This window comes from Schistocerca americana, chromosome 5 (assembly GCF_021461395.2).
Source record: "Schistocerca americana isolate TAMUIC-IGC-003095 chromosome 5, iqSchAmer2.1, whole genome shotgun sequence".
Taxonomy (NCBI): domain Eukaryota; kingdom Metazoa; phylum Arthropoda; class Insecta; order Orthoptera; family Acrididae; genus Schistocerca; species Schistocerca americana.
Genome location: NC_060123.1, coordinates 585,320,610 through 585,426,683, shown reverse-complemented (window position 1 = coordinate 585,426,683; position 106,074 = coordinate 585,320,610). Strand labels below are relative to the sequence as shown.

General features: G+C 42.8%; 1 protein-coding gene across 1 annotated transcript; it reads right to left on the bottom strand.

Moving 5' to 3' along the window:
• Positions 1-1,360: 1,360 nt before the first annotated feature.
• On the bottom strand, positions 1,361-81,835 carry LOC124616559 (monocarboxylate transporter 2-like). The gene is made up of 8 exons (XM_047144878.1): positions 81,763-81,835; positions 69,124-69,221; positions 59,401-59,527; positions 55,647-55,790; positions 44,657-45,133; positions 22,456-22,767; positions 11,074-11,265; positions 1,361-2,304 (listed from the first exon to the last, which is right to left on the bottom strand). Exons 2-8 carry the CDS (start codon positions 69,211-69,213, stop codon positions 2,180-2,182), a joined length of 1,467 nt encoding a protein of 488 aa, XP_047000834.1. The 5' UTR covers positions 69,214-69,221; positions 81,763-81,835; the 3' UTR covers positions 1,361-2,179.
• Between the last annotated feature and the right edge of the window lie 24,239 nt (positions 81,836-106,074).

The window sequence follows — 106,074 nt, the reverse complement described above, 5'->3', positions numbered from 1 at the left end:
CAGCTTCCAGATCTGACTTCCAAAGGACAAATAATATATATACTACACAAATTAGTCTTGTGATTATATTCAATAAGTTTTCTCATTATTTACAATGTGTTTTAACTTAGCATCATATTTCGTGTTAGCAGAATGATACCAGGTTAGTGATAAAGGGGGACTTTAGGGAACTAATCTTACCTCTTCAGATACATGAGCACATAATTAAACAACGAAACATTGTGACAGTATGGAACTAGACATTCATCAAATTTAATATTCAAAGCAGAGGGTGTAATTCCTGATTCTTAGAAAAGCGTTCCAACACTACAATAAAAATACACCAAACCAAATGCAAATCCAACTGGCATCTTTCGTTTTCAAACTGCTGTCAAAAATAGCATGGAGAAGTACTGCGAGAAATAATTACCAAGATTGGGTATTTCTATCACATCCTGAAAGAAATAAAATACAAGCAAGCTTGAACATAGGATCAATAATCGAAGGAAGAGAAGGAACGAAGCAATATGCCATCAGAATATTGTGGAACGCAGAGAATTTTTTTTTTTACTCAAGTCGTTTTGGATTATGTGCTCGGCGTCAAAATGGGTTCAAATGGCTCTGAGCACTATGGGACTTAACTGCTGAGGTCATCAGTCCCCTAGAACTTAGAACTACTTAAACCTAACTAACCTGAGGACATCACACACATCCATGCCCGAGGCAGTATTCGAACCTGCGACCTTAGCGGTTCCAGACTGTAGCGCCTAGAACCGCTCGGCCACTACGGCTGGCGTCAAAATGGGAATAATGATCAAGTACAGGGATTAGGAGCAGAATCTATTTAAATATCAGGTGATGGAATGAAAGTGGAAATAAAGAGTCTCACTCATGCTAAAATAATGTCCGTGATTATATTCAGAAGTTGCGAATGGAATAAAGGAACTAACATAAAGGTTTCGAACAGTGATAAATGTGTGGAAGTTATAAATCAATTGTCTAACATCACGCTGCTTTAAGGTATCAGTAATGGGGATTAGAAGGCAGAAAAAAATTTGTAACATTAGTGAAGAGAGAGGAAAGTAACATAAATGTTCTTCAAGGGAAAAGAAGTAAAAAAGGAAAGAATCTGCTAAAAATAAAATTTGGACGCATGCATAAAACATAACTGAAGAAGTGAAATCACGCATGTAACTAGTAAGTCACCTAGTTCCAGTTAAGATATCATAAAAAATGAACTGCCTTTATTGAAAGGCTCTTCACTGACAACACGAATGTGCGTATTCCAATCATTTTATTAGAACTGTTGTAAAACACTGAGATACGTACGTTTCGAGCGTAAAATTGAAGGGAAAACGTGAGAAAGATAATATGTAGAAAAGGATGGATGGGTGCTGCTAAATAGAAAGATAAATACGTCAGTCATGAGTAAGTAGGTAAATAAATGTTGAAAAAAACTGCGAACATAAAATTATAAAAAGATATTGAAATGAATGAGCAGCTTTTAACAATGAATCTGTGCCAAAAATGGAGGTAATTTACTGTTTCTAATGGTAGGAACTCTATTATAGACATCCCATAATATGTCGACGTCTATTTCGTCCCCTTCAAAGAGAAATTCCTGTTGCACTTTCGTATTCTTATTGTACACACAGGACAGCAATCTAATTCTATTAGTCAATAGGTACTTCCACTTATGCAGCCCAAAAATCCAGATACATGACTTAGAAAGTCGTAGAAGTATTTGTTGATAAGGAATTTTTTTTTTACTCCTTGAATTTCAATTTAAGATCCTATGAGCTCACTGATGAAAGAGACTGATCTGGATATGAGCTCCACTTACACGTTTTACGGGGTCACAAGACTTCGAAAACTAAACAAGGATTCGTTATGTACGTGTTCACTTTACCAGATAGTCTCATACTTTATGTTTCATCGTACATACTGCGAAACCGGTATTTTCAGTCTCGGTCAGTAGCTATACAGACATGGCGTTGGATAATACGATTAAATTTAGCACAAGTCAAATTAACATACGCCAAATTAACACACAATTTGTAAATTTGCTTCACTCCAAGATATCACAGAGATGCTGACAAATGTGCGATAATAGTTCATATATAACATTCCTCTTCAGATGTAAAGAGAGACACTATCGTTCTCCGTCTGGTTTTTCTTCATCGCTAACTGAAGTCTGGGATCATCTCTTTCGGCGGCACCATTGCACGATGCCCTCTACGAGCCAGAACGCCATGGCAACGAGCAACAACAACGTCAGGAGGTGAATACAGAGTGTGTAGTCCCCCGTCTCGTCACGGACGTAACCTGAAAAAGAAAGACAGGTGATGGTTATGATCACTATTCTAAGGTGCTTAAACTACTCACATCAACGAGATAAAAAGCTAGCCACACAGCCCAGGTAAATACGTTCTGTAATACTCACAGAGCGCATCGTGAGTCCCTGTAGTAATAGAGTGCTGCTTCTACCTTCATTTGAATGAGAATCCACGCGCTCTTCACAGAAAACCACCAGAAAATTAAAAAAAACTTAATTAGTTACGTATCATTAAGTACTTCCAATAGGTGGAAAGGCGAGTCGGACGTAACAGGTATCACTAAAGGGTAATCCAGATATTGTTTACTGCCAATTCGATGTCGTCGTGAAGTTTATTTGCGAGGACCGGTTAGATCCCGACGCATACGTGGATAAAATTTCCTTTGGGTGGCTCTGTTTATGTAGTTTTCAGTTCCACCTTTCGACAGACAGTGTCCCAGACGACTTACCCATGACTGACGTATTTATCTTTGAACTCTCCCTATATAAAAGCAAATTTCTTGGGTATACATAACTGGAATTAGATTTCCATTACTCATTTACGCATTTATATTTCCTCAAAAATTTTCTCGACTTACGCCTTTCCCTCACACTAATGTCCAAAGACTGGATACGAGTACAGATTAGCTGCTTAGACTTGCACAGTTGCTGCTAATTTCTTACCGCGAAAACGAGGCCAAATTGTGCACGCCTTACTTCATTAGTCAATATGTGGTTCTACACGGTAATTTTAGTGCCATATGTGTATCATTCATCAAGTGCACAGTGAGTTAGCATTCAGAAGTTACTTTGGATTAGATCTTCTGCTGGCTGCAAGGATCTTATTTCACAAACAGCTTACTGCTAAAGCTGGTCTGCTTCCTTGGAACATCACGCTTGTTTGTTTTACACTCAGCTTCACTTCACAGAACCTAGCAATTTCGAGCCTTACAGGAACGCGTTTCTAGAACTGCTGGAAGTTTTACGGTTTCATCTCACAATACATGTACTGCTTTTCATAGTTTGCTTCAACTATTTAGAAATCGGGCTTGGTTGTAGAATAGTGTAGGTTTCTGCATACGGTTCTGATTCAAGGTTAAATGTCACAAGTTATTTTAATAACTCTCTCGAACTCATAATTAATAAATATAGGTACACCACTTTGAGATGACGAAAGGCATGGGATGGGAATATAAACAGACACAAATGGCAGTTGCACCTCGTACACAAGGTATACAAGGGCAATGCATCCCGTTCCGGAAATTGATAGGGAATTCAATATTTCGCAATCCACAGTGTTAGGACAACGCCGAGAATACCAAATGTCAGGCATTACCACTCATCACGGACAACGTAGTGACCGACGGCCTTCACTAAACGACCGAGAGCAGCGGCGTTCACATAGAGTTGTCGGTGCTAGAAGACAAGGAACAATGCTCGAAATAAGCGCAGAAATTAGTGTGGGGCGTACGACAAATGTATCCGTTAGGACAGTGCGACGAAATTTGGCGTAAATAGGCTGCGGCAGCAGACTGCTGACACGAATGCCATTGCTAACAACACGACATCACATATAACGACTCTCCAGGACTCGTGACTACATCGGTTGGACCCCAGACGACTGGGAAACGGTGTCCTGGTCAGATGAGTTCCGGTTTCAGTTGGTAAGAGCTGATTTTAGGGTTGGTGTGTGGCGCAGATCCCACGAAACCATCGACTGAAGTTGCCAACAGGACACTGCAAGCTGTCTGTGGCTCCATAATGGTGTAAGCTGTGGTTGTATGGAATGGTCTAGGTTTTCTAATCAAACGAAACCAATCATTGATTGGAAATAGTTGTGTTCAGCTGCTTGGAGACCATTTGCAGCCATTCATGAACATCATGTTCCGAAATAACGACTGAACTTTTGTTGATGATAATGCACCATGACACCGGGTCGAAAGTATTCGCGACTGGTTTGAATAACATTCTGGTCAGTTCGAGCGAATGTTTTGGTCACTCGGATAACCCGACATTAACCCCTTCGAAAGTTTGTGGAACATAGACGACAGGTCAGTTCGTACACAAAATCCTGCACCGGCAACGCTTTCACGGACGGCTATGCGGGCAGTCTTCTTCTTCTGTAGTGGTCATTCCAAGGATTGGTTGGCAACAGCTACAATGGCAGCTTGTCTCCATTCTGTGCGTCTTTCAGCTTTTCTCTTCATTTCTTTATAGGTGTTACATCCCACATCTTTCACAATTTGATCCATGTACCTCAGTCGTGGTCTTCCTCTTGGTCTTTTTCCCTCGACATATCCCTCTATGATTGTGTTCAGGAGTCCTTTATGTCTTAATAGATGGCCTGTAAATTGCACTCTTCTTTTAACAATGAAACTCCAGAAGCTTCTCTTCTCACCAGCTGTTTCCAGAACCACTTCGTTTGTGACCTTGTCGATCCATTTTATTTTGAGTATGCGTCTATAGCACCACATTTCACACCAAAACAAGCCACCTCTAACCTGTTTTCATTCTGTTATGTAACAAGTTACTTCATTTCTCGAAGACAGTACGGTTTCCGGCACATGCGGGCAGTATGGCTCTATATTTCTGCAGAGGACTTTCAATGACTTGTTGAGCACATGCTACGTCGTATTGCTGTACTACGGCGGGCAGGAGGTCCGACGTAATATTAAGAGGTATCCCATGACTTCTCTCACCTCAGTGTATAACACATTCATCCATAATGATTGCTTCGTAGTATGAAAAATTATGTTGCAGCACCAGATTTACAGCTAACGAAAGAAGAAACACGTACGCCGGTCTAACACGGAAAGAATTAAGGTACCGTTACCCATGCTCAACAGCGGCAAAAACAGCTGTCACAAAAAACCAACATTCGTGTCGCAGGTATCGACTGATTTGTTTTTCCAAAGATGTAGTGCTCTTTAGCCTCAGCTCCTGTCCCATATTAACAGGCTTACAATTTTAAATAATTAATATTTACAATTAAGAGTTTTACAATTCTAAATAACATTTACTAAAAATTAAAAGTAAAGCAGATACTCGTGTCACCAAACGTTTCCCACAAGTCCTATAAAGTAATGCCGGAAACCGTACTGTCTTCGAGAAATGAAGTAACTTGTTACATAACAGAATGAAAACAGGTTAGAGGTGGCTTGTTTTGGTGTGAAATGACGTCTGATGAGAGCCTAGCAGGGGTGTTGTAGGTTTGAAAGACGTTAATAGTGAACCCCTCGGCCAGTGGCTAGACATGACGTCACGAGCTTCGTTAGCAGTTAGCATGATGACAGTTATGGTGATACATATTTTCGATTTGGAAAGTTTAATCACTAAGAACACAGCCGAGTACAATACACCAGAATAAAGAGCTCAACGAAGCGATTAGTTTCATATGTAGCATCACTGCGGAAGTGAAAGCCAAGGGAAATTACAACCGTTATTTTTCCCAAGGGCATACAGCTCTACCATATGGTTAAATGTTGATGCATTCCTTTGGGTAAAATATTCCAGAGGTAAAATAGTCCCCCATTCGGATCTCCGTGCGGGGACTACTGTGGAGGACGCCGGGGGGGGGGGGGGGAGGGGGGGCGAACTGACTACCTACAGGTTGGAGCGTGGAACGTAAGATCACTTAATCGGGGCGGTTAAGTTGGAACATTTAAAAAGAGAAATCGATAGGTAGAAATTAAATGTAGTGGGGATTAGTGAAGTTCGGTGACAGGACGGACAGCAATTTTGGTCAGGTAAGAACAAAGTTATAAGTACGGAATCAAATAGGGATAATGCAGGAGTAGGTCTAATCACGAATAAGATAACAGGAATGTGGGTTAATGTGTTATGATCTGCATAGCAAATGCATTACCACTGCCAAGACAGACACGAAGCCAACACCCATCACGGTAGTGTAAGTGTATATGCCAAAAGCTATGCAGATGATGAAGAGATTAAAGAATGAATGATGAGATACAAGATATTGTTCAGATAGTTGAGGGAGACGAGTATCTCCTTGTGACTGGGGACCGGAATTTGGTAATAGAAAGTGGAAGAGACTGGACAAGAAATCGACACCAGGAAAGGAAGGAAAGGAAAAATACTATGTGAGTATCGACTAAGAGAAAAGGAGAAAGAGAGAAAACAGCCTGGAAGAATTTTGCGTAGAGCATAATTTAATAATTGTTAACATTTGGTTTAAGAGTCATGAAAGAAGGTTGTTCACGTGAAACAGACCTACAGACGTCGCAAGGCTTCAGATTGCTTATGTAGAGGTACGAGGGAGATTCTGGAAACAGATTTTAAACCGAAAGACATTTCCAGAGGCAGAGGTGGAAACTGACAACAATTTTTTGGTTATGAATTGTAGATTAAAACCGAAGAAATTGTAAACTGATATGAAATTAAGGAAATGGGTCCAGGATAAGTTGAAGGAACCAGAGGCCTTTGAGAGTTTCAGAGTGAGCGTTAGGAAATATTGACTACAACGGATCAACGTTATAACCTAGAAGACGAAGGGGTAGCTTTGAGAGATAAAATAGTGAAGACAGTAGAGGATGAAGTAGGCAAAAAGAAACGACCTAGTAGGAATCCATGAACATCAAATGAGATATTGAATTTAACTGGTTAAACGAGAAAATATAAAAATACAGCAAGGGAAGCAGGGTAGAGAGAATACAAATGTCTAAAAATGAGATGAAGAGGAAGTTCAAAATGGCTGAGTAGGAATGACTAGAGGCCCAGTGGAAGGATATTCACCTATGGGAGAATTAAAGAGACGTTTGGAGTAAGTCATCTGTATGAATATCAAATGCTCAGATGGAGAAGCAGCATTAAGCAAGGAAGGGAAAGCTGAAAGATGGAAGGAATATTTAGAGGAGCTATGCAAGGGAAAATGAAGGCAATATTATGGACAGGGAAGCGGATGTAGATGAAGATGAGAAGGGATATATGATACTGCAAGAAGAATTTGATAGAGCACTGGAAGACCTAACTTGAAACAAGCCCTCTGGAGTAGACGATATTCCGTCTGAACCACTGATATCCTTGGGCGAACCAGCTGTTACAGAACTATTCCACCTGGTGTGCAAGGTGTATGAGATAAAATACCGTCAGACATCAGTAAGAATATAACAATTCCTATTCCAAAGAAAGCAGATGGTGGCATGTTCGCGTATTACCGAACTATCACATTAATAAGACTTGACTGCGAAATGTTAGCACTAACTGTTTAGAGAAAATGGAAAAAATTTTAGAAGCGGTATGCTACGGATACGTCGTAACACTCGAGGAAATATTGAATCTACAACTTAGAACGCTGTTACTGAAAGGCAGACTTTCGTTTATGGCTTTTGTAGTTTTAGAGAAAGCGTTTGATAATGACGACTAGATCACTCTCTTAGAAATTCTGAAGATAGCAGGGATAAAATACAGAGAGCGAAATGCTATATACGAGGGTTGGAACATAATAGTGGCAGCTATCTATTCACAACCGATAGAAAAGAGTAACGTGTTTGCACCTGTTACTGTGCTTCAAAGAAGTCACCAGCGTTGTGTAGAACACGTTGCCAGCGATGTGGAACGCATAGTATACCGTTAGCCGAGCCTGTTCTGTTGATGGTGCGAATGGAGCGGTCTACTGCCTGTAGAATCTCTGGAACAGTTCTGAAGCGAATGCCACGAAGTCGTTCCTTAATCTTCGGAATCAAATCAAAGTCACAAGCACTTAAGTCTGGGAAGTATGGTGGATGGTACAGTACTTCCTAGTCCCATCGACAGAACTGAACATCCACAGCTTGCGCTGTATGCGCCCGCGCATTGTCGTTCAAAATGATGGGTGGGTTGCGCAGAAAGTGTCGCCGCTTCTTTCGCAAAGCTGGTCGCAGGTGATGCTCCAAAAACGAACAATATTACTGGGCAGTGACGGTCTGCCGTGGGGGAACGTAATGCGTTAGGATTGTAAGTGGGCTGTTTAGGTTTTTACGTTGGTAACGCCATGTAGCGCTCTATATGAAAATCACTGACTGCACTGTGTGCAGTCTGTGGCTGGTTTACATTATAGGAATTTGCTATTGTAGTGTTGAGCAGTTGGCTGTTAACAACGCGTAGCGTTGGGCAGTTGGAGGTGAGCCGCCAGCAGTGGTGGATGTGGGGAGATAGATAGAAGAATTTTAAGAGCGGACGATCTGGACATGTGTCCGCCAGAAAGAGTAAGTTTATAGGACTGGATGTCATGAACTGTTATAAATATATTATGACTTTTGAACACTATTAAGGTAAATACATTGTTTGTTTTCTACCAGAATCTTTCATTTGCTAACTATGCCTACCAGTAGGTAGTGCCTTCAGCAGTCAGAATCCTTTACTTAGCTGGCAGTATTGGCGCTCGCTGTGTTGAAGTAGTTCGAGTAACGAAGATTTTTGTGAGGTAAGTGATTCATGAAAGGTATAGGTTATTGTTAGTCAGGACCATTCTTTTGTAGGGATTATTGAAAGTCAGATTGCGTTGCGCTAAAGATATTGTGTGTGAGTTTACGCACAGTCATTTATAATATTTCTAAGGGGACGTTTCAGGATAACACTATCACCTTCGTACACGAGAATCACCATAACTTTAGACCGCTCCATTGGCACCATCAACAGAACAGTCTCTGCTAACAGTGTACTACCCCTTCCACATGGCTGGCAGCGGATTCTATACAACGCTTGTGACTACTCTGAAGGAAAGTAACAGGCGCAAACATGTAACTCTTTTGTAAAGGTTGTGAATAAATAGTTGCCATAATTTAAGTTCCAACCCTCGTATAAATTGAAGAATGAGAAGTTAGTATACCTTTTAGAGGTTTCAGATCTACTCAAGATTTATTGTTGCAACAATACGAATCGAGAATATGAAATGTTTGCATTTATAGATAAATAGCACAAGCTGATCTGAGGTACCAGGTATCGACCAATGCTAAAACACCCATATAAGTACATGGTATAAACTCCACAGGCAGCAATACAGACGCAGGCTCTGGCATCCACTCGATAGTACAGATTGCGAATAGTGTCCTGGAACATGTTATGCCACGCCATCTCGACCTGTTCACATAGTTCCGTAAGAGCTTTTGGTTGACGAGTCGTACTATTCATTTCTCATCCCATCATATACACACGTGTTCGTTTGGAGATAAGTCCAGAGATCGTGATGACCAGAGAAACTGCTGCACGTCTCGGAGAGCACATTGAGTGTGGGCAAGCATTATCCTGTTGGAAAAAAACGGCAACTTCTTGTTGCAAGAACAACAGAAGAATGGATCTAACAATATTATGAACATACCTAGCGCTGGTTAACGTCCCCTCCAGAAAGGCTTTTCGCACCCCAGACCATTAGCTCTGGAGCTGTGTGAGTGTGTCTTGGACCGAATGCTTTCTATGAGACAGCGTTCATCAGATCTACACTGTACGCGCAGACGACCATCACTAGCGTGACAGCAGAATCTGCTTTCATCGGTAAAGACCACAGCACACCGTTCCATTTTCCAAGAGATCCTCCGACGGCATCAGCCTAGCCATGATACGTCTACGCTGTGGCGTGACTGGGAGATGGGATAGAGGTGTGTGTGCTCTTAGTCCCACTTTCAATTATCAGTTCGCAACAGCTGGTGTTTACACTTCTGGGCTCAAGAGCCCTGTTATCTTTGCTATGGTGCTGTTAGATCTACCAATGGCCCCCTTACAATAAGACGATCTCGGCTGGTGTCTGTGCTGCATGGACATCTAGGACCTCGTGTACAGTTGTGAAAATATTCACATGAACACTGATATGTACAGGTACCATTTAGTCGGCTGTGCTGCTTGCTGTCATATCACGAGGAAAAGCCAGAATTTTGTCGATGATACCCCACGTATTCCATGATTCCTCATCTGTCGGTTATCTTTTTGGTATCTTCTTAGGTGCGTTGTGGATCTCTTTGTGATGGTTTGACTGAGTTTTCAGAAAGTTGAGAAATGATGGCCCTCTTAATGGTCACATATGTGGTCTACACTGCAAAGAAAGAAGAGCTTGTATGTTGCTTTGAATGACCGGAGAAAACATCAGTGAAACACTGAAATCAACACTTTCTCGACAAAACCCATACCGATTTCAGTATTCCTCAGACACTGTTACATCAGCATTATGTATAATGGCCATTGGTCAGAGATCCATAAACAACCCTGGTTCTAAAACATTCCCAAGAAATATTTATTGGCGAGACCTATTTCTGTGAATAAGTTTGGAGCACAGCATTGTATGGTAGTGCAACATGGGCTGTGAGAAAACCAGAAAAGAAGAGAATCGAAACATCTGAACTGGGATGCTGCAGAGGAAAATTTGGTGGAGTGATAAGATAAGGAATGGGGAGGTTTTCCGCAGTATTTGAAAGGAAAGGAATATATGGAAAACACTCACAAAAAGAACGGACAGGGTGATAGGGCATCTATTAAGATATCGGGGAATAACTTCCACGACACTAGAGGGAGCTGTAGAGGGTAAAAACTGTACAGGAAGACATAGATTGGAATGCATCCCGCAAATAATTGAGGATGTTGTTTACAAGTGCTACTCCGAGATAAAAAGTTAGCGCAGGAGAGGAACTCGTAGTGTATCGCATCAAACCAGTCATAAGACTGTTGGCTCAAAAAAAAGGCCTGTATATGTTTGTGTGTACGTCTCTGTGTGTGTGTGTGTGTGTGTGTGTGTGTGTGTGTGTGTGTGTGTGTGTGTGTATGTGTGCGTGTGTCCGTGATGACGGCTTCCTTACCTATAGCAGGTCCGACAGTGAAGAGCAGGATACCGCAGGAGACCATGTTAAAGCCGACGGCGGCCGGCAGCTTGTGCTCTGGGCACACCTCGGCCACGCACAGGTTTATATTGGCGAAACCGATACCTCGAGAGACTCCACACAGAGCGTTCCACACGCACAGAGCCACCATACTAGAGGACGTGGCGATCACTGCGCAGAGGAACAGTGGTCAATGCGAAAGCCAAGTCAGCGTCACTAGTGCTTTTCATTCTAAGTTTCTATGACTAAATGAATATACTATGTGTAATAGGAATGGGAAACAAAGAACGACAGGAATGTGTTTTAGCGTAGTTTTGAAAATGTAAGTAAAAACAAACTTTAGATGGAAATTTAAGTAATTCAGTTCACTAATATTAGAAAACTACTTTTTTCAGTACTGAAAACAAGCCTCAAATACGCAATAATTAACGTAACAAAAGGAAAATGTAATGCATCAAATATAATTATATCTTAGTCCATAACAGAGAATGTAGTAACAAGGAAAATATTGCAGTCAGAAAACTCAAAGTGCACAAGCATGCATGAAGCGTCACTCTGTGCTGACGGAATATCATCATCTTAATCATAATCATTAACAGCGTCATCAACATCACACAAAACAGTTCACACACATCAAACACGTCTGTTTGAAACAGAAGCCTCTCTACCATCTTCTAACTTCCCATGTTTGCCTGTCCTCCAGCACACTGCAGTTTTTCCCTTTCCTTGGATCTTTTCCTGTGATCTCTTCAGCAGTCTGACTCTGTCATCCTCCTACTGTTTGCAGAAATCTTAGTCTCTTATTTCCTTGGTATTCCTATCCTTGTTCACGTGTGTATAACATTCTTTCGTCTGTCCATCTCTAAACATGTCATTTTGCTGCAATCTGCTATGTAACTTTCCTCCATTATCCATATTACGGAAGCATATTATAAAATAGGGACATTGTACTTTTCCGCCTTCGGGGCTCTCGTGCGATCAAAATTTAGCTACTTATGCTGCTGAAAATTCAATTGTTCTTCTACCACTTTTATTGATCTTTTTTCTGCTGTCAGCTTCCTTAGTCGTACCACATAAATCCTTGACAAAACTCTCTATAGTCTTGCAAAGTTCCCGTATAAAACAAAATAACCGAGTCAGTCTGATGATTGATCTGCCCAGAACACCTAAGTGGGGCCGAGTTCAGCTTTCATAAAAAAACAAAACTGAACGCAACATATATAGAAAACTACTAACCAGTGGTTTCTTTCTGCTGTCATGTTTACCAGATACACATCAAAACTGCCATGAAGAAAATCATAATTCAATACAGACACGCGAATCAAACATACATTTTCCAAATCAAGTAATGAAATTTCGAAAAACAAACACTCATCATTGCGCTAAGAATAGCCAAGGTGTTGTGTGCACCAGTGAATGAACACAAGCATCCCCTCCATGTACTGACCATAAACCACACAACAAACATGGCTGCTAATGTAGTTCAATGCATACTGAGTAATAGTTCACATCACAGCCGCCCAAAGGACACCATGACTGCAGGCACAAGCTATATTTTTTGTGAACACTTGCCTGGCAAGCCCACAACTAAATCTATTCCAAGGAATGAGTAATAGCGGATATTGGCTTCCCTTGATCTCGCAGCCGCAAACAGTGCATCAGGTGGCGCCATCCCTTTGAAATTTGATACCTGTGAAATTCATGTTTGTGTGTGGTCTCGGAACACATGCACTATCTCAAGTGGTTACTTCCTGTTGGCCAAAGCAGAGGATGGCGGCATCTCCTTAGATCAATATCTGGGAAATTCCTGTCGAAACAAATGTACTCTCTCTCTCTTTCTCTCTCCCTGAGGTGGTTACTTCCTGTTGCAACATTTGACTCAAACCCATAGACCAAGATGCTCTACTCTCTGCGGTTGAAAAAAATCGATAACCAATCTTAGAAGGGGATGCTGTTGTCCACACACCTCGAATTTCTCACACAGAATGTGGATTTCTCCCTTTTACATAAGTAATTTTTGAAGACAGAAGAAATCGAAGCATAAACACGTTTTCACATCGTAAAGTATCGTTACTTGTTGTGGAACTCGTGTGCAAGAGTATGTCATATGCTGTATTTCCTCTAAATATTCTCTCTTCACTTAAAAAAAAAATCTGTTCACATCTGCTTACTGTCTGCTATGTCATGCACCACAAGACTAGAATATTGAACTTATTTTTGGCTCATGAGGGAATACTTGGAGCATGCTCTGCCTCCGTCACTTGATGTGACCTTACTTTCGAACGTCTTAAGTTAGTAGCATAGAGGAGTCGTAGATATCAGGTTAATACTACATATCACTTTAAAAATCGGTTCTATTATGACGGCCATCTCTCCCTGTTTAGGTGGGATATGGAAATTTCGTTAAAATATATCGTCGCAATGAACAAATGCTTGATTACCACTTAAGACTAGTGAATTATACCTATGGTACTCTCACCCTCACCTCCACCTGCCCAGTGGTACGTCGTTGATAACAAATTGATTGACTAATTAAATTGATCATGAGAGTTCCTTTGCTTGATGAGTAATTTCTTTCCTGCAGTCGTAATACATTCGCCAGGTAACCTTTACACACGCTTCTGCGATTTCTCTGGAGGGCTTCCCACATACTAAGTAGTCACTTTGTTCATTACCAAACAGGATGGTAACCGTCGCCACATATCTGAAGATACCCATCACTAATTATGCTGGAAGTTAGTCACGTCAGTCTTGACAAAACTCTACCGTCTAGTGAGCAAGATGTATGAGACAGGAGAAATACCCTCAGACTTCAAGAAGAATATAATAATTCCAATCCCAAAGAAAGCAGGTGTTGACAGATGTGAAAATTACCGAACTATCAGTTTAATAAGTCATAGATGCAAAATACTAACGCGAATTCTTTACAGACGAATGGAAAAACTGGCAGAAGATCAGTTTGGATTCCGTAGAAATGTTGGAACACGTGAGGCAATACTGACCCTACGACTTATCTCAGAAGAAAGATTAAGGAAAGGCAAACCTACGTTTCTAGCAGTAGAGAAAGCTTTTGAGAATGTTGATTGGAATACTCTCTTTCCAATTCTGAAGGTGGCAGGGGTAAAATACAGGGAGCGAAAGGCTATTTACAATTTGTACAGAAACCAGATGGCAGTTATATGAGTCAAGGGACATGAAAGGAAAACAGTGGTTGGGAAGGGAGTGAGACAGGGTTGTAGCCTATCCCTGATGTTATTCAATCTGTATATTGAGCAAGCAGTAAGGGAAACAAAAGAAAAATTCGGAGTAGGTATTGAAATGTCCTGTGACGAGGGCCTCCCGTCGGGTAGACCGTTCGCCTGGTGTAAGTCTTTCGATTTGACGCCACTTCGGCGAGTTGCACGTCAATGGGGATGAAATGATGATGATTAGGACAACACAACACCCAGGCCCTGAGCGGAGAAAATGTCCGACCCAGCCGGGAATCGAACCCGGGCCCTTTGGACTGACAGTCTGTCGCGCTGACCACTCAGCTACCGTGGGCGGACGGAGTAAGTATTAAAATCCATGGAGAAGAAATAAAAACTTTGAGGTTCGCCGATGACATTGTAATTCTGTCAGAGACAGCAAAGGACTTAGAAGAGCAGTTGAACGGAATGGACAGTGTCTTGAAAGTAGGGTATAAGATGAATATCAACAAAAGCAAAACGAGGATAATGGAATGTAGTCGAATTAAGTTGGGTGATGCTGAGGGAATTAGATTAGGAAATGAGACACTTAAAGTAGTAAAGGAGTTTTGCTATTTGGGGAGCAAACAAACTGACGATGGTCGAAGTAGAGAGGATATAAAATGTAGATTGGCAATGGCAAGGAAAGCGTTTCTGAAGAAGAAAAATTTGTTAACATCGAGTATAGAGTTAAATGTGAGGAAGTCGTTTCTGAAAGTTTTTGTATGGAGTGTAGCCATGTATGGAAGTGAAACGTGGACGATAAATAGCTTAGACCAGAAGAGAATAGAAGCTTTCGAAATGTGGTGCTACAGAAGAATGCTGAATATTAGATGGGTAGATCACATAACTAATGACGAGGTATTGAATGGAATTGGAGAGAAGGGTGCTTGTGGCACAACCGGACTAGAAGAAGTGATCTGTTGGTAGGACATGTTCTGAGACATCGAGGGATCACAAATTTAGTATTGGAGGGCAGCGTGGAGGGTAAAAACCGAAGAGGGAGAACAAGAGATGAATACACTAAGCATATTCAGAAGGATGTAGGCTGCAGTAGGTACTGGGAGATGAAGAAGCTTGCACAGGATAGAGTAGCATGGAGCGCTGCATCAAACCAGTCTCAGGACTGAAGACCACAACAAGTCACTTAGAATTCTGGTATTCTGCTCCCGAACTAATCCTGCTCGGACCCGTCGGTCTATGGAGGCAATAAAATGCCTCACTCCCGCCTCCACCCAGACGATGCCCCCGCCCCTACTCCCACCACCGCCACCCGGCCGCATACGAACAGCAGCCACAACAGGGACAAGAGCCCCTGACGCATGCCAGGGCTCTACCGGTCCCAGCCAACAAGGTGTTGCTCGCTGTGCCAGACTGTTGTTAATGATTCCGGACTCACAAAGTTGACCTTCCCTTCTCAGAACAGGGCACTTAAATACTGCCAGGGTAAATACCTGAATGTTGAAAAACATGCTTCACCTCCTGTCACCTGCAAAATGAAACGTTCTGAGATGTGTTTTCGAAGTACGCCAGAAAGGCTGACCCAGTGAATAATAGCAAAATACCTGTGTGCTGGCCACCCTATCCCAAATGTGTATGAGGGTGCAGACTGGGTTTCCCTCAGAACATAGCCTTGTAAAAGCGATCTTATTGGCTTCCAAAAAGTAGTGGCTGAATGCTTCAAGAACTCAAATGGGAATCCCTGGAAGGAAGGCAATGTTCTTTTAGAGGAACTCTATCGAGAAGAGACATTTGAAGCGGACTGCGGAAGGATTCTACCGCTGCCAACATACATTATGCATAAGGTCCATGAAGATAAGATACAAGAAATTAGCACCCATATGCAGGCATAAAGACAGTGTTTTTCTTTCACTCAATTTGCAAGTGGAACAGGAAAGGCGATGATTAATAGTGGTACAGGGTACCCTACGCCACACACTGTATAATGACTTGTGAAGTATGTACATAGATGTACCCGAAAATTTAGTCTACCTATTAAGATGCCTGTCAGTCCACCAATAGACCCACAAAACCCACATAAGAATGTTGTCTCGTATTTATCAAGAAAACAAAAGACGATACTTCTGCTGCTGATAGTCTCTCGGCAAAATCTTGCAATCACTATGTGAGACATTTGTGAAAGGTAGCCGGCCGAGGTGGCCGAGCGGCTCTAGGCGCTACAGTTTGGAACCGCGCGACCGCTACGGTCGCAGGTTCGAATCCTGCCTCGGTCATTGATGTGTGTGATGTCCTTAGGTTAGTTAGGTTTAAGTAGTTCTAAGTTCTAGGGGACTGATGACCTTAGAAGTTAAGTCCCATAGTGCTCAGAGCCATTTGAACCATTTTTTTGTGAAAGGTAACATGTTTGCCTCCAACACTCAGAAGAAGTGGTATAGAGCTCACCTCTCAACTCTCCTTTCGTCAGTGTATCGCTTACTTGCCATATTCTCACGAATCTTCCAATCTTCGACACAATATTTTAATCCACCTGATTTCTACATCTACATCCATACTCCGCAAGCCACCTGACGGTGTGTGGCGGAGGGTACCCTGAGTACCTCTATCGGTTCTCCCTTCTATTCCAGTCCCGTACTGTTCGTGGAAAGAAGGATTGTCTGTATGCTTTTGTGTGGGCTCTAATCTCTCTGATTTTATCCTCATGGTCTCTTCGCGAGATATACGTAGAAGGGAGCAATATACTGCTGGACTCTTCGGTGAAGGTATGTTCTCGAAACTTTAACAAAAGCCCGTACCGAGCTACTGAGCGTCTCTCCTGTAGAGTCTTACACTGGAGTTTATCTATCATCTCCGTAACGCTTTCGCGATTACTAAATTATCCTGTAACGAAGAGCGCTGCTCTCCGTTGGATCTTCTCTATCTCATCTATCAACTCTATCTGGTACGGATCCCATACCGCTGAGCAGTATTCAAGCACTGGGCGAACGAGTGTACTGTAACCTACTTCCTTTGTTTTCGGATTGCATTTCCTTAGGATTCTTCCAATGAATCTCAGTCTGGCATCTGCTTTACCGACGATCAACTTTATACGATCATTCCATTTTAAATCACTCCTAATGCGTACTCCCAGATAATTTATGGAATTAACTGCTTCCAGTTGCTGACCTGCTATTTTGTAGCTAAATGATAAGGGATCTATCTTTCTATGTATTCGCAGCACATTACACTTGTCTACATTGAGATTCAATTGCCATTCCCTGCACCATGCGTCAATTCGCTGCAGATCCTCCTGCATTTCAGTACAATTTTCCATTGTCACAACCTCTCGATACACCACAGCATCATCTGCAAAAAGCCTCAGTGAACTTCTGATGTCATCCACCAGGTCATTTATGTATATTGTGAACAGCAACGGTCCCATGACACTCCCCTGTGGCACACCAGAAATCACGCTTACTTCGGAAGACTTCTCTCCATTGAGAATGACATGCTGCGTTCTGTTATCTAGGAACTCCTCAATCCAATCACACAATTGGTCTGATAGTCCATATGCTCTTACTTTGTTCATTAAACGACTGTGGGGAACTATATCGAACGCCTTGCGGAAGTCAAGAAACACGGCATCTACCTGGGAATCCGTGTCTATGGCCCTCTGAGTCTCGTGGACGAATAGCGCGAGCTGGGTTTCACACGACCGTCTTTTTCGAAACCCATGCTGATTCCTACAGAGTAGATTTCTGGTCTCCAGAAAAGTCATTATACCCATTTCGATGAGTAGGAGGTGTCCCCACCAAGTGTCACACCCCTGTTACTTATCTCGGAATCCCATCATGTTCCTACAGCACTGTTACATTAATTATAAGGCTATCTACTCCTCCACCTGTCACTGACTAGGTAAAGAGGTATTACAAGAAGAAAAATAGCGCCCTAACATACAGGAAGAAAGGCACAATCATGCAGAGTATACGAGAACGGTACAAAGAAATTCAGAAGCATAAAACCGACAATTCATCAACCTCGAATGACTGTCTAAAAATATCACCCTGTATGTGTTGTAATCTCCTTTATTGCATTCCTGTGATTGCTGTGTGAGAAATACAACAATGTAATGGTGTCAGAACCTTCAATGATAGCTTAGCATTTCGTGAGAAATAAAAGATAATGGCTCTGAGCACTATGGGACTTAACAGCTATGGTCATCAGTCCCCTAGAACTTAGAACTACTTAAACCTAACTAACCTAAGGACAGCACACAACACCCAGCCATCACGAGGCAGAGAAAATCCCTGACCCCGCCGGGAATCGAACCCGGGAACCCGGGCGTGGGAAGCGAGAACGCTACCGCACGACCACGAGATGCGGGCTATGGTATTTATGATGATGGGGTATATCCTCATGGCTAGTATACATATGTGTAGATCTAGTTATTTATTCTGAAGCAAACCCAGTGCTTTCACGCTTATGCAAGAATTGTATGTCGAGAGCCAATTAACCAACAGGTACAGACCAAACTAAATCAATGTCAATGTTTCCTCTAGCAAAAGCAGTCATCTTAGTACCTCTCACATTTTAATCTGAATTCTAGTGCAACAGATTGTAGTGCAACAGTCTCTAGGTGGCTTTCTGACAGGATTTGTGATCACTCGCCTCCTACACCATCACATCTTAGTGGGCAGATCACATTCCCCTTAAAAATTCATGCAGGTGAATTCGAGCCTTACGTATTCATCTTCTTTAACTCGACAAATTGTCAGTTCTTAGGGTATGGCTTGCTTCCATTAAGATATCACCAAATGAATCTGTCCTGGAGTGCATTGTTAGCCTACAGGCTTCCATAGCAAACAGAGCTGTCCGTGCTCAGTGGTCCACCCGGTGCTGGCAGGGCCTGGCGTGGTCTGCAGACATGGTTGGCAGTGTGTCCAGTGCTCTCTGGCTGACATATGTGCAGACAGTCAAAACAGCAGCTAATGTATCACACCTCATTCCAATCCTCGATACTTACAGTTATCATAGAAACTGGGGGCAGGAAGAACAGACACGAGCTCCACCTAAGTGGGAGAGGGGAGGGTTCAAATGGCTCTGAGCACTATGCGACTTAACTTCTTAGGTCATCAGTCGCCTAGAACTTAGAACTAATTAAACCTAACTAACCTAAGGACATCACACACATCCATGCCCAAGGCAGAATTCGAACCTGCGAGCGTAGCAGTCGCTCGGCTCCAGACTGTAGCGCCTAGAACTGCACGGCCACTCCGGCCGGTGGAGAGGGGAGGGGAGGAGCCTCGTCTCCTACAAACCGAGTAAATAAACAATATGCAAATTGAATTTAACAGAATGTCTGCTGGAACGTAATTGACATCGATTTGACTTTCATGTTGTGAGATCTTCTACACAAACAGCTCAGCACAGAGTATTTTACAATCAATTTCTGGATGGGGGAGGTGAGGGGGAAGTGGGCAAGGTGAGGGGATAGCTGAGGGATGTCCCAATAGGGGGAAAAGTGGCTCAGAACTGAACTAGGGAGGGGGTGACAAAGAAGTGTCCCTTTTCCCAGAGGTAGGGAGGAGGAATAGAGAGGTGGGGGGTTTCTCAGAAGGAAGGATTATTCTCAGGGTCATAAAACAACTGCCATAGCGTCATAAACCAATTAGCACAGCAGTGGGTTAAGAGGAGGAGGAGGGGCATAATTTACTGCAGAATGTATGCTCTCCCTTAATGTATGCAACCCCTCACAAATCAAAGAGAACCAGAGCTGGATTTACTCCATTACTGTTGGGACAAAAAATGTTACACCTCAAGAGGAAAAGAAAACAAATTTTGTCCAAGGACAGAAAACGAGGTTAGCGAATGAACCATAAAATACAATGCTATAAGTTGTGTAATGTTAAAAGTATTATTGTCACTGAGTCCAATATCAGCTAATGGGAAGTGAACCTGGGGACTATAAGGAAAGACAGTTTCAATCACTTTTATTTCTAGAACGAGATTTTCACTGTGCAGGGAAGTGTGTGCTGATACGAAACTTCCTGGCAGATTAGAACAATGTGCCAGGCTGAGACTCGAATGGGCTGGTGCTCTACCAATGGTGCTACCCAAACAAAGCTCATGTCATCGCCTCACAAAGTAGGAAATAAGATATTGGCGGTAGTAAAGTTGTGAGGCCAAGTTGTGAATCATGCTTGGAAGCAGAAGTGGTAGAGCACTTGCTCACAGAAGGAAATAGTCTGAGCTCGATTCTCGGTCTGGCACACAGTTTTGATTCACCAGGAAGTTTCACTTGTTTTATTCTTAGGATACTCTCATCAGTAGACACAGTGGGTGCCCAAAAGTAGGGAAACATCACGAGAAATGTATGGTTGGTAATAAATGCTGTTGATAGCCAAGATTGCAGGTTTTGCTGTTGTGTGTGACCACGAACGCCACTTACACACTGTTCTCAATACGGTATAAGTATCAGTCGTGGTCAGAATAGTGTTCTGTGTAGTTGTGACTGCACTATGTTGGTGCTATTTGTATTTGAACATTGATAAACTGTTGGTGCTCATTCGGTAGCTGCTTCCATAACCATGGTAGCTGAAGGCGTCGTGTTTCAAGAGGAATTGGATTGACAATTTATATCGCATACAAGGAGAGCAGGAAAACACTGTCAGCTAAGTCACAACGCAGACGAAAGTGTGTGTTGAGTGATTGTGACAAACGGTCGTTGAAAAGGATTGTGACGAAAGATAAGATGACGGCAGCTGCAAAAGTTACTGCAAAATTGAAGCTTGACTCGGAGATCCTGTCATCACTGTAACAACGCGAAGGGAATTCCATAAAAAGGGTATTGAAGGGTAAGCTGAAATTCCAAAGCACTCAACAGTGATGCAAAGACCCATACCACGAAAATAAGGTACCGGAGCCCAAAAACGTGGACTATGGAACGACTGAAGAAACTCATTTGGTCTGATGAGTATTGTTTCAAACCATTTGTGACTTCTGGCTAAGTTTGAAGGGTGTTCAGTGATGATTTGGACAGTCCTACAGTGGTATTTCATGGTCACTTTACACCCGAGCATTATGTGACCATTTTGGCTAATCAGATGTATCCTGTGATGGAGTATTTGTTCCCCGATGGTGATGCTGTGTTCCGTGACGCTAGGGCTCCTGTCCAGGACTAGTGTTGTGAGCACAAGGATGAATTTTATCATGTATATCTACATCTACATCTACATCCATACTCCGCAAGTCACCTGACGGTGTGTGGCGGAGGGTATTTGAGTACCTCTATCGGTTCTCCCTTCTATTCCAGTCTCCCCAGACCGCCTCGGCAACCAGATCTCAAGACTTTTGCGCCTTAGTAATCTACTTTGGAGTTAAAGGCGCATGATCGCAATCCACCTCCATCATCATCATTACCTGAATTTGTCTCTATTATGCAGGTATAATTGTTTATGATTTCCTTGAAAACCTTACGGGACCTTTATTTATCCATTCAGAGACGACTGAAAGCTGTTTTGAGTTCTAACTGTTGCCATTCACTGTATTAGGCACGGTAATATGTTTCTGGTCAGTCCATATTTTTGTCCACTCACTGCTGCAACAAGCACCCTGTAGTGCAGTACCATGCGGAGCCACCGAGGGCATAGAGGATAGTGCGACTGCAGGGATTTATCCCTTGCACGCTCCCCGTGAGACCCACATTTCCAACTTAATGTCCACACACTACATTCGTATGCCCGTGCGCACTACACTCATTACTCGCGGCAGACAATCATGCCGAGTCCCGTAAGAGTTCGGGCAATGTGTGTGCATCCGCACAGAAGAAGAAGTCAATGACGGGTTAGCCTTAACTATGTGAAGATGGTATCTATTCTTTCGGACATGTCCGAAAGAAAAGATACCATCTTCATACAAATTAGAGTGGTTGAGAATGTATCCATATTTAAGAATTAATTTGCAATGTGAACGTTAAGTGACTTTATCACTCAATATGATCCATCGAACATCAAACTAACTAACTAAGTAACTGCTATCAGCATCACCAGTGACAATTGGTTCTATGACAGGAGTCAGATCTCAGTAGATACAATGTTGGATTTAAAATCATTGAGCTGAATAAACTTTCCTCATAGAAATACAGACAAAATTAGCACTTTTCGTTAATGTTGTTTTAAACAGACTCTGGCTTGCTGACCTGAGCAAGTGATTCCACAGAGGACGGCAGCGACGAAGAAAGATAGGCGTGCGCTGACCTTGAGGCAGTCTGTGATGGAAGGCACCGTGAGCCTGGCCACGACGTCGCCGGCGGCCATCATGGTGAGGCAGAGCGCCGTATCGGACAGGGAGAGGTGTAAGCGGCGTTGCAAGTACATGGGCATCAGCAGCGAGAAGTTGACGCCCACCGTGAACATGCACCCCGTGCCGAACATCACGTTCAGGAACACCCAACTCCGGAGCAGGTCCAGGTCCATGAAGGTGATCACCCGACGCCACACAGGCTGCGGCTCTGTGAAGTCAAAGAAATAATTTAAACACAACTGCAAATTTTTATGGCAAAAATATTATACTTTGTGGAGTGGATAAAAACTGTTTTCAGCCTTCACAACAGATAAATGTGGTATTTTGACTAAAGTTCAGTCTTGATCACACCATTTATGTTTCAATGACATAGGTAACCGGTTTCGGTTATCTTTACATAACCATCATCAGACCAATGTTGACTTCGTAGCAGCTGAGGAGAGCTCCGCCTACCATCCTAAGGGAGCCATGGGTCTGATGATGGTTAAGTAAAAATAACCGAAACCGGTTACCTATGTCATTGAAACATAAATGGTGTGATCAAGACTGAACTTTAGTCAAAATATAATAATCTATTGATCATTGTATTCCAAAAAATGTTTACCAAAAAAGATAAATATGGAATTGGGGTCCCTATAATTACAAGGAAAGAAAAACAATAAATACACACATCAAAAAAAGTTTTGGGACACCCCAGTTCCCAGAACTCCGGAAGATAGACTGTGAATATTGTATCACAGAAACCGTCCCTTTGAGAGATGTCACTAAACCCTCCCAAAGATGGAAACAACCATGTATGAGCAGCGCCTATTAGACGGAGGGGGTCCGACAACCGATCAGTTCCAGTCATTCCACTAGGAAGGAGGTACACGGCTGGTGTTGTCTGTAGTTCAACTATGCCTAGACGGTCAATACCGCGGTTCGATCGCGTCCGCATTGTTACTTTGTGCCAGGAAGGGCTCTCAACAAGGGAAGTATCCAGGCGTCTCGGAGTGAACCAAAGCGATGTTGTTCGGAGGTGGAGGAGATACAGAGAGACAGGAACTGTCGATGACATGCCTCGCTCAGGCCGCCCAAGGGCTATTACTATGACCACTACCTACGGACTATGGCTCGGAGGTACCCTGATAGCAACGCCACCATGTCGAATAATGCTTTTCGTGCAGCCACAGGAACTGTGTGGAATAGGCTGCATGATTCGAAACTTCACTCCCGACGTCCGTGGCGAGGTCTACCTTTGCAACCACGACACCATGCAGCCTTCGGTGAAATTAAAAGCAAGGGAGGTAACACGAAGAGTGCAGCAGCAAATCCCCTGTTAAATGCAGAGGAGAGAGCAGACAGGTGGAATGCCTCTATGAGGAGAGAACTTGTCTGATGACGTGATAGAAGAAGAAGGAGTCGATAGGGGAGAGGTAGGAGATCCAGTATTAGAGTCAGATTTTAAAAAGGCTTTAAAGGACTTAAGATCAAGTGAGGCAGAACGGATACATAACATTTCATCGGAATTTCTGAAATCACCAAGGAAGTGTCAACAAAACGACTATTCACCTTTGTGTGCAGAATGTATGAGACTGGTGATATACCATTAGACTTTCGGAAAAACATCATTGACGGAATTGCGAAGATAACAGTAGCCGACAAAAGCGAGAATTATCGCACAGTCAGCTTAACAGATGGGCCCAAACAACATGCCAAATGGACCGCTCACGTTCTCTTCACCGATGAGTGTCGCATATGCCTTCAAGCAGACAATCGTCGGAGACGTGTTTGGAGGCAACCCGGTCAGGCTGAGAGCATTAGACACACTGCCCAGCGAGTGCAGTAAGGTGGAGGTTCCCTGTTGTTTTAGGGTGGCATTATGTGGGGCCGAAGTACGCCTCTGGCGGTTGTGGAAGGCGCCGTGACGGCTGTACGATACGTGAATGCCATCCTCCTACCGATAGTGCAACCATATGAGCAGCATATTAGCGAGGCATTTGTCTTCATGGACGACAATTCGTGCCCCCATCGTGCACATCTTGTGAATGACTTCCTTCAGGATAAAGACATCGCTCGACTAGAATGGCCAGCATGTTCTCCAGACATTAACACTATCGAACATGCCTGGGAAAGATTGAAAAGGGCTGTTTATGGACGATGTGACACACCAACCACTCTGAGCGATCTACGCCGAATCGTCTTTGAGAAGAGGGACAATCTGGACCAACAGTACCTTGATGAACTTGTGGATAGTATGCCGCGACAAATACAGGATTGCATCAATGCAAGAGGACGTGCTACTGGGTATTAGAGGTACCGATGTGTACAGCAATCTGGACCACCACCTCTGAAGGTCTCGCTGTATGGTGGTACAACATGCAAAGTGTGGTTTTCATGAGAAATAAAAAGGGCATAAAGGATGTTTATGTTGATCTCTATTCCAATTTTCTGTACAGGTTCCGGAACTCTCGGAACTGAAGTGACGCAAAACTTTTTTTAATGTGTATACAAAAGAACAAAGGAATAAATGAAAGTACTAGCATGGTGTTTATACTGAAACTGGAGACAAGGTGTGTAATTTGGTGTGAAGGCCCATTGTAAGACGCAGAAAGTATAAAAATAATCACACTGGACGAAATTCTGCACTCTAGGTCTAATCGTCAGCATTGCCGCGTCTATGTTATGGTGTCCTGGATTTCATTCCCTGTCGGATCGGATGTTTTTTTCACTCTGAATTATTTTGTTGTCCTAGTCATTTCACCTCATGATCATCAAAGTGCAAGTTTCTGAAGTCGAGTAAAACAGGTAGAAATGCTTCTAGCCATTAAAATGGCCTCAATTGGGTTTCTTAAATTATGTCATCACCCGTCGAATCCGATCACTACAGATTAGGTCCAATCAGGCTATGAAACTGATTGCTACATGTCACCTGCGGTTTCAAATGGGCTTAGATATTTTCTTTGAGACTGAGATACGGTGACTTAGCGGGCGAATCAAGAAGCAATAGACTGTCTCAGTGTTCATCAAGCAACGGATGTATATGTTTCGACCTGTGCACAAGACATTTTTACCCAGGAAGACTGGAGCGAACAGCATACTTATTGTTATATATGAGGCGGAACTATGTGCCTCATGGAAAAAGGGTGACCCGGCTGAGTGACGCAATTTGACTCTTAGTCTGATCACAATGGGTAGCCATTACTTGCACGCGCTGATCACGTAGGCTGCAATTAAATACTTAGCTTTAATTCAGCATCAGCGGTGAACGTCGATCTTCACTTTGGACAATAATATTTACAAGTGCAGTTATAGACTGAACTACGAATACCTCTTTACAATTCTAGTTGCTTCACACATATACAGGGTGTTTCAAAAATGACCGGTATATTTGAAACGGCAATAAAAACTAAACGATCAGAGATAGAAGTACACCGTTTGTTGCAATATGCTTGGGACAACAGTACATTTTCAGGCAGACAAACTTTCGAAATTACAGTAGTTACAATTTTCAACAACAGATGGCGCTGCAAGTGATGTGAAAGATATAGAAGACAACGCAGTCTGTGGGTGCGCCATTCTGTACGTCGTCTCTCTGCTGTGAGCGTGTGCTGTTCACAACGTGCAAGTGTGCTGTAGACAACATGGTTTATTCCTTAGAACAGAGGATTTTTCTGGTGTTGGAATTCCACCGCCTAGAACACAGTGTTGTTGCAACAAGACGAAGTTTTCAACAGAGGTTTAATGTAACCAAAGGACCGAAAAGCGATACAATAAAGGATCTGTTTGAAAAATTTCAACGGACTGGGAACGTGACGGATGAACGTGCTGGAAAGGTAGGGCGACGGCGTACGGCAACCACAGAGGGCAACGCGCAGCTAGTGCAGCAGGTGATCCAACAGCGGCCTCGGGTTTCCGTTCGCCGTGTTGCAGCTGCGGTCCAAATGACGCCAACGGCCACGTATCGTCTTATGCGCCAGAGTTTACACCTCTATCCATACAAAATTCAAACGCGGCAACCCCTCAGCGCCGCTACCATTGCTGCACGAGAGACATTCGCTAACGATATAGTGCACAGGATTGATGACGGCGATATGCATGTGGGCAGCATTTGGTTTACTGACGAAGCTTATTTTTACCTGGACGGCTTCGTCAATAAACAGAACTGGCGCATATGGGGAACCGAAAAGCCCCATGTTGCAGTCCCATCGCCCTGCATCCTCAAAAAGTACTGGTCTGGGCCGCCATTTCTTCCAAGGGAATCATTGGCCCATTTTTCAGATCCGAAACGATTACTGCATCACGCTATCTGGACATTCTTCGTGAATTTGTGGCGGTACAAACTGCCTTAGACGACACTGCGAACACCTCGTGGTTTATGCAAGATGGTGCCCGGCCACATCGCACGGCCGACGTCTTTAATGTCCTGAATGAATATTTCGATGATCGTGTGATTGCTTTGGGCTATCCGAAACATACAGGAGGCGGCGTGGATTGGCCTCCCTATTCGCCAGACATGAACCCCTGTGACTTCTTTCTGTGGGGACACTTGAAAGACCAGGTGTACCGCCAGAATCCAGAAACAATTGAACAGCTGAAGCAGTACATCTCATCTGCATGTGAAGCCATTCCGCCAGACACGTTGTCAAAGGTTTTGGGTAATTTCATTCAGAGACTACGCCATATTATTGCTACGCATGGTGGATATGTGGAAAATATCGTACTATAGAGTTTCCCAGACCACAGCGCCATCTGTTGTTGAAAATTGTAACTACTGTAATTTCGAAAGTTTGTCTGCCTGAAAATGTACTGTTGTCCCAAGCATATTGCAACAACCGGTGTATTTCTATCGCTGCTCGTTTAGTTTTTATTGCCGTTTCAAATATACCGGTCATTTTTGAAACACCCTGTAGATCAACGTTCAATGCATAAACTGTATGTGGCGCCTTCCTAGGTCGTAGCTACTGACTTAGCTGAAGGCTGTGCTAACTAGCGTCTCTGCAAATGAGATCTCTGAAGCTATACAGAGTGAACCATTCCTATTAAAGTCGGCTGTAGAACTGGTCAGTGCGCTAGCTTGTCTCGTAAGACCAGCCGAGTGGCGGCGCTCGGTCTGCTAGCGTCGACAGTGGCGACTCGGGGGTCCGATGTGTACTGAAGGACCGCGGCCGATTTGAAGCCTACAACCCAGCAAGTGTGGTGCCGGGCTGTATGCTGTATTTCGTCTAATTTCGTCATCGCCGTCCGTGACCGAGTGATACACTGAGGGTTGTAGTATATTTCTAAAGTCATTATTTAAAGCTGGTTTTTCAAACTTTCTAAGAAGGCTGTGCACGAGTAAGTACTTTTGCGTCCCACAGATTGCGCTAGTGCGGCTTATGTGCTCCTGCCACATCAGACGGCATGCATTTCTGGGAGTTTAGTTGAGCATAGCGACACCAGAGTCGACAAATGGTGTGCAATGTTAGTGAATAGGAGTCTGACGTATGGAACTGAAGCGGCAACTTCGACTCAGAGTCACTGACAATGCAAGGCTACAGGGGATGTGTTTTACTACACGTATGTTAAACACTTGTGGCCTAAGGGTAGCGTCTTCGACGAGTAATTAAAACGGTTTGGGTCCCGCGTTTGAACCCCATCACTCCTTAAATTTGGAATAAAAATAGTCATCAATGGTGGCCGAAGACTTCCGGTACAAGAAGCCACCCTCATTCTGCCAGTGGCCTTGTTGAAGAGGCCGTAGAAAATTGGACAGAGGTTCTCGGCACTCACTTGCGATTGGGGGGGGGGGGGGGGGGGGGACTGACCCTAAAGGCGGAAGAATCGGCAATGATCAACGGCATGAGGATGTAGAAGGCAATGAATACCACTACTTTAAAGACACATAACACGTATCCACAGGACACGTGGCTTGTAAATGAAAAAGTGTCCAGATGATATCTCCATTGGCAAAACATTCTGGAACAGTCCCCCATTCGGATCTCCGGGAGGAGACTACCAAAATGGAGGTGACCATGAGAAAAAGACTGAATAACCAACAAAATAATGAGGTTGTCCCAGTCGGTGCATATAATGTCAGAAGTTTGAACGTTGTAGGAAAGCTAGAAAATCTAAAAATGGAAATTCAAAGGCTCAATGTAGATACAGTGGGAATCAGTGAAGTGAAATGGAAAGAAGATAAGCACTTCTGGTCAGATCTGTAATATTTACAGCAGTAAAAAATGGTATAAACCGAGAAAAAAATGGCTCTGAGCACTATGGGACTTAACATCTATGGTCATCAGTCCCCTAGAACTTAGAACTACTTAAACCTAACTAACCTAAGGACAGCACACAACACCCAGCCATCACAAGGCAGAGAAAATCCCTGACCCCGCCGGGAATCGAACCCGGGAACCCGGGCGTGGGAAGCGAGAACGCTACCGCACGACCACGAGATGCGGGCTATAAACGGAGAAGGATTAATTACAAAAAGGAAGGTAGATGAGAGAATAGTTACTGTGAACAGTTCAGTGATAGGGTTGTTCTCGTCTGGATCGACAGCAAACCAGCACCGACAACGCTATTTCGAGTATGCGTGCCGAGTCGCAAGCGGAACATGAAAAGATAGAAAAAGTATATGAAGATATTGAACTGCTTCAACTAGTAGTTCAATACGCAATGGAAGATGAAAATCTTATCGTCATGGGGCACTGGAATGTGTTTATAGGAGAAGAACTAGAAGAAAGCGTTACAGGAAAATATGGTCTTGGTACTATATACGAAAAAGGAGAATGATTAATTGCGATCTGCAATAAACTTCAGTGATAGGAAATACTATGTCCAAGAATCACAAGAGGATGTGATATAGTTGGAAAAGGCAAGGAGATACGGGAAGATTTCATTTACGCAACTTCATGGTCAGGCTGAGATTCTGAAATCAGATATAGACTCACAATTTAGTAATGATGAAGAGCAGGCTGATGTTTAAGAGACTAGTCAGGAAAAAACAGTATGAAATGAAATTGTATACGGACATAATAAGAAATGATAAGAAAAGCTAGAAGCTCTGTGAGGCTCTAAATACTGCGGCGACAATGAATAGCTGAGTAGGAAGTTCAGTTAAAAAGAAATGGAGGTCTCTAACAATGGCAGTCAAAGAAGCTTGAATGAAAAGTATAGGTACTAAAACTAAACTTCTCCCGAACAGGCCATGAAGGCCCAACGGTACTGACCGGCCGCCGTGTCAACCTCAGCCCACAGGCGTCACTGGATGCGGATATGGAGGGTCATGTGGTCAGCACAACACTCCCCGACCGTATGTCAGTTCCCGAGACCGGAGCCGCTGCTTCTCAATCAAGTAGCTCCTCAGTTTGCCTCACCGGGCCTGAGTGCACCCCGCTTGCCAACAGGGCTCGGCAGACCGGATGGTCACCCATCCAAGTTCTAGCCCAGCCCGACGGTTCTTAACTTTGGTGATCTGACGGGAACAGGTTCTACCAATGCAGCAAGCCCGTTGGCCAAAAGTATAGGTACAAGGATGAGAAATGCGAGGAAACCATGGATAACAGTAGAAATACTTCAGCAGACAGACGAAACAAGGAAGTTCAGAAACTTTCAGGGACCTTCAGGAATATATAGATGCAAGTCGCTTAGGAACGAAATAAACAGGAAGTTCTGGGAAGCTAAGCTGAAATGGCTGCAAGGAAAAGTGAAGAAATCGAAAAAGAACTGATTGTCGGAATGCCTGACTCAGAATATAGGAAAGTCAAAACAGCCTTCGGTGAAACTAAAAGCAAGGGAGGTAACATTAAGAGTGCCGTAGCAAATCTCCTATTAATTACAGAGGAGAGAGCAGATAGGTGGATTGCCTCTATGAGAGGAGAACTTGTCTGATGACGTGATACAAGAACAAGGAGTCGATAGCGGAGAGGTAGGAGATCCAGTATTAGAGTCAGATTTTAAAAATGCTTTAAAGAACTTAATTTCAGGTGAGAAAGAACGGATCGATAACATTTCATCGTAATTTCTAAGATCACCGGGAATTGTCAACAAAACGACTATTCACCTTGGTGTGCAGAATGTATGAGGCTGGTGATATGCCATTAGACTTTCGGGAAAAACATCATTGACGCAATTCCGAAGATAACACATCATTGACGCAATTCCGAAGATAACAGTAGCCGACAAAAGCGAGAATTATCGCACAGTCAGCTTTTCAGGGCATGCATCCAAAGACGAAAATAAGAGAGACCAGAAATGTGAAAAGCGAAAAACTTAACATCAAATCAAGAAGTAGGCGACGTCTTGGAATTTCGCTCTCTAGGCAGCAAAATAACCCACGACGGATGGAACAAGATGGTCACAAAATGCTGACTAGCACTGGAAAAAAGAGCACTCTTGGTCAAGTGAAGTCAACTAGTATCAGACAGTGGCCTGAATTTGGGGAAGAAATTTCTGAAAATGTATATGTGGAGCACAGCGTTGTTTGGTACTAAAACACTGACTGCGGAAAAACCGGAACTCAATAGAGTGGAAGCATTTGTGATGTGGTGCTGCAGCAGAATGTTGAAAATTAGTTGGACTGATAATGTAAGGAATGTGGAGGTTATCGTTAGAATCGCTGAAGAAAGGAATATTTGGAAAACACTGTCAAGATGAAGAGACCGTATGATAGGACACCTGCTGAGACATCAGGGAATAACTTCCTTGTCAGTAAAGGGTGCTGTAGCGGGTGAAAAGTGTAGGTGAAGACAGATATTGTAACACATCCAGCAAATAATTGAGAGTGTTGGTTGCAAGTGCTAATCTCAGATGGAAAGGTTGGCAAAGGGGAATAAATCGTGGAGGGCTGCATCAAACTAGTCAAAAGGCTGATGACTCAAAAAAAAAGTAAGTCGTTAACTACGCGATTAAGTAAGAATACAATTAATTCAGTCTGTTACACAGAAGGTGGACGTTGAAACATCTGGCAGAGTTTGACAAATCGGAACTAATACGTTGGCAGGGCTTCTCAAAGGATCAGGAGACAAAACATTTATAATGTCGAAGCAGTACACCAAAGTAGAGTATACGTTTGCATCAATGGCTGAATTAGAATGCATATTCATCACTAACTCTGCAAAGCAAGTCTTCAAAATGAGGCTCGAAGTTACTGAAACTCAGTAAAATGATTTGACTGTCCGTATGGCTAGATCTCATTGTGTTAATCTTCAGATGGAAGCTGAAAAGGCAACGAAATCAGTCATTGGTCGTATCTGCGTGTAAATTCAACTCAGCAGCTCATCCGCTCAGAGGTGCCTGGATTCTCAGCTGTTGTGATGTGGAGAAAAAGTCTGGTGGTGGACCGTCTAGGAAGAGCCCTGGCGGTGAAGTGAATTTGTACCTACTGCTTCCTGAAAGAAAGACTCGTATTTCCACGCTTTCATTCACCGCCATCAATCTTTTTGACTAAATTATAGACATTCGGAGCGCCGGCCATAAAAGGGTACCTTAAAATGAGCTGGCCTCCTTCTCTGACACTGGTTTCATGAGGGTAACCAATAATATGCTCCATAACACTTGGACTGAAAAACTGCATCATACTCTCTTTCCACCTCTATTGCCAGTGACGTGAGATCTCGACAGCAGAGTCGAGTTTATCTCTCTAACTTTTCAACTATCTATCTTAACCACTCCTGACTGTTCTTGTATGTGTTAAACATTTCGTTTTTGAAGTGCCTGAGTTCGGTGGCATCCCACCCCATCAAAGGTAGCCTAGCTCCCAGGTTCTCCTTCCACCTGCTGATCTTCTTTGTTGGGAGTGGTGTGTATCAAAGAAGCTCTCCTTTCTATGTACTTTTAATAACAGCGTTCTTCTAGGACTCGATGAAAACGGTATTTGTCCTCTTACTACATTCAGGTTGTTAAAAACAAGACCCTGTAGTAGCCATACGCTTTGAGGGGATCGTATCTATATATTGACTTCCGATGAGTGGCACCCCATGGGTGGTTCTTGAAAGCAAAGCCAGATGACCAAATGACACTGAGTTCGTCACTGGCGATGAGAGAGTTCGCAGCTCATGGTCTAGTGGTTAACATTGCTGTCTATGGATCACAGGGTCCCGGGGTCGACTCCTGGCCGGGTTGGAGATTTTCTCCGCACAGGGACTGGGTGTTTGTATTGTCCTCATCATTTCATCATCATCATCACTATTCTTGACAGTGGCTAGATTGGATTCTGTAACGAATTGGACTGTGTAAAAATTGGGACTTCGTACGGGCACTGATGCCCGCGCAGTTGAGCGCCCCGAAAACCAAACATCATCATCACTGCCGATGAGCCCTTCTGTGAATTCTGCAAAGGGGCAGCATATTCTATTGGCCCACATGATCAGCTGCATCTATGCACATGCAGTTCACTCAGCGTAACGTAACGTAAAAATTGGAGACCACCGAATAGACAAAGGTACGGAATTCTGCTCCCTAGGCAGCTAAATAACCCATGATGAACAGAGCAAGGAGGATATAAAATGCAGACCAGCACTGACAAAGAGGACACTCCTAGCGAAGAGAGTTCTGCTAGTATCAAAGATAGCCTTAATTTAAGTATGAAATTTCTAAGAATTTGCATCTGGTGAAACGCATTGTATGATAGCCAAACATGGACTGTGGTAAAACCAGATCAGAAGAGAATTTAAGCATCTGGTATGTGGTACTACAGATTGCTAAAAACTGATAAGGTGAGAAATGAGAAGGTTCTGCACTGTATCGACAAGGAAAGGAACGTACGGAAAAAAGGAGAAGAATAAGAGACAGGATGATAGGACATCTTTTAAGGCATTGGGGAATAGCCTCTATGGTACTAGAGGGAGCTGTAGAGAGAAAAAAATTGTAGTGTAAGACAGAGATTGGACTACATCCCCCAAATAACTGAGGCGGCAGTGTTCCGGCGTAACCACGAGCACCGGCACGAAGACGAAGAATGCAAGACCAGAGAGGGCGGTGAGACTACGTCAACCAATAGCACGCTGACTAGGACGTCACCACTATAGAAGCGACCTCTACAAGGAGAGGATATAAGAGCCGCTCCTGCCAGCCTCGGCTGCACAGTACTAGAAGGCACAGTACTAGAACCGGCCTAGAAGAGAGCGCTACGATAGCAGTTAATAGGGATCCATGTCCAATGCTTGTGTGGACACTGTCTACAGCGAAAGACACTGACTGATTACATGTTGCCCACCGCTTGCGACGCCATTGTAAATTCAACGTTAAGTATTGTCAATATTACTTGATTGCAATAAAAACTATTAATGTGATTTGCTTGAATTACTGTATGGGTTTCCGAGAACGCAACGTCCTTAAGGCACCCTAAAAGCGACAAGTGGGCAGGATCCCCCATTGGCAACGGACCCTGCACCTGACAGCCACGGAATTTTTTGTGTTTTCTTTTTGCTGGTGCATTAATTTCTCTTGTCTTTACTTTGCAGGGGCATTCACTTGTTTTAATAGTTTTTTGTCGTGTTTGCTAATCAGTGTTTTCATGTGGGTATTTGCAGAATATTTCTTTGCTTTTATACTTACTTTGTTTGCTTGCTTGTCTTGTGTGATTGTTCCATTTGTCACTCCCAACATGTTCACCCCACCTATCCCGCGCCATGCTCAGGCGCCACAAGCGTTAAATGCCACTCATCTAATGCAGATGTTTCAGTTCCAGACGTAGCAGATATCTGCACTACTCAACACGGTGCAGCAGCTACTAGCCAACGCTGCGCACCCGACGGAACACGCACCACCTACAACGACACCTTTTCGACAGTTTTCTGAACAAGATCAGGAATGGCTTGTACGTTTTTCCCAGTTTGAAGCACACTTACTAGCTCACAATGTACCAGCTACTGTGAAACTTCCACATCTATTATCTACAGTAGGAAGTGCAGTGTTTGCGCTTCTACAAAAACTCTTTCCTAACGCCACTCCGAATGAACCTCCTTACGACACACTGGTAAAATCACTAACAAACTATTGTCACCAACAAGTAAATGTGGCATCAGCTAGGTATCAATTCTTCAATTGCAAAAAACGGTAAGAACAAACTTGTCGTTGTGTACAATGTACCTGGTGTCAGACTCAGAGAACAGATTCTGAAACAGTCTGGTGCATTATTTCAGCAGGTAGTGCTAATACTAGATCAGCACCATTCCGGTGCCTTCTCAGCTCATACAATGAAGCCGGCCGAAGTGGCCGAGCGGTTCTAGGCGCTTCAGTCTGGAACCGCGCGAGCGCTACGGTCGCAGGTTCGAATCCTGCCTCGGGCATGGATGTGTGTCATGTCCTTAGGTTAGTTAGGTTTAAGTAGTTCTAAGTTCTAGGGGACTGATGACCTTAGATGTTAAGTCCCATAGTGCTCAGAGCCATTTAAACCATTTTCCATACAATAAGGAGCCAGCTATTTGTCGTGTTGAGTCCACTGTTTCCGATGGGCCCATTCTGTGGCGGCAGCAGCTCGCCATACGGAATAAACACCTCTCCACTCCGCATAAGCAGTTCGCTAAACAGTCGGCTACGCAGGCGAACAGAATTCTTTCCCTCAGTGTTATTCAAGGCACAAACGCTAGCACTGCCTATCCAGACAAGCTCAGTGTTACGCTTGTGGTATGAAAGGACATGCACAATCAGTATATTTGCAACGGAACAAACATAAGAATTCGGCCCACTGACAAAAATCTTGTCACTAGGCCGCTGTCATTAATGCAGTATATTCAAAGTCTGCAAGACATTTGCCAGTTCCTCCAATATCACAGAACTGCAGTCAGTTTTAGAGAAAAATGAACTATTATATTCGGTTCATACCGAATGCTGCACAAATGGCAGCTCCATTGCATCCCTTGTGTCGCAAGAATGTCCGCTTTGTTTGGACAGATGAGTGCCAAGTAGCTTTTCAAAAACTTAAAGATGTACTTCTCAGTGATCGATGCTTATTAGTTCACTTTGATCCTGACAAACCAGTTGTACTGCAAGCTGATGATACCTCTTACGCAATCGGTAGAGTGCTTTAACACAGAAATGGTGATAAAGGCAGGCCTATTGTTTTCGCATCAAAAGTGTTGTCCAAAAGTCAGTGTAACTATTCACAAATTCAGAAAGATCCTTTGGTTATTGTGTACGGTGACACCAAATTTCACCGGTATTTGTATGGCAGATCACAAGACTATGAAGTCCTTGTTTCATCCTGAGCCGTCATAAAAATTTCTGTTTTGAAGAGCGCACTGCAGTGCGTTGTGTGGAGCAGCCGCCCTCCGTTTCTGGCGGTGGCGCCGCTGTGGCAATCGCAGCTTTGGTGTCTCCCTCTGGTGGGAAAGGTTGCCTGTTCGCGTGAATTTAAGGAGCACTATGAGCTCGTCAATAGGTCGGTCTGGGTCTGTCTCTTGTCCGAATTTGTGGCGCGGTGAGATAACTCAACGAGTGGTCGCCCGGTCGGGGGCTTAGTCCCTGCATCTGAGTCTGAGCGTTAGGCCGCCAGTCTGCCCGAGTTGCTCAGGCAATGCTCATTGGCGGTTGGATCGATCGGTTGGTCGGTCGCGCACTGAGACACAAGATGACTTGTCCGCCTTGAGCGTCGGCACATGTGAGGTCGGGCGTCGCGGCCGACACCAGAGCAACAGGAGTCAACCCACGGCATCGGTCTGCGACGCCGCGAGAAGGGAGATCAGCGCGCCTTCCTGCGTCCGTTGAAGCGGCTGGCAGCGGACGGTTCGGGAGAGCGATTTTGGGTGCTGCGCCAGGTCTTCGCCAGAAATCGCAGTTTATTAGAACTGATTGCTGATATGTTATCTACTTGTTAAATTCTACTTGTTTTCTTGGTGAGGTCACCAACCGCTTTGTTTTGGGGTCGGCCCACGATTATTCTCCGTTTGCCCACCGGCGGGAAGGTGGTTATTTATGAATTGGGTGGTCCGTTTTTCCCTTGTGGAGTAGGGGCGGGTTAGAGTAGCCGGCGGTTCGGGTTGTTCGGTAATCGCCCTATCAATCTGCCGTACATTAATAGCTGCCCCTGTTTGTCGGATTCGGTGGGTTAACGAATTTATTGCTTGAAGTGTAACGGCCTAATTCCTGAAATATGTTTTTATCTTGCCTATCATCTTGAGAGTCGGTATATGTGTACTGTAGAGCATCTTTGGCCAACCTTGTATAATTTTATGTAAGATTACATTTCGTGGGCTTTTATTTAAATGGTCATTTTAGTATATAAAGTTGCCACCCTTCCACCGTGAGACTTTTCTTAGAAGTTAATATTAAGATGCACCGTCGGTGGCAACTTAATCGTTTAATTTTAGTGTTTTGTACCATTTCCATCCCTGCTACTGTTCAAAATGGCTCTGAGCATTATGGGACTTAACATGTGAGGTCATCAGTCCCCTAGACTTAGAACTACTTAAACCTAACTAACCTAAGGACATCACACACATCCATGCCCGAGGCAGGATTCGAACCTGCCACCGTAGCGGTCACCCGGTTCCAGACTGTAGCGCCCAGAACCGCTCGGCCACTCGGGCCGGCCGCTCCTACAGGGTGCATAATTTGTGTGCTTGTGTGAATTGTTAAAACTTTTACTTAAGGTAATCTGGTGTGTTGCAGATTTGCATCTGTTTAGTCTTTCAGAGGTTGTTGTGAGCGGTCGTAACTACGGTTGTGTCAAAAGGGAGCGGCAAGCTTCTCAGCCCGAAAGCTCATACACTCATAAATTTGTTTCTTTCTGCCTCTGAATAAATTGTAACTTGATATTTAGAGGGTGCTTTCTGCTTATAATTTTAAATCTGTTTTAAAAAATGTTTTTAGGAATAAAATTTCCATTTGTTAAAAGCAATTTCTTTTCGATTTCATCAGTTACTCCTTGGGAACTGCTTCCACACTCACATAGTGTGATTAAATGTGTTAATGTTCTTGGTGAATCGCTAGTAAATAAAATAAATTTTTAAGAATATTCTTTGAAATTAAATCCACGGTTCACATCCGACGAAACCCGTTCCTGTACGAACTGGCCAAAAATTGCGTAGTTGGGTTTTGTTGTTGTCTCAATACTAGTACGAGACTGTATCGTCCAACAGCTCAACATGGTAATGCGGACGCACTTTCCTGTCCTCCCATTGGTCCTGATACAGGCTTTGACGCTTCTGCTGCATCTTGTTGTCAGAGCGATGCTCAAGACTCTGAATTGCTTCAGTCTTTTACGCTGACCTATAGGAAAATTGCACAGGCCACGGAAGCTGATTCAGATTTGAACATTTTGCTAAAATATATTGGCATATGTTGGCCTCGTTCCTTGCACAGAATATAGAACTCCGTAGTGCGTCAATACCTTGAACGTCGGCATAGCCTAGCTATACAGAAAGGAGTAATTCTTGTTCAAAATGACAGTGGACAGTCACATGTGATGATTCTTAAGGCTTTGCAAAAGAAGTGTTGTAGTTACTTCACCAAGGACAATGGGGGATTATTCGTACGAAGCAGTTAGCGCGTCGACACTGTACTTGGCAGGGTATGGACGCGCAAATACAACAGATGACATCGCAGTGTTACACATGTGCGGAAAATCAGTCTGCTCGGCCACAACAATTCTCTGCTTGGCCAAAGTCACAATGACCATGGCAACGTGTGCACATATACTTTGTACTACTTTTTTTGGAACACTCGCTGGTTGATTGTGGTTGACTCGTATCCTTTTGCTGTGCCAATGAACACGACAACGTCACCTAGCACAATTCAAGTGTTTTCCTCTGTTTTTTACCTAGAAGGCATACCTGAATTAATAGTGTCAGAGCCAGCCGTTCTGGCCGAGCGGTTCTAGGCGCTTCAGTTCGGAACCGCGCTGCTGCTGCGGTCGCAGATTCGAATCTTGCCTCGAACATGGACGTGTGTAATTGGTTAGCTAGGTTTAAGTAGTTCTAAGCCTAAGGGACTGATGACCTCAGATGTGAAGTCCTATAGTGCTTAGACCCATTTGAAATAATAGTGTCAGACAACGGCCCTCAGTTCACATCAAATTAATTTGAAACATTCTGTGAACGCAATGGCACACAGTATCTAACTACCGCACCGTTCCATCCACAGTCAAACAGCGAAGCGGAACGCTTTCTCAGAACCTTCAAGCAGCACATGGCCAAACTTCGCTTCGCACGCACCATGGATCAAGCATTGCAACTGTTTCTCGCCTCACGCCGTTCGCATCCACGAGATGGACCATCGCCGGCGAAATTGCATCACGGCCGCCGTCATCGGACACTGCTCCAACTGCTCCACCCTCCTCAGCACCCCGCGTCGAAGGAAGGCCGCCAGTATCGCTACACACTGCATGATATTGTCTTTTACAGGTTTTTAGCGGCAGCAGACGGTTGACGCGAGGCGAGATCGTCCGTCTACTTGGCGCTTGCGTGTATCTTATTTCAGATCCAGATGGCTTGCAGCGCCGACATCAAAGTCAACTTTGCCTCTGTCACTTGCACGATCATCTTTCAGTGTCTCTTCCCCCAGATTCACGGATCCAGAGGACAGCGCGGCCACAGCAGTCGCCAGAGGGTGTCACCACGACACCTCGGGACGACCCCATGGAGACGTAGGCTTCGCCTTCTCCGCCTGCTCTCGTCCTACGAATGGATCTGGACCCGCCCTCACCGCAGCATTCGCCGCCTTCTTCATCTGGTTCATGGCATCAGTAGGTGGACATGTACCCTTGTCGTCGTTTTCCAAGGGACGTTTCCACCAGAGTGAAGGCCGGATAGCGAAAGTTTGATGCGATGCGCCCACACTTCTGCCTCCCCGCCGTGGTCGCACTCCCTACAGGGCGACGGTCAGCCGCTTTGGGGAGAGGGGGGGGGGCGGGGGGAAGGTTCTGCTGTAACCAAAAGCACCGACACGAAGACGGCAAGAGCAGAGAAGGCGGTGTGACGAGGTCAGCCAACAGCACACTGACTAGGACATCACCACGACAGTAGCGGCCTCTACAAGAAGAGGATGTAAGTGCCGCTGCTGCCAGCCTAGGACGCTCGGTACTAGACGGCAAAGTATTAGCAGAGAGCGCTACGATAACAGTTATTAGTGATCCATATCCATTGCTTGTATGGACACCGTCTATAGCGAAAGACGTTGACTGTTTGCATGTCGCCCATCGCTTGCGACACCATTGTAAATTCAAAGTTCAGATTCGTCAATCTCACTTTATGGTAATAAACTATTAATGTGATTTGTTTGAATTTTTTGCATAGTTTTCCGAGAACTCAGCGTCCTGTAAGGGATCCGTGATCCCACGAACATAGATATTAGTATCCGACACCCAGGTCGATAGTGCACAGGAGTCGATTGTCGAGCGCTGCCAGAGGCAGTGAGGTGAGTGTAGAGTGAGCTGTAGTACTGGAGAGACGGGCAAGAATGGTGGTCGAGTGAGTAGTAAACGGCGAATTCACCGGAGTATGACAAATGAGCGCGTCCCCCTGATCGTTGTGGGGTGGACCCTCGCCGATACTGATTCGCGAGTGATATGAAACCAAAAGTGACAAGCGCCGAATTACGTGTTTCGCGTCAATCGCGTCGGCCAGCGACAACCATGGATTTCAGTGAGGCTTGTTGTGAATGTTAACCATCATCATTACGGATGACGAAGTACTTGAAATCAGCAACCAATAAAAAGATATAACCGTAACTAAACGTGTAAGGCGAAGGTAGCAACTGCCTCAGAATTTGTGTGTTAGTAGAAAATATATATCAGTTTGTAGATCGCAACCTTGATGATCTTCAATAATAGACAAACTTTCAATCATTAACTATTCCGTCTCAGAACAGCCACACTCGGTTGAAATACCCCCGAAACCACAGCAGAAAAACCGATAGTCTTTCATCCATTAAGCACACGGTTATATAATTATAATAATTAACTATTTGGCGGCTTCGGTAAATTACCCAAAACCCAATAAAGGACAAAACGGGGGTGTTTCAGTCATTTAGGCAGTCTATAAACGATGAGTGTGCAGGACCCCACAGGCAGGTTGTCACTGCTGTTGTGAAATGGAAAGGTTGGCGGGCCATATCAAACCAGTCATAAGTCTGGCGACTAAAAAAAGAGAAAAAATAGACAAGGAGCTGGTATGGGCAGCGACTGCAAACACTTCGTAGCGTCACCAAATCAGGATCATTAATGGTTTGATTGCCGGGATTGTTTGGACGCTGGTGTGGCTGGTCCAGGAACTGGAAATGGCTAATATCAGTATGGTTCTATATAGAAGGTGAATTGGAAGTTGCTGTCACCAACAGGACAGACAGATGATTTGTGAGTTGGAATTGGCCATCAAAAGTAGAAACAGTTGGCGCTGGAGAGCCTCCACTTGGAGACGGAGCTGGAAACGTGGAACAGCAGCAAGACGGTTCTGCTGACGGACAGTCTAGACAGAGTGTGCTTTCCAGCCGACCTGTGGCATCATTCTGGCAGAAGCAGGGTATAGTGCTTGCCTTCGTATGTCCAATGGACACAGTGTCGCTGGGAGTAGGGATGCGCTAGCTGAAGTATAGCTTGCTGTACGGCATGTGGACAGCACTGTGTAGCGAAGGCTTCTGGTGCTTTTTGTCGTCCAAACCGTTTAGCCTATGCTGACATACTTAAGTAACCAGAGGTTTACGTTAATGAAATGCAGCGAGACTGCTGCTAGGCATGGAATTTGTAGAGCAGTGCTGTATCTGATTGAGTTTCATCCTTATGGATATGTTTGCCTATTACTGTTGTTCCTTTCCTTTGTGTCATTGCTATGGGATTTACGTTTCGTTAATGTCATGCTGTGGATTGTACCTGTATCGGCCTATTGTCTGTCTGGTATGTGCTTAAGGAGTCTGTCATAGTTGGGTGCATTTTATGGTTAGATTCTGGAACAAGATCTTTGATTAGATTCCTTTAGGTTCTTCTGTTGATATGCAAGTGGCTGTTGTTTTATGTGTTAACTGGTCCTGCCTTGATTGCAAGGTTTTGATCTCAGTTAGGCAATGCGTTGATCATTGATTCTGTTTATTAGGTTAACGCTGTCACATTTTGTATTTCGTTTTTCTCTTTTAATAAAGCTGAGCGTTCCATAGAGGCAGGAGGTTTATAATTATTTTACTAGGTATCAAGGTGATTTGATTTCTCATTTCTGCTTTCTCATGTATGTGCTCTGATTTATTGTGTTGTTTAATAAAACTGATTCACACTTTGTTAAGAGCCTATATAATCTCCAGCTACTTTCCACTCCCACGGTCAACCTGCGCCACGAGGCTTTCTCGTTAGCAATGTCATACATTGTTTGGCCAGAGTCATTTGTAAGCAATCTCCTTTGTAGACTGATAGGATTTACCTAGTAATTTTACTGAAAGACGTGGTGCTGTTATTAGCACTCAGTACTCTTATTCAGCAGAATGAGGGTTCGAAGCCGTCCTCAGACATCCAGATTTGGGTTTTCGATTATTTCCCCTAACTAGTTAATGCAAATGCCACGATGGTTCCTTTGAAAAGGCCTTACCAGTTTCCTTTCCCGTCCTTCCCAAATCCAAGCTTATGTCCTGTCCTTAATGACCTCATTATCAGCAGAGTATTAAACTCTAGAGTTCCTTCCTTTCTTTTTTCTTCTTCCTAATATCCTACAAGTGAACGAAAGTCCACCACCTGCTTTACTTGTGACTGAGCCTGTGTGATCGTCCCATTTCATTTTCCTAGAAATTGTTACACCCAGCTATTTAAACAAACTAACCAATTCCATGTGAGTCTGTGCATCACCGTGAATCACCATCAGCAGCGACTACCCTTTACCTCCAGCCAGAGCAGAAAGCAGAAAAGGACTGTTAAATTTGAAAGTAAGTTCTTGATTATCAGTTATTTATAATAATGTTGTTATTATTCATTTATTAATATATATGGCTACACTTTCATTTTGTTATCTATTTCTAGAACAGTACTTAAGATCTCTGACCCGCCCAGGGCACAAAGGTGTTCAACATACAGTTGTCTGCACCACCACAGCAGCAGCAGTCCACAGGCAGTCTTCCTGGTTCACCATTCCTGGTACTACCTTCACAGCAATCGCTGCCAGAACTTCATCAACTCGCAGAATACTGCTATTCGCAAGTATATATAATCTGGTGTCTAGTGAGTCTAAGCATGTGACTGTTGGCTTAGCAACTAAGAGTGACTCGATTAGTAACTGAAGTAGAAAACGTTCAGGGTGTTGGGACTAGAGTGCAGTGTCGGACTATCTGGGTAACATGATGGGGTACGCAGACAATAAGATGACGTCGAAATACAGGGTGATCAAAAAGTCAGTATAAATTTGAAAACTGAATAAATCACGGAATAATGTAGATAGAGAGGTACAAATTGACACGCATGCTTGGAATGACGTGGGGTTTTATTAGAACCAAAAAAATTCAAAAGTTCAAAAAATGTCCGACAGATGGGGCTTCATATGATCAGAATAGCAATAATTCGCATAACAAAGTAAGACAAAGCAAAGATGACGTTCTTTACAGGAAATGCTCAATATGTCCACCATCATTCCTCAACAATAGCTGTAGTCGAGGAATAATGTTGTGAACAGCAGTGTAAAGCATGTCCGGAGTTAGGGTGAGGCACTGGCGTCGGATGTTGTCTTTCAGCATCCCTAGAGATGTCGGTCGATCACGATACACTTGCGACTTGAGGTAACCCCAAAGCCAATAATCGCACGGACTGAGGTCTGGGGACCTGGGAGGCCAAGCATGACGAAAGAGGCGGCTGAGCACACGATCATCACCAAACGACGCGCGCAAGAGATCTTCCACGCGTCTAGCAATATGGGGTGGAGCGCTATCCTGCATAAACATCGTACGTTCCAGGAGGTGTTTATCAGCCAGGCTGGGGATGATGCGATTCTGTAACATATCGGCGTACCTCTCACCCGTCACGGTAGCAGTTAGCGCCGTCTGTCAGACATTTAGTGAACTTTTTCTTTTGGTTCTAACAAAACCCCATGTCATTCCAAGCATGTGTGTCAATTTCTACCTCTCTATCTACATTATTCCGTGGTTTGTTGAGTTTTCAAATTTATACTGACTTTTTGATCACCGAGTATGACTATACTACACACACATAAAAACCCATGTTTTGGCAGGAAGGATTCAATAGTCGATATGTATTGGGAAGCTGTACTTCAATGAGCCGGCCGCGGTGGCCGTGCGGGTCTAGGCGCTTCAGTCTGGAACCGCGGGACTGCTACGGTCGCAGGTTCGAATCCTGCCTAGGGCATGGATGTGTGTGATGTCCTTAGGTTAGTCAGGTTTAAGTAGTTCTAATTTCTAGGGGACTGATGACCTACGATGTTAAGTCACATAGTCCTGAGAGCCATTTTGCACTTGAATGAACTTCATACGATGTGTGCATTTACATAAATGGTAGAAAGACCGAGTAAAGTGGCGAAGTACCATTGATACCCCAATCCAACCAGATGTAGGATAGAGGGGAAACGAAGATGATGATGAATTGAGTAATGTGAATTTGAATGATTAATACTGTTTGTTAACAATCGCTACAGGCAGATTGAGCATTGGTATCAGCATGTCAGAAGTGTGTACCAAGACTTTGTGAACAGTTAGCATGACAGTGGTGTAAATATGAAGCAATTAAGAATATAAATGCTTGTATTCACCCAGTGCCCAAGTTTGCAAGTGTAGAGTGGTCACTAGGATCTTAGGCAGACAGTACATAGTATAGACCAACACTGGATGGAACATAAGAGGATTTTTCCACAGAGGTTATCCGAAGAGGTCAGTTGCGTCAGATCTTCCCTTCGAAAACGGTCAAAGAACTGCATTAAGTCGCATTTGCGTCATCACATTGGCACAACAATAGAAGATACTGGAAGCCTTTCTAAATAATGACGGCAAGTTTCAAATAAGTACAGCAGAGGCAGTGGAGGCATTGCTTAATTTGATGAAGGTCTGAGCACTACGATGACACAGCTGATAGAATAGCTATATAACGGCGAGGTCACCTAAGGCAGTAGTTGACCAGCTGTTCTCTGCAGAAGCTCACGGAACTGCAACCGCTGAGTGCAGTTCCCTAGTCAATAAGGTTTTAGTATTTCGTAGGTAAGAGTGTGTACGACGATACTCACTGTGCTGGACTAGGCTTGAGTCCTCTTTGCCAGTTGGAGGCAGACGCTTGCTGTCATCGACAGACATGGCTGTGCTCATGTCGCCCAGCTCTGAGGCAGCTAACGACGCCATGGACGTGTCACGCCACGGTCGCTGAACCTTGGCCGACTCTACATCTGCAGCAGCGCCACTCGTGGCCCCGCCTGGCTCCACTTTCAGCGGCTTCAGCTCGCTGGCAACTGGTCGGCGCTCGGCGTGCCACTCAAGCGGGTGGAAGAGGAGGCTGCCGGCAGGAAGGTGCATGGCTACGCCTCCCAGGACCAGCATGGCGCCGCTGAAGCCGTAGTTCTCCAGCAGCAAACGCACCAGGTGTGGCATCGCCATCTGGCCCAGGTTGATACCCGCTGTAGATATGCCGACGGCGCGCCCTCGCGCCTTCACGAAGTACATTTTGACTGCTAAGAAGGCAGAGGGCGCGAACAGACCACTGCCAAGACCTGTGCAATGTGAAGCAAACGTAGGTAACTCTGAACCTGATGTTTTCCCAACATAAAATCTCTATCTACCAGCGGATTGAAACAACCAATAAACTGTTTTATCTTATTTATTACAAAACCTTTTAGAAAGCCTGTAACTGGAAAGACAGTAAAGCTGTTTGTAAAATTAAAAACAGATAATGAGAAAAATTAATCATCATACATTTTCAGTTGCTGCCAAGAAGCAAGGCGGGTATTAGAAACAGATTAGCATAGACAAAGACGCTGTTCCTAGATAAAAGAATTCCACTATCAAATAATGGCCTTATTTTAATTTCTGAAAATTAGCGCTTAGAGCGCAGCAGTGTATAGAAATGTATCGTTGACTGTCGGCAATCCTGAAAGGAAGTGAAACAAGGTATTTGACATTTGGTGCTAAAGAAGGGCGTTGATAACTAAGTCGACTGATTAAATATTAAATTTAGAGGTCCTGACAAGAATCTGAGAAGTAAAAAGCGTGTGGGGAACACTGAGAAGATGTCGACAGACTATGGATATTAGTATAACAGGGAAAATCTTTCATAGTAATAGTGGGAGCTGTAGAAGAGAAAAAGTGTACGGAAAGGCAGCGAATACAGCCAGCAACTAGCTCAGGATGTTGAATGCTACTCTGAGATGAAGAAGTGGACACATGAGAAGATGTGATGGTGGATAAGATGAAACTGGCGGGAAGACTGATAAAATACCCTAAGAATAAAAAGAGAACACCCAAATTACATACACCTGTTTAGAGGACATGTAACATCTCATTTCGTCCTGATAATAGCAGCTCTACATCGCTGTATCAACTCAAAGAAAGCGTTGGAAAAACCTACCTAATCCACGACTACTCAACCACCTTCAACAAGTCACACGGACCGTGCTAAATCTGGGTCCAAGACAAGCACCTCTCCCATATGTCGAAAAAATGCGTGACACACTGAGATCACGTGATATGTCAAGTACTACAGTCACCGTCATGTCGATAGAGTGTCCTGCAATCCATTCTAAAATGTCTCAGGAACCATAGCGGGTGCTAGAAGACGTTGGGCGCAACAACACAATGCATTGTCTTGTTGAAGCTGCAGGCGAACCAGCCGTTACACGTCATTGGACAGTAGGTTCCTCTGTCGATCGCTGTTGACACCAGACGTAAGAGTATCTCCAGTCGGTCCCATGTTAACAACCGTCAGACGAGATCTATCTGTGCACTGTTCGCAAGTCGGTTGCACTGTACTATGTGGTTCTCAGCCTAACTGCAGCTGTTGACCATGTACCAATGTGTACCTCGACGTATCAGTCCAAGGGAGCTTTCCCATTGAGCGAGCGTCTCATGACCGTTTTACTGAACCAATTACTGTATCCCTGCTATTTGACGCACAGTGGACAGAGATATATGTGTTGTGCAAGGACAACAAAAAATCACAGGGTGAGGAACCCAAGGCCATCCAGATTATGTTCGTAACTATAAAATATAACGAAGTGCTGTTTTCACGTGCTTATAACGCTCGGTTTGCTAATTTTTACTTTTTTCCCTTGGAACTCTGAATTTTTTTTTCTATTTCCTTTTTCTTCCTCCATTAGTTATGTTTTCCCCAGGTCTGCTTTAACTTCCGTGATCCAAGTTATTGATTTTTTTGGGTCTCTGCCAAAAAGGTTGAAAATTCTGTTTGTTATTCTTTTCTCTTCAAGCTTTTTCAGGTGCCCATAACATAAAACACTTCTCTTTCACATTGTGCCTCATATTCTTTCTATTCTTTCATAAATTGTTTATTACCTCTTAATTTCCGTTTCCCACTGTCGGGGTTTGGTCCCAAGGCTTTCATGTTTTCCTTTCCTTCTCTTCTATTTTATCTAATTGTTACTCTGTATTTATCGAAAGGCATTCTGCAGCAAAACGGTATTCTGGTCTAATGACGGCGTTGCAGTAGCAGAGGTTTGCAATCAACGACAAAGATTTCATGTTTCACAAGACTTCTGTTAATGTAAAAGTCACTTCCACTTTCCTTGCCCTTACTAAGTCAGCTTCTTTGTTCAAAAACATTCTAGCATTATTTCAACTAGAAATTTAAATGCTGTAGCCTTTTCCATTCTTCCACTATCAACTTCCATGTATTTCGGTGTCTCTCTTGTTTAGGAGATATAAATGTGTTGTTGCATCTTCTATACGTTCAGTTAAGAAGGCAAGATCTTCTGCAAAAGTCAAACAATCATTTCTCAGATTATCCCTTTTTCTGTTAATAATGATTTTTTTTTAATTCCTTCTTCTTCTACTCTCTTCTTCAATTTTCTGAATACCATTTTTAGTACTCTCTTGAAGTGCAATGATTTTAATCCATATTCTTGTCTTACAACAGTTTTGATCTCAAAACTTCGTTAGTTTCACCTAAAAATTTAATTTTGCATTTCGCATTTGTGATTCTGTCTTTTGTGATTGCAATTGACTTATTTCCAGAATGAGATTTTCACTCTGCAGCGGAGTGTGCGTTGATAAACTTCCTGGCAGATTAAAACTGTGTGCTAGACTGAGACTCGAAATCGGGACGTTTGCATTTTGCGGGCAAGTGCTCTACCAACTGAGCTACCTAAGCACGACTCACGACCGGTTCTCACAGCTTCAATTCTGCCAGTACCTCATCTCCTACTTTCCATACTTAACAGAAGCGCTTCTGCTAACCTTGCAGAACTAGCACTGCAGAGTGAAAATCTCATTAGAAAAAAATTAGCTAAGTTTGGGACAGTATATTCAGAAGACACTTGCTTCAGGAAGACAGATGAAGAGACATGCCCCAGGTCGTTGCAGAGAGCCGCAGAGAGAAATAGGTTCTACAGAAGATCGTCCTATTCTGAACACTCCTTGGCTCTGTTCTAATCGCTGATCTAGTTGGCTTTCAAGCCTGTTTTGTAAATCTTTTGAAACAATTTTGTTAGTCACTGGTAGAAGGGGGATTCCTCTTTAGTTGTTGAGGGTCAGATTTATATCTTTTCTTGTGAATTGGATGAATTAATGCCGCTCTCCAAATTTCTGGTTTAGCTTCTGTTTCCAAGCATTTTGAAAGAATCCGTGTCCTTTCTTGACTCTGCTAGCATTTGAAGTGTTCTACATTGCACGAGTTACTGAATTCTCCCCATGGGCATTTTTTATTCTTCAGATCTTTAATGATATTTTTGGTTTCCAGTCATGCTAGGAGATTCTGAATTTCTGCAAGTGACTATGTCCCAGAAATTTTTCTTTAGGTTCTTCACGAGTTAACAAAGGCTTGAAATATCTTGCTAATATTTCACAGTTTCCTTGATTTTTTTACACTTAATGTACCATTTTCAATTTAGAAGCACAATTTGGTGCTTGGTAAGTTAGAAGACTTTATTTCAAAGGATTATAAAATTTATAGCGGTTCTTGGTACTATTCTTTTGTAGGTCTTTCTCAATTATTGATAGATGGCTCCTTTTAAACTACATTTTGAGTGGCCTTAAGCGTTTTGATTTTTGACACCTTTGTTATTTAGAGCTAGTAACACTGCTGTGCCCCTCCAGACATTGGATGCAGTTCCACATCGGGCAACTGTCACATCCAAATGCTCTTGTGTGTCTGAATATTGCACCATTCGACCAGCTGGAAAAATGGATACTCACAATACGGACCAGTTCAGACTTTGTCAGGTGCTAACAACACTGAATCACACGAGTGCACGGTATCCTCATGTCTTTCACAATGATTACTCGACAGATGAGGCTGTTCACGTCCCTTGTACATGTTACCATGTCTGGTGACAATAGTATACGGGAACAACACTAATTTCTTGTGGTATCCATTCTACATGTCACAGAGGATTGCAACTCTTAATCATTAACGTACCATCAGTAGAGTGTACATGTGGGAAGTAACATTGACATGTAGTCAGGTATTGTGGTTGTTTTACTATTTTTGTTACACAGTATAATTACCTGATTTGAATACATTTCCAGTTGACTTACCTCCTTAGCTCTGTATTTTAACGATGTGGTTTTGGATGGTAGAGCTATTCAATATTTTTTTGTTGATTACCATAGGCTGGCGAGTAATTGCTGCATAGTCACTGACAGACATATAAGTGCTGATAACAAGTTTCCTTTCAGAGGCTGTGCAGTCCAGAATCGGTACCCCAAACAGGCACAACCACGACGAGAACTGAGACAATCATCCCACCGACACACCAGCTTGAAGATACCTATTTGGTAAAATACTGTGTAGAGCTGTGCGAAGAAGTCTTTATCTGTTTGCTGCACATAATCGCTTGATAAGAATCTTTGACCTTTCAAGGTCTCTTTTAAAGGACTGAAGGCGTGATATTCGCATGTGGAGAGATCAGACCTGCAGGGCAGGTGCTCGAGTGTGTCACGTTTGAGTCACACTGATAAGGCTGGGCTCTCAGATCGACTGGTATCTTGTTTCGAATTAAGACCAGCACAGAATTTGGCGTGCCATTCCACGATGGTTGTTTCGTACACACATGCTGTCCCATGTACGTTTTTCATTTTATGATGGATGTCTGCCAGAGTACGTCCTTCGGCAGCCAAGAAAAGAATAGCAGCAAGTTAGTACTGTTTGGACACATTTGGTGATAATGTTGCCATCGTTAATGTTTCCACATCTACCACACAGACATGAGAAAGACTTGAATGCCATATTAGCCTACATGTCAGCGCTTATGTATGTGCATCAGAGTTGCGCTATGTTGCATATACGCTCCAGCAGTCCAGTAAATGGAAACTTTTTGATCACCTCCTATGTATGTGTGGGATGTTAGAGGTATGAGAGCAGGTATTTCTTTTGGGGACTGAGGACAATCTAGTGAAGGACGTTTCATCATTATTTAGTTCATTTTCAGACTAATAATTATATTATGAGCGGTATGCTTTTAGGTTGCTTAGTACTTCTAAGTCCGCATTGCACAAGCAAGCCATTAATGTCTATTTTCTGCGTGGCAGCAGGTCAGGTATTCTAGTGACAGGGATAGTGCTCTTTGTGGCACAGTTATGAACATTCAGAAAACATCAAGTAGTAAATTATGTTACGTGTTTGTAGGAAGACTGTTGATCACCAAGAAAAAGCAACTAAAACACGGAAGTGGGTACATTTTAAGACATCAGTGATCAAAATATCTATACCTATACGCCCAACACCTTGTATATAAAAGAGGACCTAGGAAAAAATTCCCTGATATAAGACAAACATGCTGGTGCAAACCCTATATCGCAACCAGGCAATAACAGTGACATAAGGCAAAAATACAGTACTTGAGAAAACTCGAATTAAAGAATTAATTCCATAAAACTTATATTGAAATAATGTAAGCTTCCCTTAAATTTCAAGTAAGTATTGGTGGCAGTAAATGGCTTTATATTTTTCGTACATATTGGGGGAATTACCACAATTTTTTCAGTGACATAAACTAAAGATGCTGTGTTTCTACTTGTGTCACTTTTTTCCCAGGGTGCGATATGTTAAAGAAAGACACTCAAGGGAAGATCGATGAGTATCACTGAAACGTACAAAAGAACAGCATGCCACGAACAGTTTTAGGCATGTGAAATGAATGCATTGTCTTGCAGCAATAATTGGTTTCTTGGTTTTATGTTACTCTGTCGTGCCCAAGAGATCTGTAGGTAATCAAAGTAACATGAATAGAAAGCAAGAAGACGAGCACGCACGTTTGACATGGAGACCTAAAACTGACTTGCAGACCTAAAGTTACAACAACCTATGTGAAAACCAAAAGCCAACATGTGACTAGAAATAACTGTATCGTGCAGATAAGGTTGATTTTAGGACGTCGACACATCACATAACGCTGGCGATAGATAACAAACAAAATAGCTAAATACTACGAAATAATGTGAATACTGCAAAGTCCCATCAAATACAAATGAAGTGCTATTGTGTCGCGATCCGTCATTCTATTGTACGACTACATTGACGACCTCCTTTGGCATTAACTCAGTTTCTCCGACTGTTCAAATGGACTTCTGGCTCGGTACCAAATCATTAACACACTGAAACTTCCAGACAGATTAAAACTCTATTCCGGACGTGGATTCGAAGTTGGGATCTTTACCTTTCGCGGGCAAGTGTTCACCGACTGAGCAATCCCGGTACAACTCACGACCAACTCTCACGGATTTACTTTTACCAGTATCTCTTACCTTCCAAACTCACTTTGACTGAACGCTATTTCTCAAACACTGTCTCTGAAAGTCATTCAGTGCGGGAAAAAAATTGTCGACATCGCTATCAATTTGGCAGCATGTAATTTCAACGATAGACTAACAGACATTACGGAATAATGGACGTACTCAAATCTGAGATCCGACCAGTCTGTTACAACTTGTACGAGAAAGAGAACGAAAATGTATCGAGCGACCGGAGCAGCATATGACAGAAGCTGCCAAAGCGGCGCGTAGGACCACCATGGTCATGAAGAAGATGGACGACGACCTCCTTTGGGATCTGGAAGGATAACTCTATAGTCCAGGGATCGCTGACTGTTAACTCAGCTACCAAAAATCTAGCCCAAAAGTTTAAATGCGTTTTTCTTGAGAACAGATTTTTCAAATTAGGGGGAAGCATAGCTTCGGAACGGTGTATACAATTTTGATCGGTATTTGATGCTGGCATTTTAAATCGAATTCTCTATCAGCGTACGTAGCCGTTTTGTGATGTCTTCGTAAGTCTGTTTTCGGTGCAAACTTTTATCTCGATTTTGTGGATGAATAAATTGAGATTTGTTTCAACACGCCACAGTTTTGTTAGAATTTCATATTTTTCAATTATCCTATGTGTGCTCATATCCTATGTGTGCTCATACTTGGGGACAATATTATGGAAATGGAAGAGGATGTAGATGAAGATGAAATGGGAGATAAGATACTGCGTGAAGAGTTTGACAGAGCACTGAAAGACCTGAGTCGAAACAAGGCCCCGGGAGTAGACAACATTCCATTAGAACTACTGATGGCCTTGGGAGAGCCAGTCATGACAAAACTCTACCATCTGGTGAGCAAGATGTATGAGACAGGCGAAATACCCTCAGACTTCAAGAAGAATGTAGTAATTCCAATCCCAAAAAAAGCAGGTGTTGACAGATGTGAAAATTACCGAACTATCAGTTTAATAAGTCACAGCTGCAAAATACTAACGCGAATTCTTTACAGACGAATGGAAAAACTGGTAGAAGCGGACCTCGGGGAAGATCAGTTTGGATTCCGTAGAAATGTTGGAACACGTGAGGCAATACTAACCTTACGACTTATCTTAGAAGAAAGATTAAGGAAAAGCAAACCTCCGTGTCTAGCATTTGTAGACTTAGAGAAAGCTTTTGACAACGTTAGCTGGAATACTCTCTTTCAAATTCTGAAGGTGGCAGGGGTAGAATACAGGGAGAGAAAGGGCATTTACAATTTGTACAGAAACCAGATGGCAGTTATAGGAGTCGAGGGGCATGAAAAGGAAGCAGTGGTTGGGAAAGGAGTGAGACAGGGTTGTAGCCTCTCCCCGATGTTATTCCATCTGTATATTGAGCAAGCAGTAAAGGAAACAAAAGAAAAATTCGGAGTAGGTATTAAAATTCATGGAGAAGAAGTAAAAACTTTGAGGTTCGCCGATGACATTGTAATTCTGTCAGAGACAGCAAAGGACTTGGAAGAGCAGTTGAACGGAATGGGCAGTGTCTTGAAAGGAGGATATAAGATGAACATCAACAAAAGCAAAACGAGGATAATGGAATGTAGTCAAATTAAATCGGGTGATGCTGAGGGGATTAGATTAGGAAATGAGACACTTAAAGTAGTAAAGGAGTTTTGCTGTCTAGGGAGTAAAATAACTGATGGTCGAAGTAGAGAGGATATAAAATGTAGACTGGCAATGGCAAGGAAATCGTTTCTGAAGAAGAGACATTTGTTAACATCGAGTATAGATTTAAGTGTCAGGAAGTCATTTCTGAAAGTATTTGTATGGAGTGTAGCCATGTATGGAAGTGAAACATGGACGATAACCAGTTTGGACAAGAAGAGAATAGAAGCTTTCGAAATGTGATGCTACAGAAGAATGCTCAAGATAAGGTGGGTAGATAACGTAACTAATGAGGAGGTATTGAATAGGATTGGGGAGAAGAGAAGTTTGTGGCACAACTTGACTAGAAGAAGGGATCGGTTGGTAGGACATGTTTTGAGGCATCAAGGCATCACAAATTTAGCATTGGAGGGCAGCGTGGAGGGTAAAAATCGTAGAGGGAGACCAAGAGATCAATATATTAAGCAGATTCAGAAGGATGTAGGTTGCAGTAGGTACTGGGAGATGAAGGAGCTTGCACAGGATAGAGTAGTATGGACAGCTGCATCAAACCAGTCTCAGTGACTGAAGACCACAACAACAACAACAGCATGTGTGCTCAAGCAAAATATATTGAAAATGGCAAACAAAAATTATTTTGTTACGGGTCCAAAGAGGGGGTGGGGGGGCATCGGGAATTCCAGCCAAGGACCAATATTCCGACTGGAAGGGGATCTTCCACCTTGTGGTGTCGTCACTGCGAGCATCGGATGTGGACACAAAAATGGTCTTTTTAATTAAGCACACAAGTACAAGGAATAAAAATATATCCTCAGATTTGGCATTACCTTTTATTTTACTTGAAAAAGGTTAAGAAAGTCAGCTATTTTTGACGCGTTCAAAGAACGCTACGCTATTAGCCAACCAGGTTTCATCTGTGATGGAGGTAATCGATAAAAATAAAAAAGTGAATGTAACACTTACTGCTTGTTATTGTTATCATAATGCACATTGAGCTTCGAAAGTTGAAAATCGGAACACTGACGTCAGTCACAGAACCTCAAACCACTATCAGTAAGGCGTTAGCAAAAATTAAATAGTGCCGAAGACATGTAGCTTAGACCAGCAACGATAGGAAAACTGCAACTTGGCTTTGAGAGTTATCATTCACCTTGTGTATCAAAAGCAGGTCGGGTGTATGTATGCGGACGACCAAAATATGGGATGGCAATGTAATGATGAGGTCGAAATACAGCAAGAATTGTGTGGAGGCATAGTTGCCCATGGATCTTCAGTTATGGCACTCACGTAATGGCATCCACAGACACAATACGTCGGTATTTAACTTCAGTTTGATTGTACTGGCAGTCGGTAGCCCATTACTACATCCCATGTAGTCAGACGCCCAAGGAGCAAACGAAATCTAACCAAAATAATATTACTTCTGTTAAAGTCTACGTGTCTAATTGTATCACACGCTGCGTAAGGTGCTTCTCTGGATCAGTGTTGTCTTCCAAGCACATGGTATCAGGCCTCACACTACTAACATGCAGTCATAGTTAAACACCATCCATGGCCTGTCCGTCACAGAATGTATCATCAACGATGACCAAGAGTTTCTTTTTAGAGCATAGTGCCCACTGTACTTATTTATAGCCGTCTTTAAGCAAACAGAATACGATATACAAAGGAATTGACGACATTAGCTACCAAGGGGCATTGGCTTATGTCAACGGGACAAGTTGAAAATTTGTACCATACTGGGATTCCAGCCCGCTCTCAGTCGCCACAGTCACACGTAATACCCCAGCATGCCTCCCGTCACACCTAAATTCTCAACTTATCTACATACTAACGATGTAGTGCCACAGTCCATCAGCTACATTACTCAAAGCATCTCGGCAATTCCCATCAGTGTTCGAGCTTGTTTGCATCTACACTGAATGTATCATTAGCCATATTCGCCTGAATTATGTATGTGGCTTCTTTTCTTATGGCCATCTCTTAAGTAACAGACACCATTTTGATCAAATCATTGCCCACTGGCAGCTAATGTAGTTAATTCTTTTGTGTCTTGATTCGTAGATGCTGAAGGATCAAAATGATGACCGTCCTTTTGGAAATGACAGAAAGAGTAGACGCCACATGTATAATTAATGCGAAGATGGCCTATGATACCTTCAGTTCAGATGCACACCAAGCTCTAACTCTTATGGGAATTGATGGGATCCTATGAGTCTGAAAGAACAGACACCTCATGTAGAAACAGAATACTCCACTGACTCACGAATTACACAAAATTTCTCTTAATGATGTGTCCAGCGAATGAATTCGAAATGTAGTCGGTGGACTAAAATGAAAGACCAAAATACGTCCAACACGCTAAGTGCTTTGTTCGTACTGGTTTTAGTCTGATACTCATGAAACTGCCCTAAGCAAAATGAAAACGATTTCAGCTCATTCCATTCCAAATGGAGCGCTAATAGTCACTTCAGGATGGACGACGGACACATTACGAAATTAGACGAGATTAACAAAAAAGTGACAGGGCAAAAATACAATAAAGAAAAGAGGAAAATAATAAGGAAAGGTAAGATGGGCAAGGAAACATTAATGGTCAGAGGTAACTGCGAGGAATGAAAATAATCGCACAAGTTTTGACAAAGTAAGTAAATTGGCTCACTAACCCAAGAGGATGCTGTAGGTGATAATAAACTGGATGAAAGAATTGGCGATGCTGGTGAGAACGAGCCCCACCACTACAAGGCAGCCTCCGCTGAAAGCCACTTGGCGTATACTGAATGTCTTCAGCAGTGGCCCTGTGACAATGCCTGGAAAAGATGTACATAGTTGCATTTAGGAATTTATACGCAAGAAGCATACATTATTTGTCGTTAAGCGATCACAGGCATCAATTATGATGGAACCGTCAAGAATTGTAATTAATTTTCAAAGTAGTTTTGCTGGCAATGTTTGTTTCATTTATTTTCTGGGCTCAAACACAGAGATGCACAGGAGCGTCTTTATCATCATGGCATTAGACGGGATCAGCGGCCGGAGCGCGGACATAGGGTCGGGCCGTCTGTTAGCACTACAGGAAGCTATGACGTCAAGCGCCTAAACTGTCAACCGAATACAACCTTGCTCTTACTTGGAGTTCGTGTGGGCTTGTATCCCGACTTTTGCAGTCGACATTCGTGATTTATGGTTTTGGTTTCGTTACGTCTCTCAAATTATTCCTTTTGTTTACTGGTCATCGACAAAAGCGGAATACTCGTGCGCGCTTGCCGTATAACTGCAATCTCCATTTGTTTTCTTTAATCATTGTTTTACTTTGCCTGATCGTCTTATGACCTTCAAGTCCTCAGTCACTTTTAGTCAAGACCTATACAAGTCCAAAACTATTCTATTTTTTATTTCATCCATTATAAATCGTTGCGCCGGCCGCGGTGGTCTCGCGGTTCTAGGCGCGCAGTCCGGAACCGTGCTACTGCTACGGTCGCAGGTTCGAATCCTGCCTCGGGCATGGATGTGCGTGATGTCCTTAGGTTAGTTCGGTTTAACTAGTTCTACGTTCTAGGGGACTGATGACCACAGCTGTTAAGTCCCATAGCGCTCAGAGCCATTTGAACCATTTTTATAAATCGTTGGTGAAAGTCGGCGCCTTTAAAAATAATTTTTTTCTTATAAAATAACTTTTAATTCTGCTGTTACCGATTTTCTTTTACTTAATTCTACTACTTCGGGTTTCGGGAGGTTTCCCATTCTCAAATGCATGTTTTCATGTATTATAGTATTTATGAAGGAATTGTTGATTTGCATTGTTATTCCGTTACCTTTACTGTAACGTATAAACATGCTCAGTTTTGTAATTAATGGTGCAATAGTTAGTGGTAAAGTTGCGACTTTCATTTTTCTTCTAAACTTCTCATGCAGAAACTCACACATGTTAGAAATAACTCACACAATTTACAGAGCAGAGTGTGCCCTACGAAACATAAAATCAGAATAAAAAATAGACACAAAGACGTTGTCTTGTTCATTTTTAGGCGTCCATTTTTGTACAGACGCAATTTTACAAGTAATATAGGTTATAAACTGATTTTTCGGTTGTAGTAAAATACTTATCATCTCGTTTTATTTCAAAGCATCTTCAGGGGTCATTGTAACAATCTGGTTTTCTTACAAACCTGTTTCTTAAGATCGTAAACAACTCTCATATTTAGTAATAGTGATGTAAAATCACAGAGAACTAAATAGTTGTAGAGACCGCTGAAGATTCTTCGAAATAAAACGAAATACCTGTGGTCTGAATAAGACTTCTACTACAGTCAAAAAAGAGAGTATATAAACTAATTACTTGCGATCACAAAAATATTTTATTTGTAGTCATCAGATGATGCCACAGATCGACCACAGAATATGTATATTATTCTTTAGGGCAGACTTTATTTTTCGTATCTGAATTATTATTTTCATTTGTATTCGTTACAGATTACTTACCAAATACACCCTCTGTACTACAGAATGGTATACAAACTTGTGGACGATCTGTAGCATAATTTATGTTTGACTATGTGTGAAATATCTTTGTGGCATGTACGTTTCGGTTTTTCAACTTGTGCTGTACGCAGAAAACGCTCTCGTCTACTCAAAAAGTAGTCACTCTGATTTTCTTTGGTGATGCTTGAGTTTCAAACTTCTTTCACCTTATAGGAAACATATCACGAGAACCCATGGAAAAGTCATTGCTTCTAGACAACAAAGATACTCCTGCATGTTATCCCATGTCCGCAAATCAGATAAAACAAGTCTTTATGTGCACAGAATGCCTTCGGCTGGTATCCACCTACCTCTATGTTCACTCGATCGTCCCATACAATCCTAATCCAAATTTGGCATCAGCTCCTACATGACAAAGCGAAAAATCTTGTGCATCGAGCTAATGGACTGTGACATCTGTAACATTATGTGATTGCCTTATCATTTTAAATCATTCACTAATCGAGCAGTCGCTCGGCAACAGCTATTGACAGCACATAATGTTGTGAGAATGTAAAAGGTGAACGACCTGTGACGTAACTTGCTTATTGTCGAAGCGCCGTCAGAGATGCAGTGAGTTATTGACTTTGAAAACCGCAGCGCGAAAAACGGACAGAAGAAGAACACTTTTACACTTTTTTTTATGTACGAGATATTCTCGGTGAACAGTTACTTATTTTTCTCTTGTCTCTTGTAACTTGTGTCGGACGCGCATGTCTTGCCGCCGTATTATTATCGTTAAAAATAATATTATTTTAGTGTAAAGTAAAAGTGCAATGCTGAAAGTGCAATACTGCATAGCAGTAGATTTATTGTGCGACGTGTATGTGAAAGCGTCAAAGGAATTATTTTCATTACGAGAAGAGAAGTGCCAGTCAAAACGGCATCCATGTTACATCCTTCATTGCAGTGTAAGTTCATCTATTAATTGCCATAAATTCAGAGTTAAATGGAACTGTTGTATGGACTATTTATTTATTATAGAATCTATGTCTCACTCCTTTATGAAGTTCTTTAATTTTCTTTATGTTTCTGCCAAATAGAGAGTTCACAGTCACGAATTCTTTCGTCGAGATCGGACGGAAGTTGCATGCGGCGAAATATTTTCTCCGCGCCATATTCTACTGGTAAATGCATGATAAACTGCGGTCCCTTAGGAAATTCATGCTGAGCTATCATAAATAATTATATTTTGAGTAGGCATTTACTCTCCTCTGCAATGCAACTTCCGACTGATCAGACGATCCAACAAGAAACAGCAGCACACGGTCGGCGTTCGCAAAAATATGTCCACCGCTGATTATAGCTATATGTTACAGCACAAAAGTAAACATATTGTTATAATTAGCGACTACGAACGGGGACATATATAACTGTATGTTTATGTATACACATTACGTAAATATATCGTTATACATCCCTGCCACCACAAATAAACTTACACACTTGCTGACTGTTCCTTGTTAGTAGGTCGCAGCTGACAGTCTTCCACTGCACTACGCACCTTTAGTTCTAGAATACCCTATTAGAAATCATCTTCTGTGAACATTTTCTTTTAATTGCATCATTACAAATTTTATGATGTTGGACAGTCTCCAGACATTCTTCACCAACATCTCCGTGATAGCGCATTGATTTTATGTAATCCAAAAATTCACCAGCAAGGGTTAAAAATCGTTCTGAAAGACTTGTATGAAGAAATTCACTTTAATTAAAGATGAATTCTGAACAGCATAGATTTGTTAATATATATGTCATTGTAGCTTCTTGTATTTTGTAGCCAAATATCGCTTGTTGTATGTATACTCTGCAGACTCAGTTTCCAAAGTGAAAGAGTTTTGCAAAATAATTTCAATTGGTAAGACTTGCAGCAGAGCTTGAAGCTTGTAAGACACTCACCAGAGAACTCCATGACAGCCATCATAGAGTTCAAGATGACGGCAGCACTGGTCGTGTTCAGGCCCAGGGACAGCAGCTTGTCTCCAAACAGCAGGCTGAATGTGGATACGTGGGACTGGCCCGTCATCTGGCGTGTGACACAGAAAACAAGGTGGTGCTCACAATGACGATGACCTCATGACGATGGTGTAGACTGATAAGAGTAGCCAGGCAAGGAATAACAAAATGAAAACTGCACGTGTAACAACTTGACTGGGACACAATGACCACATGCCGCGGAGTTTACAGTCGCTTGCCTAGTACTCATTTTTTGATTATATCAGTGCTATGGCATTATGATAATTCAAACATAACTTACGACTTACTTTGCAGCAATATAAGTAAAATAAAAATTAATTACCACTTTCTAATAATTTTATTTACATCCCGTTCCTTCAAATTTTATACCTCACTACCTATTCTGTTTCATAATTGTTTAGTTGAAAGTATACAGATATACGGTTACAAACATGGTAACTACACGGTTCTCAAAATTACTGCCTTGAATAAACAAGAGTATTAACACACAAAAGAATTGCTAAACGCGTTACGGGCAATTTTCTTTTCGGTTATGGAAGATTAGGCGATGGACTCCACATCCGCCTTCAGCAAGCTACTGTACGGTGAGAGGCGAATGGCATGCACTGTGTAGCGTATCAGAGTGACCCACCCAGCCCCCTCCTCTTTCCTGTTATATTCGTGAATGATGCTTGGAAAAAAAGGAAAACGTTACGTATAAATCCGGATGGTATTGATTTAAACGGTAATGATCAAGAAGAAGTAACGTATTTCCTGTTTTCGAACATGGTTTGTTGGAATTTTGTAAACTTCTTTGCGATACATAAGACCATTCTTGTAGCACTTCCCGCTTACAGTATGCTAACTAGTATGAGAGAAACTCACAGCTCCTTATCGAATATTTTCTGTCTCTTCCGTGCATACAATTTGGAAAGTGTTACAGAAAGTCGAACAACATTTAAGAATTGACTGAACGATGGTTATGAAAGCGATCTATTTCGTGTTTGAATTATTCTATATTATGATTCTTCCAATAAAAATGGATGCAGTACCGACAAACATTTAAGTGGACGTTCCACCTTAAACTGTTACTAGATACTTGAAGATTATGAATGAGTCCAATAACTAATCAACGATCGCATAGTCAAACGACATACAGATTTTTGTTAATCCTATGAAGATTATGACTGAATCCAATAACTGATCAATGATCGCCTAGTCAAACGAGATACAGATTTTTTTTTACCTATGTGCTTTGTGTAATTGCAGCGAAAACTTTCTGGAAGTCGAGAAGCTTTCCAGGATTAGCTCTCCTATCTTGCAGTTCTCGTAAATGTATGTGACTTCTGAGAACAGGGAATATATGACCACATGATTCTGAAGTATTTTAGGTCCAAATTTAAGTACAGCAGTGAGAAAAAATGAGCACTGAATCAAAGAGATGGGAGCTAATGGATGTTGTTGTTGTTGTGGTCTTCAGTCTAGAGACTGGTTTGATGCAGCTTTCCATGCTACTCTATCCCGTGCAAGCTTCTTCATCTCCGAGTAACTACTGCAACCTACACACTTCTAGAGACTGGTTTGATGCAGCTTTCCATGCTACTCTATCCCGTGCAAGCTTCTTCATCTCCGAGTAACTACTGCAACCTACACACTTCTCAATCTGTTTAGTGTATTCATTTCTTGGTCTCCCTCTACGATTTTTACCCTCCACGCCTGCCTCCAATACTAAATTGGTGATCCCTTGATGCCTCAGAACGTGTCCTACCTACTGGTCACTTCTTCTAGTCAAATTGTCCGACAAATTCCGTTTCTTCCCAATTTTATTCAGTACTTCTTCCTTAGTTACGTAATCTACCCATCTAATCTTCAGTATGATACTGTAGCATCACATTTCGAAAGCTTCCACTCTCTTCTTCTCTAAACTACGAGGGTTGGAACTTTAGTAGTGGCAAGTATTTCTTTACAGCTCGTACAAAACAGATACTTGTTTCAAAGTTTTAGTGACCTCCAAAGTAGTCACCAGCATTGTGTATAACATGTTGCCAGCAATGTGGAAGGCGTAGGATACTCTTAGCAGTGTCAATTGTGCTGACAGTTCAATCGGCGATGTCTACTGCCCGATGAATTTGGGGCAGTTCTGAAGCGAATTCAGTGAAGTGTTTCCTTCAGTTTACAAATCAACTTGAACTCACGAGGGCTTAAGTCAGGGGAGTGCAGTAGGTGGTATAACACTTAGCAGCCCCATCAGTCAAAGAAATCAGTAACAGCTTGCACTGTACGTGTTTGAGGATTGTCCTGCAAAATGATGGTGAGGTCCTGCAGAAAGTATCATCACTTCTGTCTCTAAGCTGGGCGTAGGTTGTGGCCCAAAAAATGACCATCATAGAGACAGAAGTGATAAAACTGTCTGCACTACCTGACCATCATTCTGCAGGGCGATTCTCAAGCACGTACAGTGCAAGCTGTTACTGATTTGTTTGACTGATTGGGCTGCTAATTGCTATACCACCTACCGCACTCCCCTGACTTAAGCCCTCGTGAGTTCAACTAAATTTCTAAACTGAAGGAACCACTTAACGGCATTCGCTTCAGAACTGCTACAAATTCGCCGGGCAATAGACCGCGCCGTTCGAACTGTAAACACAAGAGTATTCTATGACTTCCACATAGCTGGCAACGGGTTATACACAATCCTGGTGACTACTTTGAAGGTCAGTAAAACTTTGAAACACTTATCTGTTTTGTATGAGCTGCAAACAAGTAGTTGCCGCTATTAAAGTTCCAACCCTCGTATTTATCGTCATTGTTTCACTTCCATACATGGCTACACTTCATATTAATACTCTCAGAAACTTCCTGACACTTAAATCTATACTCAGTGTTAACTGATTTCCCTTCTTCAGAAATGCTTTCCTCGACATTGTCAGTGTACATTTCATATCCTATCTACTTCGACCACCATCAGTTATTTTGCTTCTCAAATAACAAAACTCATCTAACACTTTAAGTGTCTCATTTTCTAACCTAAGTCCCTCAGCTTCACCTGATTTAATTCGACTACATTTCATTATCCTCGTTTTGCTTTTGTTGATGTTCATCTTATATCCTCCTTTCAAGGCACTGTCCTTCCCATTAAACTGTTCTTCCAAGTCCTTTAGCGTCTCTACCAGAATTACAATGATATCGGGAAATCTCAAAGTTTTTGTTTCTTCTCCCTGGATTAGAATTCGTACACCAAATTTTTCTTTTGTTTCCTTTACTGCTTGCTCAATATACAGATTGAATAACGCTGGGGATAGGCTACAATCCTGTCTCGCTCTCTTCCCAATCACTTTTTTCCTTTCATTCCCCTCGGCTCTTATAACTGTCGTCTGTTATCTGTATAAATTGCCAAATGCCTTTTGCTCCCTGTATTGGAATACCTGTCACCTTCAGAATTTGAAGGACAGTATTCCAGCCAACATTGTCAAAAGCTTTCTCTAAGTCTACAAATGCTAGAAACATAGATTTGCCTTTCCTTAGTCTTTCTTCTAAGGTGAGTCGTAAGGTCAGTATTGCCTCACGTGTTACATTTCTACGAATTATAAACTGATAGTCCCCAAGGTCGGCTTCTACCAATTTTTCTATTCGTCTGTAAAGAATTCGTGATAGTATTTTGCAACCGTGACTTATTAAACTGATAATTCGGTAATTCTGACACCTTTTAACACCAGCTTAATTTGGTATCGGAATTACTACATTCTTCTTGAAGTCTGAGAGTATTTCGGTCTCACACATCTTGCTCACCAGATGGTAGAGTTTTGTCCTGACTGGCTCTCCCCAGGCTAACAGTAGTTCTAATGGAACATTGTCTGCTCCCGGGGTCTTGTTTCGACTTAGGTCTTTCAGAGCTCTATCAAATACTTCACGCAGTATCATATCTCGCATTTCATCCTCATCTACGTCCTCATTCATTTCCATAATATTGCCCTCAAGTACATCGCCCTTGTATCGCCCTCTACGTACTCCTTCCACCTTTCTACTTTCCCTTCTTTGCTTGGAATTCGTTTTCCATGTGAGATCTTGATATTCGTACAGGTGGTTCTCTTGTGTCCAAAGGTCTCTCTAATTTTTCGGTGGGCAGTATCTATCTCACCCCTAGTGATATATGCTTCTACATCCTGACATTTGTCCTCAAGCCATCCCTGCTTAGCCATTTTGCACTTCCTGTCGACCTCATTTTTGAAACGATTCTATTCCTTTTTGCCTGCTTCATTCACTGCATTTTTATATTTTCTCCTTCCATCAATTAAATTCAGTATCTCTTCTGTTACCCAAGCATTTCTCCTAGCCTTCGTATTTTTACCTATTGATCCTCTGCTGCCTTCACTATTTCATCTCTCAAAGCTACCCATTCTTCCCCCGTTCTTGTCAATCGTTCCCTAATGCTCCCTCTGAACTCTCTGCAATCTCTGGTTCTTTCAGTTTATTCAGGTCCAATATCCTTAAATTCCCACCTTTTTGCACTTTATTCTCTTTTATTCTACAGTTCATTACCAATAAATTGTGGTGACAGTCCACATCTGCCCCTGGAAATGTCTTACAACTTATAAACTGGTTCCTAAATCTCTCTCTTACCATTATATAATCTATCTGAAACCTTCCAGTTTATCCAGGCCTCTTCCACGTATACAACCTTCTTTCATGATTCTGAAACCAAGCGTCAGCTACGATTAAGTTATGCTTTGGGCAAATTCTACCAGTCGGCTTCTTCTTTCATTCCTTACCTCAATTCCTTATTTACCTACTACTTGTCCTTCTCTTCCTTTTCCTACTATCGAATTACTGTCCCGACGACTTTTAAATTTTTGTCTCCTTTCATTATCTGAATAATTTGTTTCATCGCATCATACATTTCTTCAATATCTTCATCATCTGCCGAGCTATTAGGCATATAAACTTTTACTACTGTGGTAGGTATGGGCTTCTTGTCTGTCTTGGCTACACTGAAGCGTTCACTGTGCTTTTCTTAGTAGGTTACCTGGGCTCCTATTTTTTGTTCATTATTAAACCTACTCCTCCATTACCCCTATTTGATTTCGTATTTATAACTCTGTATTCACCTGACCGGAAGTCTTGTTCCTCCTGCCACCTAATTCTCACTATATGTAACTTTAACTATCCATTTCCCTTTTTAAATTTTCTAACCTACCTGCCCAATTAAGGGATCTGAAATTCCACGATCCGATCCGTAGAAGGCTAGTTTTCTTTCTCCTGATAACGTCGCCCTACTGAGTGTTCCCCGCCCGGAGATCCAAGTGGGGGATTATTTTACCTCTGGAACAATGTTCCCAAGAGAACGCCATCATCATTTAACCATTCAGTGAAATTGCATGCTCTCGGGAAATATTATGGTTGTAGTTTCCCCTTGCTTTCAGCCATTCGCAGTACCAGCACAGCAAGGCCGTTTTAGTTTATGGTACAAGGCGAGATCAGTCAATCATCCTGGCTGTTGCCCCTGCAACTACTGAAAGGCTGCTGCTCCTCTTCAGGAACCATACGTTTGTTTGGCCTCTCAACAGATACCCCTCCGTTGTGGTTGCACCTACGATACGACTATCTGTATCGCTGAGGCACGCAACCCCTCCCACCAACAGCAAAGTCCATGGTTCAAGGGGAGAAGATATGGATATATGTGAACAATTTTGCAGATCAACTTTCAAAGCGAAAGTGTGAGGTGTTTGGCTGACAGGCGACAGAAAGTAGTGGAAAGGAGAATGAAAAACATGAAGAACACACAGCAAGAAACAAACTTAACGGGGCCTGAAATCATTCATTGCACCAGACAACCCACAATTACAACGAAGTGGTACTGCTAGAAGAAACACGGGGACAGTGTGGCACTGCAGTGAAGTCGAACACCAAACGTGAACATGGGGCAGTAACAGTGGACGGAATGTAGGCTTCTCTCATAGGGTGGTTACAGAAACGGATTACAAAGATGGTACCAACTCCAGATGAACACCTACTTCCGGGAACAGTAAGACTGAGGATCCATCATCCTATAGTTCTGGTCTACAATGTTAATAGAAGTTTATTACATTGACAAATCCGCCCCCGGTAGCTGAATGGTCAGCGCGACAGAATGTCAGTTCTACGGGCCCGGGTTCGATTCCCGGCTGGGTCGGAGATTTTCTCCGCTCAGGGACTGGGTGTTGTGTTGTCCTGATCATCATCATTTCATCCACATTGACGCGCAAGTCGCCGACGTGGCGTCAGCTCGAAAGACTTGCACGCAGCAAACGGTCTACCCGACGGGAGGCACTAGTCACACGATAAAAAAAATATAAAAATTAATAAATAAATAAAAAATCTGGACAAATGTTGAATATGTACATAAATAGTCTCGAACAGTTGTATAGCTGAGGATGCTCTGGCAACAGCGTGCATAGTTGCCAGATTGTCGTTCTTGTTGCATTCTTCTGATTTCTTCAGTGACATCATCGATGACTCAGAGAATAGCGCGAAATTCAAAATAGCTGAATTCTGCTACACGATTCCCTCCACTGCTACGGTGTCACTGTCGAAGTAGGTGAGTTGTCCTAAATATAGATTGATAAGAAATGAAAAAATCAGAGATGGTTCCTTATTCTGCTGCCGTGAATTTCAAGGATAGTTTGTATGACGTCATAATCCAAGACGGCGATCCGAGATGGCGGACCAGGGGATGTTACCACAGGCTCTGTGATGTCGTAATTCGAGAAAGCTATCCACGGTGATGAGCTGATAATATTAGCCCAGCCAGCAAAGTTATCAGATTTCCCTGGTGGTATGTCATTAGTGTCCGATGGCGGGCAGGGTGGCTACTGGCCAGCCAGCCTGGTTGTCAGATTTCATATGTTCTAAGGTAGAACCTTGTCGTGACAGGAAATTAAAAAAGGAAAAATCATTTTCTCCACTCCTATGACGTTAAATTGCATTGTCTTAAAGCACTGTTACCACTGCTGGTACAGCACAGGAAAGTTTATATCTTTTGTTATAAATATTTTAGCATACAACCATTAATATTATGAAAATAATCTACAGCAACATGTTTTCGGAGCCAGGTTTCCATCATACGGCTTTCTAAGTTAATCCTACTTAAAATGCACTTCACAAAGCCCTCACGATCAAAATATAAAAACGTTAAAAATTAGATTTTGTCCATACTGGATGAGAGGACGTGGTTGTCGATGTCAATGTTAAAAAATATATCGGCTCAGCCACTTGTTTATAGTGTAAAACACTAAGATTGACCCGTTTCGGAAGTCAAGCTTCCATCATCAGAATAATAAAAAGTAAAAGAACCTGTTAAAACTCGCTAAAATGGAACATGCACCAGGCACAATAAAATTGATAATAAAATTAAAACATCGTGGCTACTTCCCTTGTTGAACACCATAGGCGACACCATTTTACAGTTTTTTATATTTTGACGACTATGTGGAGATCCACCTTGGAAGACACGGCTGCAACAACGGAAGTAGCCGCGATGTTTTAATTTTATTAGCAATTTTATTGTGCCTGGTGCATGTTCCATTTTAGCGAGTATTAACAGGTTCTTTTATTTTTTATTATTCTGATGATGGAAGCTTGACTTCCAAAACGCATTAATTTTAGTGTTTTACACTATAAACAAGTGGTTAAGCCGATATATTTCTTAACATTAATAAAAATTAGGTTCCACTAGATTGTCTTAATGCTCTTTCGCATGTTGCCCCACGTCCTCCAAAGCGCTGCTTCCATAAGGCGGTACACACCGGTCTCATTAGCTAACTGTCCGTGTACCACTAGTTCATAAACATACGTACTTGTGAAAATGAGTGGAATTTGAGAAGCTGGTGCGAACAAAGTTTTTTCTGCATCCGGGAAATTAGGCTGAAGTAACTTTCAGATATGATATATCAAATGCAAATATCTTCCGTTCTAAGAAATTTCTGAACATTATTGACGAAAGTAAACTAAGGCCAGCTAACTGCATAAATCCACAGCTTATGGGATGAGCTTAAGGCATAAGCAATGCTTTTTATTTCTTCCGATATGAAATCTGACCAGGTGACAACTTTTGTGTCGCTTGTTAGTGCAACTGGTATATGGAATCAGCTTGAGGTATTTTACGAAAGGCGATATGCAGTGAGTACTATTTATAAAATGTTGCGCTATGACATTCCTGCCGAGTATACCAGCAAACCTGAAGGATTAGCACAGTGTTTTGCAGACGATGATGAGGTAATGGAGGTACATATAATGCAGAATTTTTCAGTGGAATTCCGCCGGAATGTGGTTCGATTGTTACGGCTTGCGACTAGTACGTCGAAAGCAGATCAACGTGGAGAGTTTAACAGCATGGTGACTGGAGGAAGGGCATCGCTTGTCGTAGACTGAAGAAACGGCACGAGAATTCGCTGCCGAAAATGGTAAAAAGTCAGTATTCACAAAGTAATTTATTCAAATGTTCTGCGAACAGGGGAATACTGTTTGCTATTACTGTCAGAAAAAGGTCATTATAAGACCAAGAGCGGCGAAAGAATATTTAAATTCTCACGACAGAAACACGAAAATAAACATAAAGCTGCAAATGGAAAAATTTCAAACACTTTTGCTACTAACTTTAATCATGTTTACCCTGCTGATAGTGCTGCATCAAAACCAATGACCTCATACAAGGAACGTATTTTAGTCTTTAAATCATTATTGACTGTAACTACACTAACGTTAAACATTACTAACATACCTTGATGACAATTCTGTCACAGAGAACTGCAACTCTAATCATATATATATACCTGCCGATGGTATGTACGTGTACGAAGTTAAATGGCATCCGACCATATCTTCTTCGTGAGTTTTTTTGTGAGATGAACTCGTTTCTTGGAAACGTATTCTCCTCGCCTCTTCTCAATACATGTGTGTATCTAGGTTTATATGGTTTTCAGCGTTTCTGTAAGTTGCTTGGGGATTCATCTTCTGTCAGCGATATCTAATAGGTTGTTCCGTAGTGTTCTGTCAAACCATTTGACGTCTTTCGCTGATACAATGTATATGCTGATAAACTTAAAAGAAGCGCCGGTAATCGTACAAATACAATGGAAAACGAACGTAAGTGGCTCAAAATGACACAATTAAGAATATTGGAACACATGAATGTTCCACTACACCACAACAGCACGGAATGAGGAAACAGATTTTGGCCCATATCCCAGTGGACTGCCTAACGGGATGATAAAGGCTGGGTCCCTATATCAGTGGACTGTCTAACGGAATGCTAGAGGCAGCATCGTAACAAGTTCTCCAAAAACAGTTACCTGATTATAATGGTTAACACATCCATGCTAATGTCTTGTTCCTGAATTCACCCATAATAGGATACATCACATAGCGATGTACACAGAACTTTCAGTGTGGTATGTGTGGGATATTTGTGTATGTGTGTATATATGTATGTATGTATGTGTGTGTGTGTGTGTGTGTGTTTGTGTGTGTGTGTGTGTGTGTGTGTGTGCATAGCTTGGTATTATTTTGCTATCAGTGGACATAGAGATCTCTTGCACAGTACTTTTTGCACTCCCCGTCATGCAGTCTTAAAGTAAATCTCGTTACCTTAAAAGAATTTCGACAGATGCGGCACACTGTCTTTCAACTTACGTTGCCGATCGCGGCCGCTAACACTATTATCCAGCCCCACCCTCCGTCGGGTGGGACTAGTTCGTAGTCCACAGTCCCTGCTCCCTTCATCACTGCATCTGAAAAATAGAACATAAATAATTACGTGAATTTAAATGTTTCCCTGAGACATTTAAGTCTCTTTTTATTGTCTACGATAATGATCGAAACAGACTAAATGAATTAAAATTTGTGCTGCGGCCGGGACTCGAACCCAGGTCTTCTTGCTTCCTAGGCAGAAATGCTAAACATAACATCACCATCCGTGCACCACTTGTTCTTAAACACACGTAATAGTGAAAAATGAGTGACATATTAGGAGCTGACACGAATGAAGTCTTTTCTGCATCCTGAAATTCGGCTGAAGTAACTTTCAGTTATGATATATCAAGTGGAAATTTAAAGTTTGTGTTGAGGAGCGCTCTCAGCTTCAGTAGTTCGTGCAGCAATGTTCACGATCTTACTGCGGTGGTGTAATGGTTAGCATTTTTGCCTAACAAGCAAAAAGACCCAGGTTCGAGTCCATGCTGCAGCACAAATTTTAATTCATTTCGTCTCCTTCGATCATTAATAACGTGAAAATTCCATCTGCTTATTACCAAGTTTGATGAACTTCCTAAATAAGGCCACATGTACTTTAGCTCCAAGTCTGTGTAAGGCGTGCACTAGCGACAAGCTTGAAATTTGGGTTCGAGTCCCCCTCCGACACAAATTTTCGTTTGTTCTACAGCTGATGCGAAACCATAAACGTAGTTTTCGACTTTATCGTTGATATTACTTATACTCTGGAACCAACTGCACATAAGAACTATAAGAGCTGTCTAACTGTATGTTCTCTTGATGCCTCTTCTCTTAGTTGTGTACGGAAGTGTTGCCGACCTCACGACGGATATGATGGAAACCAACTGCCTGTTCGCAATTGTACTGTCTCTCTCTCTCTATTTGGGATAGTAGCTAGTTAGGTAAGGGGCTGTAGAAAGTTGGATGAGTGTCTAATAGCTGCCTGAGAATGGGTAACACGCTCTAGGTGTTCCGATGATCAGATTTTTGATTTAAAGATTTTTTGGAAAGCGTCATGGAAGAGTATGGGGAAAGGCGCTGAGCGGTGGTATTACGATGTTCACTAGTGGGACTGTTCTTATTTCTTTTTCTTATAAAATCAGGTCTGTAGTGGTTTATTGTGTACGCTTAGTCATTCAAAAGGGTCTTCTTTTCTGCTTTGGTTTTTCGTATACGATAATTTTCCTGTAAATTGAAATGTGTTTTTTCTTGTGTTTGTTGTGATGATTTCATGCTATCTTCTCTAGAAGTAGGCTTGTGACTATGTACTCTGAGTTGCCGTGAAAATGTGGAGCGGTCAGTCATAGACTAGTAGGCTCACTTGTGTTCTTTGTATCTAGTATAGAATGTATCAGTTTCTCCAACATAACTGCCATCACAAGCGTTATATTTTAATTAATATATGTTATAACTACTTTCTGTTATAAGTTTAGGTCCTTTGTTGGTTTTGATGTGTGGTTTTGGACAGAACTGTCTGTTGTGTATGCTGCATTTTTCCAGTGTCTTTTGAAAATGTTCATGATTTTATTTGTGTATGTGTGTCATTGCGTACCGCTTGTATCTACTTTTGTATTTCCTGAGTACTATGCAAATTCCAACCGGAAAAACGAATAACTGTAAATAATAATAAAGTTTTCTAATCTGCCAATATCGCTTGCAGAATCCGAACAATATTTCCCAGATTAAAAGATACCTTAATGTGAAAGAAGAAATTCACTTGGTGCAAATAAAATACATTGCAGCATTCATAAAATGAATGTTTATATGCTTGCTGCGGATGATGGCTACACAAAACAACTTATCAAATTTAAGTATTTATCTGTGTAATACAGGGAAGTGACCAGAAGAAATGATTTCAGAGTAGATTTAAAAGTGCTTAGCAGTTGAGGACAACCATTAGAGTGAGCTAAGAACGTAAACAAATAGTTTATTTGGTTCGAAAATTTTGTATAAACCAAAAAGAGCTTTTTAAACTGAGTTTTGTAATGAATCTGAAACTAAATGTTTGTAATGAATATCTGTTGTCAGTTTTGAGTTTTGGATGTGAGGCATGGAGTTTTCATACGTAATTCATAAAAAATTATGTGTTGGGAGAGTTGCATGTTGATAAACACTAGGAGCGACAGGGAAACAAACAGTTGCTTCAGGGAACACACAGAGATGGACGATGTTATTTTGAATTCAGCAAAAATAACGTGGCTGTGCTTGGGATATGTAACCAAGAAAATTCATGGGGAGAAACGCATTGAACTCAACAGTTCTCGTGCAAGATAGGGCCCCACTGCACATCGCTCGTGCAGTTCACCTGATTCTCCGAAACACATTTGGAAACGATCGAATTACCAGCCGAGCTTTTCCAAATGCCTGGCCAGCACGATCAGTTGATATCACTGGTCTGTGACTTATGGTTGTGAGGCTACCTGAACGACAGGGTTTACCATGGGAACATTCACACATGCGCTGATCTGAAGCGCAGCGTAACAAGAGAGGTAGCCAGCATACCTATGGACGTGCCTCGTTCTGCTGTGCGGAATGTAATCCCGCGCTTTGAGACTCTTCTGCACACTGAGAGGCACCATATTGGGATCCTTTTGTAGCAGTAATGGTACTGGAATGTAATGGTATGGCGTACCGTAGCGGCACATGTCCCCATGTCCTTGACATTAATGCTACCAAGTTTGATACTGGTACGGAAGAAGCGTTAAATAGGGAGTTAATAAATACAATTTCTTAAACATTATTTCTGTTTATCATACATTGTAAGTAACGTAAAAACAAAAAATATAAAAGGTAAAGTAGTTTTCACGAACAGACTGGAACTCGGTATCGTCACATTACCAGTCCTCATTCTTTCCACCATTCCAACCACTGAGTGAAAGTCGTACTACCATAAATGGCACATGCCCCGCCCGAGACGCGCCATAAATGTTATTTTATTATATAAGTCGGGTTACATGGAGTTCCCATTTCCGTAACCTTAATTTCTGGCCATGCCCTTGATACATCATAAATTTGGACAAAGAGGGTGATGACCAATGGGCGCGGTCCCCTTGAGAGCTGTAGGCGACTTAAACGTGAGGTGCTCAGGCAGCGCGTTGAAATAAAATAACTTCAATTTTCTCCATACTATAGTGAAATGTGGCTTTCCTTTCAACTTTAAAAGCAATTACGATATATTAAAAAATGGCTCTGAGCACTATGGGACTCCTGAGGTCATTAGTCCCCTAGAACTTAGAACTAGTTAAACCTAACTAACCTAAGGACATCACACGCATCCATGCCCGAGGCAGGATTCGAACCTGCGACCGTAGCGGTCTCGCGGTTCCAGACTGCAGCGCCTAGAACCGCACGGCCACTTCGGCCGGCTACGATATGTTAGCTACATTTACTATACAGTAACGTATCACCTAAACTGAACCAAACACAGTGTTGCCAGTGACCACATTTTTCACTGCTAATTCTTCAGATTTAACGCTATAGAGTATTTCAACATTATGTCAGTAATGAAAAAATAGACCCTCTATCACCAACCTGTGATATGAAACTATAGTACACGAAAGAAATCAGTTTTTAATGACAATTTGTTCCCTCAGATTCGAGTGAGAAATATTACACTGGTGTTCAAAGTTAAAGCAACAAACTTAAATTTTGCAACATTGCTGTTATTTTGCCACAAAACGTTATAAACGGGGTCAGTAAATTTGAAACAATGTAGAAAACGTAGGCAATTACAACATGCAGAGCAACAGACAAAAATGTTTTTCGTTCTTTTTCAACTTACCGGGTTTACACACATTCGACAACTGGTTAATGCGCTCAGTATGGGGTGTGACCACCTCTGGCAGCAATAAAAGCCTCACAACTACGGTGCATGCTGTGTATGATGTCATTACTCTTATGTCGAGGCAATAACGCCAATTCTTCGCGCACAGCTGCTCGCAAGTCTTGGAGAGTGGTTGGAGGATGCTGCCGCGATGCAACCCGTCTCCTAGTCCATCCCAGACGTGGTCTATGGGATTTATATCGGGAGGGCGAGCCAGCCACGCCATGCGTGCAATATCTTCTCTCCCCAAAATAACGTCAGCCACCTGTACTCTATGAGGTCGAGCATTGTCGTCCATCACTACGATGTCTGGGCCCACAGCACCTCCCAACAACCGCACACGAGGTCCCAAGACCTCGTCACGATATCAGACAATAGTTAAACCCTGATGATTCACTCGCACAAGCTCACGAAGAGGCGTTCGAGCAGTCAGCACAATCCCTGCCCACATCATAACGAATCGTCCTCAATATCGCATTCTTTCCACAATGTTTGGATCCCGAAATCGTCTTCCACGTTCCTTCTAGATGCGAACCTGCTATGAATCAATCTCCAGACCAAATCGGGCTCATCTGTGAAAAGAAAATTGGCCCACTGTTTGAGTGTCCTGGTGGTAAGTTAACAACCCTAGACGTTCCCACACATAAAAGAGATCTCCGACAATAAAGGCCACTCTGTCGAAGCCTTTTGTACACAGTTCGCCACGATACAACACGTCCAGTGGATGTTGCGTGGTCAGATGCCAGTTGCCGTGAAGTAATAAGGCGGCACTGTCATACCCTTACAGCTAAGTAACGGACCTCTCTTTCTGCTGCAACACGTGGTCGGCCCTGCCCTGGTCTTCGGGATACAGTTTGGATCTCTATACACTGTTACCACATCCGAGAAGCAACAGAACGATTCACATTAAGCCATTGGGTCACATAAGTCTGCTACTGGCTGCTTCCATTCTTCCTATGGCCGTCACTGCAGAGAGTCTGGTAGGCGTCTTCTCTGTGCCATACTGCACCGTCTCTGAATCTTTACACAGCGATTACGGATGTGGCACTACCCGCACACACTAACCCGTTTGATAAGTGCCCTGACGGCATTATTGATGTGGTTTTCTCTTGATCGGTATGCGATAGGAAGGACTTCTGTTGACAGTTTATATGACTATATCGAGAACTAGACATGGGATGGGGAAATAGCGGTTTGTTGCTTTAATTTTAGACAGCAGTGTATACACAGTAGTGAAGACGACTCGCAAACACGAAACGAGCTGTTTTTAATTTTTTTAAGTGAAAGGAGAACTTCTAGGCAACGGCCTTGCTGCAGTGGATACACCGTTTCCCGTGAGACCACCGAAGTTAAGTTCTGTCGGGCGTGGTCGGCGCTTGGACGGGTGACCATACAGGCCGCCATGCACTGTTGTCATTTTTCGGGGTGCACTCAGCCTCGTCCGCGGCTCGTGGTTGTGCGGTAGCGTTCTCGCTTCCCGCGCCCTGGTTCCCGGGTTCGATTCCCGGCGGGGTCAGGGATTTTCTCTGCCTCGTGATGACTGGGTGTTGTGTGACGTCCTTAGGTTAGTTAGATTTAAGTAATTCTAAGTTCTAGGGGACTGATGACCATATACGTTAAGTCCCATAGTGCTCAGAGCCATTTGAACCACTCAGCCTCGTGATGCCAATTGAGTAGCTACTGGACCGAATAGTAGCGGCTTCGGTCAAGAATACCATCATAACGACAGGGAGAGTGGTGTGCTGACCCCACGCCCCTCCTATCCGCATCCTCCACTGAGGATGACACGGCGGTCGGATGGACCCGGTAGGCCACTCGTGGCCTGAAGACGGAGTGCTAAAGGGAGAACTTCCATCAGAAAACTACCACAGCAGTTGATGTAGCTTTGCTTCATTTACACACAGTATTTTTCAGTTTAATGAGCTTTTATTGTTCACAGCAAGAAAATCGGAAAATCATTTTTTCCTGTATTGCTATCAGCAGCATGTAGGACCTGTTAGTTACTTTCGCGTGTGATGTTTTTTCTTGTTACCGCTCACTATACGTTTCTAACTTTTACATTATATCAACCAACTATGTACTTGTAGATAAGCCCAGAAGCTAAAATGCACAATTAATGACATAAAGAACAAGTATCCACTGATAACATTGCAGTTTAGTCTAATCTACAAACCAACCAATCAAAACGAGTCCGTTAGCCTTTGGCTCAAAACACAGATGTTTACTCGATTTCAGTAGGGCAGAGTTCGCGCATGCGCGCTAAATTTTGGCGCATGTATTCTGTATACTGTCTATTCTGTGTCGTGGTGATGGAGCAGAAAACAGCCGGTTTGTAGACTGACTCAGTCTAGTTGCAAACTATTGAGACAGACCACATGCTACCGCACACTCAGGTTTATCGCTCAGATGCTATCCAAGGTCATTGACGACTCATGTAGCAATCAAAAACCAGTAGCAACTTATCTGTACAACTGAGATTACGGACTATGATAATTTCGTAATACCATCCAACTTCAGATAATGGGACTGCAGATGAGATTTATACACAAGTGTTCTCCATCACTTGTCGAATAAACGTTACACCATCACTCTCATTTATTACTCATATTCATTTCTGAAAACATTTCTGTTATATAATATATGCTTGCCGCTTGGATTCCTACCACAGTATCATGTATTCAATGTCACATCTACGATGTCGCAGCTCCAGCAGTAAATGATGACCTAAACCACAAGGTGGCTTTCGATGTGCTGCAGAGAGTATTTCCTTAGCTGCTGTCGTTTCCCCACACTCTTGTCCCCTTCGGGAATGGGACGGAGGCGTTTGAAGTTAGGCGTCGAATCCACTCGAATTCTGTGATTGTTCTGTCATGTTCATTTCGCAGTGTAGGGTTTAAAGAAAGCATTTTGGTGCTTCTCTTATTGGAAGCTACACTCTCAGAATCTTAACAGTCATACACACCATTTTGCTACTGCAACACTTTTAACGTCTGAAACGTGAATTGGAGGACCATTCCGCGGTGCTCCCGCGCTGACGTATCATACTGTCATCATTTGTCTGTTTCTTTTTCTTACCCGATTATTCAGGAGAAAGTGGTTGGGGAATGTGTGCGTACCTTTCATCAATATTAATTATTATGTGTTGGAGACGAGCTTTTCCACCCAGTAGGTTTTCTTTCATTTCAACCGTTCGTTTTAGGTACTGCTATTTTGACAACGCTAGTCTACATCACATGTCTCATAACACACTGAAGCACCAGAGAAACTGGTATAGGCACGTATATTCAAATATAGAGACATGTAAACAGGCAGAATACGGAACTGCGGTCGGCAACGCCTATATAAGACAACAAGAATCTGGCGCAGTTGTTAGATCGGTTACTACTGCTACAACGGCAAGTTATCAAGATTTAAGTGAGTTTCAAGGCGGTGTTACAGTAGGTGGACGAAAGAAGGGATACAGCTCCTCCAACGTAGCGACGAAATGAGGATTTTCCCATACGACCATTTACGAGTATACCGTTAGTATTAGAAATCCGGTAACACATCAGATCTCCACATCGCAGCGGGCGGAAAGAGATCCTGCAAGAACGGGATCAACGACGACTGAAGAGAATCTTTCAACGAGACAGCAGTTCAAATGGTTCAAATGGCTCTGAGCACTATGGGACTTAACAGCTGTGGTCATCAGTCCCCTAGAACTTAGAACTACTTAAACCTAACTAACCTAAGGACATCACACACATCCATGCCCGAGGCAGGATTCGAACCTGCGACCGTAGCAGTCGCGCGGTTCCGGACTGCGCGCCTAGAACCGCGAGACCACCGCGGCCGGCGAGACAGCAGTGCAACCCTTTCGCAAATTACTTCAGATTTGAATGTTGGGCCAGCAACAAGTGTCAGCGTACGAACCATTCAACGAAACATCATCGATATTTGATTTCGAATCCGAAGGCTCACTCGTGTTCCCTTGACGACCGAACGACAAAAATCTTTACGTCTAGCCTGGGCCCGTCAACACCGACGATGCACTGTTGATGACGGAAACATGTTGCCTGGTCGGACGAGTGTCGTGTCAAATTGTATCGAGCGGATGGACGTGTACGGGTGTGGAGACAACCTCACGAATCCATGAACGCAGTTGGAGTGATATGGGACCCCTGATATGTCTAGATACGATTCTGACAGCAGACACGTACGTATGCGTCCTGTATGATTAACTGCATCCATTCATGTCCACTGTTCATTCCGACGGACCTGGGCAATTCCATCAGGATAATGCGACAGCCCATACGTCCGAATTGCTACAGAGTGGCTCCAGGAAAACTCTTCTGACTTTAAACACTTCCGCTGGCCACAAAACTCCCCAGACATGAACATTACTGAGCGTATCTGGGATGCCTTGCAACGTGCTGTTCAGACGAAATCTCCACCCCCTCGTATTCTTACGGATTTATGGGCAGCCCTGCAGGATTCGTGGTGTCACTTCCCTCCATTACTACTTCAGACATTAGTCGAGTCCACGCGACGTCGTGTTGCGACACTTCCGCGCGCTCGCGAGGGCCCTACACGATATTAAGAATGTGTACCACTTTCTTTGGCTCTTCCCTGCATACAGGAAATTTCTATTGTTAGCTCTCAATATGGTCAAAACATGTCAGTATTTTGATCCCTTCGACAGTTTACTCTTTTGCTTGAGCCAGTTTTTCTAGACTACTCGGCGTAGGTAGAACACAGTTTATGATCACTCGCACTGGCAATGATGCAGAGACCAGAGGGTGCAGTGTCTGTTCTTCGAGAGGGGAGTATAATTATTTATTTATTTATTCGGTATCTTTAAAAATACGGGTAAATGCAATTGTGTGTTCCAGTATGCAAAAATTGTTAACTTATTTTTTACTTGAGAATGAAAATATGACAGTATTATAAATAGCAGCGGCGTATTTGTACTTTGAGAGCATGGACTCAAATATTGAAGTTATTGTGGACCCGCACAACACTCGAAGAATACTCCTATTACCATCATATTCAGGCTATGGTAGTCGAATCCTGGCTCTCGGCGTAAAATGAAAAGTAAAATCTGAAAACTGATGTTGCTCTCGTCTGCGGCTCGTTGCTATGAAAAAATGTTTGTTTCAAATGTTAAAGCGAGCGATGTTTGCGCTTCCGCTATGATTTCGTTTTTTAGATCGACACGTAATGGCATCCGTTGAAGCAGTGGCGAGCCGGCCGAAGTGGGCGTGCGGTTAAAGGCGCTGCAGTCTGGAACCGCAAGACCGCTACGGTCGCAGGTTCGAATCCTGCCTCGGGCATGGATGTTTGTGATGTCCTTAGGTTAGTTAGGTTTAACTAGTTCTAAGTTCTGGGGGACTAATGACCTCAGCAGTTGAGTCCCATAGTGCTCAGAGCCATTTGAACCATTTGAAGCAGTGGCCGCTATTATTGTGGCGCCGTAAACGTCTTAAGAAAAAATCATCCAACGCAAGGAACATGACAGAGGGCTCACCGTACATCGAAATAACTCAAATATAAACTGTAACTTTCTATATTATAAAGTTAGCAGCATTTGCTTACAGTACTTGTGTACTACAAGATGTCTGCTTCTTAAGCCCAGAAACTAGCGAAGAAAGAGGAAGAGAAGAACAATCTAGGAGCGTTCTTCTGCCTTATTAACATCATAGAAGTTATTACATAAATAGTTTACTCCTTGATACAAAGGTTAATATTTGCTATAAAACATGGATATTTTGCGCCGCCTATGAGATCGATGAAACACATAAGATTCGTGTGCATTTTTCCCGTCGTCTGTCACACTTCTCGTTCTAAGTTTTTTGTCTTAAATGTCTTTACGACGCAATTGTCGCTGGGACGGCACAAGGAACAAACAGGAGTTTCCTCTAATCGATGATGTCGTTAGCGCGTCGACAACCCATTGAACGATCCGAATTGAAAAACATAAAAGTTGGCAAGTCAGTGACTGTACTACCAGTGACGTATATTTAATGCTTTACAGAACTATCGGACGAGTGCGGGGCTGCAGTATTTCAAGTCAGTGGTCCGGCCACGTGGCATGCCCGCAACAGCAGTAGCAGCAGCAACTTGCATCTACATCTACATCATACTGCGCCAGCTACCTAATGGTGTGTAGCGGAGCGTACTTTCGGTACCACTATCTGATCCCTCCAACCCTTTTCCACTCGAGAATAGTTCTTGGAAAGAATGATTGTCGGTAAGCCTCTGTATTGGTTCTAATTTCTCGAATTTTCTGATCGTGCTTAATACGCGAGATGCATGCGGGGGAATGTAATATGTTGTCCGACTCATCCTGAAAAGTGGTGTCCTGAAATTTCAATAGTAAACCTCTACGTGATGCACAACGCCTCTCTTTTAATATATTGAAAAATCCACCTCAGTTGCGAAAATTTGCCGCTGCCAAACAACGCGTGGTGAAGTGATGCCGGGGCTGGACTTCAGTTAAGTAGCTTTAATTCGACATGGTACCACGGTACCACGGTAATGTTGACTGTGCCTTACTCTGGCTTGTTATAGTAATTTTATGCTTCTGAAGAAGGCTAAATTATTCTAGCCGAAACCTGGGTACAGACCAGAAAATTTTCGCAACTGAGGCGGATTTTTCAATATATTAGTCTACCACAGTTGCTGACGGGACTGCAATATGCTAAAAATTCTTACACCTCTCTTGTAACGTCTGCCAGTGGAGTTTGCTTAGCATCTTCGTAACGCTCTCTCGCCAGCTAAACGATACCGTGACGAAACGCGCCGCTCTTGGATCTTCCCTACCTCCTCTATCAGTCCTACCTGATAGGGATTGATGAACAATACTCAAGAATCGGGCGAGCAAGAGCCTTATAAGACACTTCTTTCATGTATGAGTTACATTTCCTTAAGATTCTTCCGAAGAATCGGAATCTGGTGTCTGATTTTCCCACTGTCTGTTTTATATGGTCATTCCCGTTAAGGTCGCTCTGGATAGTTACGCCTAGATATTTTACGGTGGACGCTGTCTCCAGCTGTTTGTCATCCAAAATGTCCAAATGTGTGTGAAATCTTATGGAACTTAACTGCTAAGGTCATCAGTCCCTAAGCTTGCACACAACTTAACCTAAATTATCCTAAGGACAAACACACACACTCATGCCCGCGGGAGGACTCGAACCTCCACCGGGACCAGTCGCGAAGTCCATGACTGCAGCGCCTTAGACCGCTCGGCTATATTTGTCATCAATATTGTAACTGTACAGTAGTGCATTTCTTCTCTTATGTATGCGCAATATATTACATACTTCTGACGTTTCCTCGATATCGATACTCGGGATGGCCAAGGAAGCGAAATCAAAATCGGATACTAAATCAATCATCTGTCTGTAACAGCAGGTGTAGTCTGTCCAGTGCTTTCTTCACTGTGTCTCTTTCGTTTTACTGCAGCAGAGAACACACTTCAGCAGGGAAGGAAACCATCATTCTCTGCTGCCAAGGTAATTTCGCAAGATTTATGGGGAAGGATGTAATATGGCGCTTTACTCTTCTTGGAACGAAAACTGCCTGAACCACACTGTAACACACACACAGCACACTCGTAGCGTCTGCCACTGTGGAATGACGACCGTTTTTGTGAAGTTTTCCCACTTGCTAAATAAACCGTTGACCTTGGATCTTATCTATCTCTTCTATTAATCCAAACTGCTAAGCGTCCCAGCCTGCAGACCTGTGCTCGAGTGTAGATAGAACAAAGCTACTTTCTTCGTCGCTCATTTATATTTACTTTGCATTCTTGCTCAGTCTGTCGCTCCACATGCATACTGCAACATATATTACGGTTTGTCTGTTTCTAGTAATTATAAAGGCATAATAGTAATAATAATTATAATAATAACAATGTGTGTTTCAGGAATTTTATGCTCAAAATGTTTCATTCGTCTAGACTGACTGGCAACGGCAAGTTCCCTGCACCACCACGCGTTGAATCTCTTGAGGGCTTTCTATATTTCATTACAGTTTTTCAGCTTTTACACTTCCCTCTGTACATCGTCGGCAAACAGTGTCAAGCAGCTTCTGACGATATCCCTCATGTCGATAATACATATAGTGTAACGTAGCGTATCTATAACACTATAAAAACTCCTGTTCGACAGCCCAGTGAGAACTTGTTTTGTGAGAAAAAGATAGCGAGTAATATAAACAGGATTTGCTAGGCATTTCACACTAAACTCCTCTAAATTATAATAATACTGCCAGGCTCTTAATCAGCACTTCAAAAACAGCAATAACAACTTAGACAGGAAAGAAATCATTGGTTGCCATCGAAGTCGTTACATATGCTGCACCAGGTTCTTTGAACCGGGAAAAAACTGGTAAAACAGGTCAGATCATTTAAAAAACGATCCCAGCATTCGATTCCACTGTCTGCCAGAAACTAAGTGATATTTTAGTAACTATGATCCAGTAGGTATTTGAACAACGCTTCTTAAAACAGGTACATAGGATGCAGCGTGTGTCTGTGATAACGATACTGACTTTCAGGACTGGCGGAGAAGGGTAAATATGACAATCATGTAGAGACAGCGACCTGCTTAACAAATGATTGAAAATTTCTTCGCATCCACTATCGTTTCTTCGTTCTAAGTTGAAATATAGGTCTCAAAGGATATGTACGAAGTGCCACGTGAAGTGAACAGCAAAACAACAATAATTACTACGATCACTCTTTGCAACCTTACCTGGAAGTAAATGTTCAGCTGCATTACATCAATGTAGTCTCCCGATGTGCCATTCCACATTGACGAATCTGCTCGTTCTGTTGCCTGAAGCAAATCTGCCCGTGTGTTATCAACACGGATCCCACTTGAAACGCTTCGTTTGATAACTACGTTTGATCATTGGGACAATCGACAGTACTCCGAAATGTGCTTGTCCTGTGTACAAACAGCTATCACAGATTTAGTTCACAGTTACGAGAGAATGATTTCAGCCAGCTGGTCGTGTAATTGTTCCACACATTCACTAATGACAGAATATAGCTGTATCCTTCCTTTTTCTGGATCTGTACCATGCTATCCTACAAATTTATTGAAATGTTTCTTGATTATCTCGTTTGTAGGTGGCGTTAGGATTCTTTACCAGCCCATGTATGACAGTTGCCGACGTTGGACGAACCTTCTCTCCACAAAGATGTCTCGTTCGTTAACGACATAAACAAAGGTATAATTTATTGTTCTGGCTCAGTTGCACAATTTTTGAAGTCGATTAAATGTGTCGATCAATCTGGATCATCTTCAGACCTAGAACAAAGCAAAACTAAATATGAACCATCTAATATTTTACAATAGTACTGAAGAAAAGAATTGTACGTAAATGTAGAATTACCTAAGCAGTTGCATTAGCAACCCATCTTGTCTATTCAGAACAACATGTCAGAGCACTGTATTTTGCCCTCACTGCTTCCTTCCCCTCCCCCAATTAGCCTCACTCCATTTCCCCTGCACCATCCTACCCCTACCTCCAACAACTACCTGCTTAAAACATCGACCACAGTTGAAAAAAACAGTACTATGATACATTGTTCTGAAGAGACGTGACGGTTTGGTAATGCAGTTATTAGGTAAATTCTACTTTTATGTCCATTTTCTTCTTTTCTACTGTTGTAAAATATTAGATGGTACATTCCTAGTTTTACTTTGTTTTAGGTCTGAAGACGGTCCACAATGATCGAAACATCTAATGGAACTAAAAAAAGACAGAACAATAAATGGGAATATTTTGAATATCTACTCGTAATTGCTGAATTCGCTCAAGGCCGTTATGTCGACGTTTTGCAGTGCTGATGAAACGGCTGATTCCACAGGCGGAGAAAACAAAAAAAAAAAACGAAAGCGCCTGTCCCTTCGGAAAAGGAAATGGATAGCTTTCCACGTCAAGCACCACTCTCCAGGACGTGATATAGTTTGCTTTCCAATTCATGCACTATAGGGTGAAGAGTTCTGGACAGGACTGTGCCACCGCTTTCCAAACAGTCCTCTTCAAATCATGGCATGCGTGATCCTCGCAACGACCTATGCTCTGTTATGAAGACACCCATTTCAATCAGAACCTGACGAGTAACAACCGAAGTGCACGAGTATGGCTAAACCCGTAGATGCGCAAATTTTGCGTGCCCATTTCGTCTAAAGTCACTATAAAACTGAAGTTCACCAGCCATAATATTAATCATTGTTCACTTTGGAGTGTTGATGGACGACTGGTACCAGCCGACATGAGAGGTTAGGTGACGTGTTCCGTATTTGCCAGGTGGTTATATGGAACCAACGCCGTAAGTTGGGTCTACGTACAGATCTCAGAGAATGGCAGAAAGGACCTATCGTGTCTCCGTGAATGAAGTTAGCTAATTGTCCAACGGGTCTGCACGGAAATGTCACGTGGCGTAAGAACAGTGGTGGTAAACACATGCCAACTGACGGGAACCGGAGGCCAGTATCACGTCTTGTCAATGAAAATCTCATTCAAATCTGAAAGGAACTGCTGCTGCCGATAATTGCAGGCCCATTTCTACCAATTCCAGGGTGAAGATTTCCAAAGGAACTGTAATCAGTAAAGGTCGCTAGTTGGGTGTCTCACAAAAGATCGTTGCTCACAGTGGCACGTAAATCTGCACGGAAATCTAAATGGAGGCGTCTTGCATGGCCAGAAGAGTAAGACTTTACTTCTTCTTCAAGTGGTGCTAGGCCTGGAGTGCTCCGCTGCCCAATGAGACGTTCAACCTACAGTCCGTGGACTGTGTAGTTCAAGTTGGATACGGTTCGATGATTTTTTGTTGCACTATGACATGAGCCCACTGATTCAGGTTGCAGTCAACATCAACAAGCATGTTTACGACATTGTTTTCCTATGCCTAGAATTCCTCTTTACTCTTTATCGTCGTAAGGAGTGTTCTGCGAACACTCCCACCTTACGCGATGACGACGACCGTGTTCAAAGTGCTGCACGCACACCCACCGGGACTGACGAATATTCATGATCCCTATTGCACTTCCAGTGGCACATGAAGTCACTTGATCTGAAACTCGTAGAAAATGTCTGACACTAATTATAAATGCGGGCAAAACGAAGCAGTCAACATTCCCTTAATGTGATAACGCTAGGGGATGTAAACTTACGTGGCTTCAGATGGGTGTGTCATGCCAGGAGAAACATGTGGACTCTCTCTCTCTCTCTATCTCTCTCTCTCTCTCTTTCTCTCTCTCTCTCTCTCTCTCTATCTCACTGTCTCACCGAGCTAAGGCAGTTATCAAGGGCAGGGATGCTCTTACACGGTATTAACATGATGTTTTCTGTGAGTAATTGATTTCTGTATCGGTTTCCTTATATCGTGTCCCTCGAATCAAATTAAATACATCACTATGTGACAGAAAAGCACGATCCAACGTACGAGAGCACTAGATTCTGTCCACGTGTATTTCCCCACAGTCTGCCACTGCACCTAACGATATGTGCAGTGTTATTGTCGCAGGAATTAACACATATGATGCCGTGTAATGTTCCGAATACTGTTACGTCCTTTGCGACAAAATAAATTTTCTTCCCGGGCATGGCTTCTTACCCTCATACGTCTCGAAGTTTGTCGTTATTTTTCTGTTACATAGTCTGTATTGTTGGAAAATCTTTAAACGCGTTCGACACAGGATGGGACAAATAATCGACCGTGGCCTTGTACTAGGAACGGTAGGAATGTGCTTGTCTCATTTTTGTGAAACTAGAGCTGTGTATATGCAATATGTATGGGAGAAACATTGTTACCAAAAAATATCGAATCGATCTTGACAGATTTACTTAAACTGTACAAAATGCTCAAATGAACATTAAGATAGACAGCAGCTTATATATATTTTAATATCTATAATATTCTAATGTATGTGTGATATGCAAAGGGCAAACATTGTTACCAAAAATCTCGTAAAGTACTTGACCAATTTACTTCAAATTTTAGGAGCCGTAAACGTGTGCCGTAAGGATGCGTTGAACACCCGGTCTATTTTGTAAATACTGTTGTGTTAAGAACAAATACACGTAGTGCAGGTGGATGTGTGCTGTATGTTTTACTGGACAACGTGTCATTTTTTATGTCTGATGATGCTCCTGTGAGAATGAAATGCGTCACAAATTAAATAAATTAAAAAAAAACATTTTGAAACCGAGCTATTCTTTCCTGAACATCTCAGGAGGTTGTTGCTGTGCCACGAGCTGGAAGACGGGGTGGTATTTCAAATTTTAAACAATACTCTACTAAACATTCAACTGGATATAGACTACATATTTTTCACAGAACAATGTACAGGTTTTCAGTTAAAATCGACTGCAAGAAACCAAATGCTCTGCTGTAAAAGTTTGCCATTTTGTTTCCTTTCTTGCAGACAGTTTTATCTACGATTGTGGGACATTTAACCAATTAGACAAATTGTTTCTGCCGTACATATTGTTTCCCATCACATACCTTATTCAACATAATGTCTATAAACAACGATGTGCTGTTTTGTTTTCTTTCGCACATACAGTTTTTAAAGAGAACAGGAAATTAGTGTTTCTGACTTAGTGGGTTATTACTAGAATACTACTAGAGAATCAGAATTCTCAGTAACAACAAACAAATCTCAAGGCAGAGTACTATGGGTAGGTTGGTGTGCATGTGAGTGTGCGTGTGTGTGCGTATGTGTACATGTATTTGAATGTATATGAGGGTGAATCCCCTAAAACTTGCACCGCAGGTTTAGCGGAAACTGAAGTTGCTATTGATCTGAGGTTTTCACGTAATGGATTGGTAGGGTCTCGTATTTTATCGAACAAAAATAAATGTTCAAATGGCTCTGAGCACTATGGGACATCTGAGGTTATCAGTCCCCTAGACTTAGAACTACGTAAACCTAACTAACCTAAGGATATCACACATATCCATTCCCGAGGCAGGATTCGAACCTGCGACCGTAGCAGCCGCACGTTTCCAGACTGAAGCGCCTAGAACCGCTCGGCCACAGAGGCCGGCTTTTATCCCACAAGCAGACTGTAATCACACTTACAAAATGTATCTTGTATGCAAGCACGCACTTTTAGATGGAACAATGCCTTTTGCCACTAACAAACTAAAAGTGGAGTGTCAATAGTTTTCCCCTTCAGGATTCTAGTGCAATTCGTTCACGAGGTACGTATTTTGAAAAATCTCCACACCGACACTTGTTTCTGCCATTCAACCTGAGTAGTTGCTTGGTACGATCTTTTTCATATTTGCTTACAGTGTTCTTGTGTTTTCCTTGAGTTCGTTGTGACTTGTTAGTTAGTTAGTGTGTGACAGGTCAAGCAGTAGGTCGTTAAGTGGAGGACTAGGTTTATCAATGCAGACAACACCGACATGCACATGGTGTATGGAGAGTTTAGGAAGAATGCAATTCGTACTTGTACGGTGTTTGCTAGAAGATATCCTAACAGACATCAACCATCTCGTCAATTATTTATTAACTTCTTCAACCATTTACGTGATAGTGATAGTGTAACACATAGACAACCTAACAGAAAGAAAAAAGTGACGGCAGAAAAGTGAGAAATCAATGTTCTTGCTGCTGCTCAAGAGGATCCGCGCGGGAACTTCAGCGCAGCCGCATGTAGAAGTGGCATGCGTCAGACAGCTGACCTACGCATTCTCCATCCCTATGTTCCATCCCTATTAATCTCTCTCCATCAGGATCTGCATGAAACAATTATGAGAATCGAGTTAACTTTCTTACATGGGCATTACGACAGGATGCTCCAGATGTAGCATTTATCTTGTTTTAGAGATGAAGCCACATTTACCAGTCATGGCCAGGTAAACTACCGACACAAGCAGTATTGGTCTGCTGGCTTCGTTAGGTGGAACGTCAGCGTCCATAGAGTAAGTACATATGGTGTGGCATACTGAATCATCAGCTCATAGGCCTGTTTTTCATAGACGGAACACTGAACGCACCCAAGTATCGCAGCCTCTTAACAGACCGTCTTCCATGGATGTTAGAAGACGTTACCCTGCTGACTAGGAGGAACACGATGGCTGTCCAGCCCATAGTGCGCCAAGTACTAGAGCATGTTTTCATATGTTTTCCTGAATTATTTCCTAATCTTTGCACTGCATCCAGAGGACCTGTACCTTGACCGGTCCATTCTCAGGGTTTCACACCTGTAGACTTTTCTCTGTGGGGATAGCTGGAAGACGGTGTCCACGTACCAGCTACACCCAGTGAGATGCATCGACGTATTTCCGCAGCCTGCTCCGACATCTCCGCTGAAATTATACCACGTGTACAACAGTCGTTCCATATCAGAATGGGAGCGTGTATTGCCGCTGCCGGTGGTCATTTTGAACACAACCTGTGGTGGTCAATTGCCTCGTTACTGAGCAGAATCCAAGTAAGTAGTGCATGCACTTTCGTTGTTGTTTAGAGTGTTCTACCACAGATATTGTCAAGCTTTGGTGCGGGACCTTTTCAAAATAGGATATCTAGTAAATGACTCGCATTAGAATCCTGCAACAAACACCACTACACCCTAAATTACCCTACTTTTAGTTTGTTAGTGTTAGTAGACATTGTTCCGTTTAAAAAGGGAATGTTTATACAAAAAATACACTTTAAAAGTATTATTAGAGTCTTTTTATTGGCTAACAATACGGGTAACTGACTACCAATCAACTATGTGAAAACTACACATCAGTAGTACTTTCCATTTTTGCAATATTTGCGGTGCAAGTTTTAGGTAATTCAGCTGCCCCTACCACTGGATGTTACGTTACCTGTAACGTCTGCAAAAACCACGCACGGTATTTTCATATTCTCTCACTCACTATGCGCAGCCTATTAGTCCAACAGAAAAAATGAGCAAGACCTTTTGGTAGGAAATTTATGTAGTTCAGTTTTTACTAGTATAGGCTGTCACTGGAGACCACGGTCGTCGAGTTATTCAAGAAAAACGCGTTTGTAACTCACTTTCGTACGTTTTTCGTGAATAATTCGGAAACTACGACCTCTGTCGAAAACGTATGAAAGTATAGAATTTCACTACATTAAATTTCCTAAACAAAAAGGTCCTGGTTACGTTTCTGTGAGTGTTTATGTACGTATGTGCTATTATATGTTTGTATATGTACACCGAATAGAACTTGTGTCACTATCTGCACATACAGGGTGTTTTCGTAACATCGTACACAAATTTAGCAGAATATAGAGGACTCTCCACTGAACAATTTAAGGTAGAGAACTAGTGATCGGAGAAGCCAGCTTAAGGAGATAAAATTATTGAAATCACGTTACTGTGTACTTTTTTAATTACATTAGTTTCTGTGAACTGCAAATACCATCACTGTCACAATGAACGTACCATTTGTATTGTATCTTACAAAATGTGATGAAACTGAAAGCCGTCAACCTCAATGCAAGCATGACATCAGTGAATAAGATTCTGACACACTCTGACAAATATTCCTGGTGTGTTTCGAATCACATCACAGGCAGCTACAATTCTGGCAACTTATTCAAACTCTGTATCCATTGGGGTCTCATACACAAGTGGCTTTAGGTATTCCCATAGGAAATAATCAAAGCCATTCAGGTCAGGTGACCTCGCAGACCATGAAATGTGCCATTCAGACGGCCAGGTAGAAGGTACGGTCCAATGAGACTGTCGTCTGCAAAAATGGCTCTCAACACTATGGGACTTAACATCTGAGGTCATCAGTCCTCTAGAACTTAGAACTACTTAAACGTAACTAAGCTAAGGACTTCAAACACATCAATGCCTGAGGCAGGATTCGAACCAACGACCGTAGCAGTCACGCAGTCTGGACTGAAGCGCCTAGAACCGCTCGTCCACAGCGGCCAGCTGTCGTCTACAATGCCAGTCCAGATATTTGCAGCAAAACGTGCTTGATGGTGTGATCTTACTACAGCGTGTGGGTTTTCCTCATCCCACACATGGCTATTCTTGCTGTTCGAAATATCATCACGACCAAATGAGGTTTTGTCAGTAAACAGCACGATTTGGAGGAAATACAGTCGATCAATCCATTGTTCGAGGAACCACTGACACAATGCGACCCTTGGTGCAAGGTCAGTCACAAACATTGCAGGAACTCGTTGGGAGTGATATTGGTGGAATTGTTGTTCGTGGAGTACTCGCCACACCCTAGTACGTGCAGCGCCCATTTCACATACAACACGAGTACTTGTAGCTGGGTCCGCTGCAACACATACCAGCATCTGCTCTTCACAGTCGAGAGTACGAGTGGCCCTCATGCTGCCAGGCCCCTCGTTCCTTCTTTCCAATGAACCAGTCTCCCGCATTCCTCAATCGACAGAAATAAACACTCGTTGTGACGGTTGACGCCCGTTAGAAAATCGTTTCTTGTACTGCTTTTCAGCAGCGAAAGCACTGCAGCGTATTTCCCCATACACAAGCTGCATGTCAGTTAGTCCTCAGAAACTGTATCGGTACTGCTCCACCGTACTGTACTGTACGTCTCCAAGTAGCATTAAGTAATGAACGGATGTGTCGTTGATTGGTTCAAATGGTTCAAATGGCTCTGAGCACTATGGGGCTTAACATCTATGGTCATCAGTCCCCTAGAATTAGAACTACTTAAACCTAACTAACCTAAGGACATCACACAACACCCAGTCATCACGAGGCAGAGAAAATCCCTGACCCCGCTGGGAATCGAACCCGGAAACCCGGGCGCGGGAAGCGAGAACGCTACCGCACGACCACGAGCTGCGGACTGTGTCGTTGATTCATAGCACGTTCTGTCATCAGACAAAGTAAATATAACAGAACAGAGCCATCCTATCTACAAGTAAAGGATACAAAATCTGCTTCATTACTTCCTAGTAATCGGGTTCGTCCTCCTTATTTCCTTGCAGGAATTAAAGAATGTACGTGTAAACAAGCAGCACACGTGTACGCATGTTAGTTGCACATAATCTGAAAAGTAGTAATGCTAGACAAAGTGGTAGAGAAGTTTACTTCCATATCCCCTTAAGCGGGCTTGTCCGACCACAGGTTCCCTACTTCAAATTTTTGGTGGAACATTCTCTATGCCCTGTTAAATTTTGGGACGCTCTTACAGAAACAACCTATGTAAACCTTTATTCTCAACCGGTTTCAGTTTTAGCAATCATCTTGATGAAAGGCTACACAGTAAAGAAAGAGAAAAACATATGGAATAAACACAGAGAAGCTTTTAAGTCACACATGTGACGAAAAATCATCTGAAAAATACAAAGTTGTACATCGATGGATCAGAATTCAATTCAATTCAAGCAGGATATAGCTGCATGCCTAATACAAACTTCTTCCATAATAACATGCATAAGGTCAATAACATTCAAAACACAATCTAGCATAAAAATACAATAGCATATACTATGATTCGTAGCTGTTGGTAACTAGCAAGTTCAGGCTTACAGAGGCATATATTACACACTAACTGTCAAAAACAATACTGTCAGAGATTACAAAAAACATATGAAGGCCTACAACCAAAGAATATAGGATCTGTGCTTTAGATAAGGCTAGCAATAGTCATCAATACTGTCCATGAGTGGCCATGGATATATTACAGAATTACATAGCGATATTTCCTTTAATCATAATAAAACATTTAATACAACCAAGATTATGAAAATGTGCTGTAAATATCTTTTAATATTTAATCTCTGTTCAGAGCAAAGCTAACAAATACATTCGCATACGCATACTTACCGAGTTCGTGTCGACAATACAGAGAAAACTGAACACAAGGATGAAGTGTATTGTCTAAATGGTGACTAATTTCTAAAATAAACTTAGGTAGTCTTCGAAAAGGTTAGAGAAATGAATGACAAGTAACAAAGCTTTGTATTAGTCAATAAACGCAAGTTGCCATGACCAAAATACTACACAAATAGTGCGTCTTTTGGTCGCTGGGACTTAACAATGACGTTGCTCTGTACCATGTATTCGTTTGACGGAGCACATGTTTTCTCATGGTACAGCTGGAATAAACAAGAATACAAGCATACTATTTGCAGTGGACGAACTTCGTAGGTTTTCCCTCTGATGGGTGGACTAGTGCATCGAACTTCTTCCAGACATCACTCTTCCAGCAATGGAACACATGTGCAATTGTATACACTAATTTTCGTTTTGCACCCTCTACTGCCTGAAACACACATCTTCGTTAGAGTCCAGCTGATGCAAAAATGGGATAATTAGCCCTGTCGCTGCTACTTTACAACAACAAGATCGTTCAGTCAGCTTCTGTACTAACTTAACATTCACATTACACCCATGCACACGTTAATAAGACCGAACGAGACGACGAGTACAAAGTGACTGACCACGAGAGGCCTAGGTACGGTTCGCCTCCTCATACACTCCTCCTCCCGTCACCCCCCCCCCCCCCCCCTACCATTTCATATTTGTTTCTTTTTTGCTAAGAAAACATGGTACCAATTTTCTAAAAATATTAACCATATGAATAAAACTTGTCTCTTCCTTTGGATTCCTCGGCAGTGGACGTTCCTTATTGTCTAAGTTCAAATGTTCAAATTGGATGAATAGTAAACTCTAGCTGAGGATACCTTATGTCCCAAAAACGGCATCTCCCGAAACTTCAGTTTAGCTGTGTGATCTTTCACTGTTTTCACTGTTAAATTCGTTCTCTCAGACGATATAAGTGCTTCTCCCAATTGCAATCAGGTAGGTAGCTACAGTTACACTTAAATCTGACATCTGGAAGTATTAAGTGCCGCAGATTAGAACATATTCAATCACAGCTGCCTTTAAACAGCAATAAACCGAAGATGTTGATTATAACGAGTAATTAATGAACCCAGTAATATACACTGCCGGAAAAAGAAATGCAACGCCCTCAAGGATTGTGTCAGAGGCACCCGGGTACAATATGTGCATACAGAAGGGCTTTAGTGTTGGTGATTCATTTCTCAACGTCATTGGGGATCAAATGGCGCTCATGATTTCTGTCTGTGTGCCCTGTGTTTTGATTCTGCACGCAGTAACTGTGATGACTTGAGAGGTGAGTAATGTTAGTAACATTCATTCTAGGGTGCTAAAATGTGCTGCCAACGAGTACGTACTAGCACTGAACAACATCAACCACTTAATAGTCTTCGCATTGTGGGTATGCGTGAACGTGGATTAACATACCGACGGATTTCTTCACGTGTTAGACATACTGCATCGGTTGTGAGTCGTTTTTTTCAACAGTGGTCTGTGGATCTTTCCCACAACTGGAGGTCAGGTTCTGCATGTCCACGTAGTACTGACGTACGTTAAGAGCGACACGTTTTGCGAGCAGTGGTGGCCGACGGGGCATTACCCAGGGACGAAATCATTGGACATATTGCACGTGCTGTGTAATCAGGGACCGTTGGTAACAGTCTGCTTGCAGCAGTATTAAGAGCCCGCGTGTCTCCGGCCAGGCTTCCACTAATACCACGACAACACCGAGCACGGATACTCTGGTGTCGTGAATAAGTTGACTGGAGAGTGTAATGGTGCTTTGTTGCCTTCATTGAGGAGTGTAGGTACTGTCAACGACCGAGTGATGAACGTATGCGTGTATGGCGCGGACCTGGTTGAGCTGCCTAGTGGGAGAGCATTTGCTCACGACGCTCTGGTGTGGGTCCCCCACCTGTTACAGCTTGTGATCACATTTGGTAAAGCAACATGTGCTCGCTACGTTGCATAGACTGATTCCCCGTACTGCTGCCACTTCTTCGACAAGAAGGGGATATGCTTTTTCAGCAGGGCATTGCACCTCCACATACGGCTGCTGTGATGCAACGTGCTCTTCGTGGTGCACAGATGCCCTGACCAACGAGACTATCTGACCTCTCACCAACTGAACACGTATGGAACACGATGAAGTGGGAACACATACTCACTCGTCCTCCAGGGCAGGCAAAATTTTTTGCCGAGTTGCAGCAAAGGTGCAACTTGCTTGGGACAGTCTACCGCAGGATCCCATTCGGCACCTTTCTGATCGTTTACATACGGGAATACACATCTAAGTTGTCGCCAGAGGAGAATGCATTGCGTATAAATACGACTCTTTTAGCGCCCTCCATTGTGACGTGTGTGAATCATTTGATCTCATTTTTTAGGGCTCCGTGCCTCGATCTGTAGAAACGGAACCCTTAAGGAATCGGCTTTGTTGTCCGCCTGTCTGTCTGACTGTCTTTCTCTCTGTCCGACGGTTATGAACCTCTTTTGGCAGGAACGGATAGACGTATCTAGTTATATATTAAGGTCTATAGACACTTGGTGATGTAAAAGTTTTAAGCTTCTACGTGGCTTAAACCAAAAGTTACGGACATTTATGTCACATATTTCGATACTCTCTAAGTCACTCGTCAAAACCTATAGGTTATGTGGCTGGGTCAAATGGCTCTGAGCACTACGCGACTTAACTTCTGAGGTCATAAGTCGCCTAGAACTTAGAACTAATTAAACCTAACTAACCTAAGGACATCACACACATCCATGCCCGAGGCAGGATTCGAACCTGCGACCGTAGCGGTCGCTTGGCTCCAGACTGTAGCGCCTAGAACCACACGGCCACTCAGTGGCTTCGCCTCTCCGTAGCCCTCAGTGATTCACAACCCCACAACAGGCCACAGCAGTCCACCCACCCCACCGCCGCCCCACACAGAAACCAGGGCCATTGTCCGTTTTGCGGTTCAGCCCCCAGCGGAACCCCCCCCCCCCCCCCCACCCTCTCTCCTCATTAACGTCTCATACCAGAGGAGTGCACCCCAAATGTTTGTGTGGTAGAGTAAGTATGGTATATGCGTACATGCAGACAGTGTTTGCGCAGCAATCGCCGACATACAGTAACTGAGGCAGAATAAGGGGAACAAGCCCGCATTCGCCGAGGAAGATGGAAAACCGCCTTAAAAATCATCCACAGACTGGCCGGCACACCGGACCTCGACGCTAGTCTCCCGGGCGGATTTGTGACGGGAACCGGCACGCCTTTCCATTCGCGAAGCAGCGCGTTAGACCGCGCGGCTAGCCGAACACGCCTGAAACCTATAGCGTACTTCTCTTTGATCTAGAATCATAAAATTCGGCAAGAAGCAAGGCTTCATAGTACAAGTAAAATAAGAAATCTGAAATTTGTTAAACTATAATTATATTGCATAGAAACATCTTTCGCCATTTTGAACATACATTGTTTTTACCGTCTGTCAAAGGCATAACAGACGAACATTAATGCATGCGAACGTAAAATGTAAGTTGTAGTCTTGTTTTAGTAAGTAAATAATAATATTTTATTAAATCTTGTCTCATTAAATATATAAACTGAGGTTCCCTGCTACCTTCTTTTTTCTGTCCGGGCTAGACCGAGGAACTGCTGTAGAGATTTTGATACGGTCTTGAAATTCCTGGGACCAATATCTTTCCATTATCGATGTTGATAACAGGCAACAATCGTTCATATTATCAATTCATTGCATGGATAAACTGTCTACATACATATAACTAATTTTGCATAAAACCATCTGTGTGCGAGTTCCACTCATACTTTGCCAATTGTTCAATCGCATACCCCAACCATGATGAGGTATCTGTCACCTAACGTGTCAATAAAACGACCTTGTCCTTGAGGATGTCGTATTTCTTTTCAGATGGTATATGATTACCAAATCAATGGTAACTTAGGTAATATACCGCATCACCAAATGCGGTTCTAGGCGCTACAGTCTGGAACCGAGCGACCGCTACGGTCGCTGGTTCGAATCCTGCCTCGTTCATGGATGTGTGTGATGTCCTTAGGTTAGTTAGGTTTAATTAGTTCTAAGTTCTAGGCGACTGATGACCTCAGAAGTTAAGTCGCATAGCGCTCAGAGCCATTTGAACCGTATCACCAACACATTTATAATTAGTGTTAACAGCCTGTAAGAAAATTGGGTTGTTTTGAAAATCCACCTTATGCAAACGCAATTAGTTCACTTTTATATTTACCCCAACATGTTTCGACACCTATGTATCATCTTCTGGGGGTCAGATTTTTATTTCTGTAAAATACAATACCAGATTTATAATAATTTACCTGTCCTACTCGTTAGCGTAGTTTTGCGGCAGAGCGAGCGAGAATTTGTTTCATATTGGCTAAGAACAAATTGTCCGAAAGAGGTGACGCACTGCATCTATTGACTGAGAGCATGACGATGTTGATATTTCGCATGGGGGGAGGGGTGGAGGGTGGTGGCATAGCCAATGACCTTGAATATAACAAGCACAATTGCCTCAGGGCCGCAAATGCAGTTGCCGTAACGGTGACGCTGGAATGTGTCGACACCAGTGATTTTCAGACGTGAACCGCCGATTCTTTTCTACGTTCGACTCACAAAACAGAATCGGTCGACTCTTTCAAATTATCAGTTGCAACAACAGTTGCAAAATGGAATCATCACATAGGTTAGTCGTAGCTAAAGCAGGTTACAGACTCCTATTCACTAGGAGAACGCTAAGAAGTAGACGGAAGAGAAGAAGAAAAACCAGAGTTTCATACCTCAGTGATAACGAGGTCATTAACTGTTGTAGGCCTAAGAATTACAATATATGCAATTTCCTTTGATTTGTTTAGATGCTCAGTTCAAAATTGCATCGCCAAATGAATTGCCTCATTATATATCTGTTTTTTGTGCTCATTTTCGTCGTATCTTTGACAGCATGTCATCTGCAAACTAGCCATCAAGAAAATTATTGCGTATTTGTGAGGAACTGTTTCACGGGTAGAGGTTATGTGCGCTTCTGTACTTACATTGTACTACCCACACATGAACATTATTGAGCATATATGGGATGCCTTGCAACGTGCTGTTCAGAAGAAACCTCGACCCCCTCTTACTCTTACGGATTTATGGACAGATTTGCAGGATTCATGGTATCAGTTCCCCCAGCACTACTTCAGACATTAATCAAGTCCATGCCACGTCGTGTTGCGGCGCTTGTGCGTGGTGACGGGGGCCCTGTAGGATATTAGGCAGGTGTACAAGTTTCTTTGGCACTACAGTGTAGATACCAAGAATTGTCATCCATTGCTCTTCTGTCATTATTATTCATTTTAAAGGTTCGTGATGACAGATTACTAGATTGCCTCTTTTTGCGCAAACGGTCACTGAACCTGTGAACGTCCTTCATAGCACAAACTTATCGTAAACGGAGAACGGCCCTGACACTACGATTCTGCAGTATTGAAGAGTGTTGTTACGACCAAAAAAGCCATACAGCAAAACCAAATGAAACAGCACGTTGCATCAGATACTTCCAATAACGACAGAGCAAAGCCGAGACAGACGGGGCTTCGGGCTGCAACATCCGGCTTCCGTGCAGTTCGGAACGTCACGGCTGGCCCTGACCTAGGCATTCTGACACTAAAGACCTTGCTGTCTCGTACCTGCAAAAAAATTTGATGTTCATCACCCACTGACCTAGATGGTACCCAACTGTCTTTACATGACCTGTTTCACACCTACGCATCCAACACAAAATTACAGGACTCAGTCCCGGCACCATCCCGTATAAAATATGTGGGCAAGGACACGCCTTGACTGTAACATACATCAGTGGTGTCCAGTTCTTATCACCGATGAATGCTGGATGTATCTCATATGTCTCAAGCCTGATAATCGTCGTAGAAGAGCTTTCTGGTGAACACGGAGCGATGCACGTGATATGGCTTCAGCGGGGAATCAGGTCAGTCATCTTTTGCACCAGTATCATGTACTGAAGTGGGACATCTTGGATCACCTTCAGGATTAATTTGAGGGCTGCACAATACCGAAACTACTACGTACTGATTTCGGAAGTCATGGAACACCATTAGGATTATTTTGAGGGTGGTATCGAGACACGATCCTCCAACCGACCGTTCAGCACTACAGCTAACGTAATGGCAAACGGCTTATCTATCAAAACGAAAAATCTACGAAGGCTCGGCGTCCAACTTGGAAACACATGGCTCCAGGAGAATAGAATCGCCGAATAGAACGGGCTGCAGTGTTTCTTTTGATGATCACCACTGGGTATGCTTGGCTTCAGCTGAAACTTGTAGTGCGTCGTAGGAAACCCCATAACACAATGAATGACCCTCAGTGGGCCGCTGTCCAGGACTGGAACAGGTTTGAGAATTAACGTCTCAGCCAAACTGTGCACTGCATCCCAATGAGGATCCAAGCATGTCGCTTGCACATATCATGAGGAGTAGCAACTAAAACTAGAGACTAAACTCCGCCCGAACAGGCCATGAAGGCCCAACGTTACCGACCGGCCGCCGTATTATCCTGACCGACAGGCGTTATCGGATGCGGATATGAAGGGGCATGGGGTCAGCACACCGCTCTCCCAGCCATATGTCAGTTCACTAGACCGAGGAGTAGCAACATGTCATTGAATTTTACCCAGCATATTATGACTTCACGTATGTACACTTTTGAGCAAACTCTGCTGTTTTATTTTCAATTCACACACATCTTTCCACCTTTTATATTTCGCCTTCACGTGTTATCAAACGTTTTCATATACAGAACAAGGCGAAAACCTGTTGTAACAGGTGGGCATGAAGTGTAAAACGTTCCAAAAAAGTATATATATTGACACAGGAACATCAAGGCGCACCTATGCTGCATAGCAGTATAGAGAAGATGTCATGCCGTGAAACTGTAAAAATGTTTAGATGCAAGCCGACCGGTACAAATCCATTTTCAGAATCACTGTAATTTTTGGAACAAATTGAAATCCTCAGAAGAAGGTTGATAGATGTTGCAACACGCTGGGGTAAATGGAAGAAACAAATGCACTGTGTTTGGCGGAAGGCGGAGCTTAGATATCCAAGCTTAAATACTCGTTTTATAAATTTACACACCTTTTTCTTGCTGCAATGTATTTTATTTGCTCCAGACGCGATTTGTCTCTTACATTAAGCCATATTCAGGGGATTTAATTCGGAATAATACAGTTTTCTTTTTTATATGCGGTAATTGCCGAGTAGGAAACAGTTCACGTCCTAAGTTTTACAGAATCAGCGTTTCCTCTCATTTGGTCCTGGGTTAGGGGTCGCTCTGTCACTTCACTTAAGAAACATAGGTTCATATTAGAGTTACAATCATTTTGTGCTGTAATTTTCGTGTTTCGTAAGCTACCTGCTGCGAAACACGACTAATAGTCTGGCACTAACTGAAGATTGCCTCTCGAGAAATATAATAGCTGTTATGACTGTGTGTTCGCTTGATGGCTCTGTTCTCACTTGTGTACGTAAATGTTGGCAATCTAACGAAGTATTTGATGGGAACCTAAAAACACGTTACTTCTGTACTCTTTTTATCTCTCTCTCTCTCTCTCTCTCTCTCTCTCTCTCTCTCTCTCTCTCTCTCTGCGTGTGCCAGCTCTTCTGTGTGCACATGAAATTGTTTTCTTTCCATCTTACTATTGTGTTAAGCTATTTGGGAGGGAGGCTTTGCGAGTAGTTGTGGTGGGGATTAGAGACAGTTGAATATGGACCTAATAGCTGCCAGGGTGTATGATCCACACACTCTGTGTGTTTAAATCATTGGTTTTTGGTTAGAAGTTATTTGGAGTGGGTCGTGGAAGAGTGAAGGAAAGGAGGTGTGTGGTATCATCTGATGATCATTTGTTGGAGTGTTATTCTAATATTTTTGTATTTATGCAAACTGTGAGTTGTTTGCCACGAAACTTGGCCATTCAAAAGGGCTTCCTTTTCTGCTTTGATTTATCGTTTACGATCATTTTCTTTTAAAATTAAAATATGTCTTGTATTGTTTATTCCTATCATCTTCATGTATTTTTCTCTAGAAGTGCGCTTGTGGTTATGTTTTCTGACATTCTCTCAAAATATGGAGTAGTTTGTCCCATATTTCTCCCACATTTCCAAGCTCTCACGTGTTCTTTGTATCTGACAGAATGTTCTACGTAGTTGCCCAACATAACTGCCATTACAAGTGTTACATTGTATTTAATACAAATTATAGCTGTTTCCTGCTGTAAGTCTAGGTGTCTTTAGTTCTGGAATGTATTTTCCGATAGAATTCTCTGTTGTGCATGCTCTGTTTTCGTCCCGTTCTTTGAAAATGTTCGTAATTTCATTTGTGAGTTTGTACGAGTATCTGTGTTCGATGTGTACCATATTCAGTTTACTCTTATATTTTCCTTTAATGTAACAGATAAAGTTCGTGTGGAGGAAATAAAATAGCTTGGAGCAAGAGAGGCGTTTAAATTTACAAAACGAGTGTTTACGTACTTACTGTGTATGAAGAGCCGGCCGGAGTGGCCGAGCGGTTCTAGGCGCTACAGTCTGGAACCGCGCGACCGCTGCGGTCGCAGGTTCGAATTCTGCCCCGGGCATGAGTGTTTGTGATGTCCTTAGGTTAGTTAGGTTTAAGTAGTTCTAAGTTCTAGGGGACTGATGACCACCGCAGTTAAGTCCCATAGTGCTCAGAGCCATATGAACCATTTTTTGCATATGAAGGCCACACAAATTTAAATACTTATGTTTGGAATGGAGGGATGTGTCCAGAGGAGATGATTTCAGAGAAGATTTAAAATATGCTTTCAAAGTGAAGATAACGACTGGACTCAGGTAGGAGACATAAATGTAAGACTAAATTGCGTCAGGAAGGTTTCGATAAACCAAGCAGACATTTTAAATAGAAGTCTGAGATGTATCTGAAAAGGAAAGTTTGTAATAAAAGTGTCTTATCAGTCTTGAATTATGGGACTGAGGCATGGAAATTGCATAAGCAAACAATTAAAAATTGTGCAGTGGAGAGTTGCATGTTGAGAAATAGTAGGAGCGAGGTGTAAACAAATAAATGCATCAGGGAACACACTGTGGTAGACACACTGTGGTTTCCCAGAGATGAGGAAAGAAAACCCTGGAAGATGGACTGATGATATTGTAAATCATGCAGGAAATACGTGAATGCGTAGAGGACAGTACATCGTGGTGAAACCTGAAGAAGTCCATTATCCAACAGTAGATATGAAATGGCTCCTGATCGTGGTGATTGTGTCCCAAAATGTTGCTTCATAGCCTGATTCGGCACTTTGCGAACGATTGCGACAGGCCAGCTGTCACAACATTCAAACCTATAGGTTGGTATCTATCGAAGGCCGGTGATGAGGTTCTGTTGGTGTGATGAGGACCAATAACAACTTATGTATACAACTGCGATTACGGATGACGATAAATTTCTAATATCTTCCAAATTCAGATAATTTAATTGCAGTTGAGATCTCCATCATTTGTCCTATAAACGGTGCACCATTCGCATTTATTACCCGTAAGACATTCTGCAGACATTCTTGTTAGGCTTATATCAATAAATAAGACCTAAATGCCTGTCACCAAATAATCTCTGCAATGTCATGTGTACAGTATAGCAAAGGCAGTCAGTAAATAATGATCTAAATCACAATCCGCCTTACGGTGCGTTACTGAGTGTACTACGTCTACTACTATTATAAACCCACTTCCGTCCAATTCTGAAATGGGACGGAAATGTTCCAAGTTAAGCCTCCGAATATGTCCGATTTCACTGACTTTCCTGTCGTGGTCATTTCGCAGTATAGGTGTCGAGGGAAGTAATATGTTGCTTCTCTTGTTGGAAAGTACTCAGAATTTCAACAATAACCCACACCGTTTACCACACTGTAACTCTTGCAGCGTCGGAAAGGTGAATTGGATGACAGTTTCCTTGGTTCGTTACAGCGTTCGCACTGACGAAATACATTGCTGTTATTTCGATCTTCCTATTTCATATGTTCAAATGGCTCTAAGCACTGTCGGACTTAACATATGAGGTCATCAGCCCCTAGACTTAGAACTACTTAAACTGACGAACCTAAGGACATCACACACATCTATGCCCGAGGCAGGATTCGAACCTGTGGCGTAGCAGAAGCGCGGTTCTGGACTGAAGCGCCTAGAACCACTCGGCCACAGCGGCCGGCCCTGTTCCCTATGTGATGAGCCAACATAAGATGCAGCCGGGAATGTGTACTTACCTTCTATCAATAATATTAATCACCTTTTTGTAACTAAGGTTTCTTTCATTTCAATTATTCGTGTTAAGTAACGTAATTTTTACAATGCTAGTCTACATCAGATTTCTCTAGATGTATAGAAAAGTTCTAGTGTTAGCTTCTAATGTCATCGAGTACCGTAAATTTTTGGCTTTGCGACTTCTCTGAACTTCCGTGCTCAGTGTCAACGAGCATCCGATGATGTCCTCCATAATGTTAATATACACCCAGGAAAATTTAAATTTACGCACCAAGAGGGAAGAAAGGTACAAATGCGAAACTTTGCAAAGACGTACTGTGACAACCTATACGCAAATGATCCAAGTTTATTGTCAGTACGCATGACCACTGCCCCTGATGTGGCGCTCCAATCGGGCAGTGGAACATTTTTAAATGTCGCGTAGTGGACGAGTCATACATGTGACCATCAGATCCCGATTTTAGGAAGACTTTATCAGGCACAGAATACCAGGTAGACGCTTTAGACGACATTTCCCAGAGTTAAGTCGGTTTGGGAGGGGCCTAAACACAGGCATGAGAACTGCAGGCTGGTCCACACGCCGTGTGGCTCGCCAGGTCGATCGTTCTGAGTGATCCGTTGGATGATGTTGGGACCAGTGGGCACGAAACGGTACCCACGCGCGACGTGTCGGGTCTAGAGCGACCGGGAAGACGATGAGGCGACGGGATCGAATGAACGTGCGGCAAGCGATGAAGGATGCGACAGTGACTCGCTGCACAAAACAAGCAGACAATACAAGCTGACGTACCGGAGCCAGTTGTTCCACAAACCATATCCAGACACCCTGCGTATTGAAATTTGCAGTACAGGCGGCCTTGTTGTGTACTGCCGTCAGTAACGCGACATTGGCAGCTCCGTCTGCAGTGAAGACAAGCCAGAACGACGTGCTTCGCCACAGACTGACAAATCGTGGCGTTTAGTGATGAAACTCGATTCGTTTTGCAAACGTATGTTAACCGCATACGGGAGTGGAGACTGACTTGTGAACGGAAGCCCTCCACCCCCCTCCCCACACACACACACACACTCTGTCGCGCACCACACAGCCCGCACAGCCCGCTTAATGGTGTGGGAGGCCATAGCCTACGACAGCTGGTTCCCTCTAATTGTACGTGGAATCTTAGCGAGCCAGCTTCAAGTTGATGAGATTCTTCAATCCTTTGCAAGACCTTCCCTACATGAACACACAAAGAAATGAACAACATTTAGCTGCGTAATGGGCTTGATTTAGATCGATGAGGGAAGTTGAAAATTTGTGCTGGACTGGGATAAGAATCCGGGTCTCCTGCTTAGTAGGAGGATGCTCTGACCACTAAGGGTCACGGCGATCATCGCAACTGCACGAAATACCCTAGCACGCCTCCCGTCAGACCCAAATTCTCAACTCATCCACGCACTACTAATGTAGTGCCTCTTGCTAATTATCCTCATTACTCGCAGGATTTTGCCGATTCCCATAAGAGTTCGAGCCAGGTGTGCAACTGCACTGAAGAGATCATTGGCCAGTCACGCCTTAATTATATACGTGGCGTCTGTCTTTTTGGACATGTCTCAGAAAACAGACACCTCATACATAATTAAGGGCCGCGCGGTCTGAGGCGCCATGTCACGGATTGCGCGGCCCCTCCCGCCGGAGATTCGAGTCCCGCATCGGCTATCGGTGTGTGTGTTGTTCTTAGCATAAGTTAGTTTAAGTAGTGTGAAAGTCTAAGGACCGATGACCTCAGCAGTTTGGTCCCTTAGGAATTCACACACATAATTAAGGCGAGACTAGCCAATGATCCCTCCAGTGCAGATGTACACAACGCTCGAACTCTTACGGGACTCAGCGAAATACAGCAGGTAATGGGGATAACGGACAAGGGCACTACATAAGTGCCGGCCGGGGTGGCCGAGCGGTTCTAGGCGCTAGAATCTGGAACCGCGCGACCGCTACGGTCGCAGGTTCGAATCCTGTCTAGGGCATGGACGTGTGTGATGTCCTTAGGTTAGTTAGGTTTAAGTAGTTCTAAGTTCTAGGGGACTGATGACCACAGCAGTTAAGTCCCATAGTGCTCAGAGCCATTTAAACCATCAGCTATTACATAAGTAGCATGTGGATGAGTTGAGAATTGGGGTCTGGCGGGAGGCGTGCTAGGGAAGTCCGTGCAGTTGCTCGGCTGGTGCCTTTCTGGCGCCAGTTTCCATCGATCGTCATTTTGATCTTTGAGTCGACGTCGATGCGTATTTGTCTTCTGCTCGTCTTTGGCGGTGCAGATTTAACGGCAGCGCGTGCGCTCTGCTGGGGAAGTGTGTCGCGATCGGCGGTGAGCGAGAGTCACGTGGGACAGTGTACATAGGCAGGACGGCAAGAGGACGAGTCGGACAACGAAGGAGCGGGGCCAGCGGCTACGGCGTGTTTAGTCTTGAGGGCAGATCCACCGCCCATGGTGATTTGGTTTTCCTAGAGATCGGGAGGACAAGCTCCTTCGAGTCTGTTACAAGCTACGCCGGCCGATTGAATTGGAGTCGATGAGTTGTTTCGGTGAGTTGTGTGTGGCTTAATTGAATATGGCATTGTACTAAAAATCCTTTGCAATTGTTTTAGTTGTTTATCACTTACCTCGGTGTCGTGACTAACTATCTTGACGGCGGTTGAGGAAGTGTGGCTACGCCCAACCAACCGACATGAAGTGTGGTTAAAGACGTAGCTAGAAGTGCAACGAGTAGCAAGTCCGGCTCTGGCGTTTCAAGACACGCCGAGATACGTCCTCTATTCTACCTTGTAGTTCATTTGATAGTGTGGCGTGTAGATGTACGCCGAGCTAATTCTTGCCATCTTAACTTTAGGGCATGATTTTTTGCGAACTTATTAATCAAAGTTTAAGGGCTGGCACTCGCCAAGTAACTCACGGAGGCCAATTTGTTTCTGTTCAGTTGTATCGATCACCTGTTCTCTAAATAAGATTGTGTAATTTATGTCTCAGAATACTGTCTGCTGTTGATGTGGTACAGATAACTGGCAGCGGTCGACCCGAGCATACTGCGAGCAGAGCACCACGGGGGCAGAGGGATATTTAAGGTCCAGTCCTCTCCTTTACATCTTGTGTTATGTTGACACTGTTGCGTGATTCCATCTTTCCGGTGGAGAATTATAGCATGTGAAGTTCAATTGCAGAGCAAAGTTGAGTACATTTCTATGTCATTTCCTGTCTCGTGAATCTCTCGTATTGATTTGTATCCTTGGTCTGCTCGCGTCTATCGATAATTCACACGCAATATTGAAACAAACTCATTTTAGGAGTATTGTCACGTGGTTATGTTCTAGTTGTAATCATTCTAAGAATATCGTTGATTAATCAACTGAGTAAGTAAATTTGAAGATTTCTTTGGTGAAAATAAAAGCACCTCCTTAATTGTTTTAGTCATTTGTATATAGTTTTGTTTAGGAAAGTTGTCTAGCCAAACCTTAAAATATCTGTGTTCTTTCTCTTAATCTGCTCCTCAGCTGATTGGAAGTAATGAGAGTTCTGATGGGAATTGTATGGACATTTGTAATATTTAAGTAAATCTTTACCTGAGTATATTTACCTAGTCATATGATATGCCCTCCAGTATTGCAGGTGATTCTGTAATATTTCTGTTTGCTGATGACACTAGTTTGGTAGAAAAGATGTTTGTGCAACATTGGCACTGTTTCAAATAGTGCAGTTCATGACGTAAGTTCATGGCTTGTAGAAAATAAACTAAGGCGAAATCACAGTAAGACTTAGTTTTTACAGTTTGTGAAACACAATTCAACAAAAGCCGACGTTTTAACTTCACAGAATGGACATATGATTAGTGAAACTGAACAGTTCAAATTTCTAGGTGTTCAGATAGATAGTAAACTGTCGTGGAATGTCCATGTTGAGGATCTTGTTCAAAGACTTAATGCTGCCATTCTACTATTCGAATGGTATCGTTGGAGATTTGCTCCTCAATTTGGTCCTAAGGAAGTAAACAAAAATTTAAGAAAAACAGATTAGAAAATAGCAAGAATAGCTTAGGCAAGAAGAAGAAAGATAATTGGAGGTCAGCGAAGTCTTTAGATATGATCGGCTGGACGAAGAAGGATGGAGGAAATCTCGCCACGGTGTTGAAATCTAAGTGATAATTTTGTCACGAAGTTGCTACCGACAATTCAGTAGCCCTCTTTAAAACGAGTAAAATGCATGTATCTTATTCCCGCGATAATGATATACCAATCTGATGTATGGAACCATGGTCTGGTTAGCGACATACTCAGTATTTGTGACAGAAGAGAACTCCCTCCTGTCCAGTATTGTTTCTTGCCTCTACGCCGAGAGCTGACATTCCGGCCTCAAGGGAAGTCCATGTGGAGCCACGTGAAGGGAACAACAATTGCAACGATAATTCCTTGCTACCTTGTTTGGAAGTAAATGCTCAGCTGGACTACATTTGTGTAGACTCTCAAGGTACCACTTGGCTTTGACAACTCAGCTCGCTCTGTTGCCTGAAACTAAACTCGCTGCGTTTTATCAACACCAAACCCACTCGAAACGCGTCGTTTGATAATTGCTATTGATTAGTGACACTGTCGATAGCACGGCGACGTGTGGTAGTCCTCCGTACTGACAATTCATGTAAGTTTGGTTCACATTTAGTAGAGAGTAATTTCAGGTATCAGGTTCTGTAATTTTTCCGCATTTTCGCTGTATCCTTTCTTTTTCTGAACGTACATGATGCTAACCTATAAATGCAATGTATGTTTTTCTTGTTATCTCGTTCTTAGATTGCGTGGCGGATTTCGTCAACCCACACATGACGGTTGCGAGCACTGGACAAACCTTCACCGTTGAAGGACGTCTCCTGTGCGAAAGACACAAATGCAGCGTAAAAGGTTTGC

Coding starts and splice junctions, on each gene's coding strand:
- LOC124616559 (XM_047144878.1), bottom strand. CDS start 69,213: ATGAAGGGAGCAGGGACTGTGGACTACGAACTAGTCCCACCCGACGGA. Junction 45,134..55,646: donor CACCTACAGCATCCTCTTGG/GTTAGTGAGCCA, acceptor CACATTGCACAG/GTCTTGGCAGTGGTCTGTTC. Junction 11,266..22,455: donor CTGTGGAATCACTTGCTCAG/GTCAGCAAGCCA, acceptor TCCTCTGCGCAG/TGATCGCCACGTCCTCTAGT.